Source organism: Moschus berezovskii, chromosome X (genome assembly GCF_049115385.1).
Source record: "Moschus berezovskii isolate FMDL1 chromosome X, NW_MosBer_1.0, whole genome shotgun sequence".
Taxonomy (NCBI): domain Eukaryota; kingdom Metazoa; phylum Chordata; class Mammalia; order Artiodactyla; family Moschidae; genus Moschus; species Moschus berezovskii.
In genome coordinates, this window is record NC_142488.1 from 120,143,347 (window position 1) to 120,248,810 (window position 105,464).

The 105,464-nt window shown below is 38.1% G+C and overlaps 2 protein-coding genes and 1 non-coding gene across 6 annotated transcripts; 2 read left to right on the forward strand and 1 right to left on the reverse strand.

The window, feature by feature from the left end:
* Nucleotides 1–16,044: 16,044 nt before the first annotated feature.
* SMARCA1 (SNF2 related chromatin remodeling ATPase 1) lies at nucleotides 16,045–85,985 on the reverse strand. 4 transcript variants are annotated; one of them, XM_055438596.2, is made up of 26 exons: nucleotides 85,969–85,985; nucleotides 85,268–85,522; nucleotides 80,572–80,658; nucleotides 78,662–78,828; nucleotides 78,254–78,354; nucleotides 78,047–78,147; nucleotides 74,947–75,126; nucleotides 69,430–69,585; nucleotides 68,186–68,317; nucleotides 66,785–66,853; nucleotides 63,102–63,211; nucleotides 61,534–61,760; nucleotides 60,282–60,403; nucleotides 57,718–57,753; nucleotides 56,650–56,802; nucleotides 54,514–54,646; nucleotides 53,597–53,745; nucleotides 52,050–52,169; nucleotides 45,518–45,628; nucleotides 45,147–45,260; nucleotides 36,181–36,303; nucleotides 33,967–34,099; nucleotides 31,687–31,805; nucleotides 31,350–31,562; nucleotides 17,622–17,732; nucleotides 16,045–16,519 (listed from the first exon to the last, which is right to left on the reverse strand). In XM_055438596.2, exons 1-26 carry the CDS (start codon nucleotides 85,969–85,971, stop codon nucleotides 16,448–16,450), a joined length of 3,297 nt encoding a protein of 1,098 aa, XP_055294571.1. In that variant the 5' UTR covers nucleotides 85,972–85,985; the 3' UTR covers nucleotides 16,045–16,447. The 4 variants fall into 4 exon arrangements, with proteins under 4 accessions (XP_055294571.1, XP_055294574.1, XP_055294573.1 ...); XM_055438599.2 differs by having other exon boundaries at nucleotides 16,045–16,588; XM_055438598.2 differs by having other exon boundaries at nucleotides 17,591–17,732.
* LOC129535351 (small nucleolar RNA SNORD112) lies at nucleotides 80,772–80,842 on the forward strand. The gene has a single exon (XR_008681625.2). It is a non-coding gene; the product is annotated as a small nucleolar RNA SNORD112 (small nucleolar RNA).
* A 15,580-nt stretch (nucleotides 85,986–101,565) lies between the features above and the next one.
* LOC148773439 (large ribosomal subunit protein eL39) lies at nucleotides 101,566–101,885 on the forward strand. Its single transcript, XM_088833738.1, has one exon. It carries the CDS (start codon nucleotides 101,601–101,603, stop codon nucleotides 101,754–101,756), a length of 156 nt encoding a protein of 51 aa, XP_088689864.1. The 5' UTR covers nucleotides 101,566–101,600; the 3' UTR covers nucleotides 101,757–101,885.
* Nucleotides 101,886–105,464: the final 3,579 nt, after the last annotated feature.

Below are 105,464 nucleotides of genomic sequence, written 5' to 3' on the forward strand. Positions count from 1 at the left end.
GAAAATGAAAGAAAGAAACAAAGAAATACATGCAGCCCATCAGAGACAAAGTGCCTACAGATGCAAACCTTGAAAGGCTTTCTGTTGAGATAGGGTCATGGCCACAACCCCTTCTCCCAGGAGGTTAACCCGAAGTCCAATTAAATGAAGAATGAATAAATGAATGTACCAATGAATAAATAATAAATAAACACATTTTAAATGAATGTGTAGGTAGTGACATTTGTCAGGATAGAGAGAGGGGCCTCTGGCCAAGGTCCAGTGACATAAAGAGCAACAAAGCTTCTAAGATCAAATCACAATGAGAGTACAAAGAGCACTGTGAGCCAGACCTTGTCCAATAGAGTCAAAGAGGAACCGAAGGACTGAGTCTGTGGGGTGGCAAATCCAGGAACCAATCTCAGCCCGGCTTTTCTGGCATCCTGAAGAAGAATTAGTTAACGTTTTAAAGAGCTCATGTTCGGATTTCACACCATTTTTGACCTTTCCTCAGGAGTGGCCTGAGTGGGGATCTCACTCGGGGGCCCTGGAAGTGATGGAGTGAGGACGTTCTGCCCCGGACATATCAATTCAGTTATCACACGTGGCATCGCACAGTTCAGCACCAGCCATGGCCTCCGGGGCAATGAAGGAATCACAAACCTTGCCAAATTCAGTGGCAGCAAAAGTGGCACGGAAAGCCTGTTCTGAAGCAAACAACTTATGGTAACAAAGGCGGAGGTTTCCAACCTCAAAAGGGCCTATGCAAATCTTGGCCTAGTGCCAAGGGACAGGCAGAGGACCAAACAGAGACCTTGGGAAATCCTGTGGGGCCTTGGGGCATTCCCAGATAGTGCAGGACATTTGCTCTGAAGGCCTCTATTCTGACCCTGCCATTTTTTACCCCCAGAACACTTTTGTTCTGAATTTTGTTCTTTCATCCACCCAGAATATGGACCATTCAGGTGAGAGGAATTCAATTTTTCTAGGAATTTAATACCTCTATTTCAACATTTTTTCTTCTTCAGTTCAGTTCAGTCGCTCAGTCGTGTCCGACTCTTTGCGACCCCATGAATCACAGCACGCCAGGCCTCCCTGTCCATCAGCAAATCCTGGAGTTCACTCAAACTCATGTCCATCGAGTCGGTGATGCCATCCAGCCATCTCATTCTCTGTCATCCCCTTCTCCTCCCACCCCCAATCCTTCCCAGCATCAGAGTCTTTTCCAGTGAGTCAACTCTTCGTATGTGTATAAATAGGAATTTGATGCCTTGAAATCAGCTGAGCCCGGGAGAGGTGTGCTACTCTTCCCACGAATAGAAGTGGCACATGTTGCATTAGGGTTTCTTCTCAGAGTACTCCTGCTTTACCAGTTTATAGCCATGATAACCTCAAGCGCAGTGACTGAGAAAGGAAAAAAAAAAAAAAAAGACAGCCGCTGAAATCCAAAAGCTGATGGCCTGGTGCTCACAGCTAGGCCATGTTCTTCTTCCACTGGACATTTTAATAAGTTCACATAAAACTTCAAACAAGTATTCTTTGAATGTGAGACAAAGAAAGGACACTTCATAATTTTGTCTTAAGCACAAGGTCAAAGTCACTGTGCTCCAAACAAACTACCAAGCATCGCTCCCTCTTGGCTAAATGAGGAACTGCTATTTCTTTACCAGTTAGACGTAGTGGTCCCCAATCTTTTTGGCTCCAGGGACTGGTTTCATGCAAGACGATTTTTCCACGGACCAGGGTTGTGGGGGTGGTTTTGGGATGATTCAAGCAGATTACATTTACTGTGCACTTTATTTCTACTATTATTATATCAATTCCACCTCAGATCATCAGGCATTAGATCCCGGAATTTGGGGACCCCTGATTAGAGCTTTATCCTTTCTCTAGCCTGCCCTCCCTGTAAGAAAGATTTCAATGAGATACCCAGTCATAGAATCGTCTCTGATTCCTGACAGCATCAATCTAGAAAGAACCTCCGCTTCCTCAGACCCTTCCCCTACTTAGTTCAGTTCAGTTCAGTCGCTCAGTCGTGTCCAACTCCTTGCAACCCCATGAACCACAGCACGCCAGGCCTCCCTGTCCATCACCAATTTCCGGAGTCCACCCAAACCCATGTTCATCGAGTCGGTGATGCCATCCAGCCATCTCACCCGCTGTTGTCCCCTTCTCCTCCTGCCCTCAATCCCTCCCAGCATCAGGGTATTTTCCAATGAGTCAACTCTTCACATGAGGTGGCCAAAGTATTGGAGTTTCAGCCTCAGCATCAGTCCTTCCAATGAACACCCAGGACTGATCTCCTTTAGAATGGACTGGTTGGATCTCCTTGCAGTCCAAGGGACTCTCAAGAGTCTTCTCCAGCACCACAGTTCAAAAGCATCAATTCTTTGGCGCTCAGCTTTCTTTACAGTCCAGCTCTCACATCCATACATGACCACGGGAAAAACCATAGCCTTGACTAGACGGACCTTTGCTCAAAGCCCAAATCCTTTAATAAGTGGGTTCTTTCTACTATCCTCTCACTGAGAGACCCCATGGCTTCCCAGGGTGTGCATTCAGCCCCTCTACAGCAAGTAGTAAACCCAACCTGATCAACTACAGGTGTGTTCCTGGGCTTTAGCTGAAGGGCATTGCCTTGCCCCTAGCATGCATTCTTTTAATTGATTTGTCTTTATTGCTTGTTTATGTGTGTGTGTGTCTGTGTGTGCGTTTTTCAAGGAAGGTGGAAAGACAGAAACTTTCAATATTATATTTATGATTTTGTAGAGGTGACAGAGTTTCATATTGAGTGTAAACTATCTACAAGTAGTTTAAGAAGAACAAATAACTAGTCATAATTATATTAGGAGAAACTGCCTGTTTATGTGTTGTACTATGATAAGTAATGTTACTTATAAACCACGTGAGTCCATTTTAATGAAATTTTGGTGGTATTTTAACAAAATGGCTGTCAAGGTGGGGGTTCAGGGATGCATAACATTTTTTCCCACTTTAAGTAATGGTAATTGCAACTTTGATTTAGGAGGATTTGCACCAAAGGAGATTGCCAGGAACAAATCATGAGGGGAAAGATTGTATTCACAAGTCTTGGATGTGCAGTAGCTAAGATCCATCCTTAAGAATGGGGAAATTCTGGGACATCTGAGGGGAGTTGAACACAATTTCCTTGTGGGATCACCAAGAAATTATCCATTTTCGAGTCTTAATAATAAATATAACTGGTAGAACTAATCAACACAAAACAAAATGGTCAGTGTCTAAGACAGCACATGCTAAGATGTATTAGAAAAAAACTGAAAAAAATACATGTCATTTGTAACATTGGAAACTGAAAACCGACCTGAGAGTTTAGACTTGGTGAAAATAACCACCATAGTAAAACATGGCAACTTGTAAAACTGCACAAGATAAAATTTGTTATTTACTATAATTTTACAAATAAAAATCACAGGTTCTTAAAATTTTTAGACATGCAAACTTTGACCCAAGGAAACAGACTTTGATAAAAAATAACATCCACAGACTATAATTTACAAAGCAAATTTTACTATGAAAAATAGTTTATTGATAAAGCAAATCCTTACTGTGAACTTAAAATCAAACTAATGAATCCCAAAGAAAATACTGATACTTTCAGTAGAATAAAAATACAAATGGAAAAAAAAATCGGTACAGTTTAGAAAATCGATCAAGGATTTTAGTTGGCTTAAGGGAATTTGTTTCAATAAGAATTTGCTCAATTAAAAAAAAATCTATGTTGGGGTATTAGTTAGGATACCGATACCTATGACAGTCCAGATACCAATGACAACAAAAATCAAAAAGAGTGGCTTAAACAGATGGAAAACTATTTCTCTCTCAAGATACAGTCTGGAAGTGGGAGCACCCAATGGCTAGTCAGGCAGTTCCATGGTCATCAGGAACCCAGGCTCCTTGTATCCAGTGGCTACACCATCCTTGACATGCCTCCACATACTCAAGGTTGTTACTCAAACTTCAGCCATAATAGGCACATTCTAACCAGCAGGAAAGAGGAAAAAAGGAAGAAAACCTCTTCTTTTAAGGACACTTTCCAGAAGTTGCAATGTCACTTCTGTTTACATTTCACTGGCCAAACCTTAGTATGCCGCTATACCCAGCCACAAAGGAAATGGGCTAATGAAGTCTTTTAGACAACTGGCAATGTGAACAGCTGAAAATACAGTCTTATTACTAAGCAAGAAGTAAGAGATGTATGTGCTCAGTCGCTAAGTCGTGTCTGACTCTTTGTGACCCTTTGGCCTGTAGCCCACCAGTCTTCTCTGTCCATGGGATACTTCAGGCAAGAGTGGCTTGCCATTTCCTCCTCCAGGGAATCTATCTAATCCAAGGACTGAACCAGCATCTCCTGTGTCTCCTGCATTGCAGGCAGATTCTTTACCCACTGAGCCATTGTGGAAGCCCCTTAAGACATATACAGGGAAGCAATTAGCAGTCTCTTTCTCTTTTAGCATAATGGTGACATATATACATCCTTGTATTCAGAAATGGGGAGTCCAAATGTTCTTGTAGCCAAATAGGTAAGAGATCCAAACTAGGGGCTCAAAAAGACTACTAGTTCAAACGGCAGAGTAAAAAGGCAGGCGCAAAATATCTTGATGCCCTTCATGGACACATCAGGAAGGACGGTTCTAAGTGATGGACTCTGTACAAGGGGATTCCGTGTTATAATTTGGGATACTCCTAGAGGACTGTTATTCGCACACTAACTATAAATCAGGACACCTCAACAGAAGCTCGTGGTAGATTCTTGTCCACCCACATCTTGTATTTAGACCTTTGGCCATGTAACTTTGCAGCACCTCTCATTAAGAAGTGGAGTCAATTTCACTATCCTGTAAATTTGGTCTGGCCTTGTGATATGCTTTGACCAGTAGAATCTTGTGTGGAATCCAAGACTGGGCCTCAAGAAAGCCTTCTAAATGCCTGCTCTTTCTTTTGGATCCCTGCCAAGCTGCCATGTGAACAAGCCCCAGCTAACCTACCGTATGATAAAGCTATGCCCATTGCCCAAGCTTACAATCAGTCAATTCCCACAACCAGAGCTATTTAGCCAGTAGCTGACCATAGATATGTAAGTGAACAGAGCCAAGACCAAAAGAAGCACCCATCGGAGCCCAACCCAAACTGCCAACTGACAGAATTTTGAGTTCAAGGAATGGTTATCTTAAGCCACTAAAAGTTTTTAAGAGTGGCTGGTAGGAAAAGCTAACTGATGCAGAACCTAACTAAAGTAAAGCTAACCAAGCTCAGTTACCCTCAAAGCCTGAAGCTAATTCTGAATATTCTTAAAGTATTAAGTCCAAACCCCTGCACCCTGGGAGGTAGAGCCTCTAGGTAGCAGGTCCAGGAGGCTCAGGTATCTCACCATGTGTCTCGCCATGTAGTAGTAGTATATCTTGCTATGCTCCAGCACCTAGCATTGTGGAAGATCTCCACAAGAAGAAAATTACAGCATGCAAGCTATTCACACACAGTTTATCTTGAGTTTTTAACCATAAAAGTGAATCTTTTAAAACCACAGTGTGTCCGTATTTAAATTTTAGCAGTAAATGTGCATTTATAATAGCATAGGAAAGCAACACTTTTTCTCCTACTATCATGACTGGCAACAGTTGCCATCTCCCAGAAGAGAAGATGCAAAATACTGTGACATTGTCACATAATGGGCCATTGTTCTCAAGGACTCAAGTTCACTGACAAACTGTCTCACCAGTAATCACAAAATATGGTAAATAAGAAATCCCACTTAGGTGATATGATTCTCACGAGAAGTTGTCAGGTGTGCATTCTGTAATGGTACTTCTGGTGACATTTTGTGGTCATCAGTATCCCAGCCATATATCAACATGAAATCAACCACAGGCTATAGAAATAGACCTGGCCACAGAAACTGGATATCTAAGCAATGCAAGCAGTGTCCATATTGGCCTCCAGGGGAAGGGGTTCAAGGCTCCTCTCTGATCCTCTTCCTATCCTCTTACACAAGTCATGGCAGAGTGCTCAACTGATGGGTTCAGTTCAGTTCAGTCGCTCAGCCGTGTCTGACTCTTAGCGACCCCATAAACCACAGCACACCAAGCCTCCCTGTCCATCACCAACTCTCAGAGTTCACCCAAACTCATATGCATTGAGTCAGTGATGCCATCTAACCATCTCATCCTCTGTTGTCCCCTTCTCCTCCTGCCCTCAATCTTTCCCAACATCAGGGTCTTTTCAAATGAGTCAGCTCTTTGCATTAGGTGGCCAAAGTACTGGAGTTTCAACTTTAGCATCAGTCCTTCCAATGAACACCCAGGATTGATCTCCTTTAGAATGGACTGGTTGGATCTCCTTGCAGTCCAAGGGACTCGCAAGAGTCTTCTCCAACACCACAGTTTAAAAGCATCAATTCTTCTGCGCTCAGTTTTCTTTATAGTCCAACTCTCACATCCATATGGAAAAACCATAGCCTTGACTAGACGGACCTTTGTTGGCAAAGTAATGTCTCTGCTTTTTAATATGCTATCTAGGTTGGTCATAACTTTCCTTCCAAGGAGTAAGTGCCTTTTAATTTCACGGCTGCAATCACCATCTGCAGTGATTTTGGAGCCCCCCAAAATAAAACCAGCCACTGTTTCCACTATTTCCCCATCTATTTCCCATGAAGTGATGGGACTAGATGATATGATCTTAGTTTTCTGAATGTTGAGCTTTAACCCAACTTTTTCACTCTCCTCTTTCACTTTCATCAAGAGGCTGTTTAGTTCTTCACTTTCTGCCATAAGGGTGGTGTCATCTGCATATCTGAGGTTACTGATATTTCTCCCAGCAATCTTGATTCCAGCTTGTGCTTCCTCCAGCCCAGCGTTTCTCATGATGTACTCTACATATAAGTTAAATAAGCAAGGTGACAATATACAGCCTTGACGTACTCCTTTTCCTATTTGGAACCAGTCTGTTGTTCCATGTCCAGTTCTGACTGTTGCTTCCTGACCTGCATACAGGTTTCTCAAGAGGCAGGTCAGGTGGTCTGGTATTCCCATCTCTTTCAGAATTTTCCACAGTTTATTGTGATCCACACAGTCAAAGGCTTTGGTATAGTCAATGAAGCAGAAATAGATGTTTTTCTGGAACTCTCTTGCTTTTTTGATGATCCAGCGAATGTTGGCAATTTGGTCTCTGGTTTCTCTGCCTTTTCTAAAACCAGCTTGAACATCTGGAAGTTCACGGTTCATGTACAACTGATGGGTAAGATTCCTGAACACGTGCTGAACCAGTTTCTAGTGGGTGGAGCCTTAGGAATATAAACAATCCCATGTGGATGGAAAGCCTGTTTCTGGATTCATTCCATCTGAAGCTGGTAGCTGTGAGCTTTTTTTCTCATTGGAGTGGCAAATTCTGAAGTTTGATTTTGGCTTACAGGAAATGCTAAGCCATTCACCCTGCTTTAGTTCTGAGTTGCAGACTGCCTCTACCCTAAGCTGCCTTGTGATCAAGCCCAGCTCAATAGAGTGCTGAACTAGGGTTTGGATCCAATGTCGCAGCTAACAAAATCTCGCTTTGCATTCTTTTGACACTCTTTTAGCATATGTATCTTTTGTAGAACAGCAAGAGTGGTAGGGCCAAGGCAAGATAAGTATTCCTGAGTTCCCTAGCCTACTACTACCATAATTCCATCCATTAATAACACCTGGACCTTACCTCCATCCCTAATGCTAACATGGTCTCAGTAGACAGCAGAAATATGTCCTAGAAACTGACATTCTGAGGGCAAGGTCCCACAAAAGAGATTGAAGTTCAGTCCTCAAACCACAGAAGCACAACTGCTTCTGTAAACCCAAGTTATAATCTCCCATGTGTAACAGGCAGATGTTGGTATTGGTGCAAATAATCATTTTAGGAGCTAGCCTTGTCCTTGACTGCAAAGTACGGGAGCAGGAATGTCTCTAACACAACCTAGGTCTCCCTACAAGAAGTGTGTGACATTTTTGGCCTATTGGATGGTTAGATCCAAATAAACATATAGCCAACTAGATGGCAGGTCCAGGGATAAAGAGAAAATGATGAAGAGATGAAATTCTGGTGGTATCATGTGCCTTCTCTGAAGTCTTCTGAGTCCCTTCTCCACGCTATGTTCTCATGTTGACTCTGATTTGGGCATCCTCTAATCTATGAATTGATAAAGATAAAAGGATAGGGTAACAAAAAATAACCATTAGTGATTTGCAAGGTTTAATCAGGAGGCAGTATATTCCTTACAATGGCTTTTCCGATCAGGTATCTTCAGTGAGCATTGGCCAAAGCTCCAGTCATGGCTGTGGATTTCAGAGATTTCCACTGTGGGATGCAATCATTGCAGGGAGGTAGAGATCACTAGTACAAAAGAATCCAGGTCTTTATTGCCTGGGGAAGGTAGCCTCTTGCCCTGACTTTGAGAACTGAGGTGGCCTAGACATAGTGGAAGGCCCTTTACCAGGTAGCATGATTATAGGGTATTTTAAATGAACTAAAATCTCTTGTCCAGGAGATAATTTGAGCTGTAGGAGTGATGGAAGGCAAACTAGGAAGGAGGAAATTAAGGGAAAGAAGAAACCTTGAGATCTCAGAAACCAGGATGGATATATATGAAAGGAAAAAAGGACACGCCTACAAAGATACACCCAGACTTAATTGTAATCAGCTATCATGAATGTAAAAAGCCACCTATCCAATATATACTGGAAAGCAGTGGATGGAATACCATGCCAATATTAATAGAAAATGGGTAAATTATATTTTGGTAATGCTCTTATATGGCCAGTACAAAAACTATATGGCGTTTGGAGACTTACAGTTGATTCTACAACAGAGACAAATAAGGTATCAATCTTAACTGATGATGACTGTCACACACAAATACTTTAGCCAAGATGAGACCTTATTCAAAGATATTTTCTGTCTCAGATATAGCAAATAGGCTTTAGTGTCTACCACTGAAGGAGATATGTTAGTTCAAAACTGTATTAATGATGGAAGGTAGACAGTTGACAGGAACAGTACTCACCATCACCCTCCCATAGGTATATGGAGACCCTAAAAAATAGGCCACATAATTCAATAGTCCGACACATGGACAAATCTAGTATCAGATCACAGAAAGATCAGAAATTAATTAAGCATGTCTTGGGGGCAATATGGAAGGCAAGGTTGAAAGTCAAGAGAAAGATATAGCTTGAATCTGACTTCAGTTCAGTTCAGTTCAGTTCAGTCACTCAGTCGTGTCCGACTCTTTGCAACCCCATGAATCACAGCACGCCAGGCCTCCCTGTCCATCACCAACTCCCGGAGTTCACCCAAACTCATGTCCATCGAGTCGGTGATGCCATCCAGCCATCTCATCCTCTGTCCTCCCCGTCTCCTCCCACCCCCAATCCCTCCCAGCATCAGAGTCTTTTCCAGTGAGTCAACTCTTCGCATGAGGTGGCCAAAGTATTGGAGCTTCAGCTTTAGCATCAGTCCTTCCAATTAGAGTGGCCTAAATGAAAGTTCTCCCTGTGGGAAAGCAATGTATTGGGGAAGGGACAAAATAATCAGGTCACTAGATAGACCAATAGATGAGAAAAAAGCCTGTTATGACCAAGTTTCTGTAATGGCTATATGGAACAGTACAGTGAGAAAGGCCAACACAGTCAAGTTACCTCAATGAACCACTGTTACAGGGAAGGGGCGCCAACCAGCCTGGAGAACGCTTGAGAGAGACAACAGCCTGGATACCAGCTCTGGCCTTACCAAAAATTTGGGAAGCTTTTAACCTCTTCCTGGTAATTCCCAGTACCATAACTACTGGTGAGACGAAAAAGTCTCATTCGTTAATGGAAAGAAATGAGAATCCAGTACTTTGAACTAGTGCAAAAATATCCTGGGCCAGTCAAGTCACACAGTAACTGTCCACAGAGGGTTAGATCTTCTAGGAATCAATGATATACTATTGATTATTACTCTTCTTAAACACCCAACACCTTCTAGTGAAATAACTAAGGGCTAAGAAGAGCAGGGAGAAATATCAATAACCTCAGATACACAGATGACACCACCCTTATAGCAGAAAGTGAAGAGGAACTCAAAAGCCTCTTGATGAAAGTGAAAGAGGAGAGTGAAAAAGTTGGCTTAAAATTCAACATTCATAAAACTAAGATCATGGCATCCGGTCCCATCATTTCATGGCAAATAGATGGGGAAACAATGGAAACTTTATTTGAGGGGGGACTCCAAAAAATCACTGCAGATGCTGATTGCAGCCATGAAATCAAAAGACCCTTGCTCCTTGGAAGAAAAGCTATGACCAAACTAGACAGCATATTAAAAAGCAGAGACATTACTTTACCAACAGAGGTCCATCTAGTCAAAGGTATGGTTTTTCCAATAGTCATGTATGGATGCGAGAGTTGAACCATAAAGAAATCTGAGCGCCAAAGAATTAATTCTTTTGAACTGTGGTGCTGGAGAAGACTCTTGAGAGTCCCTTGGACTGCAAGGAGATCAAACCTGTCCATCCTAAAGATCAGTCCTGAATATTCATTGGAAGGACTGATGCTGAAGCTGAAACTCCAGTACTTTGGCCACCTGATGTGAAGAACTGACTCATTTGAAAAGATCCTGATGCTGGGAAAGACTGAAGGCGGGAGGAGAAGGGGATGACAGAGGATGAGATGGTTGGATGGCATCACCGACTTGATGGACATGAGTTTGAGTAGGCTTTGGGAGTTGGTGATGGACAGACAGGCCTGGTGTGCTGCAGTCCATGGGGTCGCAAATAGACACAACTGAGTGACGGAACTGAAGAGCTACGCATACAGGGGGTTTTAATTTGGATTTCCTCGGAAGCAGACCCTGAGACAAAGATTCTAACGCAAGCAGTTTCTTTATGAGTTGGCCCCAGGAAACAGTCAGACAGGAGTGAGGAAGTGAGAGAAGGAAATGAAAGCAGTCAGTAGGGAGTTTGTTATCAACACAGCCACAACTGTGGCCGACTGGAGCTTCGTGCCATGGGTAAACTCTGGGGAACAACTTTGTTTGAGGTTTGATGGCAACTGCAGGATTTCAAAAAACACCTGGAGAAAAAGCATGCAGACCCGTCTCATCACTGACACTGGCCCAAGAATCTAAACAAGGTGCACTGGCTACGGCACCATAATAGACCACAGTGGGGCGCTTTGCCAATAATTGGGAAATAATAGCACTTTATTTGGGTGACAGTAGAGATTATAGTTTCACCAGTTAGGTTTTTAAGCCAAACACCCAGCGACTAAGATAGCTTCAAAGATTCTAGTTCAGTAACTTAACTAGGTCTCATATAATGGACCTAATTTGGGGGCATACTTCATGGGAGAATGTGTAATCTGACAAGAACCCGGGTTTTCCAGACAGCATAAGCACTTGTAGGCTGGGGCGCCAGAAGGAATTGTGTGATAAAGACTGAGAGACAAGTGACTATGATGCAAATGAGAGACTGCTGAGCTATCTTCCTGTGATTTTAGAGTATCCAACAGATCAAGACAGATGCTTTACAAAGGCCTCTGCGGAAGCCTGGGGGTTACTGGGAAACCAGAGTCCCTGGTTCCCTCCTTGCACATTCTCCAAACAAGCAATCAGGTTAGGTCAAATTCCAGTACCATCTATTAGACCACTTTTACTGGTGGGCTGGAGCACTGTGCATCTGTCAAATTGCATTCATGGATACAGCACTCTTCCACTGCTCTGGTCTCTGAGCAGCTGACACAGTAACTGACTATCCTGTTCTTCCAATCCAACATGGCAGTCAGGTCCAGGGTTACTACCCCATCAGCCCAGGCCTCTGGTGTGAAACAGGATTTATTTGTTGGAACTTTTAAATTTTCTATGACAGTTTAATTTCTCTGTGGAAAACTGACAATCAGAGGGGCATTCTGCATTCTGCATGTGGTTTGGACCATGATCTCATCTGCCTGTTCACTGTGTGGACCTTCTTGGTAGGCTACATTCACCAGTGATGCTGCACACAATCTATGAGAGCTGAATTTCCCATCTCTTGGGTCCAAAAAAGAGCCATATGGCCAGGAAAATGGTCCCATGAAAAAGCGTGGAAGAACTTACCTGCAGATTTTCTCTCCTAAAGTAGATAGCCACACACAGCTTAGTCATTAACCCCTTTGGGTTAACAGAGAAAGAACAAGAAGTAGAGATTGTTACGTGTCCATGAAAGAAGTTCAAAGATCCTAATTGTACCTGCTCCCACCCTCCACCTTCATTTCTCCCCAAGAAATGCTGAACTGATTGATCAGAGTCCAAGATCCTAATTGGGATATTTTTCAGTGCACAGAACTTGTGGGTATTAATAAGACCCTCTAATGTATAATTTTCTCCATCTCAGATGACTGGAACTTTTAATTTCATTGGAGTGGAAAATTCTGAGATTTTATTTTGGATCTAAGAGCTCTGGATTGAAGTTTGGAGCAAAGCACCAGCTAGTGAAGTATGACTTTGCTTACCTTTGTCTCTTCTGTGAACCTTACAGAAAGGGTGATTAGGCCAAAGATAGATTTGGATATCTCTGGGTCCCTTGACCTAACATCATTGTAAACTCATCTCTTAATATTAACCCAGTTTCACCCCAGTCTCCAACAGAATATGAGTCTCCTAATAGTGGAAACAGTAAAAGGAATCCAATCAGGAGCACAACAGTAAGAAATATGAAATCTGGACAATGAACAAAGACTTGGAAGAGTCCAGCAGACAATGGGTTGTCATTCCAGAAGATCTATTCCTATGTTTCAGAACCCCAATGACAATGAGGATGTGAAAGATGCTGACTTGCCCCAAGCTTTGCCAGTGGTACACTAAACAGAGTCGGAGAGGAAATAAATGCAAAAGATCTTGGGTCAGGGAGAGAGCAACTCTTTGGTCATCCAAATTTTGTTTTAATAACAAACACCACCATCCCACATGCCCAGCTTTACTTAACTGCTATGCATTTCACACTAGGCTTTGATCCATTTTCCCTGTTCCCTCATAACCTGACCTTGACTCTGATTAATCACACACTAACAGTTTCGTGTGACAGCCCCTGTGGCAGAGGCAGTAATGTAAGGCATTCCATTTGTTCTCCTGCATTTGCCAGTCCTCTGGCACATACACAAGACCATGTGACTAGTTTTGGACAATGAAATATAAATGGGTGTGACGTCTGTCACTTCTGGACTGAGGCAATAAAGAGCCTATACGTAATTCTCCAGACTCCTGTTCTCCTACAGTGGCAGCTGAATAACCCACACGTTCTAGATGGTGCAGATACAAAACAAGGGAACTGAGCTGCAGGAGCTGCTTGTATATTTTGGAGATTAATCCTTTATCAGTTGCTTCATTTGCTATTATTTTCTCCCATTCTGAAGGCTGTCTTTTCACCTTGCTTAGAGTTTCTTTTGCTGTGCAGAAGCTTTTGATTTTAATTAGGTCCCATTTGTTTATTTTTGCTTTTATTTCCAATATTCTGGGAGGTGGGTCTTGGAGGATCCTACTGTGATTTATGTCAGAGAGTGTTTTGCCTACGTTCTCCTCTAGGAGTTTTATAGTATCTGGCCTTACATTTAGCTCTCTAATCCATTTTGAGTTTATTTTTGTGTATGGTGTTAGGAAGTGTTCTAATTTCATTCTTTTACAAGTGGCTGACCAGTTTTCCCAGCACCACTTGTTAAAGAGACTGTCTTTTGTCCATTTTATATTCTTGCCTCCTTTGTCAAAGATAAGGTGTCCATAGGTGCGTGGGTTTATCTCTGGGCTTTCTATTTTGTTCCATTGATCTATATTTCTGTCTTTATGCCAGTACCATACTGTCTTGATGACTGTGGCTTTGTAGTAGAGCCTGAAGTCTGGCAGGTTAATTCCTCCAGTTCCATTTTTCTTCTTCAAGATTGCTTTGGCTATTCGAGGTTTTTTGTATTTCCATACAAACTGTGAGATTATTTGTTCTAATTCTGTGAAAAATATCGTTGGTAGCTTGATAGGGATTGCATTGAATGTATAAATTACTTTGGGTAGTATACTCATTTTCACAATATTTATTCTTCCAATCCACGAACACGGTATATTTCTCCATCTATTAGTGTCCTCTTTGATTACTTTCACTAGTGTTTTGTAGTTTTCTATGTACAAGTCTTTTGTTTCCTTAGGTAGATATATTCCTAAGTATTTAATTCTTTTCGTTGCAACAGTGAATGGAATAGTTTCTTTAATGTCTCTTTCTATTTTCTCATTATTAGTGTATAGGAATGCAAGGGATTTCTGTGTGTTGATTTTATATCCTGCAACTTTACTGTATTCATTGATTAGCTCTAGTAGTTTTCTGGTAGAGTCTTCAATTCCAGAAAACTAAGTGACCCAATCAAAAAATGGGCCAAAGAACTAAACAGACATTTCTCCAAAGAAGACATTAAGATGGCTAACAAACACATGAAAAAATGCTCAACATCCCTCATAATCAGAGAAATGCAAATCAAAACCACAATGAGATACCATTTCACACCAGTCAGAATGGCTGCTATCCAAAAGTCTACATGCAATAAATGCTGGAGAGGGTGTGGAGAGAAAGGAACCCTCTTACACTGTTGGTGGGAATGCAAACTAGTACAGCCACTTTGGAGAACAGTGTGGAGATTCCTCAAAAAACTGGAAATAGAACTGCCATATGATCCAGCAATTGCACTCCTGGGCATACACACCGAGGAAACCAGAATTGAAAGAGACACATGTACGCCAATGTTCATTGCAGCACTGTTTATAATAGCCAGGGCATGGAAGCAACCTAGATGTCCATCTGCAGATGAATGGATAAGAAAGCTCTGGTACATATACACAATGGAGTATTTTTCAGCCATCAAGAAAAATGCATTTGAATCAGTTTTAATGAGGTGGATGAAATTGGAGCCAATTATACAGAGTGAAGTAAGCCAGAAAGAAAAACATCAATATAGTATACTGACGCATATATATGGAATTTAGAAAGATGGAAACCTGAAACCTGTGTACGAGACTGCAAAAGAGACATAGACATATAGAACAGTCTTTGGGACTCTGTGGGAGAGGGTGAAGGTGGGATGATTGGGGAGAATGGCATTGTAGCATGTATATTAGCATATGTGACCAGTCCAGGTTCGACGCATGATGCAGGATGCCTGGGGCTGGTGCACGGGAATGACATGGGGGGAGGATATGGGGAGGAGGGAGGTGGGAGGGGGGTTCGGGAGGGAGAGCACATGTACACCCGGGGCGGATTCATGTCAATGTATCGCAAAACCAACCAATATATTAATGAAAGGTAATTTGCCTCCAATAAAATAAATTAAAATTTAAAAAAGAAAAAAAAAAAAAAAACAAGGGAGCCTCAGTCAGACTGGAGCCTGGAGTAACTGTGTGGAGATCTCCTCCCGTCTCACATCCCACTGCCCTGTGTGGGATCTGTGGTGTGGGAAAGATAGAAGCTCTTGGTATATAAAACCTCGGATACTCTGTCTTGTTAACTGAGCATACTTGTATTCCTATGGAAGACCTCCCCCTTTCTTCTGCATGCATGCTGCTTATTTCATACCCACAACTGAGTTGTTAATAAATCTACGTGTTATACCCAGACTCCCCTGAACTGGCTCTATGTGACAAAAGATCAGGCACAAGTCAGCAAGCAAAGCTTTAACTTTCAACCAAATACACAGTTGTGAGCAATACAATTCAGTAAACACAACTATTTTCTATTGCACAAAACACAGGAAATAATCAAATTTCTTATAGACATTTCTTTATTATACTTTCCCACTTGAATATTTAGAGAATAATTTAAATGTAATGCATACTGACAGCAAGCACAGTATCAAATATTAGTTTTTTTTAATAATTTTCTGTTCTCACCCTTTATTCCTTTAGGAAAAAATATTTAGATGACCTCAAAGAAACAATTATTATGCTAATCACAGTATGCAGTAACACGTACAAGCCCATACTCAATAGAAAAGAAAGCAACAAAGAAGTGAAAAAGTCTTTCTCCTCAAATCATTTTAATTCATTTTTCCACAGCCATATAAATTTAAAGTATGAAACAACAATAATACAGCTATAGAATCTAGGTTCTCTTTCAAAGCAGCGGCATATAAAACATAGAAAAGCTAAAACCTCAGCACAAGCTTCAAAAGAACAAGGACTGAGAGGATTTAGATGAAGACATGAAATACACAAAATACAGTACACAAAAATACTAGAATGCATAAAATATAAAGCTACACATTTCAGGTAGAAAGCATTGTAAAATATATAAAATATGCAAGAAATCAAAACCAAATTGATTTTTCTTAGAGTACCATGAATACACTGGAACTGGCAATTAGCATTTGAAGATGGGAACAAGAAAATAGCAGTTTCCCATTTAAAACTTTATTTCTAGGCTTTAGGATTTCACCTTCTTGACATCCTTCTTTCCAGAGCTCTCAGTAGCTGACTCTGCTTTTCTTTTCTGTGACTAAAATGGAAACAGATTTAATGTTCTGCTCCAATATGCACATTTTTAAATGGCCCAACAATGTTAAATCTAGGATGTAAATGCATCAAAAAAAAATTTTAACATGAATATTCACTTAAACGTTATACTCACAGTTAATGTTCTATATAGCCCAACAAACTATATAACCCAATGTAAAATAACCTCCAAACATGTTTTCTTTTTAAGAAAAGACATAAAATACCCATCAAAAATAGTCATCAAGTTTCTACTTACACATGGTACTAAAAATGTATGCTTAAAGAACTACTTAATACTTAAAATTTTCTGGGAAAAATGTTATTTATGAGTGTATTATTTTTGAAATGTTATGATAGATGCTAAAATACCATATTTCATATATTCTATGATGCACACTTGTTTCCCACTTCAGCATCTCTGAAATCAGGATGCATCCTATAACTGATGACAAACCAGAGTTACTTGGCAGCAGTTTTTCTTAGTAGCACATAAAATAATGCTTTGTCTTACAATGGAAGGCATCTTAGACTTGATGAAATATGGTAGTTTACTTAACCACACTCAAATAATATGTTAAAAAGTACTTGAAATTGTAGCTATACAAGGCAACCTGACTGAGTTAAAATCATCTTACTATTAACAGTTAACTTATTACCAAGTAAATCAAGTAAAGCTTTGCTTGTCTCCTCAAAGTTCTTATTTGTATTCATAGTTCCACAAAGATCAGAAAACTTCTTTGATCAAATCAGAACTCCCAGTTTCACCCTCAGCCCTGCCCCGCCCCACCCCTCTTCTACTCCCCATGGCAAATCCAGTCTCAGTTCAGAGGATTTTACTTGCATTATACTTCTGCTTAAAAGTCATGAGAAATTTTTTAAAATACTGAGCCCTGTTACTAGGGAGTTCCTAACCATATACGCTACAAACAAATAGGAAACACATGGTTGTAGTGTAATTCTTTTTCTGTCAAAAACAAATCAGCATTTCATAAAAACCAGGTTTTATAATAGGTATCACTGGAGCATTAAACATAATATAGCATTTTAATTATGTAAAAAAAATGGGATCTACCTAAAAGTTAGGAAAATGCTGAAAATTTTACCATTGGAGTTTTAGTTGCCCGTTTCTTCTTTTCTGCTCTCTCTCTTTCCTCAATTTCCATATTTTCTTTCTCAATCAACGAAATCAGAGTATTACAGCGTCTCTGGAATTCCTGAACCAAACAAAGAAGACTTTTAATTTCTGCAACCCAGGTACAACCTTCAAAAAGTGATAATTCTTCGATTCTATCATTTCTGTGATAGAGAATTTCTAAGTTGGTATTCTTCAAAACAATATTCATACAGGTTATATTCCACTAAATATATGATAAGTGGATAAATATCATTCAGTGGGAGAATGAGTAAACTGTGGCACATCCATATCATGAATACTGCTCAGCAGCAAAAAGGAAAGAACTATTGGTATATGCAGAAACCTAAATGAACCCTGCTGCTGCTGCTGCTAAGTCGCTTCAGTCGTGTCCGACTCTGTGCAACCCCATAGACGGAAGCCCACCAGGCTCCCCCGTCCCTGGGATTCTCCAGGCAAGAACACTGGAGTGGGTTGCCATTTCCTTCACCAATGCATGAAAGTGAAAAGTGAAACTGAAGTCGCTCAGTTGCGACCCCATGGACTGCAGCCCACCAGGCTCCTCCGTCCATGGGATTTTCCAGGCAAAAGTACTGGAGTGGGGTGCCATTGCCTTCTCCTAAATGAACCCCATCTGAGTGAAAAAAGCCAATCTCAAAAGGTTACACAGCACAGTGTTCCATTATTAAATGACAGAAGTTTAGAAATGGAGAACATGTCAGTGGTTGTCAGGGACTAGAAAAGGGGGTGAGGAGGTGTGACTTTAAAGAGCCAGCACGAGCAAGTCTTCTGGTGGTGCTAGTTACATGTACCTATGTGTGATCAAATTGTATTGAACTACAAACTCGTGAGGAGGGCATGGCAACCCACTCCAGTATTCTTGCCTGGAGAATCCCATGGACAGAGGAGCCTGGCGGACTACAGTCCATGGGGTCACAAAGAGTCAGATATGACTGAAGCAACTTAGCACACACATACACACTTATGCACGCACACACCCATGCACACACACACACCCACACACAAACATGAGTTCATCTATAACCAATGAAATCTGAATAAGCTCTTTGGATTGTACTAATGTCCATTTTCTGACTGTGACATTGTCCTGTGTTTATGGAAGATGTTGCCATCTGGGAAAACTTGGTGAAGGATGCATGGGCCCTCCCTGGACATTTCTTCACAGCTTTCTGTGAATCTATAAATATTTCAAAACAAAAAGTTAACAAAAATCACATTAAAAAAATAAGGGGATGTCCTCTTGTCAAAGTACGATTTGGAAGTACTCAGCTTACAAAAGTCAGATTTCCTTTTACAGGGCTGCTCAGAGCCTTTAAAGTTCTAATAAGCACTGTCAACCACTAGGGTAGGAGATGGAGAAAGCAAGCAATTCCCAAAGCCATTCAATCAGCAGAAGTCTCTTCTCAAAGGATACCTCGTGGGATCAGAGTTCTGAGGAAACACTGCTGCAGTTGTTAATTCAAAGCAAACAATAGCTGGAAAGATTCCACATTAACCTTGCCACTACCTATATTTCACTGCCAGCAAATCAATGCATCCAAACTATAAACAGCTTTCATGAATGTATGGTGAGCATTAAATATGATTCATTAACATCACTTCATGGGAAATAGATGGAAAAACAGTGGAAACAGTGTCAGACTTTGTTTTTTTGGGCTCCAAAATCACTGCAGATGCTGATTGCAGCCATGAAATTAAAAGACGCTTGCTCCTTGGAAGGAAAGTTATGACCAACCTTGATAGTATATTAAAAAGCAGAGACATTACTTTGCCGACCAAGGTCCGTCTAGTCAAGGCAATGGTTTTTCCCGTGGTCATGTATGGATGTGAGAGTTGGACTGTGAAGAAAGCTGATCGCCGAAGAATTGATGCTTTTGAACTGTGGTGTTGGAGAAGACTCTTGAGAGTCCCTTATACTGCAAGGAGATCCAACCAGTCCATTCTAAAGGAGATCAGTCCTGGATGTTCATTGGAGGGACTGATGCTGAGGCTGAAACTCCAATACTTTGGCCACCTCATGCTAAGAGTTGACTCACTGGAAAAGACTCTGATGCTGGGAAAGGTTGGGGGCGGGAGGAGAAGGGGACGACGGAGAATGAGATGGCTGGATGGCATCACCGACTCTGTGGACATGAGTTTGAGTGTACTCCGGGAGTTGGTGATGGACAGGGAGGCCTGGCGTGCTGTGATTCATGGGGTCGCGGAGAGTCGGACACGACTGAGCGACTGAACTGAACTGAACTGAACTGAACATGGACACTCATATATATCAACCTTGTATACTTTGCTATATTTTAAAGGTAAATAACAGCTTAATATCAAAGGATAAATAACATTTAAAATGGTTTCTTTTTGCATAAGCAAAAATATCTGATAAGATATAAAATAGCTAAATGCTCAAATAAAAATGTGGATTTATTAATAATTGAGAACTCCAACCAAAAAAGTGGTCAAAGTACAAGAATAGAAAACAAAAATAATTTTAAGTGTCCAAATATTAAAATCTTTTTTTCAGTCAAAGACATGCAAAGTAAAACAATGATATATTTATCAAATTAGCAAAGACATGCTCATGTGTGTGATATGTACATCCAGTGTTGGCAATAAGATGGTGAAATGGAAGCTCTCATTCACTGATGATGGGATGCCACTGTGAAAAAAATGTGTCCTCCCCAAACCTGTAAGCTGAAGCCTTAACACCCCCACAATGTGATTGTGTTTGGAGAGAGGGCCTTTAAAAGGAGGTAATTAAGGTTAACCAAAGTCATAACGATTGAGTCCTTCCGTGTAAGGACACAGGAAGAGGACACCGTCTACAAGCCAAGGAGAAAGGCCTCACCAGAAACCAACCCACCTGGAGCCAAGGCCATGAGAAATTGTATCCTCATGTGGGTACTATGTTATGGCAGCCCAAGCAGACTAAAATACTATCTTTCTAGAAAGAAAATTGGGATACATCAATGATGTATCCTAAAAATTTCATATTCTTTGAATGAACAATTCCACTTCTAGATGCTTAATGTAAGGAAATAGATGTACACGAAGATTTACAAAACAATATTTAAAGCAGCGTGCTTTTTAGCAGAGAAATACTGGGAACTAAATTTTTGTTAATTTGGAAATTATGATATACATATAAATACATCTTACTGTATACACACATACACAATACAAATAGCTGAGAGAGAACTATGTGCAGAGTTACTGGTGGTTAACAGCAGCTATTTCTGAATATAGAACCAATGGGAACTTTTATTTTCTTCTTTATACTAGCATGTATCTTCTAAATTTTTTATAATGAATATTGCAATCTGTAACATTTTTAAGAAGTGGCAAATTTTTAAAATACAGTTTTATCTTTCTAAAAGCTAGAAAAATGGCACACAGAAATATCATCAACTATCCAAGCATTTTCTACTCTGTAAAATTCAAGCCCAAAAGAAGGCAGAAAACCAAAGACAGTCTAGCCAGAAAAAAAATTCTTCATTAACAAATTATTGTTTAACTATTAAAAATAACCTTCCTCAATTACTCAAGGTTAAATAATTTAGGAAAAATAACATTGGAATTTTCCTTACTTACCAAAACAATAGCAGTATCTTTAATATGCAGACCAAACACTCTTCATAGCTTCATTCAATACCACACATACAAATTAAACAGCATGTTATTCAATTTATCTATTATAGAAAGGGCTAAGTTGACCCTGATGAGATTTGATTGTTGGTTTCTAGGGAGACTAGATAGAGTCTTTATGTGAAGCTGATTCTTGAATCATTAAGTTATACCCTCTGGCTATTATTATTCTCAATAAGTAATAGTTGCCTGTGACTGCAGATATCTTTAGATACATATTCATGGTTCATATGGGTGATTCAGGAAAAAACTAATACTTTTGAGACAATTTCATATGCAGGGAGGTAGAATATCTCAAGATAATTATAAATAGACTCTATAATAAGTTCTTACCTTCATTCCTTTTAACCTGTCACTAACTACAGACAGAAAAATAATCTAACTCTCTGGAGAAAGGCATCAAAGAATGAGTGAGTCTGGATGTTATCTTCCTAGCGTAGGTAATGCCACTTCCTCTAAAGATACCAACCCCATCTTTTATTCACATGCTTAAAGACTGCCTAACTAAGCAGATGGTATCATAAACAGAACACTAGCTAACACCAGAAATTTCTATAAAGAAAGAGGCCAGATTACCAATAAAAACAGTGATTCACTTTTTGAATAACTAAATGACAATGAAATGATTCTGAGAAATTTTATGATGTCTAAAGCAATTTATCTTATATAATTTATTCTTTCACATACATGTTCCCCCTAGATTCTTGGACCTTTTTATCTTCCTATTTTCCTTGGGGTTACAGGGAGTGGTTCACATGGTATCAAACTGTTTCCACAGTTCTGTGGTCTAATTATCTCTTTCTTTCACAATTTCCCCATGCTGGATTTAGGAATGAAATTGAAGGAAGAAAAACAGCACACAAGGATGTGTGTCTTCCTTCCACAAGAGGAAGACAGGAGACACAAAAACAAGAAAGACAACAGAAGAAAGTAGGAAAATGACAAATGGAAAACTGTTGTGCACTGGGATGAACCAGAGGGGTGGGATGGGGAGGGAGGTGGGAGGGGGATTCAAGATGGGGAACACATGTACACCCGGGGTGGATTCATGTCAATGTATGGCAAAACCAATACAATATTGTAAAGTAATTAGCCTCCAATTAAAATAAATAAATAAGACTGCAAAAAATAAAATAAAATGAGATTGAACTTCATCTTTTCTAAGACTTTCTAGCAGTAGAAGTCTCTGCTTTCATCCAGGAGCAAAAGAGGATTCCTGTTTCCCCTAAACTATGTACCTGCTCTATACCAGAATAAATCATGCTTCTGTTGATAAGAAAAAGAAAACTGTTGTACAGTGATAATAGCTGTAGCCAAAGGGAAAAAAAAATCACTTTGTGTTCACACATGCTCAGGAAATGCTAGGTATTTAAAAGATTAAACAAATTTTGTCATGGCAGGACTTCACAGAGCTCTTAGCAGTCTAATGTAGATTTCAAGGGTCAAGGGCAGGATTCAGAACCTTGTTTTGCATATTGTATATTTGCAAATCCTGGAACAATGTTTGGTAGAAACCAACTTGGGAAATGCTGTGCAGGGTAAGAATGATGGAGAAAGTCGACTAAGTTTGAATCAAAATGCAAAGAACCTAGAAGCTAAAAACAAAGAACTAAGCAATTTTACTTAATTCAGTTGACAAAAGGATCACTGATGATTTTTAAGCAGGAGGAGTCATGTAATCAAAGGTATATTGTGTACTCTGAAATCTTCCCCTGATACAGTCTCAATAGGAGGAGCTCATAAAATTACAGACTCTCAAGATTGAAAAGGACCTTTAAAAATCACTCAGGTTGATGCTGAATCTCTTCTACTAGGTCCTTGTTAATTAGCTGCCCAGCCTGTCTGCATTCTTCCAATGATGGGGTACTCATTACCTCACAAGATTGCCTTGCCCACCTCTGATTAAGTTTAAAATATTCCCTTATGCAAAGCTACAATGTGCTACCTTATCGTTTCCAACAATTGGTTCTAGGTCTAACCTTTGTAGTCAGATTGAACAAGCTGATTCCCTCTTCTGTACGACTATCTTTCAGATATTACAAGGCAGCTCTCATGCCTCCATCACAATCACCACAATCACCACCAGACCTGCCAAACCTCTCCTTTAGGCTCCCCCTTTACACATCCTTCATTTAACACGTTTCCTGAAGGACTGTATAATGTTTATGTCTACCTTGGTTATATTATTTATTTCCTTCCAGTTTTCTTACACATTCTTTAAATCAGGGGTCAGCACATCTTTTCTGCGAAGAGCCAAACAGTAAATACTGTCGGCTCGGCAGACCACATGGTCTCTGTCACAACTACTCGGCTTTGCCACTGCAGCATGAAGGCGTGTGGCTGGGTTCCAACAAAACTGTTCAGACACTAAAATCTGAACTTTGTATAATTTTCACATGTCACAAAATAGCCTTCTTTTGATTTTCTTTCAACCATTTGAAAATGTAAAAATCATTCTTGGCTTGCAGGCTGTACAAAAACAGGTAAAGGGCCGTAGTTTGCCAAACCCTGGTTTAAACTAGACTTTAGATTGACTTTAAGCAAACTGTCTGCCTTGGTTTTCCATGTCTTTTTAATGGTTTATGATTCTGTTCAATGCAAAGTCACCCAAGTCCCAACTTTTGAGTACTAGGACATGGATCTCTACCTTTATTTAATAAATGATGGGATGTTTGCAGTAAGTGGTGCTGCCCTGTACTGTGTGGTGAATATCAATCACGACAGGCACCAAGTTCAAACATCCTTTGCCCCAATACTCAGCTTCAAAGCATCAATTCAAAAGGCACAGAAAGCATCAATAGACTTGAAGTGACTTATTGAAAGAGATTAAAGAGACTCCACATTACATTTCCTATGTACTAAAATCCTAGACACTAAGCCTGTCTAAGTCTGAATGACAGAAGGTCGGTGCCCGCTATTGGTTCAAAGTCAAAAACAGATGAATAATCAGGAGCAAAAATAAATAAATAAATTGCACTCCACATTGGTGCCTCAAAATTTGTAGGTAGTCCTATAAAGTCAGAATTTTCTTCTATAGTTCTTAGTAAAACAAAACTGGGAGTTTTTTTCTCCTCTGCTGTTTTGTAAACTCCCTGCACTTTACCTTCAGAATCAACACCTTCAACTATATATTCTGTGGTATATTTCCCAGGTTCTTTGTCACCTTGGAACCCCCCTCATACTAACAAAAAGCAATGGCATTCTATGCTAGAATCTCAGGGCCCGAGTATACTGGCCATTAGATGGGAGTTATATATTCTAATAATAATAATATAAAAACATCTTATATTTCTTAAGCAAGTATCAAATGTTATGACAGTTTTACCTAATTGCTGCTACTTAAACATCGTTATTTGTAAAATGTCACGTCACTTCCTCTCAGGATAGCTGATGCTGCTGCTGCTGCTAAGTCACTTCAGTCGTGTCCGACTCTGTGTGACCCCATAGACGGAAGCCCACCAGGCTCCCCCGTCCCTGGGATTCTCCAGGCAAGAACACTGGAGTGGGTTGCCATTTCTTTCTCCAATGTGTGAAAGTGAAAAGTGAAAGTGAAGTCGCTCAGTTGTGTCTGACCCTTAGCGACCCCACAGACTGCAGCCTACCAGGCTCCTCCATCCATGGGATTTTCTAGGCAAGAGTACTGGAGTGGCTTGCCATTGCCTTCTCCGGGCTGATGCTGCTATTTAGTCGCTAAGTCATGCCTGACTCTTTGTAACCCTATGGACTGTAGCCCTCCAGACTCCTCTGCCCATGGAATTTCCCAGGCAAGAATACTGAAGTGGGTTGCTAGAATAGCTGCTGCTGCTGCTGTTAAGTCACTTCAGTCGTGTCCGACTCTGTGCGACCCCATAGATGTCAGCCCACCAGACTCCCCCGTCCCTGGGATTCTCCAGTCAAGAACACTGGAGTGGGCTGCCATTTCCTTCTCCAATGCATGAAAGTAAAAAGTGAAACTGAAGTCGCTCAGTCGTGTCCAACTCCTGCGACCCCATGGACTGCAGCCTACCAGGCTCCTTCATCCATGGGATTTTCAAGGCAAGAGCTTTTCAAGGGCAGGATAGCACATAAGCGTAAATACGTAAAACAAACTCCTGTTAGTGCATGTATCATATTTCAGATTGTTAGAACAATTCAGTCTTAAATCAAACACTACAGTTACTAATAAAACACATGATATTTACAACTGGCTATTCAAACCAAAGCTTCAGGGATTATAGCCAACTAAAGTCCATCATTAGAGAAATGTAGATGAAAAGAAAAGAATGGAAGAGGAAAAAAGAACTCAAACCCATTGCTACATTTCTTCACATTCTATCCAAATGTTGGCCAATGATAGGGTCTATGAGACAGAAGCCAACTGAAAAACCAAAGTTCCATGCTCATTTACTCACTAAATGCCCACTTTGTGTGAGGTGTTATGCTGGTACCTTTAGATGTAACCATTTGCTCTTGAAGGTTAAGACAGCAGCAGTAAAAAAATGACTCTAGGGCAGATGGTGATATATTAGCCAAGGCGGGGGGGAAAGAGGAGGAACAGAGAAGAGACAGAGATAGAAATTTGGGAATTATCAGCCTATATGGGAGTTGAGGTAGACGTTTGCCCATTTCCACAGAGCAGTATTTCTATACAGTAAATCTGACCATGTCACAGCCCTCTTAAAATCTTTCAATGACTCCCCATTTCCTATGGAATAGTGATCAAAGTTCAACAGGGCCCCTGGTCATTTGGCTGCCAGCTTTTTCCTCATTTTCCGGGACTTTCCTACTCACACCCCAGCACACCAACCTACTTGCAGTTTGTAAATATGCTGTGCTTGTTTCTACCTCTGCACATGCCATTTCCATAGTCCCAGGGCCAATTCCTTCCTGGTCTTTCAAGGATCATTTCCAAGAAGGACCTCTTCTGTGAAGCCATTCCTCTGACCTAACCCTTAAGGCAAAGTTAAGCACAACTCCTTCTGTACACACCTCTATATAGGATCTTTTGGAAAATTAAGGCTGAAGAGGACATTTTAGTCTTTCAAGCACATGGGGAAATAATATATAGCTATAAGCATAAATATATTTTAACAATTCTATAGTCAAGAATTCATCAATAATTTTATATTTCACCAATTTTTTGAATAATGTATTAATTCATATCCTCACATTTCATTAAGAAAGTAATGCTCTAAGATACCAATATTAGCTGTTATCACACAATTAAAGTACTAGTACATAAAATGAAAAATCATGAGTGGCCTTCCTTATAAAATTTCCTAGGCTACACTGCATAAGCAACAAACAAAAGCATCATTGCGACTATAGAATAGCTTGGAAATTTTTTAACTTGAGTTCTGTTTTTCTAAAGTCTCTATAAAGAAAATTCCTCTCTGACTGGACAGATAATTTATCAAATATCCTGTGCTGAACTAATAACTTACTTATGGTTTTCTATCACAGATAAACCTACAAAAAGGGAAGCAAGCTCATAAAGAGCTATAGCAACATTTTCTAAAAAGTCTTTTTCCTCCTACAACTCAAATGAAGAATGTCATGTTCTTAATTTTAAATAAGGAACACTTTCATTAATAATAAAGCTGTGATTTGAAAACAAACAGCAATAACATGAAATTTTTATTACATTGTACAACAGTGTGTAATTTTCTGAAATACTACCTAAAAAATTCATTTGAACTACCACAAAAGGCAAGGCAATTGTAATCACGAATTATTAATATTTTCATTCAACTCTAAGGTCCATGGCCACAGGATATGCACACGGAGCTTCTTGAGAGTCTAGGAAAGGAAAGAAAAAACTCCTTAGAGTCTAAAAATTAAGAATATTTTTTGGCTAAAATGAAGAGTCAGAGCAACCTTGCCAAGGAAGCATAATCACTATATCAAGAAAAGTTTCAGAGAGCCAAATTCTGCTTTTTATCCATTGAGTACTTCAAAGAACCTAAGCAGAAGCAAGGACTTACTGATTAAACTCTAGATACTTTCAATGTCTTTTCCAGTAAACTGACTAATGTGCTAGATCTTTTAGACTTCTCAGATTCTTTTCAAATCTCCCAGTCATGTCAGTCTGTCACTAAATGAATGAAGATAGTGCCCTGAAATTCATTCAGTAAAAGGAATTAATGAGCTACTGTTGACAAAGGGATTGGCAACCTTATAGTATAAAAGGTATTATACAAAGTATTATCTTTTCTTCTTATAGTCATCCAGCAAAGATACTTTTAATTCTGATAGTTTTAAATGTCCTAAGACTAAGACCTCATTATAATACATTTTTTTCTTAGAAGGAAAATAGTAGGGCAATTCATATGCTCTGAGCTTAAAAATCTAAATTGATCATATCCTTCCTACTTGTTTATGTAGTTCAACAGAGACTGATTACTTACTTAAAGACCACACAGTTTCTCAGAGAAAGAAATCACAATCTTTTTAGCACAGAGAAATGGAACTAAAACTCATTTTCTCTTTTGTATAGCCAGCATTTTTAAATGGAAAAGAGCCTCAAAGAAATTTCAACCTTTAGCTGAAGGCTTTCAAAATGTGGCATATTCAGAAGTGAAGGCTCATGACTTTAAGCATTTTAAGACTGTTGGTTAAGTCAGAAGCCATGAATTCAGTAGTTTGAGATCTCTGAATAAAATATAACTACCAAAGTTTCTATTTTTTTCTAAGTACTTCACACTATTTATTGGTATCTCTGGGAAAGTCATCTTTAAGCAAGATTGTTTTTAAAGACAGCTTCTTTAGTAAGCTAAGTTTAAGGTTTAATCGTTAATAAAATGTTAATTTGAACACAGTGACACACTCACATAATGAATCAAGTTATATCCTCTGTATTTTGGGGTTTTTCAATGAAGCAAATTATTTTAATTTTAGAAATCACAACTGCCTCCTTCAAGGGGAAAGTTTCACTTCCTAGATTGTGAATGATCCACTACACAAGACCAATCATTTAAAATGAGGGGAAAAGAGATCATCTAGAAATAACAGTAATCCATTTTTTAATTCCCTAATGATTTATATTATCATGAAATATTCTAAAAAGATGGTCTAAATAGTCTAAATCCAGAAAAATAAAAATTACCCACTAAATAGGAAGGAAATGATATAGTGGAAAATTTAACAAAAACTCTGGATTAAAATATTTACTATGAAATAAGCGACTATATGTTTTTAAAGATTCTTTAGAAATCATAAATTCCACCTTCCAGAACATAATTAAGGACAGAATCGTTATTGTTTGTAACAGACAAAATAAAAGTTTCATTTTTCAGTCACGTTTGTAGTTAATATCTACTCTTTGAAAAACATACATTAAAGATTTAAACCTCTTGGTAAAGAAAGACATAAATGTTTTGTAGAAAGATGGAGGAAAAGATTCTTTACAAGGGAGTTCAGAGACATCTAGTGGTTGTTAACAATACACTTGGTTTTTTCCTGGAAAATGAAATAAGGTTACATAGTTCTACAGTCATGTTCATATTACAAATAATATAAGATTTTCCCTGTACTTCTGAATCTGTTTCACCCTACTGCTTTAGCTTAATGTTTCCAGAAACTGAAAACAGCATTAAACTCAACCTTTAAAAAGTAGTAAAATATCACTGAAATAATACACAAAACTCTGCAAATGTTCCATCACATAAAAGGGCGTGTATGATTTAAAACATAATTCATCAACAAATGCAGGTGGGTATTTGTCTTTTACAAGCTGCTAATGCTGCTATAAATTAGATCACTATATGCATAAAACCCCAAATGGCTAAAAATTTTAAATGCCTGGCTTCTGAAAGGAGTTCTCTGCTAAACATGGTCATAGATGCACCAAGCTAGAAGGCACCTTAAAAGGCCAACAAGCTCACTGCCAAAGTCTTCAGACTGTCAAAATAGAATCTAATTTTCAAAGCTAATAGAAAAGCTATTCTATACTGTTCTTCAATAGTCTATTTCAATGATCCAAAGAACCTGTCAAACAACTCTTCCCTCCAACATCAGTCCTTCATGCTACAGATTAATCCTCATCTTTTTTATTCTTTCCTCAGTTCTTTCTGCTATGTATTATTAACATTTACACTTCTTCCTATTCTTTTATACAAGTGCAGCACTTTACATTCGTCCCTATTACTGTCATGTAGCAAGGGAGATTCAATTGATTCATCATTACAATTTCTCTAGTTTCTTTTGTATTCTGGCTTGATCCAAAGTATTTGCTACCTCTCTCAGTATTTATATTCCATAAACTTGATAGACACAATCTAATAACAATCCAGGAACACTCTAAATTTGTGTTAAGTTTTAACACAAAATACCTGATTTACAAAGCATCCACCAAAATTAGCACCTTCAATATAGCAATTCAGACTTTTCTTTTCTTTTTATTCAATTTATATTGAATAAAATAATATATATATTATAATATATATATAAATAATATATTTATATTGAATAAAAAAATTATATTCTTACTGAGAATATAAAATGGGTCAGACAAAATATCAAGCATTGCTTCACATCTCTATGAACTCTTGGCCAAGAAAACATTTATGACTATAGAAACTAAAGAAAAATGTCCATTGTTTGGATTGTTGGTTTCTGGCTACTTTTAATGTTTTGTTGTTGTTGTTCAGTCGCTCAGTCGTGTCTGACTCTTTTAGGCTATATGAATCTATTTTTTTCTTAATTACCTCAACTAACAAAAGACTGACAGTGCCAACATTAAAAATATGCTGCATTTATTTCTGGCTTCCCTGATAGCTCAGTTGGTAAAGAATCCACCTGCAATGCAGGAGACCCCAGTTCGATTCCTGGGTCGGGAAGATATGATGGAGAAGGGATAGGCTACCCACTCCAGTATTCTGGCCTGGAGAATTCCATGGACTGTATAGTCCATGGGGTCGGGTCACAAAGAGTCGAACACGACTCTTTGCATACCAGCATTTATTTCCATACCAGCAATAACACTGCTAAGCGGCATTAGGATTTAACAGGAACACAATTCATGTCAGAAAGTAACAGGAAATTACATCAAGCTAAAATAAAATCTCTTCTTAATTATTCACTCTCATGATATTCTTACAAAAACTCAGGCAACAATTCCTTCTCGTTAAAAATAAATTCTTAAGTTATTCACACAGTCTCAAATATCACCTGCCTCATTACAAAGGGGAAACTACCTTTAAAGTGGAGAGCTCTGATGGTCACCATATTAACCCTGTGATCAAACTCACCGTCACCAAGAGTGTGACAACCTGACATAATGAGCCTCCTGATGTGATGCAATACACATCACTTAGGCGGGCTGCTGCCAAAAATGCTTAACCTAAATCTAACAGTGAGCAAACAATGAGATACGTGTTGGGCATTCTACAAAATGAGCCTGGGTACCTTACAAAAGTCACTGTGGTGAAAAACAAAAGTTGTAGATTGAAGAGACTAAAGAGACTCAACCAAATGCAATATGTGAACTGTGACTGGCTCATCAATTTAAAACAACAGCTATGAAAGACACTTTGGGGGCAAGTGGGAAATGTTGTACATGGACTGTATACTAGATGATACTACTGAATCAATGTTAACATTTTCACATAGGATGATGGTATTGTGCTCATGGAGGAAAATATTTTTATTTAGGCGATAAACACTTATTTTTAGGCGATAAATGCTGACGTATTTAGAGGTGAACACATGATGTCTGTGACCTACTTTCAAATGGTTCAGAAACATAGATCTGTCTATTAATAAATAGAAAATACAGATCTAGATTTCTGAATATAGCTGTGTTTCTGAATTTCTGAGTATAATATATAGATTCTATATGTATAGATAGATTCTATGTATATAAGTACACACACACACACACATATACATATATATACACATCGAATGAGCGACTGAACTGAACTGAACTGATGCATATACTAGTAAGAGGAGAAAGCCAATGTGGCAAATGTTAACAATTACAGAATCTAAGTGAAGGATATGTGACGTTTGAAATTTTTCAAAATAAAAAGTAGGAGGAAATAAGCAAGAAAGGAATACATACCATGGCGGTTCTAGACTTGATAAACCAATCAAATCTAAACTGAGGAGCATTCCGCACACACTGTCTCAATTCTTCATACACGTTTTCTCTATCAAAGCCCATTTTGTGTAACATACATATCAGGAATCTATCTTCTTCCTCAGTATAGTTCTTTCCTTTGCTAGTTCCATACTGAATACGTAACTGATGAAATGGAGCCTTGTATCTTGCAATCTATAGATTTAAACAAAATAGTGCTTCTAACTAAATGTGCAGTAATAATAAGTCAAAGCTAATCACCATTTAATCATCAATTGAAACAATCTATTGGTAATGTGACAATTAGGAAATATAGTACTTTAGCATCCAGGGCTTTCTTGATACTAATTCTTCGTTGAATTCTTGCTTCTCCACGTTCAATTTGAGCCATAATTTTCTCAATGTCCTGTAATTCATTGCAACGCTCCCAAAACACAGCTAAAAAAAACAAAGAGTTATTATTTCACAATTCTGTCATCTTACATAAATGAATCCAAGGAACTACAGAATGAAGAATTAGCAGGAAAGGATACAGTGAAATTATACTGTTTATACTTAAGATTCAGATTCATCAGTATATATAGACATATATATATACATACATATGCATATATATAGGGCTTCCCTGGTGGCTCAGATGGTAAAGTGTCTGTCTGCAATGCAGGAGACCCAGGTTCGATCCCTGGGTTGGGAAGATCCCCTGGAGAAGGAAATGGCAGCCCACTCCAGTACTCTTGCCTGGAAAATCCCATGGACGGAGGAACCTGATAGGCTACAGTCCATGGGGTCACAAAGAGTTGGACATGACTGAGTGACTTCACTTTCACTTTCACATATATATATATATATGTTCATAAATACTCTTAAGGTGTAATAAATGAGGGGTATTAAATACCTCTTTCATTTAAAAGTAAGACCTCAACAAGAAGGTTTTAGGTTAGCAATTTTCCTTTCATGAAATATTATGAAGCTTTTTTTCTATTTTATTTATTTATTTTTATTTATTTGGCTGCACTAGGTCTTAGTTGTGGTAAGTGGGATATTCTATCTCACTTACAACATGTGGGATCCAGTTCCCTGACCAGGGATTGAACCCAGGCCCCCTGCATTGGGAGAGTGGAGTCCTAGCCACTGGACCACCAGGGAAGTGCCTATTATGAAGTTATTATCCATCTCAGATGACTAGAATTTCAAAAGATACTACAGATATTGATTTAAGCTATGCTTTTATTTGAACATTATATCCTTTAGCACAGCCCCAATTAAGCTGTCCTGAGTTAGTCATCCTACCTGGCCTGGTGTCAATTTGAAGGAATATCTGACATAATATCTTCTTTAATCAACTTTTTTTTCTTGCAACTTCATACACATTGATGCTTATTCCCCCTCCTATCTTTTGAAGAAAATTCTACTTCAGAAAATTTCTCAGCACGTATCTTTTTACACTATTTTCGTTCAACTCTTGCTGCTAAAATTTAACTTTTTCCTCTATTTTACCCCTTTTTAAGTCTCCAAATGCCCTAAACTTATGCAGCACATGGTAACAGCAGTAGTAATGTTATGCTGGTATCAAAGTAAAGAACATTCATAGACCTGATGTTATACTACACGAAATAACAACTCAGTATAATCCATCTCTAAAGTCCCTGGCAATCACCAGAAGGCTCTTTCACATTTCCAAAAGAAAAATAAAGTATCTGCTCCCTAATTAAACATAGACTTATTCAAGCACTAGCACTATAAATAATAAATTAAAAGTTGTTCCTAGTCTGCATTAATCTTTGGCATATTTATTAGTATTTCAACGTTTCCTCCCTACTATTTTTCACAGCAAAAATATAGAATTTCACTTGTTAGGCTAAGTAGGCTTCGAGGGGCTAGCACAGAAACCTAAACCTACTTTGTAACATTTCTATAGGGAAAAATGTCCTAGGTTTCATACAGCTGCTGCTGCTGATGCTGCTGCTAAGTCGCTTCAGTCGTGTCCAACTCTGTGTGACCCCATAGACGGCAAGAGAGTTCCAGAAAAACATCTATTTCTGCTTTATTGACAATGCCAAAGCCTTTGACTGTGTGATGCTGCTGCTGCTGCTAAGTCACTTCAGTCATGTCCAACTCTGTGTGACCCCATAGACAGAAGCCCACCAGGCTCCCCCGTCCCTGGGATTCTCCAGGCAAGAACACTGGAGTGGGTTGCCATTTCCTTCTCCAATGTGTGAAGTGAAAAGTGAAAGTGAAGTCGCTCAGTCGTGTCTGACCCTTAGCGATCCCACGGACTACAGCCAACCAGGCTCCTCCATCCATGGGATTTTCTAGGCAATAGTACTGGAGTGGCTTGCCATTGCCTTCTCCAATCCACTAGCTACCCTTGTTTTATCAGTGCTATACTTGGCTCTATTAGCTAACTAGCAGGGATAACAGCAATTTGTTTTTGTAAGTCTTATAATCTTTTCATAGAAATGCAATTACATTTTATACTTTCACCTACAGTTTATTCATAAAAGTCTAAAGGTCTCTGAACAAAGGCATAATTAAACTGACACAAAGAAATGCAAAAGGTTACAAGTAAAACACCATTTTTGAAGTTATATATACAAACCTGAATATTCCATGACCTCCTCAGGGGATTTGCCCTCCACCTCTCGAGCAATATTATCAATGTCATCTCTTCCATATTTCTCATTAGCTTTAATGAACTGATTGAAATCTCGCTTAGTCCAGTTTGTGAATCCCTGTGAACAAAAAAGCAAGCATCATCAATAGAGGTTAAATTAACAAATCTAAATATTGTTCTATTTAGTTCTATATAACAATACATTAAAAACAGTTCAAAAGACTTAAAATTTTTCTTCTTATAAAATCCCAGGTTTTTTTATGTTGAAATCAAAAGTTGAGTTAGTGTTATTGCAAAAATAACTGCTTTTCTATCATAGAGAGAATATATTTCTCTCTAAGTACTAAAAACTGATTTATAGTTCTAAGATATTATATAGTTTTTAACTCCATATTTTATAGATGCCTACTACATTAAAACACAAATGCATAAAATAAAAATACTAATATAAATGCTGAAGTCCTGGATATTCCAGTACTTCATTTTTTTCACAGATGTGTTTCCATGTAAATTAAGAAAAAAAAATGTCAATGCTTTAAATCAAAAAAATACATAAAGAAAAAAAGACTGAAGAAAATTTTTATAACTCTTTACATCATTCCAAACTACTATGAATAAATAAATTCTGTTCAAAATTATATTCATAAACAGGATTTCTATAAATGGTGTTATTGGGCCCACTCAATTTCTTTCCTAAAAGAGAACACTTCAACCAATCAGTGTTCTCAGTCTCTCCATCTATGGGGTCGCACAGAGTCGGACACTACTGAAGCGACTTAGCAGCAGCAGCAGCAACAGCATGTCTCTGAAGTCACAAGACTAAATTTCTGTCTTCCATTCCTCATGTCCCAACCCACATAAATGTGATACCCTCAACAAAGCAAAACTTTATCCATAACCTCTAGTTGATCAAGTTTTCCGATTATCCCACATTTTGTTCCTTTGTACTCCTGTGATTTTTTGAAAGATTAACTATTTATGGCAGTAGAGAAAAATGACTAAAGATGACTTCAAGTACTAAGAGGGGCAAAAAACTGATTTAGTTTCTAATTATAAACAAAAGCAATTTCTCAGTTGAGACTGTATATTCACAATATGTTGTACATTTATAATATGCTGCAAGCCAAGGAACATTCTAAGACCATAACTTTATTTTTGTGTTCAGGAAGTAAATTTTGAAAATAAAATATGAATATTTAAATGTTTTATTTTATTCTATGGTAAGTCCTAATATTTAGCCAGTTGCAATTACATTTTCCAACTGAACTTTATGACTTCCAGGCATTTGGCTCAGAAACTTATTAATGTAAATTGTAAAAATTCATTCAATAAAATTACATGTTATAACAAAGAAAAGACCTATATAATAAATAAGATATAAATATCAAAATGAACTTTCAATAATTAATATGAAAAATTCCCTAGCACTGTGTTTTGCATATGGTTCAAAAAAATTTGTTGAATAATAAATCTTGCTGGCTATTTTCAATACTAAGGTAGAACATATTTTTATTTATTATTTTGCAAGTACCTTTTACACTGTAATTCTTTTTATCTTCTACAGATTATTTTGGAAGTATGTCACTCATAAAACTCACTAAAGCAACAATTACCAGAAAGCATTAATATATTGTTCAAATGAAAATGTTTATATTTAATTATTATTAATATAAATATTATTTAAATATTTAATAACTATTAACTTTTAACTATACAATGAGTATCTTTAAAAGTTTCAGAAATTTCTCACCATTGTATTAAAGTTCTTTTCAAGAAAGGATATGAGGCATTTTCAGAATTATGAAGTCATTCCATAAATAAAAGATTAGTAGAGTATAATTTCAGAGAACAACTCATAATCAGTAAAATAAATTTTTAAGAATATGCTAGTAATTATTGTCTATCAGGATTCATATGCGGGTTAAGTGATTTTAGTATAATTGATAAAATGCATGTCTTATTTCTAATAATTGACACATTTTTCATTTATGTATCTTTTAGTATTTCCAAAACTGTTTTATATAAGAGATTAAAAAATAGGGATCACTGATTTAAATGTATGTCTGAACTACGGCCCTGTGATTTGCTGGTTTGTCTGACCAGGGTACCAGGCCCATACAATAAAAAATAAGTATGATCTATATTTTCTTTTCTTCTACTGCTTGACTAGAAGTATTTCAATCATTTAAAATATTTTACTTGTGTGAGAAGTTTTTCTTTTTCTTCAGTCTCTTCTGGTGTAAGAGGTTCAGCTCCATCAATCTTTTTTTGTTCCTCTCTTTGAGCAACAGCTGGATTTGGGATATCAGGATTCCTTGGGACCTAAAGATCGAGAGATGTGTTATGAGTAAACTGCTGAGAAAAATTAATTAAGGGTATACATACTTGTATCAATATGTAGTTATTTCAACAGTAAATTATCATACCATGACACACGATCCTCTCCACATTTCTACTACCATGATATTACCAAAGTAAAATTGTTCTTAAATGTGCCATGTGGTATTTTATAGTTAAAAACCCATTGCTAAATGCCACATTATATTCTAGATTTAATCATACTGTGGAACGAAAAAAATCCCTATGATATCGTTAATACATGGTAATAATATCATTATCCCCAACACCAACATTATAGAATAAAATCTCAAGCCCAGAAACAAAAAGTTTGGTAGTACGGAAAGAGTCCATATTCACCTGGCAATATAGACCAGGGTATAGAAGTGGCAATGCACCTGAAGATTGCATCCAATGCTCTGATCAGTTCAGCGTGCAAAAAGAAAAAGAGTGCTTTTACTGTCTGCCAGGGTACGGAAAGAGAGACCATCTTCACATAAAATGCAAAGACTGAAAGAATTGATAGAATAAAGAAGAAGCAAAAAAAAAAGAGAGAGAGAAAGAAAGAAAGAGACTATATATATATATATATATATATATAAGAGGGAAGGGATAAGCAAAGCACACAAACAGCTGCGATGGGACCTGCAGTCAAGGGAAAAAGACTACAGCAGCCGTGACCAACAGAAAGTGTAGTGTATACTATACATCCCTGCATAGTATAGAGAATTGCAATAGACTGACAACTGAGAAGAAGAGAGCTCAAGTTCAAAGGACTGAGGACAGAAGCTCAGCTCTACAAGGAAGCAAGCAGTCAGCCAGTCATCTGTATCTCAAAACTGTAGCCCCAGAGGCCTCAGTGTGGCCCCATGAACACAGACAACCCATACAGTTCAGCAGTATGGAGCAGCATTCACTGTATGGAGTGATAAACTGTTACTCAGCGCAAAGCCTCACATCATTTTTAAGTGCATCTGCAGTGACAATGCAGCACATTGATTTAGGAGGGCAGGTATATAACATATATAGTACATTATTTATAGCATTCCATTAAATATGGCAAGAACAGGATTGATGGTAAGCCTTCCACGGTTTGGAATGCACACCTATCATAAATGACTCATCCTCCAGGGGTATCAGATAGTCACGGTTTTACTGTGATGTAATTTTAAATGCATATTAGGATATATCTCTCTAATCATTATACATATTTTATAGCATTTCAACCACAGGATTGTAACTTAAATGTTTTAAAAAACTATTGTATCCAGTAGTTGTTTAAATATGAAACCTACTAACTGGGCATTAAAAAGAAATACTGAAGGACTTCCCTGATGGTCCAGTGGTTAAGACTCTGTGCTTTCAATGCAGAGGGCACAAGTTTGATCCCCAGTTAGGGAACTAAGATCCCACATGCATGGTGTGGCCGAAAGAAAAATTTTTTAAGAAATACTGAAAAAACAGATTCATTTGTAATCATCAGTACGAGACAATCAAATTAGTAAGTACTGACTAAATGTCTATTTTATCCATAGCACTATGACAGGTGTTCAATGGAATATAAAAAGTAGCCAACATGGTCCTTGCCTACAAGGAGCTCACAACCTAGTTGTGTAATTCTGAGCTGTACTCTAAGAATTCTAAAGATCTGGGGAGATGGAAAAGAGAGAACAAATATTCTAGGCTGGAGCAGTAAAGCAAAAACAGTGAAGGTAAAAACTGGAAGGAGCATATATAGAGTTTATGTTGAGAAGGGATAAGAAACAAGGCCAGGTGGAGACAGATTTAGAAGCCCTTCTCAAACCACACAGTAGGCAACAGTAAGCCACTGGAGGTTACAAGGGAGTAGTGTTATATCACATGTAAACCTTGTGCTGGATGGACTGAAGTAGGGAAGCGACTAGAGGCAAGAGAACCAGCTAAACTAATCTAGAAATGAGGTATGATCACCTGGCCTAGGATGAAAGCAAATGGAAATGAAAAGGAAGCTGTAAATTAAAAATGAAGTAGAGTCCAGTGATATGCATGGTTCAACATAACTTTTTTCAATAGCTAAATTCCACTGTTAGATTACCGGCACACCAGCAATTTCACTCTGAACTATTACAAAGACTTTTAGGAGAATGCTTATAACAGCTTTACTTACAAGAACCAAAATCCAGAAAACAGTCCAGATGTCTGTCAACAAGAGACCAGATAAGCAAACTATGCTATTTCGTTACAATGGAATAGTACTCGGCAATAAAAAGGAATGAACCATTGATAATGAGACAACATGGATGAATCTCAAAAACATTATGCTAAGTGAAAGAAGCCTTACAAATAGTATAGGATTCCATTTCTGTGAAACTCGAGAACAAAAAACCTGATCTACAAAGGAAAATAATATCAGCACAGTGAGTTTGTCTGGGGAGTGGGTTTTGGAATTGACTGGAAAGATGCACTTTCTGGGGTGACAGTAATGTTCTATATTTTTGTAGGGACTTCAGTTATATGGACATAACATTTGTCAAAATTTATCAAATGATACACAAGATTTATATATTTCAATGTATATAAATTTTATCTTAAAATCAAATAAATATTGAACTCTGGCTAATGATATGCATATTGAAGTACTTTCGGGTGAAATATGTCTGCAACTTAGAAATGCATTAAAAAATAAGAATATTCATTTGATAGAAAGCTGGAGAAATGGTTAAATAGGTGATAAAGCAAATACAGTAAGATGTAAATTGGAGAATATATGTGATGTTCACTTTATAATTATTTCAACATTTTTCTATATTTGAAAATTTTTCATAATAAAATGCTGAAAAAATTACAGACACAGCTTTAAAAGTTTAACAGACCCCTTAAATTGCTGGTGAAGTTACTTTGGCCTGAAATTTTAATTTTAATTGAGGAAAACCTATTTAATCTTAAGATATTGCTCTACCAAATAGCTTCAAACTTGGCATACCCAAAACCCCTTACTTTAACAAAAAATTTCACAAATACCTCATTTTTATGATAGAAAATGGATAATATACCCACACAAAATAAACTGCTTATTCCTATGTAGATATTCCCCAATACTAAAAATCCATCCCTTGAATTTTAATAAAGGCAAAATCAGAATATTACATTATACCCATCAGATTTTTAGGATCCACTGCTCATATTTTTAATACAGCAAAACTTGAGAATGACATTTAATTTTACATTTACTATTTTAGTTCTAAAAATTACTCAAAAATACCTGCTAGAATTTTTTAATTAGAAATGACTCAAAATTCCTAAATTCCGGTATCTCTTATAAATAATCTACTTCTTAATATTTATTATTTTTAAAAGGTATTCATTTTTCACCTCATGAGGTTTTATGAACATTAAGTTTCCCTCGATCTCAAAGTGCTATAAAAGAATTAAAGAGACAAATTATAGGCCAATAGACTAAACAGATACCTAGATAGTATCTCAAGTACTCACATTGTATATATCTCACTGATGGTCCCCAGCAACACTTAACAAACAAGAAGCTATCTTTCAAGAAAACAGCTCAATTATTATTTAGATTTCTAGTCAGATTGTAAGGAATTTGTGATTAAGAGCTATGTTCCACGGAAAAGTGAAAAACTTTTTGGAGAGTAATGTTTCTTAGGAGTTTCAGCAAGCATTTCATAGAAATATGGAGTATAGAATTAAATGTGACAACACACAAAATGGAAGTAGTAACCTGAAAGCAACTCACGTATTTTAGTTCTACCACAGCAAGACAGGTGGCCCACAGTGACACATTACCAAAACTCACAAAGATCACAGAACTTCCTGCATTTGTCAAATGTTTATATCCACTTCTAAAAAATTTTTTTACTGAAGATATATGTTAGAATGTTCTACAGCCTTCTTCAGCTTCTACTACAGCAAAACTCTTTCACTGCAGGTCTTTAGACTCCATGGGACTTCTGGATACTCTGGATTTTTAAAATTCTGTAATTGAAATTTCAATTCAGTCACCTTCTTCCAACAGAAAGATTTTAGTGAACAAGTAATTAAAAGCATTAGGGTAACTCCTTTAAGTCACAAGAGCAATGAAGCTTCTGAATATGTCTAACTTACAACAAGGTCAAACCTTAGACAGAAGGGAAAACGGGCACATAATACACAGCTCTCCACCAAGTGGTGAGAGTAAACCAACACTTCTCTCAGCTTCAAACAAAACAAAACTCTTCAATTCCAGATCTTATTATCAACAATTCCGCTATGACTTTGTCATGCTGCGTATGGAGCGGAAAAAAACACAATAGGAAACAAAAATGCAAATAAGCAGGCCCTGGAGAAAAATGCTATTTACCAACTGCTTCAAACCTACTGAGTCCCTCACTAGTTCCACCCCAAGTCACTACAGAACGTGACTGTGGGGACTCAAAATGGGCAAAATGGAACCATGCACCCCAGTGCCCCCAGCTTCACACAGAACCTCTAATCCCTGGGCTAGCAATCATTTAAGCAGAAAGGGGGGAAAGGAGTCCCTTTTTGAGAGCTTAACTATGTACAGAACATCAGAAAACTCCACTACAACAGTCCCGTTTATCTGAGAACAAACTATTGCTCCATTCACTTTTGTGGCTCGGGTTGAGTTTTCTGGAGGTTTAGTAGGGCGAAAAAAATCAGTGCTAGATATCCTTGAGAAGATATGCCCAACACTTATCAATACCACATCGTCCTTAACAGGGAGCTTTTGCAGATGATTAACATGCCATGCTCATCTGTCCATACAGTCGGCCCTCTGTATCTGTGGGTTCTGCATCCGTGGATTCAAGCAACCTCAGATCAAAAAATATTCGGGGAAAAAACATTCCAGAAAGTTCCAAAGAGCAAAACGTGAATTGGCTTTGGCTGCATGCAGGTAACTATTTACATAGCATTCACATTGTATTGATACCTATTTACATAGCAATTACATTGGATTAGGTATTATAAGTAATACAGACATGATGTAAAATATATGGTCGCATTTGCATAGGTTACATGCAAATCCTACGCCATTTTATATAAGAGACTTGAGTATCCACGGATTGTGGTACCTGTGGGGGCTTCTGGAACTGATGCCCCGCAGATACTGAGGAACAACTGTACTCAAACACAAGACCCACCCAATTAAAGCACCCACCTTAGCTCAGGTCTGTAGCCCCTGGTAAAGAATGGAAGAGACAAGGTTCAGAAAGAACCAGCATCCAGAATATTTTCTTCTTTGTCTTATAAATCCTCAGCTAAGTATGCATATGGAGGACCAAGGGAAGTCTTAAGACAATATAAAGGCAATCCGGGATGGGGCTGAGGAGACCTTGGGACTAGGAGTGGAGTGCCAGGGGATCATTCTCCTTCCACCTCCAACCCACCACCACACTCCGAGACACCTCCATCTTTTCATCTTCACACTGTGGCAGCCTCTTGGCTGGTTTCCCTGGAGAAACTCACCATTCTCTGTGTTGCAGCCAGAGTGGTTTTTAAAAATGTAAAGCTGATCATACTCTACCTCTTCTAAGTGGTTTGACCTTGAGCAAATTACTGAGGACAAATTACTCAACCTCTCTATGCCTCAGTTTCCCCATCTGTAAAATAGGTATGTAGTTCCAGGGCTCTTCTGAGAAGGATGAGCTAATCATTTTAAACAACTGAGGAGAGTAAGCAACACAAGTAAGGACTAAATAAGCATCTGCTGTTATTATTCCATCACCCACCTACCCCTCTGCCTTAAAAAAAAAACATCTCAAAGGCTTTCTTTTACTCTAAAGTTCCACCTAATTAATATGACCTATAATTAATGTTCAATGCTCCACATGATCCAACTCAACCGACTCATCAGTCATTCTCCTTCTCACCACTCCCTAGCAACACTGGCCTTCTTTCAGTTTCTAAAGGGGCACTCTTCCTTCCTACAGCATCTCTGTACCTGTGTCTCCCCAACCTAGCGCTTCTCTTCCACACTTCACTTGGCTAATTCCTATGCATCTCTCTGATCTCAGCTTAAGTGCTTACCCTTAGAGACCACCTCCCTGACCTCCCAGTCCACATTAGATACCCATGTTATGCTCCCTCGTAGCACCCTTCATAAGCACTGAAACCAAATAAAGTCACCACTCTGTACTTTCAGCGTAATGTCTGTGTCCCCCATTAAAATGTAAGTACCATATGTGAGGAACCCCCTTGTCTTATTCACCAGTTTATCCTCAGAGCCTGGCATAGAATCTGGCACAAGGGAGCACTCAATGAATATGTATTAAATGAAAAACATCCCTTCTTTCACTCACACTCCTTTTCTTGTCACTTCTCTCCAGGAGGTGAGGAACAGAACACAGGAAGGTGCCATAGCATGGATTCCATGCCATCTTCCCTCTCATCACTCATCCCTTTTCTCTCTTCTAGCATCTTCCACCCTATCACCCTTTAAAAGTTGTACTTTCATTCCTCTCTCTTCTAAAGTTTCCTCTCTCCTCCATCTCCTTCCAGCTGGCCACTGCCCAATTGTTCATGTAAGACCCCCAAACCCCTAACCAGAACTGCCTGTAATGACAGGCACTGTTTACATTAAAACCAGAGCTGTGGTGAGAACGTGGTGGGCACTATATCATCACAGGGAACAGAATTTCAGTATCTCCAAAGAAGGCGTATAAACAGCTATATTAGCAGAGGTGATTTTTTTATTGCTGCTACTTGACTACCACTTGGCTCACCTCCCAAACAACATGTCAAACCACTGTAAACACAGTCCTTATTTAGGGCTGCAGAAAGAAGCAGAGTTGTCACATGCAGAAATAGCCCCGAATGTCTGAGTGGTAAGAGCATAGCATTTGAATGTTTAGAACCTGTGTTTGAGACCAGCACCTTTGGTAACTCTGTTAGCTACCTGACCTTGAACAAGTCATTTAACCTCTCTGAACCTGTTTCCTCACCTATTATACAGAGGTGATAACAACACCTATCTCATAGCATTTCTTAGATATCAAATGAAGAGGTAAAGCATTATTCAATTATAAGATGTTCTACACAGATATTTGGCTGATTACTAACTGAGGCCTAAGATTTCAATTTGATTCTCCTCTCAAGTCTCACCAATAACAGTCAATAAAAGTAACAGAAAATAACAATCTAAAATGTTTAATAATCCCTAGTGGGATCATGGGAGAAGGCAATGGCAAGCCACTCCAGTACTCTTGCCTAGAAAATCCCATGGATAGAGGAGCCTGGTAGGCTGCAGTCCATGGGGTCGCTAAGGGTCAGACACGACTGAGCGACTTCACTTTCACTTTTCTCTTTCACACATTGGAGAAGGAAATGGCAACCCACTCCAGTGTTCTTGCCTGGAGAATCCCAGGGATGGGGAAGCCTGGTGGGCTTCCGTGTATGGGGTCACACAGAGTCGGACATGACTGAAGTGACTTAGCAGCAGCAGCAGTGGGATCATGTATATATATGCTTACCTCATGAAATCTTATTCACTACTTTATTAATTTTACTATTTTTATTTTACATTTTGAACCTATAATTTGCCTGTTTCTTCAAACGTATTGCTGTTTTCACTTTCTTTGAAGCTGGTTTTATACCTGATCTGATGTTCAACCGCGAGTACTTTACTCTTCTACAACTTCCTAAGAAGGATTTTATCCAGTCCTGTTGGTTAAATACATTCAAATTTAATCACATTTCCCTAACCAGATTATAACTAACCACTTTATTTATAAATGTTTACATTTATATTCACCCTAACTTTCTTGTTCCTGTTTATATATACATTTCCACTTACACTCACCTTAAGTTTCTTATCCCTATTTAAATATATCTAAACTTTGGTACATAAACAGCAAGCAAAACTTTTTTGTTCTATTTCAAAAGACAGTGCTCCAACTCTGGACAAATAGTAGAAACATTCCAGAGAGTCATTCAGTTCTAAAATATGAACTAAATATCTTATATATATATATGGAGCTCTTCTAGGCACATGACAGCTACTAATCAAAATGATTGGTCATAGTTCCATTTGTGATAAAGATTCACAGTAAATTTTAAAACACAGCTTCCAATTCATAAAACAAAAATTTTCATAAAATTATATTAGTGTTAATATCTGCATAATTTTGTTCATACTATTGATTATTATACCTTTGGTCATCTCTTTCCATTCACTAGGAAGCCAACTTCAACATACAGAAATAGCCTGGAATGCTTAATCTCTCAATGTGATAGCTTTAGTATCAGAAACTTTACATTTCACTCACTATAAATAGGTTCCTATCTACCTATATAAATAAGAAATTTGATTTCCAAAAGATCATTTTTTAATTCCACAATTCACTATCATATTTATTATTATTTTAACACCTAAGTGAACATAATCTACTAACCACCAATGGGGCTTCTATCAATCTATGAGCAATCAACATGAAAATACTGTTTCTTGGTCATTTTGAGGAAAATAATCAAAAATTTCTTATCATCTACCATACATTCACTTCTATCTAAATACATACTTATTGCTTATTCTACATATTCTTTGAGCACTTGAACACTAGCATTATTAAAATAAAATGAATTTTTAATATTTTAAATATTTTTTAAATATTAGATAATTCTCCATTAATCTCATTTAGTGATGATCTCACTGGTGACTGGGTAGTTTGATGCTTTACTTCTAGTAAAACCTTCTCTTTGGTTTTAAAAACACCACTATTTTTATTTACTCTTAGGTTCTCTCACATTAAAATGGAACACTTTCTAGTCTAGCTTAATACATTACATTAGCTTAAAAGATTATATTATGCTAATCTAAAAAACTGAAAAATTACCTTATAGCCTATTGTCTTCCTATAATAAAGAATTTCCTTTTCAAGGAGCTCAAATAAACGTGGTGGGAAAAATTGAAAATCCTGAACATTTGGCTGTTTTGGAGGTCGTGGAGCCTGTGGAGGAAAAAATGCATTACACACATATTTGTTTTCAGTTCATGAAGTGAACTTATCTTTTATTATTTCTTTTATATATAGAAAAATAAATACAATGGAATCCATTAATAAGGCTGGGGCATATCAAGTACTTTTCTGTATTGTTATATTTTAGAGACTAAGATTTAGCACTAATATAAGTAAATCTGAATCAGAGACCATGCTACAAGAGAATTCTGCTATAGGACATGAAACCCGGCCTCATACTGCTTTACCTTTGGAACCTTCGGCTCACTAACACGTAAAGCCTCTCTGAAGTAGGCATCCACAGCATAGTTTGCTTTGCGTTCTCGTTTGGGAGGTTCAATCCATTCCACCATTCCAAGCTGTACACAAAAACAAGAATGCAGAGTTTAATTACTCCAAATTGTTTTATAAATATCCAGTACATCAAGGCTGTAGAAGTGTGAGAAAACCAAAGCATTAGGAAGAATCAAAACTTGCTTTGTAAAACTCACACTGGAAGAGATACATGCACCCCAAAAGAATCTGAAAAAATAACTAAATCACTATGCTGTACACTTGAAACTAACACGATATTGTAAATCAACTATACTCCAAAACAAAACAAAAAAAAGTGTTTTTAAGTCACAGCTGCTGCTGCTAAGTCACTTCAATCATGTCTGATTCTGTGTGACCCCATAGCTACACATCCCAAATTCCAAAACCTATATAGCAAGTTTAGGTGCAAGGATGGTTTTGGTTTTTTTTATATAAGTATGTTTGAAGCTTAGCTCTTCCTTATTAGTCACTGAGAAGAATTTGTACAATCTGGTTAATATTTTATGTCAAAATAAATAGTGACTTAATACTGGAGGAAGACTAACATTGGTTCTGGTAACTCTGTTAAGTGTATAAATTAGAAAACAGTTCAAAAGCATAAAATACTGAGTATCAACATGACAGCCATATTCCCTTCAAATCAAGAGAAATTTTAAAATGAGACCTCTTGGTAAGGTAGTTGTGGGACAAGCCAGTGCAATCAGAAAGACTTGAATTTGAAACAGGTTCTGCTACTTTATCAACTGTATAACTTTGAAGAAACTATTTTCTCCATCTGTAAAATGGGAATAATAATAATACCTACCTGAGGATTACATGTGACCATATATGTGAAAGCATTAGGTAGACTGCCAAGAGCTAAATGTAAGCTATTATTAAACATCCAGAGTGGGGTGATTTAGTAGCATTTGGTAGACAATGATTTGGTAGCATTACAAAACTTTGATGAAAGTGAAAGAGGAGAGTGAAAAAGTTGGCTTGAAGCTCAACATTCAGAAAACTAAGATCATGGCATCTGGTCCCATCACTTCATGGGAAATAGATGGGGAAACAGTGTCAGACTTTATTTTGGGGGGCTCCAAAATCACTGAGGATGTTGATTGCAGCCATGAAATTAAAAGACGCTCACTCCTTGGAAGGAAAGTTATGACCAACCTAGATAGCATATTAGAAAGCAGAGACATTACTTTGCCAACAAAGGTCCGTCTAGTCAAGGCTGTGGTTTTTCCAGTGGTCATGTATGGATGTGAGAGTTGGACTGTGAAGAAAGCTGAGCACCGAAGAATTGATGCTTTTGGACTGTGGTGCTGGAGAAGACTCTTGAGAGTCCCTTGGACTGCAAGGAGATCCAACCAGTCCATTCTAAAGGAGATCAGTCCTGGGTGTTCAGTGGAAGGACTGATGCTGAAGCTGAAACTCCAATACTTTGGCCACCTCATGTGACGAGTTGACTCACTGGAAAAGACTCTGATGCTGGGAGGGATTGGGGGCAGGAGGAGAAGGGGATGACAGAGAATGAGATGGCTGGATGGCATCACCGACCCGATGGACATGAGTTTGAGTGAACTCCGGGAGCTGGTGATGGACAGGGAGGCCTGGCGTGCTGTGATTCATGGGGTCGCAAAGAGTCGGACACAACTGAGCGACTGAACTGACTGACTGACTGACCCTGATATCAGCTAGAAAAAGTTATTTAAAAGTCAATATACAAAAGTGACAAAATGAAGTTCTGGAGTCTGAGGTATGCTTTTCTAGCTCAGATATTTTTCTTGATTTCACAGTACCTAGCTTAGTGCCTTTACATAAAACTGGCCACTAATCTACAATTAATGGTCCCACTCTATTTGACCACATCTACAGGCTGAGTTTTAAGAGTACATAGTACATTTTAAGTTTTTTTAAGCTAATACATTTATTAGCTTAAACATAATATTTTTTTAATTTACCTTAAAAATTAGCTTAAAAATAATAATTTTAAAATAAAAGATAATACATTTTAAGGTACATTTTAAAGAGTGGATAATAAACTAAGATGAATAGAATGGTTAGAAATCTACAAATTCTCAGTGTCTAAAGAAGTAAAGGCTAAAGTCAAATAAAATGGTGGCATCCACATATGGAAACATCTGTGAGACAGAAAAAAACAGTTCTTTGTTAGATTAAATGTCTCTTTTAACTCTGTAAGCTCATAAGAGATAGATAGTATAATGTGAGTTTATGTGAAATGAGAAATACAGCAGTGAAATGAGTTGTGTTTTGTTTTTCCCCTCAGATGGGCTAATGTGAGATGACAGTAATGGAAAAGACATTTTTCAATAACCAATATTTTATTTGTCTCAATTGGGGTTAAAATAAATCAATAATAACGACTTTCTAAAAGTAATATATCTGGCCATTTAACCTATACTTGTGTGAAGGTTTAGGTATTCAAATTTGAAACAAGTATTAAAGGCCAATTCCTGAACTTTCAAAAACAGAACAAATATGCTAAATTAGTTTTAGATAAGAGTACGTTAATACAAACTTATTTAGGTCAATTTATTCAGAATCAATGTCAGCCACTGTGACTTAATTCATCAAGCATGGTTATGAACTAATACAACTAGTTCAACAAATCTTATATGAAAATCTCCCTTACTGTGCAATATCCATGATATGTATCAACAACATTCTTGCAGGTTTTCAATTCTTTTCAAAGGATAGTATGAACCTATTTTAAGAACCTATCTATAAAATAAGGAAACACATAATAAAATATAATCTCAACTCAATATTCAGAAAAATTCTGATTTAATCATTCAATTATAAAAGTATGTCATCATAATTGTTATTAAAATTTTTTGTATCTGCACATAATTATTTTCTTAGAAGCACAGGAAAATTTGTTATATTAGAAATGACAAATATTTTACTAAGCCTAATTTTCCCCTAAGACTGTAGATAAGATGCACCAGTGATGGTTAGACTCTTCACTGTTTAATATTTTCTACTTTAAAAAACACTCTTAAAACCAATAAGCCCACAGGAATAACTGCAAAATTAATTTTTAAAAAGTCACATCTAAAAAGCATATTAGGAAGGCAGTTTCTACACTCTGCATGCAGGCTATCACCTCCATCTCATCAGAGTAAACCATAAATGGTCTCAATTAAGGTTAGAGATGGAATAACCAGATAGATTTTTGTCAAGATACTAAAAACTAACCAGGAATAATGGTAGCAACAAAGCATTATCACCATACTAGTTGCAATGCAAATTAAAATGACTCACCTCTCATTTTTCAATAAAAATCAATAACCAAGAATAAGCTTTTTTTATTTTTAAAAATTCATTCTGTCAGTTAAAAAATATAACAGCTTTATAGAACAATTTGAGTAACAAAATAAAAATGATAGAATTGTATTATAACTGAAAAAATAAATGTTCTTAAGTCCATGCTGATATAAATAAATGAGTATATAAATAAATGGGGAGAAGGGACAGCTTTTCCTTACAGAAAAATCCCAATTAGTAAATATAGATGGAATGAAGGAAATACAAAATTACCATTAGGTAACGCCACAATCACTATTGTAGGCAAACTCCACCAAGAGATGCCAAAATCAGTGTGTAAAAGTTTGAGGAGTAGCTCCCCTCACCAAGATGTTTATCAATTACAAAGTGAAAATCAGTAACTCTACAGTGGAAAAATCCAGCAGGCACCACCTCAACAAAGTAACTAGGATTAATGTCTGCAGTAACACAACATAGTGACATCACGTTCCCTGGTATGACATACTGAGAAAGACATAACATCCCTTCCAAGGCATTCTTGCAAAAACTGCATCTCAATCAAATCACGAAAAAAAAAACCAAAAACCCAAAGTGAAAGACAAACTACAAAACAGCAGAAAAATACTGTTCAAAAGTGTCAAGGTCATGAAAAACAAAAACTGAGGACTATCACAGATTAGAAGAGACCAAGGAGACACAGCAACAAAACGCAATGTGAAGACAATGAGAAGACAAGCCACAGACTGAGAGAAAGTGTTTGCAAAAGACCTATCTGACTAGCAACCAATGTTTCATGTAAACTCTGAGAAGAAATAAATATTGTCTTACTTAAAAAAAAAAGACAGCTGATAGAAGACTTTTATCCAAAATATACAAAGAACTCTTAACACTCAATAATAAGAAAACAACCAATCTGATTTTTAAATGGGCAAAAGATCTGAACAGACACCTCCCTAATGAAATATACAGATGGCAAGTAAGCAAGTGAAAATATGCTACACATCATTCATCAGTGAAATACAAATTAAAACTAAGACATACTACTATACTACATGCTTGCACAGTCGTGTCCCAGGTATCGCACCCCCATCTCCTGCACTGGCGGGCAGATTCTTTACCACTGTGCCACCTGGGAAGCCCCATTCACTGCCCATGAGAATGTAAACAGTATGGCCATTTTGGAAGATAGGTTGTCAGTTTCTTACAAAATTAAACATTCTTACCATACAATTGGGGCTTCCCTGGTGGCTCAGTTGGTAAAGAAACTACCTGCAATGCAGGAGACCTGGGTTCTATCCCTGGGTCAGGAAGATCCCCTGGAAAAGGAAATGGCAACCCACTCCAGTATTCTTGCCTGGGAAATCCCATGGGCAGAGGAGCCTGATGAGCTACTGTCCATGGGGTCGCAAGAGTCAGACTTGTCTTAGCAACTAGACTACCACCACTACCATACAATCCAACAATCGTGCTCCTTGGGATTTACCCAAAAGAGTTGAAAATCTATATCTCCACAAAAACCTGCACATGAATGTTTATGGCAGCTTTTATTCATAATACCAAAACTTGGAAGCAATCAAGATGTCCTTCAGTAGATAACTGCATAAATAAACTGTAGTAAATCAGAAATGGATCTTAGCACTACAAAGAAATGAGCCATCAAGTCATGAAAAGACACAAAGGAACTTTAAATGCATATTACTAAGTGAAAGAAGCCAAGCAGAAAAGGCTACATACTGTATGATTCCAACAATATAAAATTCTGGAAAGGGCAAAACTATGACAATAGGATAAAGATCAATTGTTGTCATGGGCTGAGGGGAGGGTGGGATTACTAAGCAGCACACAGAGTGTTTTTAGGGCAATGAAACTATCCTGGATGATATTATAATGGTGGATATCAATCATTTATAAATTTATCCAAACCCATAGACTGTACAATTCCAAAAGTGAACCCTAATGTAAATGATGGCTTTTGTATGATAATGATATGTCAACGTAGGTTCAACAGATATGAGATGTTGATAGTGTAGGAAACTGTTGGGGGGGGAGCAGACAGAATATGGGAACTCTTTGTATTTTCCACTCCTTTTTGCTATGAACCTAAAACTGCTCTTAAAAATTGTTTTTAGAAACTGCAAAGTGGGATCCTGGATTGTAAACCCTGGAACAGGGAAAAGATACTAGGGTACTGGGGGAAAAGGTTAACTTTCTATACTTGATCACTGTAACATGATTGGGTAAATTGTTAACATTATGGGAAGTTGAGTGAAGGATATATGTGAACTCTGTACTATTTTTTGCAATAAAGTCTAAAACCATTTCAAAATTAAAAGTTTTAAAAATTACAGCCATAATTTCAGTTTAAACAGAGAAACTAACAAAATTCCCATTTTTCTCCAAGGGAACTTTGTAGCCCATGAAGTATATTACAAGGCATTATTTTATGAGACCACCAGTAACAAAATCCTTCCAGCATTTAACCAACTATATGTCAACAGTAATATTATTACTAATGTAATTAATACTAAATACTGCACATTTTGTTCTAATTGCTCTAAAATATAATTAATACAACCTCCATTTGATTGGTGAAAACATTGATTATCTAAAGTCACTTGATTATGGTTACCAAAGGGGAAAGGGGAGGAGGGATAAATCAGGAGTTTGGGATTCACATATACACACTATTATATATAAAATAGATAACCAACAAGGGCCTACTGTACAGCACAGGGAACTATACTCAATATTTTGTAATGACCTATAGGGAAAGGAATCTGAAAAAAAAATATGTGTACATATAACTGAATTTCTTTGCTGTATACCTGAAACTAACACAACACTGTAAATCAACTATACTTCAACTAAAAAAAAAATTTTATGTCACTTAATTAGTAATAGAGTTATGATTTCAGTTTCAGAATCCAGGAACTCAACCACAATCCTATACTACTTCTCAAAAACCAAAGTAATAGCAGCAACAGCAAAAATGATAATGATGATATTGGTAATAACAATAAACAACCAGCAAAATATATTAAAGGCAGCCCGTGGATAAGATCATTTTGACCTATATCACTTTTACTCTATAGTAGAGTACCATAACAGGAAAATGCCAGTGATTTGTTAAATATTTAATTGTTGTGGGAAGAAATGCTAATCTGAGTCTAACAGTTGACAATAAAAGGTTACCTTCTGTTTTTCTCTATAATCTTCTCCTTCAAACTTGTACAAACTTTGTTCAATGTCCATTCTAAAATTTCTCAGAGAAGACTCTCCCATTTTCTGCAAGCGTTCATTCATCTCTGCGGTCTAAAGTTGAATGCATTGAAATTAGAAAATTATCACTGAATTACTTATAAAAATCTGTGAATTCTCTGTCTTTTTAAAGGCAATTATTGATATGAAATATACAATCTGTTCATTTACCAGGTAATAATGCAATGCTAACATCAAACTTGAATATAAATTTAATTTACCCCAAGTATTTTAAATATTTCAGTGGTTCTTCTTAAGTGCTCTCACTAAGGCTTTCTCTAAAATCTTTCATCATTGAAAATGTAGCCCTATTATAATTTCTGCTGCATAATTTTAATGGGACACATGGTAATGCTAAAACAAAGGCAAACTTGGACTAAACAACACATCTGCACACTAATATGAAACATAGTAATACAAGATTGCTCAAAATCCAACATACAACCTCAGATACCTGAAAAGGTGCTCAATATCACTAATTGTCAGGGAACTGCAAGTCAAAGCCACACCTGTTAGAATGGCTATTATCAAAAAGACAAGAAATAGTAAGTGTTGGTGAAGATGTGGAAAAAGAGGAACCCTTGTGCACTACTGGTACTGGTACAGCCACCATGAAAAATAGTATGAAGGTTGGTCTAAAAATTAAAAATAGAGCTACCATATGATCCAGCAATTCTAAATTCCACTTCAGGGTATTTATTTGAAGGAAATTAACTCATTAATTCAAAAAGATACCTTCACTCCCATGTTTGTTGCAGCACTATTTACCATAGCCAAGACAGGAATACAACCTAAGTGTCCATCGATGGATGAAAGGATAAAGAAAATGTGGTGTATATGGATACAATGGAATATTATTCCACCGTTAAAGAGAAGGAAATCCTGCCATTTGAGACAGGATGGATGGACCTTGAGGCTATTAAGCTAAATTAAATAAGTCAGGGAAAGAATGGAGAAGGACACGACAATCCACTCCAGTATTCTTGCCTAGAGAATTCCGTGGACAGAGGAGCCTGGTGGGCTGTTTCAATCGTGTCCGACTCTGTGCGACCCTATGGACAGCAGCCCACTAGGCTCCTCTGTCCACGGAATTCTCTAGGCAAGAATACTAGAGTGGGTTGCCATTTCCTTCTCCAAGATAATTCCTAATCCCATGCAAAAAGAAAGGTCATAAAATGCAGTCCTGATAGAAGCGATTAAACAAAAAATATACTTGGCTTTTAAGTACAGTAAATACCAATATTATAAGTATAAGGTATAAGGTCACTTGATTTTAAACTCTGGCTCTTTATCTTTCTCACCAAAAATTAAACTAAAAAAATAAAAAATACTAAATTATCCCTAGATATAAATCTACGAATTCTTACAGAGAACATGTGTTACTTGAAACAGGCATTTGAAACAATGCAACACATAATTATGCTGAAGTATGTTGATTTTAAAGCAATCGATCAGGAAAACAAAAAGCCATTTAAACCTACCTTCTTTTCCCCTCTTTCCAGAAGAGTTGTAATGTCTTCATCTGTCAGCTCACTTTCTTTAGAAGCAAAAACATGGGTGGCTCCATGACGTATCATTTGCAACATTTCTTCTTTTGCCATCTTGTTAGACTGTTGGTCAATGAGTCTTCCTAATAATAAAAATAAAAATTGTATATATTCAATGATATTTCAGAGAAAGCATAGCATAATATTTCTAATCAGACACTATTACATTTAACCATGAGTCTGCCTGCAATGCAGGAGACCTGGGTTCAATTCCTGGGTCGGGAAGATCCCCTGGAGAAGGAAATGGCAACCCACTCCAGTATTCTTGCCTGGAAAATCCCAGGGACAGAGGAACCCAGCAGGCTACAGTCTATGGGGTCACAAGAGTCGGACACGACTGAATGACTAAGCACACATTTAACCATAAGTAAAGCTTTACAGCAGAAAATTAGTGAACTTTGAAGTAGTTTTTTAAATGAATAACCCTGCAAGTTTTTCTTCTACCATACCTTCTATTTCAATATGAATTTCCCTCTATAAAATTCACTTAAAACACAGGAGGACAAAAACATTTTGTCATGTTCAAACTTCATTTCTCAGATCAAATTTCTCTGTATGAAAAGGCACCCTCTAATATATATTTTAAAATTTTAAGCCAAACTTTTATCTGCTACATAATATCAAGTACTTCAAAAGACATGCCATTGACATTCAACTATAAGCTAGTGAGGTTCAACTACCTTCCCCATATACTGAACACAAGATTGCAAAATGGGGATTTTTTTTAAAATTTGACTTTCTTCTCTAAGATTGCAGATTTTGGTCAACTATCATTAAAATTAATCTCCTTTGAAGAAAACTGTATGTGTTTTTCCAAAGAAACATCTAAGTAAGTTTACACATATAAATACCTTGTTGTATGACAATTGAATCCAGTCTCAGTTTTATCTCAGCTCTTTCAACAATCCTTTCTTCAACAGTGTTGTCGGTGATGAGACGAAACACACGTACTGGCTTCTTCTGACCAATACGATGTGCCCGATCCTAGTAGAAAAAATCCTAACATAAGACACTGGGTGTTCTGGATAAAATGTATGGTATTGCTAGCTTATGCTATAAAATTCTGAAAGTAAAATTAGGTCCTGATCTCTCTAGACCGGCCACTTTTGAAAGAAGGATAATGAATATTAAGACTATCTAGAGAACCCTGGGAACAAAGAAATCCACAAATATTCTGCTGTATCATTAATGGAAATTTCCAGAAGGACAAAAGACAAAAGCCCTTTAAGATAAGGTCTAAAAAGAGCTGAAAGCTTCTGGACTGAGTTACTCAGTAACTTTAAGCCATTAAATAAAAATATCTTCCACCCTAGCAAGGAGTTTTTTAAGTGAGGGGCAAAGTAGTTAACAAGGGTTGCTATAGTGGCAAAAGTCAGCTTTCTCTCATCAGCAAGCAGTTCTTTCTGCTTACTGAGGCAATTCAGCGATCTGCAGTAAGGGGTCATAAACATTAATGGGAGATTAATACCCTTACTGTATGGTCTAGAATTTGGTCCTGTGGTTTACAGTTGGTAAAGGTGACAGGTGGCAAGTTCTGATAACAGATAAACAGCTAGGGGGAGTATTTTAAAAACCCCAGAAGCTCTCAGCAAATATGTGAAGGGAGAAGGGTAGCTGAGCGAAAAAAAAAAAAGCAAAGACACAAGTTTCAAACAGCCCTGTACTAAATATAAAAACACCAGCACCAGTAACAGTTTCAACACAGCATGCTGAAAGAGAATGCAACACCCCTACACACATTTACATTTCAAACTCAAATCAGTAAATTGTGAAAGATCAGCTATATTCTAACACTTTTAAGGAAATGAAATGTCATCAACAGGTTTTCCAGTTCACTAACACTAATTTACTGGGACTTACTCCAACCAAGTCAGATCAAACACGCTAAAGTAGTAATAATTGGTGCTAGTGGTAAAGAACCTGCCTGCCAATGCAGTAGACATAAGAGACGCAGGTTAGATCCCTAGATTGGGAAGATCCCCTGGAGGAGGGCATAGCAACCCATTCCATTATTCTTGTCTGGAGAATCCCATGGACAGAGGAGCCTGGTAGGCTTCAGTCCAGGGTCGCAGAGTCGGAGTCCAACTGAAGCGACTTAGCACCAGCAGCAGCATGCCAAAGCATGTGGATTTTATAATGTCCTAATGTAAGTATTTTCAATTCTCTATTACAAAAGAAAAGGGAGGACTTCTAAACTCTGCCTCATTGGCACATGATTTTGTTTCCAAAGACAACTGTCCCAAAAATTCCGGGGATTCTGAATGCATAGCTATTTTGTATCATTTTACTTCTGAAATTATATTCACCTTAAAATTTGGTGATGGACAGGGAGGCCTGGTGTGCTGTGATTCATGGGGTCGCGGAGAGTCGGACACGACTGAGCGACTGAACTGAACTGAAAATTTGAGTCACAGTGACTGAAGTTGTAGCTCTAATTCAACAAATGATACCATGATTAAAAGTAGGAAAGCTCCTTGAATTTTTTAGGGTGGAATAGTTTCTGATAGTGTCTCTAGGTAGCAAATGTTTTCCTGGAATATATTCCTTTGTTACATTTTCACCTTCTTGCCCCAGTTGTTTTATTACAGAAGTTAAAATCCTACCTCTCCCAATTTTAGTGCTAAGGATTTTAATACATTTAGTTATAGAGCAGAATAACACTTAGAGACTAATTTTTAATCCCTTATCATTCAAACATGAATGTACCCTCTTCAATATTTAGGAATGGGGAAAAATTACATTTATGTTTCATGATAAAAGCCAAAATCAACACAGAAATGCTACAGTTGGATTTGGCATCTATCTGTTTTCATTTCGCTTTTGCAATTAGCATAGCAACTTTGTTTTCCAAAAAAATCTATTTTAACATCTACCAAACTTCCCAAAGATTGCTGTTACCCTTTCATCATAAATTACCTTCATGCTGTATAAATAGCAATAGTTTTCTCAACTAAGATAAATTTCTGATATCATCAAAAATAACTAACCATAGCTTGCAGATCCACCTGTGGATTCCAGTCTGAGTCATACAGTATAACCACATCAGCACTTGCCAAGTTAATTCCGAGACCTCCAGCCCTGGTACTCAGCATGAAGATGAATTTGCTACTGTTAGGAATATTAAACGCCTCTATTGCTTCCTTTTTTTTAATTGTTAGGAGATGGAAGAAAAAGAGAGAAAAATAAAATTATATTACAGAGTTCTTAAGAAATAAACATTTTAACATGCATGCTCAAACCCCCACTTTGTAATATTCTTCCACCTTCAAAAATATTTAAGCATCTATCTATAAACTGCACTGTGTATACAGTAAAAAGTATATTAAATAACGTAACTAATCTTTAGACACTTACACCAGTAAAGACAAACAACAATCACAAAGACAAATTTAACTTAGCAAGTGATAAATTATTTTAAAATAAAAATAGTGAAAATGTTTTGAGAGTTGAAATTTATTTAGGGGGCAAAATGTCAGATATCTCAACTTCATTCCCATTAATTTATGAAGGATTAATAAAGAAGATATAGTTTAGAAGACCAACCAAGAGAGAAAAAATAAAGTTTAGAAATGGGAATGACAGCAATAGATAAAGGGGAGGTAGGTAGATTTACTACCATACAGTGAAAAGGAGCAAACAGGGAAGTAATGAGGAAAATCAGGAAGGTAATCCATGGATATTTAGTGAAGAGTCTTAAAAATTAATAGGACATTAATATCCTTATGATATAAATATCTCAATTAATTAGAAAAAAAACACTAAGACCCCAATAGAAAAATGAAGGAAAAAAAAAAAGAACAGACAGTACACAGAAGAACAAATACAAATGGCTAATAAACACAAGAATAATGTTCAGTCTCACTAGTCATCAAGTAAATGCAAATAAAAAAACATAATACCATTTTTTGAAGATTAAAAGAATGATAATACTCAATGTTGACGAGGGGGCGATGAGACGGGCACTCTCATACATTGCTGCTGGGAGTGTAAATTGGTACAACCTTTCTGGAAAGCAATTTGGCAACATGCATCAAGAGTCTTAAATGTGTTCATACCCTTTGACCCAGTAATTCCACTTCTAGGAATTTATCCTAAGGAAATAATCAGAGATGGGCACAAAGATTTATGTAGAAGGACTTTCACTTAAGCATTATTTATAATAGTGAAAAATTGGAAACAACCTAAATTATTCATTGTAGGTCCATAAGATGAAACAGTACACTGAAATTATTTTTACGGTGATTTTTTTTTTACTAATATGGGGAAATACAACATAATGTTGAGTAAAATGTATCAGGATACTGAACTTTATATGTAACATATACAGTATAATATTAATTACTTATATATTATATATGCATAGAAAGATCAGCCAGAAATACTTTTATTTTCCAAATTTCCTTGGCAATCATATATCACTTTTATAATCATGAAACACAGGAAGTTCTATTTTTAAGGCATGGAATGGCATGGTCAAAAGCTGCAGGCAGAGAAGGCAACTCTGCTGCAGTACATACAGCATGTAGAGGGGCAGTACAGAAAGCAGCATGGTGTAGTGAGAGGCAATTTGGTGTAGAGGAAATAGCAAAACCTGGGTGTGAGTCATAACTCTACCATTTATTACACATGTGGTTCTCAGCAAGCATTTAACCTCTCTGAGACACAGTTTCAAGTGGAGCAAATTATGCCAGTACTTCACTGCACTGCTAGGAGAATTCAACCGGAACTATAAAGTTGCCTAGCTTATAGCTATTGCTTGATAAATGTTAGCTCCTTTCCCTATAAAAGTGAGGTTAAAGTTAAGGTAAGTCAAGATTACAGAAGCTAGCTGAATTTAGCTATATCTATGGCAAATCTGAGTGCTATTGAGAAAGAACTGCTTATGAACAGCTCGTGAACAATTTGAGTAAGGAATCCAAGGTGGATTTCCACTTCTTATTAGGAAAATAGATGAAATGCTTATCTGAACGATGACATAATGGGGAGGCAGGATGTTTCCAAAACAAAATGAACAGCTCACACTGTGCTGTATCTAAAGTCAAAACATGTGATTCTAACTCTCTGAAGGGAGGACATTATTTAGCATTTTAAGAGACCAGATAATTGGGGCATAATTAGGTAAAGTCCATATTATTCATGAGCAGAGAGATTAGTCAGAAATGCAAATTGGCTATTTGAGATCAGAAAGCACCTACTCTTCTGCTTTAATATCATCTTCATTCCAGGAAGAAGGGCCATCTTGAATGGTACTGTATGGCCTATGCTTCATGTGGATTGGCAGAAATCCATTCTCAGGAATAAATCAGCAAAAGCCCAATAAAGTTTTGAGTTACCATTTCCGAGAGAGTCGGACTATAGAGCAGGGAACAATGTAAGCTTTGAAAAACATCCTTATTTATAAATATTACCACAACTGTTTCCCCATAGTGGGTGTCAGGGAAACCCTTAGTGTGAAAAGGGCCTGTGTTTCTGCTATAGGAGGCACACAAGGGACAGAGTGCCCATTGCAGCTATGGAAGGACACGGACATAGGCTGAGAGTCTCTGTGGCCTGAGAAGGGGTCCAAGAACTGAGAAGGGAAAAGGCCTGTGTGCACTTTCACGACTTGTGATCTATACTGCACTGCACAGTGCAAAAACTATGTTCATACCTATTGTATCCAGTGATCCTTACAACACTGTCAGGAAAACAAAAGCCTAGACATTAATAGTACCCTTATAATATACAGTTAAAGATACTGAGGCTCAGAGGATTAAATAGCTTGCACACATAATGGTGGAGTTGATGTTAAATTCAAGTCTTCGGAAGCCAAGTTCAATGCATTTTCCACTATACCATGAAATCATGGTCTCTGCCCACAGCATGAGTATAGACTTAAAACAGAGGCCAAAGACAGAGCCCTGAAGGATCACAGAAAAGAGAAGATAAATTAGCAAAGCCCTCCCTCAGAAAAAGTGCTTTAAAGGGTTTTATATACATTAGACCCCTGATATTCATGAGAAATAATTTTTAAATCTTTAAGAATTTCCAAGTTAAAAGATACTGGGTGATAGATAGACTTCCTCACTAGCTAAGTGACTCATTCCTGCATACCAACCTTTTAGTCTTCCAAGTGAATGATAAGCACCTGTACCTATGTTGTCCAATTTCAGTTTTACAAAATGTCTATTGAGATCATTTCCTTTACAAATTATTGTCTCATGAGTCCTTACAGCTGCTCATAAACTGAAAAAGTCTCAACTGTTCAACTCCATGAATGGCGAGGGTCTAATGTAGGAGGCAAATCAGGAAAAGAAAATGACATAGAATCAAGGGCCAAAGAGGAAGCTGAGAAACAGCAGTCAAAAGTCCAGGGATAGCAGTGGTTAGAGGAGGTAAGGATGTGATGGTGCAGTGTCCTTTTGATAAGCGAGGATGTCTTTGAAAACCGTGGAAAGAATGATTTGTAAAGAGCCAGTGTAATGAAAGTCCAGCTGAAGATCTCAAGAAGCAAGAGATGGTAGTGAGCAACTCAATGCACCTAGCTAAAGAAAAGGCCAAAATTCAAAACTATCTGATGAAAAACATGGCGTAACTGAACTCTGATATTTCAAGTCTTGTTTTATTTTCTCTTCCTCACCTCTCTTTCTTCATGTGGGGTTTGTCCATCCAGTCGACAATACTCGTAACCACGCCACATACAATAATCCTCCAAAATGTCCAGCAAGCGTGTCATCTGGCTAAAAATGAGAACCCTTGAACCTAAAACATTCCACCAAAAAAGGCAAGTTATTCAACTTGTGTAAAACTAACTTGAAAGTTACAAAAATAAAAGCAAACATCATATGCAATATAAATATATAGCATGTGAACACTCATACCACTAACGAATAGTAACCCCCCTACACACGTCTTCAACAGATACTATACAGAAGTATGTATTTGTTGAGTTATACATTTTTAAGGTCTTCAAAATCCCCCACACATATTGAGATGATTTAAAGTCTGCCTTTACTTTGTCCTGAGGATGGTTCTAGTCTCTCAGGCTCAGGAGATACACTCCCACATTGTTTTCAAGCTTCTCTTCCTAACATACAAGTCTGATTGTGTCATTCTCCACAGCCAAATCTTCTGCAATCACCCACACCACCTTCAAAATAGCCCAAAACCCATAAAGCATGGTTTAAATGGCCTTTTGTAATAGCCCCAATTCATCTTCCTGAACTCAGCCACTGCCACTCTACCCAAATACCATAAGCTCCACATGCCCTTCTTTCACACCTCTGCTTCACTGCAGAGATGGAAGACCCTTGACCTCCTTTTTTTCCACTGTTTACTCCTAAACATTCTGCAGTGCTCACCCCAAATGTCATCTTTGTGAAGCCTCCCTCAACTCCTAATATCTCGGCATATCACAACACTTATCACAATGACTTGCAATTATGCCTCCTCACTGCACTGTGAGCATCTACAAGGCAAGGACTGTTGTCTTATGCATCTTTGTATACCCAGCCCATAGGGGCTTCCCAGGTGGCACAATGGTAAAGAATTCACCTGGCAATGCAGGAGCCACAGGAGACGTGGGTTCTATCCCTGGGTTGGGAAGATCCCCTGGAGGAGGAAATGGCAACCCATTCCAGTCTTCCTGCCTGGGAAATCCCATGGACAGAGAAGCCTGATGGGCTACAGTCCACAGGGACGCAAAAGAGTCAGTCATAACTTATCGACTAAACAGCAACATACACAGCCCACAGGACAATTCCTAACCAAAGGGTAAGTACTCAACAATGTGTGCTGAATAAGTGAATGAATGAACGATGAATGACTAAGCAAAATGTTATTCATACACAATATTAAGTTATTTCACATTAATTTAAAGATCTGTAACTTACCCTGTTCTTTGAGTTTGGCCAATAGTTTATCAAGGACTACCATTTTACCACTGTTGGTAACAATGTGCTCATCAGTGGTGTAGGGGGGACCAGGTTCAGCACCATCAAACAGGTAAGGATGATTGCAACACTTTCGAAGCTGCATCAGAATGTTTAAGAGTCGCATCTTGTCCATTTTGCCAGCAGAGTTTAAAACATCAATATCTTTCATCAGGATTTTTGTATACCTAAAAATTTAAACTATAATTAATCATCAACTATTATACAGGCTTAACATCATCAAGAAATGTCCCTTTGGGAAAAAAAATGTCATTTTGATAATTTGCTTAGATTCCTATTTAAAGAAAAACAAAAAGATCTGATTGGAGACTAAATCTGAAGAGCAAAACCTAAAAACTAGTGAGGATTTGAGTATTTTAACTCGTGTATGCTGCCAATAAACTGATTTCCTCCTGCTTTATCCACTGCTAAAAACTGCCATCAGTTGATAACAATTCAGACAACTACATACAATAATTATTTAATAACTACAATATTTGCTCAAAGTTGGCATCCAGCTTTTACTTGTTTGAGCTAAAAACAGTTGCAATTTCTCATACCTGTCTTCATAGGTCATTTTTTTCTGACCCTATAGACATTTTTATTGTCTTTTCCAGACCTTCACCCAGGAAAAAAACAGATCTATGTATCCACCTGGGGAGTAGTAATATTTAATCTAACAATAGCCAACTTGTACTGAGTGCAAGTGCCAGGCATATGAATCATCTTGTTAAATCTTCACAACTCTGAGATATGTACTAGGGTCACTGCCACTTTACTGATGGAAATTCAGGCAGCTAAAAGAAGTGAAACAATTTATTCAGAGCCACAGAAAGGGACAAAGCAAGGGTTTGATCTTACTTCTGAGTCTAGAGAAATATGCTCTTTATCACTACCCTATACTGGCTTCAATAACAGAGAAGTGTCTATATAGTACAAGTTATCTAATTTTATTTATATAAGCAACACTTTGCTTCTCTTACTAGCATTATTACATTATTAACATGCTCAATTTATATCAAATTTATGATTCTGTGTGACTCCTCTTGTCAATTTCCTGCTCTGCTTGTATTTATCAAACCAATCAAGTTTCTGTTTTTATAATATCTACAACCACTGATATTTTCACTCATTATTATGGTTATTACTATTTTCATTTATGGAAAAAGCAAGAATAACTAACAAATGTGCCAGTGACATTATCCCCTTTAACTCTGACATCATTCTTATAAGTAAAGTATTATTATTGCCATTTTACAGAAGGGAAATTGAGGTTACATAACTTGTCCAGGCTAAATAGCCATTAAGAGGCAAAGCATGGACTCAAACACAGGTCTACAGACTCCCCATACTCTTTCCTAAAGGTTAAATAAAATACTTATCAATTTTATATTAAAATATTTGAACTACTTAACTTGGTACTGAAACCTAAAATGTATTTTCTGAACTAAAGTCACAATTGAAACACTACAAAGCTGATTTTTAATAAATCTTTATATATAAATTGTAGCGGAAATAAAATAATTCACCATTCTCGCTGCATTTTACTCAGTCCCAAGTAAATCTTGATTTCCTTTTTAGGAGGCAGACTCTTCTCCACATCAGTTTTTATTCGCCGTAACAAAAATGGTTTTAAAACCTAAAAAGTGAGAGTTTTTATAAACATTTACAAAACATTCAATATTATAAACCATTTATTTCATTGACAACACTCTGAGGTGAAATTTACTTCCCACTGTATCATCTGAGAAACACTACCAACACCAGTTGCTAATTTTCTTGGTAAAAAAGAACCAAGTAATGGCCCACTAGCAAATCAGAATAGGGGGCCTAAATCAGACATCCATGATTTGATGGCACAAAAGACAATAAAAATTAAGACAACAAGATTACTGACTATTGAAAAAGTACAAGAAAAAAAACCTTTTTAAAATAATCTGCTGTCATATAATATTTGTAAACCTGAGAGGAAATCTGAGATCAGAGTATGAATCCGAGTGTCTCTAAAAATGAAATAAAAATTCAAGCCATTTAAAAATGGCTTTAAATATATGAATGAGAAGAAAATGGTTCAATGAAAAAAAAGATCAGAACAAAAAGAGAAAAACCATGAAATTATCCATGTATACCTGCAAGGCAGATTCTATTACAAGAAAAAAACATCTGCGGGGCACCTGAATGTGCCAAACAATGCACCATGAACTTTAGATAGAGTATTAAATCCTTACAATAAGTCTTTGTGGGAAAGACATTTATTTCAATTTTAGTAACATCACCAAAGTCACTCTGCTAGTAAATGGTAGAAACAGTAATCAAACCGACATCAGGCTGATTTGCATTTAGCTCAGTCCCTGATTAGCGGTTGTAAACTGGGCAAGTTCTTTAACTTTTCCAAGCCTGTTTCCTCATTCATTCATCCAAAACATATAGATTTATGGTATATATCTATGCTAAGCATTTTAAATGGGGAAAAAGATACCTATTTCCAAGGCTGCTGTGACAATCTGTGGTAGTACATAAGTAGAGTTTATCCACAATAGACATCAGTAAACTGTAGCTATTATTACCAGAGATCCATGGGAGGTAAGGAAAAGGGAAGTGTAAAATAAGACTTCTGGTTTCCTGTTTGGGCCTCTTAAATTTGTCTAAGTTGCATTTTTAAGAGTTTAAACTGTCTGTGAGACATTCAGGCAGAACACGCAGATGGCAGTGGGATATGTAAGTCTTGAGCTTAGGAGAGAGATAAGGAGAGAGAAATTTGGGAGTTATAAGTATAGAGGTATAGCTGAAACTATGGGAGTGATCCTCCAGGAGAGCACATATGATAAAGGAAATCAAAGACAAAGCCCTGCAACACTAAACTTTCAGGATAAAGAAAGAAAAGCCCATGATGGGGACAGAAAAGAACAGCCAAAGAGATAAGACAAAATGTATCCCATCCCCAGACACTAAGCAGGAAAGCACTTCAAGCAGACATGGTTAGAGGTACTAAGTATTACAGAGAAGTCAGGGCACTGACCAAAAGGTATAACGAAAAATCACAAACACTTGTGAGGTTAAGTTTCAGTTGTATTTAATGGTCAGTGGATTCAGAAATGAATAGGACCCATCAGAGACAGAGTAGCCATTCCTCAGAGCTGACCAAGTTCCTGCTGTGAGGGGCCCAGCTGTACTGCAACTTGTATGACAGGATTCTTCGAAGATTTGTCTTCTACGCCTCTGCATTCTTACAATAAGTTCCCTATTACATAAGGTCACTGGTTTCTGACTTGTTCTGTTTAACTCTAAATAAATATTTACATAACGCATGATGACTGGTGGGGCTTCGAGTCAATAAATAATTTAATGAGCAGTTACTCTGGACCAGGCACATGGGGCACAGTGTGGTGGAAAATAGACAGGATCCCTGCCACGTTAAGTTTACATTTTTCTGGGGGAGGGGGAGAGAAGGAGACATGAGCAATACATGTTTTTTTTTTTAATTTATAAACAAAGACTGAGATTCACATTAAAAGCAGCAGACCAAAAAAAAAAAGCAAAACACATCTATACCATCTCACAAAACTCCACTGAGTCAATTAAAATTATAGTTGTACATTTTTAAAAAGAGTGAATAGTGACTTCCCTGATAGTCCAGTGGTTAAGACTCCCACTTCCAATTCAGGGGGCGTAGTTTCGATGCCTGGTCAGTTGGGGAACTAACATTCCCACATGCCACAGGCATCACGGCCAATAAAAAAGAAGAGTGAATAGACGATTTGGTGGTGGATGAAGGGGGCAGAAACTAAACTTTCAAATAGCTTAGCCATCAAGGGAATAAACCAGAATCACAGCTCGAGAAGGACAGAGTGTTGAGGGAGTACTGTTCTGTGGATGCAGGGAGGAGAGTCTAAGTGTGGGTTAGGATTGAATGAGGGAGATATTGAGCATGTTTACATGTTGAGGGAGAAGAGCCAACATGGAGAGAGGTAGAAAATTCAGCCAATAAAAAGGAAAAATTAAGGAGAAAATTCCCTAAGGAAACAGGAAAAGATGAGATCCAGGGTTCATGTTCGAAGAATTAGCCACTGCCCATGAATTTGAGCAAATTCTGGGAGATGGTGGAGGACAGAGGAGTCTGGCATGCAGCAGTTCATGGGGTTGTAAAGAGTCAGACACAACTTAGTGACTGAACAACCATCAACTAGAGAAAGATAAACCTCTTCCACTCAAACAGAAGGTAATACAGATGCAGATATTCTTGGAAGATGGATATCCTTCAAGGACTTCCTGCCTAATGACTTTTATTTCCTCTTTTAGAAAGGAATGACGCTACTTGCTGAGAAAGGAGGACAGGGAACAAATGCGTTAGAGGTCTCGGGGAGACTGGGGAAAGTCTGAAATACCTCTTACAGGAAGTAAGAGAGAATGCTAAAGAAGGCTACAAAGAAGGATCACCAACATCGTCAAATCCCAGAAGGGGAAGGTATTAAGGGAAAGGCATTAAAGGAAATCAAATAATGTCAGCAAACATGAAAATGTAGTGGTTCCAACCTGTACAGTGGGTGTCATCTTCTTTATCAGTCAGTATTGAGCAGCCCCAGTACAGAGCAGGTCACTCTGCTAGTAAGTGGTAGAAGCTGAATTCAAACCCAGGGGACAGAGACACAGTTACATAATTTGTTTAGGGCTTTCAGGGCAGAAATGGCAGATCAAGAGAGCAAGGGAGTTTGAGATATTGGCCCCCAAAAAAGTGGTTCAAGTGACAGAGAACCTTCTCCTTGCTGGATACAGAAAATGTAACAACAGAAATGGGCTGATGGACGGGGTAAAGCAGGGGTCGAGGTACTGGATGTCTTTGAGAGATAACAGGATAAGTACAAAAGGAGCAACATGAATGAAAGAAGGATACAAGAAGCTGTTACCAAAGAAGGGAAAACTGGTGTTCAGTGAATGCGATCTCAAGGATCCATGGGGTAGGGGAGAGTGAACAGCCTCTACGCGAGAGGACCACATTGTCAATGGGACAGCGCCAAAGCAAAAGAGCTGTTCCACAGAAAGGCTGAGGATATAGTGGGAGCACGCCTCCCAAAGAGGCTGTCAGAAAGCTTGAGAGAGAAAAACACTGAGACTGAGCTCAGAGGCACATCCACAGGTTCCAACAGATTCAGTATGCTTTCCAGCTCGGTTACACATACGTAATTACTAAATTTTCCTGTCTGCTATTACTTACTGCGTGAAGTCTTTCCACAAGTTTTTGATCACCAAGACAATTTTTAGTGTCAAACCAAGAATCAAAGTCCTGTGGAGGGGTGAAAATTCTGCAGTAAGTGCGTAGTTTTTTTAAATAAATGTAACACTCTATAAATTCTTACACAACTCATATAGCAATAATTCATTTTAAAAGCACTGTCAAAAATATGTGAACTGTTATGGCCAATATTATTTACTTCTGAAAATAAATACTGGAGCAGTTAACAAAATTTGAACACCATTATACAGGTACTCCATCAGCAGTTTTTCTTTAAAAGGATTTTATTAGGCTTCCTCACACCATAGCAGAGAAGGCAATGGCACCCCACTCCAGTACTCTTGCCTGGAAAATCCCATGGACAGAGGAGCCTGGTAGGCTGCAGTCCATGGGGTCGCTAGGAGTCGGACACGACTGAGTGACTTCACTTTCACTTTCCACTTTCATGCGCTGGAGAAGGAAATGGCAACCCACTCCAGTGTTCTTGCCTGGAGAATCCCAGGGACGGGGGAGCCTGGTGGGCTGCCGTCTATGGGGTCACACAGAGTCGGACACAACTGAAGCGACTTAGCAGCAGTAGCAGCAGCATACCACAGCAGAATTACAACCAGTTAAGAGAAGAAGGAATAAGAATATAAAATGGAAGACATGCTAATGAAAATGTTAATGAAACAATAAAAATGAACAAAAGCAAAGTAAGGTATACAAATAGGTAGCTGAACTTGATACTTTTATTATCAATTAATATCAGTAATGAGGAAAATCAAGCTCCAAAGTCCTTAAATCATTCTGTTTGCTGCACTAGCATAACCTTGTGTCAATGATAAAAACAGTATAAATCATACATTTATAAAATATGTTGCTTTTCAAATCACATATTATAAGCTCTTTAGTACTCACCAAATGTTAATACCTTCAATAATTCAAGATTATTTCAATGACTCTACTTGCTAAACTAGTATGCAGAAAGCCCTTCCAATTTAATCAAAAGAAAATGTAGAAAGCCCTGTCTGAACTCAGCCTACCTCATGTCATACGTTGTGGCAGCAATGTGATACAGGCAAACTTTAATAGGATCATCTCAAAGCAAAGAAACTTTTTCTCTAAATATCCCCATTTGAAAAAAAATTTCTATTCAAGAGCTAAAACACAAAGAATCACAAATAAAAAAGAACTATCAATTTCCATCTATGGCAACCCGCTCCAGTATTCTTGCCTAGAGAATCCCATGGACCGATGAGCCTGGTGGGCTACAGTCCACAAGGTCACAAAGAGTCGGACACAACTGAAGTGACTTAGCGCGCAGGCAAACATTTTGTGTTTTGGAAACAGATGTCTGTGAACATAAGAAAATTATACTTCAAATGCACAACTTAAACTTACTTCTGCAGAATTAAAGACATCAGGCAATAAAAAGTTGAGTAGTGCCCAGAGTTCATGCAGGTTATTCTGCAAAGGTGTTCCAGTCAGGAGCAAGCGGTTAGTTGACTTGAAGTCACGAACAATCTCTGAGAGCTAGAAAAATAAGTTATGTTAACATTGTTTTATTTATTAGAATGTTCAACATTCAGTTCTTCACCCAACCTAAAACATTTTTTGAATAAAAGTTGAAATAACTATTAATCTTAGTTCCGGTGACATTGCCACAGTGAAGCACAGCTGAACAAAATATTATAGGCATTTCTACACTTACAAGAATGCAGATCACAGTGACATCTGAGACCCTTCCCCCACTTTAAAAAATTTATTTTCTTCTATCCACAGAAACAGTCAGAACTCTATGGAATCCAGGCTGGTCACTTTACAGCATAGAATCACCTTCTCCATGCCAATCATGCTCATCCACCACACCTCACCAACTTCTAACTTGGCCTGGTCACAATTTTTAAGCACCACACCTGAGCCCGTCTTCCCCGAATATCTTATGTTAACTTTCTAATATAAAACTACAAAACTTAAAGCACAAAAAGTAGAAATCACAGTAATCTTATCAATAAAAAGGCTCATTTTATATTGCTCTTAAATTAACAATTATTCTCTAACATGTATCCTCTTATTGAGTATTAACTACAAAAAGCACCACCTGGTGATTTTTCTTCAGTTCTGTCTCTGGTTCCCCCAAAGCAGACCAATGACCCAAAGAGAGGTTCATCATCATAACTGATGCTTTTTCTACTGTTGATGGAGTGGAATGGCAAGAAATATTGGTATTTTTCAATGTTAACAACACACTCTAATTCACACGTCAGGTAATTCTAGAAAATGAGTTTTTTTTCTAATCCATATGAATATGCATAAGGTAGCTCCTCAATAAAAAAATAAACCAAAGTAAATGACATTTATACACCAAATATTGCAAAAATATTAAAACACTGTAGCATAACAGTTATTTAGACTACAACAGGTATAGTAACTGAATTTTCTTTACATTAAAAACTGGGCTCAATTTTCATTTATCTTGTATTCAATCATTTAAACTCCAAAATCATTTTTAAAACTGATTTTCATTCACATTCTGTGAATAAAATCACAATCTATCACTTTTTAAATTCTGAATATAGAGAAGTAAACCAATAGATGTAGTAGTTAAAAGAAACTTTAAATACAGATATTCAGAACTAGCTTACCTTAGATTTTTCATTCTTTATTCTGTGAGCCTCATCAATGACAAGGTATCGCCAATGAAACTTTTTGAATACAGATTTTTCTTTAATTACCATCTCATAAGAAGTAACACAAACATCCCACTCTCCTGGCATCATTTCATCACGAATAAAAGCAGCCTGATGCAAAACAAAGTTCCTTATATTAGAATATGCTGACACGATGTCACAGAATTAAAGCATCAAGAGACTATTCTAGAATCATTTGGTCTCATTCATTTTAGAGATAGGAATGCTGAAGCCCAGAGGTACTTTGTGGTCAATTATCTGGATGACATGCTAAAACTTCCATTAATGAAAGAGAAGCAGAGGCTTCCATTAAACAAGTAGAGTATATTCAATAAACTGGAGAAGTTCGTATCACCAGAAGATGACAATTACTCTTCATACCACAAGGGATCAAATGACATGGGCAAAAGGAACTACTTTCTGAATACCATACTCTTACCAAAATCCAAGCACTATCCAACATGATATCATGTTGATAAATGAAAAAAGCTCAATATATATGAGTGATTCCAACCTTTTGAGATCTCTCCTATGTTTCCTTCACTTTCTAGCAGGGATGAGTCATAAACTCTGTTAAAGGGTCATGAAAACCCATTAGTGTTTTTGTGAAAGTCCTGATGTTATGAGGCTACAAATGTGATTTTATAAAGGAGGCTTGCTCTATCTACTACAGGAATCTATTAAAAAAAAGTGAGACTGCTTAAAACTATTTTTAAATCTTAACGTGGCCAATGTGCAATGTGACTGAAAGCACTTCTAATGTGTATTAACTGAATTCCAGATCATCTCTATTATGGGTTAAAATAAAACCAAAAAGGTTAACAGGGAGCAGCAAAATCTACACTGAGAAGGGACTGATTAGTACTGTAAATCTGAAATGACAGTGCTTAAACATAACTGACTGTTCATCTCAAAGTCGTTATTTCATAAATTCAGTCGTGCACCAAACACACCAGGGACACTCTCAACAAATATTCAACGAGTGGCCACTATGTATAAAAGGATTGCCTGGACTGAAGGAGAGGACAGGAAAAAAAGGCCTCTGTAGATCTCAGCCTCACCCTGGGAAGTGGTCATAGTCAAAAAATTAATTAAGACATTAGGGAGTTAGAGGCAAAATAAAGAGAACCAGGGCACCAGACCCCATCTGGTCCTGCAAATACTTTATCCTTATTAGATTTTGTGAAACACTCAGTTTAATGGTTCCTCCTACAGTTTCACAGAACATACACATATTTTAATTTAAATTAGCTCTGCTTTGAAACTTGTGTAACTATTTGACAGTTTCAGAGTTAAATATCGACAGAACATTCAATATCACATAATCCAAAAGTTCTCATAGGTAACAAAAATTAAGGCCCTTTGAGATTTATTCAATATCACAGTCAATCACAATCAGTAGCAAAACTAGAACTAAAACCAGATCTATTTCCGTGTCCACGACCTTTGATGCCTCTAGAGTAGAAAAGGAAGACGTCAAAAACTGTTTGGAGGACTACCCTGTGGTCCAGTGGCTAAGACTCTAAGCTCCCACTGCAGAGGGTCCAGGTTCAATCCCTGGTCAAGGAACTAGATTTCACATGCCTGCAACTAAAAATCCCACATGCCTACGACTAAGATCCTGCTTGCCACAGCTAAGATCCGGTGCAGCCAAATAAATAAAACATTAAGAAAAAAAAAAGAATCACGATTAGGAATCATACCTCTAAATACTTCAGAACTACATTAGCTTCAAATAGGATCATGATTTTCTCAAATAATTTCCTACCTCAATTAAATACTTACTGTAGCCTACATCAAATAGTTTATTACCAAATTGACCTCATAAAATGTTTACAGGAGGTCAGGAAAGTAAAAAGACCCAATATATCTATCCCGTGCAGTACAAATGTTCAAATCTGTCTATAAGTAATGTTCCAGATTTTCTCTATACATAACAACATCAATCTTTAAGTGTTGCATATGGCACATTAATTATGTAATTAACGATCACTGGTTCTCAAACTCTTTGACCATGACCCACAGTAAAATTGTGTTCTAGGCTGTAATTCAGTATACATACGTGTTTGAGGACATGTTTTTAGAAAGAAACAATACATATTACATATTCTCACTCCTATTTTCTATTCTATCCTATCTCAGTGTTTCAAAAAATTGTTGTCACCACCCACAAAGCTGAATCCCAACACATTAATGAATGGTAATTTGCAAAACACCAACTTTGAAGGTTAGTTTTCATGATTAAGAAGTTTTTGAAGTCTCTAGAAGAATTTCAACCTCCCATGGGGTAGAGGTAGGGCGTGCTAAGTCTCTTCAGTCATGTCTGAGTCTATGCAACCCTATGGGCTGTAGACTGCTAGGCTCCTCTGTCTGTGGAATTCTCCAGGCAAGAATACTGGAGTAGATTCCCATGCCCTACTCCAGGGGGTCTTCCCAACCCAGGGATCAAACTCGTGTCTCTTAATCTCTTGCACCATCCTGCATTCTTTACCACTAGCGCCACCTGGGAAGTCCAGGAGTGGTAAAGAGATAGGGCAAACTCTCCGACATAAATCACAGCAGGATCCTCTATGACCCACCTACCAGAGTATTGGAAATAAAAGCAAAAATAAACAAATGGGAACTAATTAAACTTAAAAGTTTTTGCACAACAAAGGAAACTGTAAGCAAGGTGAAAAGACAGCCTTCAGAAAATAATAGCAAATGAAGCAACTGCAAAGAATTAATCTCAAAGATATACAAGCAACTCCTGCAGCTGAATTCCAGAAAAATAAACGACCTAATCAAAAAATGGGCCAAAGAACTAAACAGACATTTCTCCAAAGAAGACATACAGATGGCTAACAAACACATGAAAAGATGCTCAACATCACTCATTATCAGAGAAATGCAAATCAAAACCACAATGAGGTACCATTTCAAGCCAGTCAGAATGGCTACTATCCAGCAATAAATGCTGGAGAGGGTGTGGAGAGAAGGGAACCCTCTTACACTGTTGGTGGGAATGCAAATTAGTACAGCCACTATGGAGAACAGTGTGGAGATTCCTTAAAAAACTGCCATATGACCCAGCAATCCCACTACTGGGCATACACACCGAGGAAACCAGAATTGAAAGAGACACGTTGTACCCCAATGTTTATTGCAGCACTGTTTACAATAAGCAACCTAGATGTCCATGGGCAGATGAACGGATAAGAAAGCTGTGGTACATATACACAATGGAGTATTACTCAGCCATTAAAAAAATACATTTGAATCAGTTCTAATGAGGTGGATGAAACTGGAGCCTATTATACAGAGTGAAGTAAGCCAGAAATAGAAACACCAATACAGTATATTAACGCATATATATGGAATTTAGAAAGATGGTAATGATAACCCTGTATACAAGGCAGCAAAAGAGACACAGATGTATAGAACAGTATTTTGGACTCTGTGGGAGAGGGCGAGGGTGGGATGATTTGGGAGAATGGCATTATCATATATGAAACGAATCATCAGTCCAGGTTCGATGCATGAGAGAGGGTGCTTGGGGCTGGTGCACTGGGATGACCCAGAGGGATGGGATGGGGAGGGAGGTGGGATGGGGGTTCATGATGGTGAACACATGTACACCCTGGGCGGATTCATGTCAATGTATGGCAAAACCACTACAATACTGTAAAGTAATTAGCCTCCAATTAAAATATATAAATTTATATTTTAAAAAAACGAAAAAAAAGAGATAGGGCAGTAACCAATTAAATCCACTCTTTCTTGAAAACTCCCAGAGACACTTCATGGAGCCCATGGATTCCATATAATAAAATCGAAAACCACTGGCATACATGTTGGTGATGGACAGAAAAGCCTGGTGTGCTGCAGTCCATGCGGTCACAGAGTCAGATACAACTGAGCGACTGAACTGACTGAAGGCATGATGAAAACACAAGCCCAGATATTTCTCAATATCTATGATCTTCAAGAAAATTACAGCAAAACAAATCAGTAATTTGGAAATACAAAATTTTTATAAGGAATGGTATTACATTTAAATAATAGTAGCGATCAGAAAGAGTTCTAAGTGACTAATTTGCTACTGGGAAATACGAGGCATAGGGAAGAATCAAGCCTGTAATTCTAAATTTATGAGCTCAGTATTTCAATATTTAAATTATTTATAAGCTAAATTTAAATAAATTTAAGTAATTTCTCTTCAAGCAAAATGATAAGAATAAAATTACATAATTCATTATGTTACCACTCTTTCGAGAATATCTTTTGATAACCTATCTAAATATGTAAAATAGAATAAATCTTTACTCCAAACTATGTTCTCTGGAGGCAAAATAAAGACCAAGTTTAATAATATGCTTTCTAAGCTGATTATTCATTTTGGTATTTTTGCATAATTCATTATTTTTAGATTAATTCAACAGTCCTAAATAATTGTAGCCTACTAGATTGACAAATAGTTCATTTAAACAAGAACCCTTAATTTCTAATATTATCTAAGAACGTATGCAGACACCTATTCTTCTATTCAAAGATCAAAATTGAAAGCTGTGTCTATGCATAAACACAAAACACAAGGTTCTCTGTACAAGGATAAAAGGTTCCATTCATGTGTGTCTGCATGTGCATGTGTGCATGTAAACAAGTCAAAGTCAAAAGTAAAAAAATTAAACAAACTGAAATGCAAATTTATACACTTTTGGCATCAAAATAGCACAAATGATAGAATCACTGATAAGATAGATGGTCAATAAAATAAGATTTTTGTAAATAAAAAGTCACTCAGTGCAACTCAAAAGTGCTTAGATTAATGAGCTAGTTAAAAGTAAATGCAAATAAGCATAATAACGGATTTTCTGTTATGAATAGGTAATACATCTACCTCAGAAGAGTGTTGTGAGAATTAGCTCAATTAATATATTAAAAGCACTTACCTGGTACACATGAACTTATCTGAAAGCAGAAATTGAGACACAAATGTAGAGAACAAACATATGTATATGAATGAGGGAAGTGGGGGTGGGATGAGCTGGGATATTGGGATTGACACATATACACTCCTATGTATAAAGTAGATAATTAATGAGAACCTACTATATAGCACAGGGAACTCTACTCAATGCTGTGTGGTGACCTAAATGGGAAGGAAATTTTAAACAAAGAGAGGGGATATATGTATACATATAACCAATTCACTCTGCTGTACAGCAGAAACACAACACTGTAAAGCAACTATATTCCAATTTTTAAAAAATATATAAGTACATTGACAGAGATACACACAAAAGTCAATAACAAGAAATAAATGTAGTATTTTAAAAAAGCACTTACAAAAGAATCTAACACAGAGTAAGCACAACTTAAGTGTTATTCAGTAGTAGTAGTCAACTCAAATGTCTTTTATAGCAACAAAATTTAACCCCAGAAATGCTGTTATTCTTGATTGCCTTTTTTAATTGCCTATTTCTCACTTACTCTCGCATCCTTGTCTCCAACGAAACAAATAACACGAAGAGATGGGACCCATCGCTTAAACTCATTCATCCAGTTGTGTAAAGTCGACTTTGGAACTAAAACCATGTGAGGTCCAGGAATGTTTCGGTAATGTTTCAGGTAACCAAGCAAAGCAATCGTTTGTAAAGTTTTACCAAGACCCTGCATTATCATCACAGAGAAAAAAATCCATAATCATTTTTTATGTAATGAAACATTTGTTAGTAGCAACATTACAAAACATATCTGCCAAGTATCTCACATTGGGAAAAGTTAAAAGACTTTTTTTAAAAAAAGTGAATAACCATTCCAATTCAATACTTAGGCTGAACACAAAAAGAAGCCAAGAACTTGCAGTTAGAAAGTTGCTCAACAAAGCAATTTTCTATTTAGGAGACTTTTACTCCTAAAAGAGTGAGCAACCCCTATCATTTTTTATACTAGTTTGCAAAATTAGGAACTTTGTGTATTTCACAAAGACACATTTCCTTTATCAGCCTGCTTGGTGTTAGTGGTGGTGGTTTAGTCACAAAATGTCGGACATGCGTAGCCCTCCAGGCTCCTCTGTCCATGGGATTTCCCAGGCAAGAATACTGGGATGGGTTGCCATGTCCTTCTCCAGGGGATCTTCTCAACCCAGGGATCAAACCCGCATCTCCTAGGTCTCTGCACTGCAGGCGAATTCTTTACAGACTAAGCCACCAGGGAAGCCCAGTCAGCCTGCTTAGATACCATTCTTTCTTTCCCATTGCCCTCAACATTATTACAGCCCAGGTTTGAAATATTCTGACTCTGCATCTCAAGAGGTCTATAGCTCTATACTCGCATCTCACACCCTTGAAGACCTAAGGTATCATAAGGGAACAAAACATAAAAGAACTTTACAGCCAGAAAGGAACCTAGGAATCACCTAGTCCAAGTGACTTTAAAAAAAAATACTGAACACCCATGAACCAACTACCTAACCTATGGGTAAAGGAACTATGTCCTATGTCACATGACCTTTTAAAACATTTTCTGACTTTGTCTCTAGTCAAGGTATATATTTCTTTTATAAACCTAAGCTAAAAGCTATTTTTAAAGGCTTCATCCTGCCTGATATTTCACTTATGAGATGGGTTTTATGGATGCTATGTATTAAAATCTTAAAATGAAAAAAAAAATCTTAAAATGTTTATACTCCTTAACCAAGTAATTCCGCTTCTAGAAATACTATGGAAATAATGAGAGGTGCAGAAAACTGAATTACAAGGGTTCTCATAATAGTATTATTAGACATCAAGTAGATACATATATATCAACCAATATATACTATATACATATATATTACATATACTATATATATTATACATCAACCAATCCATATGAAATGAATAAAATTATGTTACCTCCCTAGAATTAATTATTATGCAGTAATTAACAGTTATTTTTACCAAAATGTTTTAATTATGTGGAAAATATGTATGAATGTGAAGAAATCAGAATACCAAATCATATATACAATATGACCTCAAATATGAAAAATAAATAAAACCAGAGGAAAAAGACTAAAAAGAAATATGCAAACTGTTATGTATTGTTGTTTCTAGATAATAAAAATAAAACTTACTTTAAATTTTTTCCTGATTTTTTCCCAAATTTTCTAGCATCATTAAACTTTCTCCTTTTTAATAATTAAAACAAACTGGTATCAGCATAAATTCAATATGAAAGATCTTTAGTGAATTCCTGTTTAGACAGACTGCAGCCAAGAGGAGCTTGGGGCAAATAATCCTAGTCTTTCCATTGTCCTGGAGAAGGAAATGGCACCCCCCTCCGGTATTCTTGCTTAGGAAATCCCTTGGACAGAGGAGCCTGGGGGGCTACAGTCCATGGGGTTGCAAACAATTAACTAAGCTACTTCCTGCCTGAGGTGACTGCAGTTTTCAACCCAGAATACTAAACGTAAGGAGCTTCAGACCCTGGATTTAAAGGACCTGCCACACACCTACCAGTTGCTTAACCAGGGATGAGTACTTATGGAACCAACTACTACACTCCAAGCTATGGAGCATAAATAGTCATGTGGCCCATATGGACAAGTGATTGCAAATATGGCTCCGGAGTCATATATAGGTATATCACTGCCCTCTCTTAACCCCCACCGTATACATTTGGTCTTAAAATGTCAAACCAAGTCTTCATATACTCCTCTGACCTGCTGAATTAGCATCTTAAATGGCCTTACTTTTTCTTTTTGGTCATTGTTGTTTTTTTTTTTACACAGTGAGCCCTCAGAATCCACAAGTTTCACATCCAGGTATTCAACCAAGTGCAGATCAAAATCCGCAGAGGGTCCAACTGTGCTAAGCCATTCTACATAAGGACTTGAGCTTCCACAGATTTTAGTATCCACGGGGAGTCCCTGAACCAATCTCCCCCGTATATGGAGGGACGACTATACCTCCCATCAATCCTCAGCTCATTTCCTGACCCAGCTGGCACTCTACTATCAAGACTCAATACTGCTCTTCACTTTTTTGTTCTTTATTCCATCTATTCACACTTTGATCACACACAGAGGCATTTACATTCACTCATGCATGCATTCATTCATTTAGCGTTTGGCTTTTAGCCCCACCTCAGTCCCAAAAGGATTTCAGGTAGCCTACAATGAAAACATGGAACATAAATTAATGGTCAAAGAGAAATAAAGAGGGCCAAGGAAAGTAAAAGGTAAAGAATAGGAAAAGGCACAAAGGACACAATAGGCAGACCATTAAAAGTTACACAGATGTTCCATTTCAGCGTTCACTATAGCTCTGAGCTCCTTGGAAGCCAAAGTGCAAATGTCAACAAAAGTACAAGAGGTTTTTTTTTTAATACCATTCGAGGAAATTTCAATAACAAATTTGGGGGCCTGTGAAAGCATATGTTCCAGAGATTAAACAATTCTAGACTTTACTAATACCTTGAATGTTACAGCTAAATAAAACATCTAGCCTCCAAACTCCGGGGCAGGTGGGAATTTCAGCTCAGGTATTTCAAATTTACATAAAATTATTGATAAGTGAGAATGTGTTTTTAGCTACCAACTTCTTACCATTTCATCAGCCAAAATACCGTTGACTCCATTTTCATACAGAGAGATCAACCAGTTCAGTCCTCGAATCTGATAATCTCTCAGTGGTCCTCCTTTCACATCTGAAAAAAAAAAATCAAGGCTCACATACTTTCATTAGCATAACCAAGTAAAATTTTTCTAAAACTAAACTGAAAACAAAAAACACCAACATGATGAGGTACTTACATGAAGGTGACACTTCAAATCTAACACACACGTTAGATGTTTTCCGACTCTCTGAGAGGAGCTCTTCATCTTCTTCTTGTTCTGTGCGCCTGTGACGGTAGCTGAAACAGAAAAAGAAATATCTTCATATTCAATTCAGATGCTAAGGTGTCGATTAAGTCAGTATATTCTGTTAATATCCTTTATGAAAAAAAGTTATCTAGACTCTTGCATAAAAGTTGATAAAACCAGCTGACATTTTTATTGGTTGACTTCTATTGAGAAAAAAAATATTGTCTCTAAAACATATTTACACAGGCGATAACCTTGTTTTTTGGATATAAAATCACACTAAATACATGAAGAAGGAAGGCAAGTATGAAGGGCAGGAGGAAAAGGGGGAAGAAAGTTAGAGAGATGCCAACATACTCTCCAACAGAAATTAAGCTCTGCTTGTCATCTTTCTTTATTCGAGGGCGTCCCAATTTCATGTTCAGAGGAGATGTTGGAGATTTCTGTGCTGAAGGTTGAATGAAATGTGCAAAAAGCTCTGTCTGCTTCAGTAAAAATTCAAATCTCTTTGCTCGATCTGCTTTCTAATTTACAAGACAAAAGAAAAAGTAATGATTTCCTTTTGTGTTCTTTCAAAATTTAACAAATACACACATTGCACTTAATTTGTACTACCCTCTAAGTACTTTAAACATACTAACTCATTTAATTCTTTTAATAAATCTGAGGTAGGTACTAGTATATCCCCATTTCACCAATGATAAAAATAAAACTGAGGCACACAGAGGGTAAGTAACTTGCCCAAGCTCCCACAGCTAATAAGGAGAATTTGAAAACAGTATTTTCAGATTGTTTGAATAGAAGCCAAGTGATCTGACAGGCTTAATAAATGCCTCAATAGTAAGTATTCTGCTTAAAGTATTGGGGTCAGAAAGCAAATTCTGAATGGTTTGGAAAGCCAAGAATTTTCATCTAGAAATAATTTAAAACTCAGAATACAGTGTCATCTTCTCTCAAAATATTTTCAATGCTTTGGTACAATACATTTCTCTGTTCAAGTATAGTGATCTGCAGAATTGTGGTTTATGTTGAGTATATAAAGTTTCTCCCGAAAGTGAGGATTTAGAGAAAAATATATAAACACACATATATAAGTGAAACAGTTAATACACATTAGCAATTCAAAAGTATATGTTATAAATTCTAAATAAGTTTTAAAGGGTCATATAGCTTATAAAAATAAATGCAATAAAATTTTTTCACTAAAAACATCTTAAAAGATCAAAAGACTATTTATCATTCTAGATAAAGAAAAAAACAAAGGTGATTTTTTAATTCCCAGTCACTTTCTAACCACAGGGTAGACAATATGTGATTACCAATGAAGGATGCATAATTAATAACATAAGAATCTTCCAAGAATTCATTACCATAAATACAAGAATTAGACAAATACATTCAGACCAGTAGCTGGAAGGAGGCCAAAATCTTTCCATTTTATGTTACCCTCACTGGAATGTTGTTTCTAGAGTTGTTAAAACATTAACTTGTCCATGTTAGATGTGGCCTTAAGCATTAAGGCACAGAGTTCTGTAAAATCACTACAAATGACCGAAAAATGTACTTCATCTCTACTTACTTTCAAAAACAACCCCTTGACCAAAAAAAAAAAAAAATTCAGTTCCAACTACCCATTTATTTCTCTTTTCAGTTAACCAAGTTCACTGGTTTTGAAAGATTCCAAGGCATAAAAGTCCAGTTAGCTAAAACATGGGTTTTGGTGAGTAAAAATTAAATAATGAAATGTACAGCAAAGCGCTAGGTAGGTGTATCTAAGGTTATATATTTTCATACACTGGGCAAATAGACTTCCCTCAAAAAGATATATATTTCATAATATGGAGCATTCATTCACATATCCAGAGCAAATAGAGAGAGAAGAAAAAAAATACCAGGCTGATTTTGTGACCTGCTTTCTCTCAGCCATACTGATATTGCCACTTATATTTTCACTTTGTGGATAAAATATTTCTAGCATAAAACATCCTATTATGGGGTAAAGAGGGCTAAACAAAAATGAAGAGATGTGGCTTCTGGTCTCAACTATTCCATATCATTTCTCTGATACTCTATTTCCTCATCTGAAAATGAGGAGATTCATTTATCCAACAAAAATCTATTATGATGGATTATATATTAAATTACTTTTCAATTCTAAAGCCTATGATTCTGTATTCATCATATACACACATGCATTTTTTAATCTTTCACATCTCCTCTGTAAAAACCAACTACTGTATTCATCTTCTACCCAAGAACATATTTACCATTTTCTCTTCATATTCTGGATCCATTTCCTTTTCAGTTTTAGAAGCTTTAACAGCAAGTTTGAGTTGAAATGGAGAAACGTTTTTCTAGAATTTCAAAGAAAATAAATCATCAAATTGCAAAGCAAGGTCAGCATTCTCATTTGAAGAAAATAAAAAGTAATTAAATACTAAATAAATAAATCCACATGGGCCATGCATGGACCAATGATGAGAGCATGTCATGAACAAGGCTTATGATTAATCCAGTTCTGTGCACCTGAGGTCCAATTAAAAAAAAATCCAAAGAACTGTAAAGCCAGAGAAATGATACTAATTAAAATAAAAACCAAAAGGTGGGAAAATGAGCCTTTTCACCTATTGTGTAAAGTGAAAGAAGTGCATAACCACTCAAGAGGAGATTCAAAATGTAGGATATTTTCAACCACAAACCAAAGAATTCAAGGAAAGCAAATATTAATTCTCAGAGGCACTTCTTTATGCAATGGAAACAAGCCAAACTTTCATGAGAAAAGACTGGTTTCTGCTCCTGAAAAGATGTAATTTTTTAATATTGTTTTTATATTTTAATTAGAACATTAAAACTTTTATGTACTGCAGTGTGATCATTTATATTTGAAACAATGAAACAGTAGTTTCAAACTTCTGGTTTATGTTAATTTTCTCCAACTGGACAGAAAATCTTTTAAAAGTATATACATGAATATCTTGTAGAAGTAGTTTCTCAGGGCTATTAATTATTAACCTTTCATATTTAAAACACTGTAATTTAGTGAATAGTAACATAAATCAGCTACTTTAAAATACTGAAATTATCTAGGGGGTTATGTCATGTACCCTATCCTTTTTAAAGACAAGCTTGTATTTATAAAAAGATATGTAGAATATACCTCCATCCCTGTAAGAAATCAAGAAATAAAATAATACAAATATAAATCTACCCATTAGTACCAAAGTGGAGGGCATTCAAGTTTTAACACAGACTGCAGTCAAAATACAAATCTGTGAAAACTAAAGAAATTATGTCCATTTGAGCATGACTTTTAACAGCATGTTCCTGAAAGCTTGGGTCATAAATCAATAGAAGAATGTGATCTTAAACAAGAAAAACCTGGCTCGGGTAGTTAATAAATGTTTTCCAACATTTATTAAAATTTCTATTTTGAGGAAATCCAAACTAAGATTATGGAATTTGACCCTGATCAGGGTTCTCCTTTGGAGCACTGATTAGATACTGTCTAGTTATTCTTAGCCCAAATAACAGCCGTCTTGACTTACAGCATCTCATATGTATATATGTGGGATGTTTTTAATGTAATTCTGGATGGATGAGAATAGAAACTACTAAAATGCCCTCAATACACTTTCAAACTGTCACATATGCTGGAAACCCTCTTTTATTTTCAAAGCAAAAAGTAAAGAAAATTGGATAAGAAAATCCTTTATAATTCCTTGAAAAGATAAATGAAATCTACTTTACAAGTTTCAAAAATTACCTCTCCTCAAATACACAAGTATATATCTAAAAATGTGGAATGCAAATTTCACTTACAGAAAACTAAAGCTTTAATATTAGAAAAACACTTGTTACTTTTTTCCTTATTTTGTAGTAGAATATCATAAAATTTTAATTATATGATAATTAAAATTCCTAATTGTGAGCATTGCCATTTAAAGCAGTAGGCAATTACTTAATTGGCACTATCTTTCACAACAAATTTTAAAATACCTACCTTCAAAACCTTCCCATTTTTGTATGTGTATGTTTTTGCAAATATACCTCTCATCCCAGGAAATATAAAAGGTGACTAAGATATTTTAATGAATTCCTTACGAGTTTTCTCATCTGGTAGTCTAGATGCTATAAGAATGCAGCACAAGGTCACCAAGATGTCCTGTTTTAAAGACCATGACCTTTTTCTCGACATTTTCATTACCAAAAATACCAACTCCAATTGTCATGGCATTGGGTTATTCAACTGTCACTTAGAAAAAGGAAGTTCAAGAACCAGAAGGTAAAAAAAAAAAAAAGAACCAGAAGGTAAGCAAAATTACCCTTTTTAGCTAAATGTCAGAAGACAATCCATTCTCATCTACTTTATGCATCATGAAAATGCTCTCATTCAGAGCCTATTTTCTTTTATTTAATATATACACAATTCCAGCATGATTGATAATCTGGCTTCCCATTCTACAGAGAGTAAAAGCAGCAGCAAGTGACTTGGGAACCACCATTTGAAGAAGACACCCTGGCAACAGCAAGAGGAATGGCCGAAGCCCAGGACTGAAACTTCAGTTCCACTGCAGGAACAGCCCTTCTGCTGGGTGTTCAGGTCATTTCCCTCTCCCTGCTGGATCACTTGTAATTTTGTGTGTTACATTTGTTTCATTTGAAATGTTTTGTTACATCTATGTCCTTTATCATAACAGAGGATGAGATGGTTGGATGGTATCACCAACTCAACCGACATGAATTTGAGCAAAGTCCGGGAAATGGTGAAAGACAGGGAAGTCTGGCATGCTGCAGTCCATGGGGTCACAAAGAGTTGGACACCACTGAGCGATTGGACAACAGTCTGAAAATTGAGGGAGGAGACTGAAAAATTAGAAAAAAAATCAACACAATATTGAAGTGTCTGGAAGATGGTTATTTAATTGAGGGGAAACAACCTCCTAGGTCTTAAATGCCTTTGCATCACTGTCAGAATACAATAACTGACACACCTAAGAAAAAGGCATTTAATCTGCACTTTTAGGACACCAGTCAAGGTGTCAAGGCAGTGTGTAAATATTTAGAATGGGGGGGAGGTACCAGATTACTTTATTTGAAAGAATGGTACAAATGAAAGCACTTAAGCAGATGTTTTGGCTATTCAGATTTTCAAGGAAAAATTAAAAATAAAAAAGAAGCAGTGACTAAAGTAGTAAACTTCAGATATCCAGGAAGTAAGTTCCAGGCAGCATCTCATTTCCCTGTGCTGAAGGGACAAATGATGTACTATTAGGGCAATTTCTGATGAGGCCACAGAGTTATATCAATACCTATGCCTCATCTCAGTGATTATACAGGTTTTCTATTGATTCCCAATCTCTTCACAATCCAAAAAACTTAATACACGCTGGAAATTCGACAACCTTGATTGCCATACAAAAGACGGGTGAGCACTTACATTCGTCCAGTCTAGGGAATAAAAGGCACCTAGACACACTGCTGAATTTCCCAACATTGATTTATATTGATGCTTGGTATTTGGCCCAGCTTTAATCACTGATATTGTCTTACCGATCCAAGTAGCACACAGATCTTAAAATGCGTGTTTTCTATGCACTACAATTGTCTTTCTGTTTAGTCAACCTTGTAATAGTAAAATACGTCACTTAAGCAACTGCTGAATTTAAAATTACTCTAATTCAGGGCGAAAGGTGTTAATTTCCCTCAAAAGCTTTTCATTTGGTCGTATTGTATCATATAATGATTCAGACAAAGCCACTGGAGATCGCTAAAGCATAATTCTAATTACCTACCTTTTTTTTAATTGCGATATGTCTACTCGTAAATGGGAAAAAAATCCAGCCATAAGCAATTTTATTATACATGAGAAATCCTTATGCCCATCTTATTCTTTATCTTAATTTTTCAGCGAGTTTCCTAGTTTTTATTTGCACCTCTCAGTCCATACGACTGAGATTATGCCTTACGGAGATAATACATATTTTTCTGGATCTGGCTTTAATAGGTGTCAGAGCGGTCCCCTTATGTACAGTAGCAGCAGTTCATCCTGGCGAGGCTGGGTTTTAAAAAATAATTAAAAAAAAAAAAACCTGCGTGTGTCCAGGAGCCAGCAGCGCCCACTAGGAAAGAGAGGTGGAAGCCTGGAAGGCTTGGGGCCGGAATGGGGGACCATTTGGGTGGCCCTGGAGTGAAACACTATACTGTCGGGGGCGGGGCAGGAGAGGGTGAGGGTGCACACGTTGGAAATTTTCCTAAGTCAGCGTCCACGGTGCCTCAGTTTGGGGTTTGGATTGGAAGGGGGCGGGGGCACAACGCCGAGAGCTTATTTTCTCGGGGTGACACCCCCGCCTCACTCAGCAGGCGGGGACCAAACGAACAAGAGATGATATTTTTTCTTTTTTTCCCTGCCACCCAAGGGGCCGACACTGCCAATCAAAGATGTAAAGTCTCTCCTCTCGTCCTCCGCCTCCCCACCACCGGCACCTGGAAATTCAAATTTCAAAAAAATAAGCCTCCAGCAAAACCTCTTTTGCGCGAGTGTGGGATTGAAGGGCCCAGATTTCCCAGGCAGAGGCCGACGGGAAGGGGGGGAGAGCGAGCGAGAGGAGAGGGAGAGGCGGAGGCTTTTTCCTGCATGGCCCCATCCCCCACCCCGCTCCCCCAGTTCCGGGAAGGCGAGGGGGGCCGGGGGCTGTCGGGGGGCTACCCAGCCCCCCAGCCCCGGGATAACGGGAACCAGGCGCCCCGCGCCGCGCCCCGCCCCGCCCCCGCCCTCCCGGCGGCCAGAAGGGAAGGGGGAGGGGAGCGAAGCCGAGGCTGTGCCGCCGCCCCCACCCCGCCCGCCGCCCCCAGCCCCGCCGAGCCCCGCGGGTACCTGTCGGCGCCCAGAGGTCAAGGATTGGGCCCCTCGGGGCGGCCCGGCGCAGGATTTGTCCACCGCATACACACCCCCTTCCTATTTACCTCCTTCTTCTTCTCGCCCTTCTCCGTGGCCACGGTGGCTTCGGTGGCCGCGGCGGCCGCTCCCTCCTCCTTAGAGGTGGACGGCCCCGGCTGATCGTCCTCTACGAGCACGATCGCGGCGGTCGCATCAGAGGCTGCCACGGTGCCTGCCACTGCGGCGGTGTCCGGCTCCATGGCGTTGGAGCGGGAATGAGGAGGGGGACGAGCAAGAGGACGAGTGCTCCGGGGCGGCGGGAGTGTCTGCACTGGAACGAGCTGGATGGAGCAGGGGTGGGGAATCACTCGCTTCCAACCCCTTCGCTCGGGCCCCCCTTCTTTAAATAACCCTCAACCCTGCCCCACTTCCGTCCACCCACCCTACGTCATGGCCTCCCCCCGTCACCCTCCCCCCTTCCTCCACCCCCCCCCAACGATCGCGAGACTCCCCCTCCCCACTCGGAGCCCGGGCGGCCCCGCACGACCAACTGTTGCCTGAGCGTGGGGCGCGGACAGGGGTGGAGGCGGGAACCCACAGCCCGCGGCCCCCTGAAAATCGCGTTCCCCACACGCCCCCAACAGTCAGCCCGAGCTCCCCTCGCAGATGTGTGCAGAAGGAATCCTCTTCCCCTTAAATCTGCTCTTTGTACCTCGGGGCGCTCTCCCCTTCTTGCACAAAGAACTTTTCCTCTGCTTATAACTGTACTGTAGAAGGTCTGTCTCACCATTTGCAAGCCCAGAACTCCTCAGGGGACTGCCCTTTCCGAGGTCCCCAAAGGGGGACTGGTGGTGCCTTTCCCACCTTCATAAATTCTGCAAAAGCAGGATTCCTTGAATCTCTTGATTGCAGCTGCAGACGTTCAAGGCAAAGCGTGACTCGATCTGTTTTCAACTCTGCTATCTCAGATGGCCAGTGTACAGAAGCCCTTCTTTTGCGTTCACCCCTGAATTTTAAAAGTCCTGGGGGGCAAGGTCAAGGTCCCCACAGAACCTGGGGCAACTCATGTTAGGTGCCTAATATTAATAATTGGATTGAGTTATTGTGTTTTTTTTTTGTTTTATTCATATCCCTGTTGTTATTTAGTAGTAAGTCAACAATCATATGCATGATTGTGGATACAAAGGAATTTTGTAAAGGGTATGCAAATATCAGTTATTAAATATTACTGTTTCTGTTTCTCCCCAGGCATTTATTTTGATCAATAACGGGAAGATTTACATCTTAGTCTTAAAATTCAGTCATTAGGGAAAAAAGATAGCAAAACATACAGAACATAGTATACCAAGCAACAATCACAAACCTAAAATTTCCAAAAACAAGCAAGTATTTTCCAAAGTGGAAAGAAGTCATGATTAATTTCCCTCAACACACCTTCCTAAATTAGGAATCTGAAACCAACTGTGATTTCCGCAAAAAGCGGGAAAGCACACAATTGCCCCCTAAATACATCCCTTTTTCCTTGGGATAATACCCTAAATTCATTTTTTGTTTTAAAGCTGTGACTTGTTAATGTCCAAAGACCATGTGACACTTCAGCTATTATTCATCATTTACACCTTAGGGACTGGTTTTGAACAGAGAAAAGGAAAGAGGAAAGAGCAAAGAGCAAAACACAGAAGATGGAAGGAGTGTGCCACTGAGAAGAAAGGAGAGGCTGGTGGTGCTCGCTTTTCTCTGATTTTACTTTCATTACATTCTTCTCATTTACTTTAGATTTTGCCCCCAGTGCCTACATTTCTCACCCTGAAGTACACATGTGTACTATCCAACAGGTATATGGAGTCTCAATACTAAAAATCATTCCTATTTCTGAAACATCACCTGCAATCCAAAAGTGGGATGGAATTAATTTACTTGACCGGTCATTCTAAACACGATTTGTAAAAATTAAAATGTGCAAATGTATTAAAGAATGAACTGCAGACTTTGAAGTGTCTCCAAATGACAGCTTGAAGCTTCTAATTGAATACCCTACCCCTTCCCCACTAGCTGTTCAGTCTCCTCAGTCACTAAGAGTTGTCCGGTGGGAAAGTTCAAGAAGCACTGAAAGAGAAGGATGCTATAGTACATGCATCCACCTGATTTGAGAAGGACCCTTCCAGACAAGGGCAATGGAAGAATTTTTTATCACCAAATTGCAGCTATGGGAGGATAGAATTCCCCTTTTCATTGCCTGGGGCATCTACAAATAAAGTCTCAAGAAATATTCCGTGTGTATTGATGTGTTCCTGCTTGCAAGGGTACTTTATTCGATTGATTTTCTCATTTCCAGTGTATGGTATTTCAGTTAAAGTAGCAGTCTAAATGTACTTTTGTGAGGAGATGTGGGAAACTCACATACTTTCATAACACCTTTCCTGTGGGAACATGTGTTCCCAGTTCCGAGAAAAAAAGAATTTAGAAATTAATTTGGGGGAACAAAACATATTTGTATTTGGCAATTTTCCATGTATGTATTATGTGATCCTTCCTTTGCAAGATGACGTGGCTGAAAGTGCTACCAAGTATAAGTTTGGCTGGAAAGGTCAAGGCTTGGTCCACAGACCTTGCCACAGGATTCATGTAAATATTGCCCTTTGGCTTGTGGCAACAACTGCTATTTACAGAGCATGTACTATCCTTATTTGCAAATCTGCCTAAAATTCATTATCTGTAGACTTTGTTCTCGAGTCACCTTGTTTCTGATCCTACTCAGCACCTTGCCCTGTCTGTTTCTACTTTCCCCTATTATGTCTTTTCATTTAAAATAGTCTTGAATTTCTCTTCCCTGTTGAGGCTGTAGAGAAAGGCAAATTTTTATAGAGAACCGTGGAGTCAACTTTGAGAACCTCAAAATGAATCCTAGTCCATAGGACAGGACAATATGTCCATTTTGGCCAACTGTGAACCTTGTAGAAGTTATCCAATAGTCATTTTCACATAGCCGAAGCTTGTTTACTAGCTACCAGGATGCGTGTCCAGTGGTGCTTTTAAATACTTTCATAAAGTTCATAAAGGCAAGGTCAAGGGCTTGGTGTTCCTTCTCTATCCTATATCTGAAATTCATCACTGAAACCACAGTATGCCAAGAACCACATTGTGATCCCATTGCTCAGTGTTCTTCAGAAGCTGGAACAAACACTTCTGGTAACAGTATCTTGCTTACCACTCTAGTGATAATTCTGTTCTTATCAGCAAACTACTTCATGATTCTTATCAAAGATATTTAAGCTAGTGACATTTTTGAAAATATGCAGTTTCCTTGGTACGTTAAGGAAAAGGTAAAATAGTAAAATAGCTAGTATGTCTATTGTATACTCTTGTATCAGGCATTGTGTTAGGCTGCTTACGTATGATACTGCTAATCCTCCTGGTAATTTATGAAATAAATATTTAATCCCTATTTTACATATCAGAAAACAAAGACTTAGGCTAAACAACTCCTCTAAGTTCCCCCAGATAGTGAGTGACAGAAACCAGATTCAAAGCCAGACTTTCTGGCTCCAAACCTCATCTTTCCACTTCACCTTTACTAAATTCTCTGTTTTTCACAAGGCTTCCTCGTTGACAGTAGAAATTATGTTGAGAAAATAACTGAAAAATATTTCTGCAAATTGTCTCCATGGTGTTCACTCTCTGTTTATTAGAAGAAACTGTCACTTTTAAGGCTTTGGTATTATATCAATCCAGATAATTTCTTTAGCTACACATAGAAGCTGTTGTAAGGTGGAAGTTAAAGAATAATTTCAGATTCTTCTTGTATCCAAATTAAAGTCTTGGAACAGTAATGGACTCAGGACAGTCAGAATTCAGGGACAGGGGGAAAACTAACAACTTAGACATCTAAGAAGAAGCGTTTGGCAAAAAATCATATAGTATATTCATAAATGGAATACTAAATGGTCATTTTGAATGATTATGTAAATATATATCTGATGACATGGGAATATGCTTCTAATGTATTGCTGAATGAAAAAAGGCAAGCAAGAAAACAGAGTGACCCATTTTTGCAAAAAGAAAGAAAGAAATTATTTACATAAATAGATTTGCACAAAAGAAAGGTCTGAAAGGTACCACGCTAAATGTTAATAGTAGTTACAGCAAGATGGTGGGATTAAGGGTGACTTTTTCTTATTTCTGCTTTTCTAATCTAATTTCTTCCATGAAAGTATTCATACTTATATAATAACATCATATGTATAAATCGCTTTACTGTACACCTCAAACACAATATCGTAAATCAACTATACTTCAGGAAAAAAAAATACTGAAAAAAATAACATTTTTCTCAGGCGAATCAAAAATATTGCTGAAACCTGGGTAGGTTTAAATCATCCCTAATAGAAGGAGTAGGAAATAGTAGACAAGGTAAGTAAAAAAAACAGAACAATTTCACACTGAAGAGACAATGCAGTTATTTCATGTGCGATATAACAGAAGAAATATAAATTACTATGCTGTTTACAGTAATGGTACCTGGTTAAGGGACTGGTCTTTGTTGACAATGTTTTAAGTTGCATGTAAAAGAATTGTTTTACTTCTAAAAGTTATCACACAAAACCTAGCTCAGGAAAAAATATAGCCAGATTTTTTAAATACTTCCCAACCTGAAATTCTACACACCCATGCATGCTCTAAAACATGAAACACAGGCTAAGTAATCTGAACTGGGTTTGCTAAAAAACAAATGGTGAATATTATTAGAGGCAGAATAGCACAGTTATTACCAGCTTGGTCTGTATAGTCGAAAAGACTTGTAGTTCGAATTCTACCAAATAATTTAACCTCTGTAAGCCTCCAATTTGCCACTGTAAAATGGATATAATAAAAGTCTACTTGAAATGAAGTGGAGGGAAGGGGGCCCAGGGGCTGGCTCCCCAGGGGCATTGTGTTTTCCCCGCTCCACACATACCCTTCAGTTGTTATGTTGCCCTCTGTGATTTCTCCCACTTTTCCTCTTTTAATTTTGTCCTTGGTGTCCATTTTGGATAGATTTTATATGCATAATAATGTACTCATAGAACACTTTTCAAGGCTCTTTTGATAGCTTACCCACTCTGTGTGGAACAGTATGTCAAGGATTACGATGACTGGCACAGAAAATGGATAATGTCCTTTCCTGGAGCCTAGACCAGTGGTCTCAAAATTTAACATACCAGCATCACCTGGAGGGCTTGTTGAACACAGATGGCTGCACCCACTCCCAGACTTTCAGAATTGATAGGCTTGGGGTGTGGCTAGGAATTTGCCTTTCTGGCAAGTTCCCAGGTGATGCTGATGCTGCTGGTCCAGGGACCACACTTTAGAGCCAGCGACCTAGAACAGAGCTCAGCAAACTCTTTCCATGAAGGACCAGATTACAAATATTTCAGGCTTTCTGGGACAAAAGGTCTTTGTTGTAAGCACTAAACTCTGGGCTATAGCATGAAAGCAGACATAGACAATAGGATAATCGTGCACATGGTGAGGGTCCAAAAAACCTTTATTTTATTTTTTTTATTGGAAGCTAATTACTTTACAATATTATATTGGTTTTGCTATACATTGACATGAATCCGCCCCGGGTGTACATGTGTTCCCCTTCTTGAACCGCCCTCCCACCTCCCTCTTCCCCATATCCTCCCTCCGGGTCATCCCCGCGCACCAGCCCTGAGCATCCTGTATCATGCGTCGAACCTGGACTGGTGATTCATTTCACATATGGTAATATGCATGTTTCAATGCCATTCTCCCAAAACATCCCACCTTCACCCTCTCCCACAGAGTGTGAATTTCATGTGATGACATATTATTCCTTTTTATACTTTCTCAACAATTAAAAAACATAAAAACCATTCTTAGGTCGAGTAAGTTAAAGGCGTTCATTCCAGGGACTATACAGTCCATGGAATTCTCCAGGCCAGAATACTGGAGTGGCTAGCCTTTCCCTTCTCCAGGGGATCTTCCCAACCCAGGGATCGAACCCAAGTCTCCCACGTTGCAAGTGGATTCTTTACCAACTGAGCCATCAAGGAAGCCCAAGAATACTGGAGTGGGTAGCCTATCTTTTCTCCAGAGGATCTTCCCAACCCAGGGATTAAACCAGGGTCTCCTGCATTGCAAGCAGATTCTTTACCAGCTGAGCTACTGGTCCTTAGGTCGAGGGTCATATAAAAGTGGGCATCTGGCTGTGTTTGCTGACCCCTACCTGAACAAGACTCATTGTCTAAGGAAGATAAAGCAAACACAAGCAGACAAGTGGAAAAGAGGCATAACAAAGCAATAAACATGTAAGTAGGTGTTTAACCTTGATAGTAACCAGGGAAATACAGATTAAAACAGCAATGAGATACTGCTATACATCCAATAGAATGGCTAAAAATTTTTAAAGATTAATAATACCAAGAGTTGGTGAGGATGAGAAGCAATGGGAACGCTCATGTAGTATGGGTTGAGTGTGTACATGGTGCAGCCACTTTGGAAGCCAGTTTGTCATTATTTACCAGCTCTGAACGCACATGTACCCTTGCATGATAGAGAAAGAGATGTGCCACCCAGATTCTCCTTCAAGGAAGGACATTCTGTGCAGATACGAGGAATGCCATCAACAGATAGCCTCCAGCTGCCAACTCCTTGAAAGTCTACTTTAGCTGCAGAGAGTTGCTTTGCCCCAGGGTAATGCTCTTCCGAAGATGAATGAACAAGGTCAGAGTGTCAATGAGCCAGGCCAGATGCAGAGCACACTGATGGGCACTACTTGTTCCAGAGCACACCAGGTTGGCTCAGGCTTTGTCAGACTTGTGTCACAGGTCATCTTCCCCCTCGGCCCAATCCTCCTTCCTCTGCCTTTCTTTCACAGGCGTTGGTCCTAATAAACATCTTGCATTCAACACCCCATCTCAGCGTTTGCTTCTGGATCAGTTCAGTTCAGTTCAGTCGCTCAGTAGTGACCGACTCTTTGTGACCCCATGAATCACAGCACACCAGGCCTCCCTGTCCATCACCAACTCCCGGAGTTCACTCAAACTCATGTCCACAGAGTCGGTGATGCCATCCAGCCATCTCATTCTCTGTCGTCCCCTTCTCCTCCTGCCCCCAATCCTTCCCAGCATCAGAGTCTTTTCCAGTGAGTAGCCCAACCTATGACACCTTGGACCTAGAAATCCCATTATGATAATATATCCTAGAAAATATCATTCTTATGTAATCACCAAAATCTGTGTACAGGAATATTCATAGCAACTTTTGTTTATGAGAGCCAAATATCGGAGACCATGCAAATGCCCATCAACAGGGGAATGGATGTGATGTATTCATTGATGGAATATTATACTAATGAAAATGGCAGCTATATACATCTACATGCATGACACAATATTTAGTGAAATAAGCAAGTTATAAAAGCATGCATACTGTATGATGCCATCCATATAAAGTTCAAAAATAAGTAAAAGTATTTATGGTTACATTCATAATTGACAAACTATAAAGAAAAGCAAATAAAATTATTAGTATGAAAATAAAGATAGTAGTTATATCCAAGAATGATCTTCAAAAATTTTAATGATTGTTATGATTCAAATCCTATTGGATAGATGCTTTTGTATCTCATGAGAGTATGCTGGCTCAGTACTAACACTGGTTTAATTCCAGGTGGGAGAGGAAGGGATGGTCAGAGAGAGGGGCACTTGGTTTGGAGGTGCCTTCCAAAATGCTGGCAGTGCTTGGTTTCTTGATCTGGCTAGAGGTTACATGGGCATTCAGTTGGTAGGAATTTATTAAATTGTATACACCCATTAAAAGAAAAAATAGACATACTATCGGAAAGCATGAATGCTTTATAAACGTTTACTTTTAAAAGTATAATATGGATGATTTGCATTGATATATGGCAGAAACCAACACAACATTATTCAAACATCTTTTTAATAAAAAATAAAACAAACCCCCTGTAAAGCACTGAGGAGATGGTGCAGGGAGTTAAGATAAGAATGATGAGAGCTCATGCTCTGTTACTTCATTGTGTGCTTATTTGTTCTGTAACAATATGATACAAAGCATACCTTGAGAAATTCCAATATGGTTTATTATAAGAGGTACACAGAGAGAAACACTGTTGTTCAGAAGAAGCAACATTCTTTCCCAGCTGAGAGGTAACAGGAGGAAAGCTTCAAAGAAAGACTATTTGAGGTGAGCATTGAAGAGTAGTGACAATTTCAGCAGGTACAGCTGCAAGGGAGTTGGAGGGAGGGGCAGCTTTCATGAGATGGAAGATGTGATTAAGAAATTAGTCAGACTGATGAGAGCATTTCCCAACTTGTTTTGATGTTTAATATTCTTAGATGTTAGAAAATGTAAAAAATTCTAAATCAGACTTATTTCTTGCAAGAGATACCTATACTGAATAACTACTGTGCTAGGTGCTAGATATACAGCCAAAGCAAGACAGACACAGTCATGGAGTTTACCCTGAGTATATCAGGACTTAATTTCTTTCTACAGGCACTATTCTTCCTGAGAGCAGAAAATGATCTAGACTTATCCATGTAAATTCAATGTGTATGTGTGTGTGTGTGTGTGTGTGCGTGTGTGTGTCATTTCATGTTTAAACTCAGTCAGATTTAGGTGCAGCCTCCCTCCCTCCTTCAGGACCTTCAGTTTTATTTTGAACTCTGGAGTTTATGTAAAACTAAAAAAGCAGAGGTGAGGAGGCGCATCCACTTCTCGGGCTCTTGCTATACTCTGCACTGACCTTCCCTGAGATGTACAGTCACCCTGTCAGCCATTCCTTCTGCCATCTCTGAAGGTGGCCAACTCCCCATCAAGCTTCTAATGACCCTGATCCCTACAACCACCCAACACTGCTTCCCCTGGTCATAACCACAAGACTTCAGCTTCTGTTTTCTTTTCCTACTCACCTTCTTCTCAGTTCTGAGGCTCTCATCTTAGGATGGAAGGATGGAGTGAGTAACATAACATGTCTTGCCCAGCAAGGGTTCTTTCCAAATCTTTGCATCTTATATCCTGGACTGAGACATAAAACAATCTAAAAACCAAGACTATGTTCTGCCCTTCTTTTGTGACATCTGCCTTGGAATGGAGACCATCCTCATGTGTCACCTCCTGCCTCAAAAGGTCACAGGGTTGGGACTTCCCTGGTGGCCCAGTAGCTAAGACTCTATGCTCCCAATGCAGCAGGCCCAGGTTCGATCCCTGATCAGGGAACTAGATCTCATGTGCCACAATGAAGTTTGAAGATCCTGTGTGCTGCAACTAAGACCTAGTGCAGCCTAATAAATAAATAGTGTTTTTTTAATTAAAAAAGGGTCACAGGGTTGAGGTTAGAAGAGAGCTTGGGTAATCTTTAGAGATCATCCTATTGGATCCATCACAGTGTAGATTAAATGCCGCAAATAGATAAAAACTACTTTCAAAACCTGATTGGAATCCTTGAATTTTGTGCTTTAAAAATTATATCAACTTGCTTATTGCTTTAGTAATTTTTGTGTTTAACCTTTGAATGATGACATTGGAAAGGTGGTTCTACTTGGCAGATGTAGATATTTTTATTTCTGATAAGCAAAAAGCTGAGTTGAATTCAGCCATAGTTCTATTTTTTCTTTTAGGGTTTTCAAATTACTAGAGAAATATTTAGGTGCCATGTAAGAATTTTGATCAGATAAATGCAGCCTATGGGTCTGATGAGTATCATCTTGAGAATTCGTAGAATTTTAATCATTTTTACAGCCTGTATTTCAACATAAGCATCCCTTTGATTTTTTGCAGATACGTGTTAAACAGCTTATAACCAGTAAAACATAATAATAATAATAATTTAACACTCTAAAAAGGTCAAGACCAAAATGGCAAGTTAGAAGTATTCAGCTGGATGATCAAAGGAGCACCTGAATCATGAACACATCCATCTGACTGCCACTAACCACTGTAATTTTTCAGTTCCTAAGGGAAATTTTGGGTAGAGCACAACATTTGTGAAGAGTGGATTTGGGAGGTAACTCTGGAAAGATGTGTTCAGGGTAGAATCCTTTCTGATAATTTTTAACTTCAGTTCCTGCGAGAAAGGAGGCTGGGTGATGTCAGACCTGGCTATGGGATTTGTGAAGCAGAAAGGAGATCCTAGTCAAGCAGAGCAAAATAGGGGAGGAGGGTGAAGGGAACTAGGAAACTAACTGAGGCATGGGAAATCCCTGGTTGCCTAGTGGTTAGGATTCCAGGCCTTCACTGCCATGGCCTGGGTTAAATCCGATGCACTGAGAACTGTATGCACAGTCCAGGAACTGAGATGCATGATAAAAAAAGAAAAAAGAAAGAAAGTAAAAAGAAACTAAACAGAGCAGGAAGTGAAGTGAAGTGACGTGAAAGTTGTTCAGTCGTGTCCAACTCTTTGCGACCCCATGGACTATACAGTCCATGGAATTCTCCAGACCAGAATACTGGAGTCGGTAACCTTTCCAAAATCACTGTAGATGGTGACTGCAGCCATGAAATTAAAAGACGCTTACCCCTTGGAAAGAAAGTTATGGCCAACCAAGACAGCATATTAAAAAGCAGAGACATTACTTGCCAACAAAGGTCTGTCTAGTCAAGGCTATGGTTTTTCCAGTAGTCATGTATGGATGTGAGAGTTGGACTATAAAGAAAGCTGAGCGCCGAAGAATTGATGCTTTTGAACTGTGGTGTTGGAGAAGACTCCTGAGAGTCCCTTGGACTGCAAGGAGATCCAACCAGTCCATTCTAAAGGAGATCAGTCCTGAGTGTTTATTGGAGGGACTGATGTTGAAGCTGAAACTCCAATACTTTGGCCACCTCATGCGAAGAACTGACTCATTGGAAAAGACTATGATGCTGGGAAAGATTGAAGGCAGGAGGAGACGGGGACGACAGAGGATGAGATGGCTGGATGGCATCACCGACTCAATGGAGATGAGTTTGGGTAAGCTCCAGGAGTTGGTGATGGACAGGGAGGCCTGGCATGCTGCAGTCCTTGAGATCGCAAAGAGTCAGACACGACTGAGAGACTGAACTGAACTGACCCTTTCCCTTGTCCAGGGGATCTTCCCAACCCAAGGATTGAACCCAGGTCTCCCACATTGCAGGCAGATTCTTTACCAGCTGAGCCACAAGGGAAGCCCAAACAGGGCAGGAATAGAGTAGCAAAGGGAAGGTGAGCTGTAGAGAGTTCAGGGCGTCGTGTGTCAAAGGAGACTAGCTGTGCCTATTCCCTTCACATGAGTCTTTCTCACTGCAAGTTCTATAAGGAATGGAAAGTTTAAATGGAGATACATAAATAAAAATGAGCTCTTCATTATGCTGCTCTGCATGGAGCGCAATATCTATGTTGGATTTGTGTATTTGAAAAGCGAGGCTTTTCAAGTAGTGGTGATTTAAAAATCAATGAATCATTTATGCCTCTGCTCAGTCTGTCTTCCAGCCTCTGGCTGCTGACTCACCTACGAGAATCTTCCTCCCCAGCCTCATCTATGTTAGGCAGGCTTGTTTTTGCCTTTGCAGGCCCTACACACTCTTTCTGGTGAAGGCTTCAGCCAGCATCATATTAAACATCTTAAAATGTGTCCCCATCCTGCATTAAAAATTTATATTTTTGCTATAAATTTTTGAAAAGGCTTTTGTAATTTTGCTCTTGAAATTATGTGTCTGTGCATAACTAATTTAATTTATAATGGCTGTGATTTCTCCATAATCATTGTGCATACTTGGAAATTCTTGGGAAGTCAGAGATCCGACCTAAAAATTATTTTCAAAGACAATAGACTTTTTTAATAAATGTAAAATTAAATAATTAATGAACTTGATAGAATGTTATATTTTGTGTCCTTTTAATTGAAATTATTTTTGTATTTTTTTAAGTATTTTACAGTCTATTTTAAAGATCTCACTTCTTTGTTTTGAGAAAGCCCATAAGTCCTAAGCACTTAGTTATAGTTGGTTTGATGGATAAAGGCAGGCACTGAACACACATTTATTCATGTGTATGTGTGTTGATGGGGTGGTTGTGGTGATGGTGAATAGTGAGACTTGTGCTTTCTCGAAGCCAGCGTTTCATTTATTTGAATTTTGTTCAATGACCATTTAATTCTTTGCATTGGATGCCTCTTGTATGTAAATACAAGTATAGGACATAAGACCTTTATTCAGTTAGGCAAAATGCCATCTGATGATAGATGAGAATGATCAGAGCTATACATATTAAGGAGTGTACTACAGAATTGACAAAACTTGAATTGTTAGCTATCAGAGATGAAGGAGATGCAGGGTTCACAGATAAATTTGGTTTCAAACTTGGTGACTAGATAAACAGTAGTATCATTAACAACCATAAGCAAGTCAGAGGGCAGTTATGGATAATATAATTATTTTAGCCATCTTAGAGAAACACTTAACACATACAGAAGTCCATAGCTAAGCGGGGTACTTGAAGTGATCCTAAAAAAAGATGTACAATACTCTGCTGCAGTAGTTGGCCTAGGGAAATGATAAAAAGTTAGTCCAGCTTGCCTTCATCCCCCTCTGCTGGCCCTAGGCTGAGTAGATACAAATTTTTACCCAACTTTGAATACATCCTAAATACCACTTCAGACTCCCTCACCCCATGACGTCTGCCTGCTATACTAATCCCCAATGCACCATCTTGGGATATTTTCCCTACTCCTGCTTTCCATCTGCCAAGCATTGTAAGAGACAGTTGCAGCCTCATGTTGCTTTGGACCACTATGGTAGTCCATGCCATCTGCCTCCAGCTGGGCTCTGTCTGTCTCTGTAAAACCCTCATTAATTTTTCTGGATTCGCTATCACTCTCTACCACTAACTGTTCCCTCCTCTACCTTGGTCATATTCCTAAACCCTCTACTCTCAACTTCAATTTCATCAGAAATTCCATCAGATTAAATGTAATCATTCAGGTAGAGCAGTTACCATAGTGCCTGGCATATAGAAGTTTCTAAATAAAACACTTACTGTTATGACTGTGAACATTGAATGAATGCTGTAATGTGTTGGATTAAAAGCTCAGACTTTGGAGTCAGACAAACCTAAGTTTGAATCCTGATTCTGCCATCAACTAGTTAATGAAAAAGTTGCTAAACCTCTCTGACTCTCAGTTTTCTCATCTTGAAGGTGGAAACAATATTTAGTATTAGTATTATCCAAAGTAGTATAATATAATACTATACTATAGTATAAAATATTATACAAAGTAATATAATATTATACTATAGTATAATAAAATACTATACAAAATTGCATAATGTATAATATTATACAAAGCAACATAATATTACTACTTTACAGGGATTTCCTGAGAATTAAATGAAAGTATGTATGTGAAGCCATGTAAAGAATGCCTGTCATAGGAATTCAATGTTAAGCCACCAGGATTATTATTCTGTTATTTCTATTAAAACATCCACTTATTATTTAAAAAAAAAATCATCATCTCCCTTGTAAGAGACCGCAGTTTTTAGTGTCATCACCTCAGTATATTTCCATTTCTTCACATCCTCTTATTCTTGTTTTTGTTTATGTTTTTTTGCCACCTCTAGGCTTGTGGGATCCTAGTTACCCTACCGGTGATTGAACTTGTAGCCCCCTCTTTGATGACTCCTCCTTGCTTTAAGGAAGCTTCACATTTTGGCAAGAATTTTTGTTCAACCCTTCAAACTAATTATGTTAAAATTATATTTTGTTCCTTTTTATTTCCAAACTCCCTCAATACATAGTCTCTTGCCTCTGTTGTCTCTGAATACAGACTCTCCTCAATTTCCTGCAAACTTGTTGCTACCCTCTCGTGTGTGCTGCATGCTCAGTTGCTTCAGTCGTGTCTGACTCTTGGCAACACCATGGACTGTAGCCTGCTGGGCTTCTCAGTCCATGGGATTCTCCAGGCAAGAATACTGGAGTGGTTTGCCATTTCCTTCTCCAGAGGATCTTTCCGACCCAGGGATCAAACCCGAGTGTCCTGTGGTTCCTGCATTGAAGGCAGATTCTTTATCACTGAGCCACCAGGGAAGCCTGCTACCCTCTTATTGACCACTTATCGAAATTACTTATTTCATGGTCTCCAGTGAACTCCTTCACATATCCAAAGAGACTCTCTCAATTCTCATTTTCTTTGTCCTGTTTTCAGTGTTTGACACTGATAACCCTAAACTCCATATTATTTTTATTTTTCATCTTCATTGATTGCATACATTTTCAAATGTAGAAAAGTACATGGAATGACATAACCAATATATATATATCCTCCATTTAGTTCTATCAAATCTGGCCAGATCAACTTTCAGACTGTGTTTGAAAAAATAAATATTTCAGATTATAGTTGATATTTCTTGTATGCCCTTCCCCAGTCTCAACCCTCTCCCTTTCTTGAATTTAACAACGATCATGCTCTTTCATGTTTATGTATTATTACCATTATATGTATGTAGCCATAAGCAATATATGATCTTTTCAAGTTTTATATAAATGGTATACTGTACATGTTTTGTAATTTTTTCTTTATCCTCAACATCATATTTTTGAGATTTAAATCTGTTTATACATGTTGCTTGAGTTATTCATTTTAATTCCAAAATAATATTCAGTTTCATGAATACCAGGGTTCATTTTTTCATTCAACTCCTGATGGACATTTAATTTGTTTCCTTTTCTTTTTTTTTTGAGATTACCAATCACACTGCAATGAGCATTCTTTTACATGTATCCTTATGCACAAAGGTTAGAATTTTGCCCAGGTCTATAGCTAGAAATAGAATTTCTAGGTTGAAGCGTATTATACAATGTCAAATGGCTCTTCATAGCAGTTCTATCAACCTATACTCCTTATAGCAGTGATCATAGTTCTATCTGTTCCAGATTCTCAACAACACTTGGTGTTGTCTGAATTTTTACATTTTTGTCAAACCAATGATTGTAATAGTATCTCATAGCTTGAAATTAAAAAAACAACTTCTTGGGGTATAATTGATTTACAGTATTGTGTTAATTTCAGGTGTACAGTGAAGTGAATCTGTTATACAAATACATATATCCACTCTTTTTTAGATTCTTTTCCAACATAGGCCATTACAGAGTATTGAGTAGAGTTCCCTGTGCTATACAGCAGGTCCTTATTAGTTATCTGTGTCACGTATAGTAGTGTGTGTGTATCAATCCCAATCTTCTGATTTTTCCTTACTGGTCCCCCCCATAACCATAAGTTTCTTTTCTATATCTGTAGCTCTATTTTGGTTTCGTAGATAACTTCATTTGTAGCTTTCTTCTGGATTCCGCATATAAACGATATCATACGATATTTGCCTTTCTCTGTCTGACTCACTTCACTTGGCATGAGAATCTGTAGGTCCATCCATGTTGCTGTAATGGCTTGAATTTTTTATTTCCCTGCGTAGTAATGAGGTGAATCATCCTTTCATGTCCTTTTGTCCTTTCATGTCCTTTGGATATCCTTGACTATGAATTGCTTAGTCATTTATTCATTTATTTATTTTGGGCTGTATTGGGTCTTCATTGCTGCGTGAGCTTTTCTCTAGCTGTGGCAAGTTAAGGCTACACTCCAGTGGCAGTGTGCAGGCTTCTCATTGAGGTGGCATCTCCTGTCTCAGAGCATGGACTTTAGGGCACAAGGGCTTCAGTAGTTGCAGCTCCTGGGCTCTGGATCACAGACTCAGTAGGTGTGGCACACAGACTTAGTTGTTCCACAGCATGTTTTGACCAGGGATCTAACCCGTGTCTCCAGCATTGGCAAGTGGATTCTTTACCACTGAACCACCAGGGAAGCCCCTTTATTCATATATTTTGTCAGTTTTTCTTTTTCTTATTTTTCTGGGGGAGGGCATGCCCCATGCAAAGCATGTGTGATCTTAGTTCCCCAGCCAGGGATCAAACCCAGGCCCCCTGCACTGAAAGCATGTAGTCTCAACTACTGGCTCTCCAGGGAAGTCCCTGTCAGTTTTTCTACAAGGTTTCTTCCTTTTTTCCTCACTGATTTGTAGAGGTTCTTATACATTCAAGATGCAAATTCATTTATTCATTTAATCAATATTTTTCTAGCATCTACTTTGTTCTAGGAATCGTTCTAGATGCTGGGAATGCAAGAATATAAGAACTCCTGCCCTTCCAGAACATTCTGGTAGGGGAAGGTAAGCAATAAATGCAATTGATAAGTAAAATAAAATAATGAATAGTGAAAAATCTTCAGGAGAAAAAATAAACAAGGAAGAGAGATAGGGAGTATGTGTGTGTGGAAGTGGAAAAGGAAATTGTTGAACTGCAATTTTTAAAAACCCTTTATAAAATTTCACACAGCTCCTCTTTTCTCTTCTCCGCCAACCTATGTGCAGTAGAGTACTCGCCTCACCATGTCTTCTCACAAGACTTTCAGGATCAAACGATTCCTGGCCAAGAAACAAAAGCAGAATCGTCCCATTCCTCAATGGATTCGAATGAAAACTGGCAATAAAATCAGGTACAACTCCAAGAGAAGACATTGGAGAAGAACCAAGCTGGGTCTGTAAGCAGCCTCACATAAAAAGTGGCACACATGTTAAGACCACTTTTTAAGCAGCCAAATCACAGTGAGAACATCACTACTGTAATGCTTGGCTCCTGATGTTTCTTATTTCCTTACTATCAGTCCAAGATTCAGTAATAAATATGAAACATTGGGAAAAAAATAAAATAAAATTTCACACAATGATTTTTTTTAAAATTGTATTTATTTATGTATTTTTGGCTGTGCTGGGCCTTCACTGCTGCATGGGTTTTTCTCCAGTTTCGATGAGTGGGGGCTACTCTCCTGTTGCAGAGCATGGGCTCTAGGGCATGCAGGCTTCAGTAGTTGTAGTACAAAGGCTCAGTAGTTGTGGCTTCCAGGTTCTAGAACACAAGCTCAAAAGTTGTGGCATATGAGCTTAGTTGCTCTTTGGCATGTGGAATCTTCCCAGACCAGGGATCGAACCCATGTGTCTGGCATTGGCAGGCAGACTCTTCATCATTGAGCCACCAAGAAAGCCCTTGAACTGCAGTTTCAAGTAAAGTTATCTAGGAAGACCTCTCTTAGAAAGTGACTTTTGAGCAAAGACCTGAAGAAGGTAAAAGTGCAGGCAAACCTCTCTGAAAATGTTAGCCGTTCAGTCGTGTCCGACTCTTTGCAACTCCATGCCATTAACTGTAGCCCGCCAGGCTCCTCTGTCCATGGAATTTCCCAGGTAAAAATACTGGAGTGGGTTGCCATTCCCTTCTCCAGGGGATCTTCCTGACCCAGGGATCAAACCTGGGTCTCCTACATTGCAGGCAAGTGCTTTACCACCTGAGACACCAGGGAAGCCCAAGAGTGCAGGCAAAGTGAACCGCCAGTGCAAAGGCCCTGAGGCAAGAGTGTGCCTGGCAAATCCTAGGAATAGCACGGAATAGCGTGATTAAGCAGAATGAATTGGAGTGAGTGGTGGGAGAGTGAGTTAGGTTATGACACCTAGAGTGTAGAACCTCATAGGTTATCCTTTGTCAGTTATAGTTACTGAAAATATTCTTTGCCAGCCTGAGGCTTGCCTTTTAACTTGCTCATGTTATCTTTTTTTTTGGCTGTTCTGTGATTTAGTCTATTCACCCAACAATATATACTGGCCAGCCTTCTGAATCAGCTAATATTTAGAGACCTACCACGTTAATTTTTGCAGCTGCATAGCATTTCACACAGTATGAATGGACCACAGGTTCATTTGAAATGCTCAGATGAACATTCTTGTACATTCTTCTTTGGGAACAGCTACATGTCCATCTAGTCAAGGCAATGGTTTTTCCCGTGGTCATGTATGGATGTGAGAGTTGGACTGTGAAGAAAGCTGATCGCCGAAGAATCGATGCTTTTGAACTGTGGTGCTGGAGAAGACTCTTGAGGGTCCCTTGGACTGCAAGGAGATCCAACTAGTCCATTCTAAAGGAGATCAATCCTGGGTGTTCATTGGAAGGACTGATGCTAAAGCTGAAACTGCAATACTTTGGCCACCTCATGTGACGAGTTGACTCCCTGGAAAAGACTCTGATGCTGGGAAAGGTTGGGGGCGGGAGGAGAAGGGGACGACGGAGAATGAGATGGCTGGATGGCATCACCGACTCGATGGACGTGAGTTTGAGTGTACTCCGGGAGTTGGTGATGGACAGGGAGGCCTGGCGTGCTGTGATTCATGGGGTCGCAGAGAGTCGGACATGACTGAGCGACTGAACTGAACTGAACTGAACATGTTAACCATATAGTAAATGTCTAGCAGTGCAATTTGTTTGTAACTAAGTACATGTCCTTTATATTCTGATATTGCCACATTTCATACTTTGTTATGTTGAAGTGCATACATTTTGATATCTATTGTAGCTAAATGTGTCAATCAATTCCCCTACTTCCTCCTTTTCAGTGTCTTCAGTAATCATTCTCATTCCCTAGGTTATAACCATATTCTCCTATTTTCTTCTGAAAGTTGTAAATATTTGCTTTTCAGTTAGATCTTTAACCCATGGGGAATTGACTTTTTTTTCCCTCTAAGGTGTGAGATAGGGATCTAATTTTATAATTCTTCATGTGGATTATCAATATTCCCTGCACCATTTAGTGGATAATCCATTTTTCCCACATTAATTTGAAAAGTCAAATATGCTGCATATCAACTTTCCATATATGTGTATACCTGTTTTGGGGATCAGTATTTGATTCCATTGGTCTTTATACCTCCATACCACTGTGTTAATTAATTTAAAGTCAGTCTTGATATATAGTTCATCATAGAGTCTTGTGAAGAAGGCAATGGCACCCCACTCCAGTACTCTTGCCTGCAAAATCCCACGGATGGAGGAGCCTGGTGGGCTGCAGTCCATGGGGTCGCTAAGAGTTGGACACGACTGAGCAACTACACTTTCATTTTTCACTTTCATGCATTGGAGAAGGAAATGGCAACCCACTCCAGTGTTCTTGCCTGGAGAATCCCAGGGACGGGGGAGCCTGGTGGGCTGCCGTCTACGGGGTGGCACAGAGTTGGACACGACTGAAGTGACTTAGCAGCAGCAGCAGCAGCATAGAGTCTTGAACAAAGGAATAACACAACTGAAACATTACTCTAGGAAGAATATTCTTAAGACTGTCAACAGAGTAAAATGGTCAAATGAGATATCACAAGGGCTTACACTCAAGTGATGGCAGTGTGAATGGCAAGAAAACAAGGAATCTAAAAGTAATTCCAAAGAACATATTAATAAGATTTGTTGGCTGATTGGATACGGAGCAATCAGGAGAAAGGAAGCAAGCATGTGGGGCTTCCCAGGTGCATGTGCGCCAAGTCGCTTCAGTAGTTTCCGACTCTCTGCAACCCTATGGACTCTAGCTTGCCAGGCTTCTCTGTCCATCGGGATTCTCCAGGCAAGAATACTGGAGTGGGTTGCCATGCCCTTCTCCAGGGGATCTTCTCGACCCAGGGATCAAACCCGCATCTCTTACATCTTCTGCTTTGGCAGGTGGGTTCGTTACCACTAGCGCCGCCTGGCAATGCAGGAAACACAAGCAAGCACATGGTTTTGAAATTTCAAACCTGCATCACTGTGTGAAATAGCCGTGGGTTTTTGTTATCCAATGCTTTGCTAACAATGAGTTATATTAGGCAAGGGATGTGGGCCAGGGATAATATATTTGGTGTTTGCCTGCTTACAAGTGAGCTTAAAGGGGGGGCAGAGAAAGCAAAGGTATGATCTTTGCGGATTTTTCTGATTTAGGGGGTGGAAGGATGGAGTCCTGAGGTGGGGGGACATCTGAGCGGTAGGATAACCAGCACGGTCCATTCTGTTAATCTTAAGGTGAAGGAAATGGCCACCCACTCCAGTACTCATGCCTGGAAAACCCCATGGACGGAGGAGCCTGGTCCTGGTAGGCTACAGTCCATGGGGTCGCAAAGAGTCGGACACGACTGAGCGACTTCACTTTCACTTTCAAGGTAGGTAAGGTGAAGTCGCTCAGTCGTGTCCTACTCTTTGCGAGCCCACGGACTGTAGCCTACCAGGCTCTTCCATCCATGAGATTTTCCAGGCAAGAGTACTGGAGTGGGTTGCCATTTCCTTCTCCAGAGTATCTTCCCGATCCAGGGATCGAACCCAGGTCTCCCACATCGTAGGCAGATGCTTTACCGTCTGAGCCACCAGGGAAGTCTTCTGTTAACCATAATAAGGATATTTTGAATGGAGGATGT

What these genes read in the sequence shown, in the direction of transcription:
- LOC148773439 (XM_088833738.1), top strand. Translation starts at nt 101,601, where the DNA reads ATGTCTTCTCACAAGACTTTCAGGATCAAACGATTCCTGGCCAAGAAA.
- SMARCA1 (XM_055438596.2), bottom strand. An exon ending in TTGGAGACAAGGATGCGAGA is followed by an intron (nt 69,586 to 74,946) that starts GTAAGTGAGAAA and finishes GTTTTGCATCAG; the next exon opens with GCTGCTTTTATTCGTGATGA. An exon ending in GGGCAACTAAAACTCCAATG is followed by an intron (nt 16,520 to 17,621) that starts GTAAAATTTTCA and finishes TTTCCATTTTAG; the next exon opens with TCACAGAAAAGAAAAGCAGA.